This window comes from Labrus bergylta, chromosome 17 (genome assembly GCF_963930695.1).
Source record: "Labrus bergylta chromosome 17, fLabBer1.1, whole genome shotgun sequence".
Classification (NCBI taxonomy): Eukaryota; Metazoa; Chordata; class Actinopteri; order Labriformes; family Labridae; genus Labrus; species Labrus bergylta.
In genome coordinates this window covers 22,745,925-22,890,103 of record NC_089211.1, presented here as the reverse complement: position 1 = coordinate 22,890,103, position 144,179 = coordinate 22,745,925, and the positions used below count along the sequence as shown (strand labels likewise).

Here is a 144,179-nt window from a genome sequence, read left to right as displayed (position 1 = left end):
CAAAGTTGAAACCATGATCAGTCAACAGTGATGTAATCTGAGATAGTTTACTTTTGAGGGGAGTATGTGTGTGTGTGTGTGTGTGTGTGTGTGTGTGTGCGCTTTCACTCTAAACTCTGTGATTGTAGGGGGCTTTCCAGGAAATGGCTCTTGTGACTGCCCTTTTCTTTCGCTGTCAGACGCAGTGGATTGCTCTCATTCTTGTCTAAACCACTTAATATTAGGTGGTCCTGGTTCTGGTCTGAGGCCACTATTTCGGACTTTTGCGGGGAATGCAGCACATTGAATTCCTGTTCAGAAATAGTAGAGTATATTTTGTGAACCGAAATGTTTCACAGATGTACCAGAACGGGCTGACGTGAGAGTGCATGCCCTTCTTTTGATCTCCTGTAAAGGTATAGCCTTCATCCTCTCAAAGTACAGTTGGGTTTCTTCTCTTTTAGCATATACATGGCACAAGACTAATTATAACTGATTACTACCGTATGTTGCTCTGCGGTATAATTTGGTAATCTGATGCAAAAGTTTTGAAAAGGAGTTTTTTTGAAAATCCAGAGATATAATTAAAGGTTTTCTTGACATCAATAATCTGAAACACACACCTTAAGAAGTTTGCAGATCAGACCTACCAGCAGCTTTTATGTAGTCTGTAACTTAATTCAAAGTCTCCTGCCAGTCATTAGAGATCTGGGTTCAACGTCGGCTTAAAAAAAGAACTGTTGGGGAGCCAGTGAGGGATCATGTCTTTGTTGCAGCATTCAAACACGTCAGTCAAATCTAGAAATAGAGCTAAAGATTCAGCATGAATCAACTCTGTGTAGATAACAGAAAATTATGTATTTTTGTATGTAGTACGGGTAATATTGCAAAGGTATGTCAGTCAAGGGACATTTTCTAGTTTTGAAAAATTAGGCCAATTTAAAAGTGCCAAAAACTGCAGTTCTTTGAGTGTCCATTTGAGGCTGGCTCCAAAGGTTCAACAAGCCCCATTAACACCCATGTTAAAATGCCCTTTTTTACAGCAAAAATAAACTTGTTTCAGCCTGGTTAAAAAAATGGTTTTGGTCTCTATAGCTCATGTTTTATTAATACAAACTGTACAAAATGATTTTAATATTCTGATTGTATTAAAGTTAAGATTTCTGCACACATTTGTATATTAAGAGTTGCAGCTGGGTTGACTGACAGGTACATTGTATGACTGTTTATCATGAGGTCTAAAGCCTGTCTCAGCTCCACCTCTTTGCTTGTTACTATGTTGAATGAAAGCAAGGTAGAAATAGAATTTCCAAAATGGCTACCATCATCATACAGCTTCAAAACTTCTGTTCAGAAACTAATGCATGAGGTCACTGAGACCACACGTGCATGTTTATGTTCACGAAGGATGCAGCCGATGGATCCTTCATTGGATGAGGAAAATAATTAAGGACACATTTGAAGGATTTTATGATGTAATTGTCTTCAAATGCTTCTTCCAAAGGATGCAGCTTCATTTATAATGTTAAACAATTGACAGCAAAAAAAGTGATTTGAAAACAGTGTTTAAATGAATGCATGCTAACATGCTTATTGACGATTCCAACAGACATATGTTGTGTGGGTGTAATTGTTTACGATTTGTAACATCTAATGTCAGATGTTTGGCATGCTAACATTTTCATTTGGATAGAACTCCACTAAGAGGAGCACTGCTGCTTTACAAGCTCTCATGTGAATCCTAATTGTCAGCCTCCACAGTGACATTCAGCTCCTCCTGATGCATTCCAGGCTGAGATTCCTCCTTCCCTCCCCCCCCCCACTCCTCTTAACCCTTCATCTCTTTGAGTCCCCGCTCGCTCCTCTGTGTTTCTTCTCATTATCTCAGCCCTCTCTTTCAGTTTCTCTTAGTTTGCTCATGAAAAGCCCTTGTGCCTCTTCTTTTCTTTTTTCCTACATACTTTTTCCTTTTCAACTTGCTTTTTCAAAACCCCTCTCATTTATTCTCCATCTGCTATGTGTGAGAGGGGGGGATCCCGACTAAATGGGTCGTAGAGGGGTCCCTGAACTTCCCACTTGTGGTGAGAGAGAAACTGGAATTGGCTCAAGAATTAAATCACCCCCAAATTTCCCCTTCATACTCCCATGCTTGCCCTTCTACCCCCTTCTTACCCATAAGCCGACTTGTGGATTCTCCTGCTGTGGCTTCAGAGAAATCTTCCATGTGTGTGTTTGAGGGGGTTTGAGGACTTTTTTCCAGAAGATGTAATTGTGGAAGAAAAGTTAGAGCACTCAGAAATGACAACCCACCTGCTTACATAACTGCATCAAGCCCTGAATCTAGAATGATGTCAGCGCCACAGATATGAGCGCTGCACGTCTGTTGTCTTCACAAACTGTTCCACATTGAGAAACCCCCGACTTTAATGCATGTGAGAACAATTAAAATGCCCGCATGTCATTTGCGCAACGATCACTGGAGAATTGGATGTCAGAGCTTTTATCATGTGGTCGCAAAAAAAAAACAAAAAAATGCTGAGATCGGAAATGTTTTAATTCTCCAGTCATGTCGCTGCGGTTGAATCTGCTCCATAAAAACGAGCTGTGATGGGACTGGTGGGATTTGTGTGGGTGTGGATTTGTCTATATGAAGAGAATGTGGAGGAAATGCTTGTGTTTGACAATGTTAGGACACAGAAAAAACGACTTGCAAATCTGCCTAATCGAGAACATATTGTCAGGGTCAGCCGTGGCATGAACCTGAGAATAGACTCAAGGACAGATCTGACAGAAAAATGCGTCTGGGAGACTTTTTTTTTTTTTGTAAGAACAGAAATAGCTGGCGGCAGGAAGCTGCAGAACACTCATCATAAAAAAAAAATAGTAATGAAGGTCGGGTGTTTGATTCCCAGCTCCTGCAGCCACATGTCAGATAGATAGATAGGAACTTTATTAAGCCCTTGGGAAGGTTCCCTCAGGAAATTCAGATTCCAGCAGCAGGTAACACCAAAGGATAGAACAGCACACAGATACAAAAAATTAAATAAAAAACACAAGTTATATACAAATAATATACTTTACACAGAAGCAGCAATAGCCATGTCTACAAAAAATATACCGGTACAGATTTATACTAAAATAGCAGCAGCAATAAAAAATGGTAGCAGCAGTTGTGTTGTTTTGTATTCGTCCTTTGTGTTTATAACTAGATAATTAACAATAAATAATGAATAATGCAAGCTGTTAGGATTGTGTTGTGGTCAGATGTGTCCTTGGGCAATTCACTTAACCCCAAGTTGCTCCTCCTGCTTTGTCTGCGGCGTATAAATGTGCATTCATGGATTAGTTGATGGTCGGTTAACATAGAAACCTCTGCCATCAGTGTGTGAATGAGTGTTCATAGGTAGGTGTGATATGTGGTGTAAAAGTGCAGAACTGTGCAAGCTCAAGTCCTTATACCATGTACTAATATGTGAGCGCTTGTTGTAGAGTCATTGTGGCTTCACTTTTGTACAACAGAAGGAGACAGAGGCATACTGTCCATATTAATATCCAGTCAGTGATCAGGTTTAATTTAATAAAATTGTGCCTAATGGTTAATTTAACTATTGTTCCTTATTCGCTGAATGTTACCAAATATGAACCGGCTGCAAATATGCAAAAAAAAAAAGAAAAGAAACAGAAGACAGAGTGCCTCACAACACGGCCACATTTCCACCATATTTTTTAAAATTCCTCCACCTCGAAAAGTTCTGTGAGTTTTAGTGTAAATTCCTTCAAACAACAATTTCTGTTTTTTTTTTTTTTTTTAAAGTGAAGGATTGTTTTGGACAGTTCAGTTCTTACAGCACAAAAGGAGCTCTTTCTTGTGTTTATTTTCACGCCTACACTTGATACCGGCTGTGAATCCCAGGTATGCAGTGATATTTGGAGCCAGTCTTTTTCTCTCATATGGTTTACATAGTCGTCCACAGAGGGGCGTCTTTTTTATCCAGCGGTCGTTTAATATCGACATAATCAGCAGTTTTAACACACAAAAAAAAAAAAAAGATGGATGAGCTCCATGATCAGCGCTGTTCTCGCTGCTCTCTGCAGGTCCGGGCACAAAGAGTCGGTTTACTTTGGATCAGGAGTACAACAAAAACCCCTGGACCTGGAAGTCTGGGTTCAATGTGTCCATTCATGCAGCCATTCGACACTCAGAGTGGAAGCTGCTGACTGGATACCCAGGTCAGTATCTCCATTATCACACTTATGCACAGATGCAAAATCACTTCAAGGATGGAAGGAGTATTCAGATCCTTTATTTTGGTCAAATTAAAGATCTCCCATCATGACCAAAGAGGCTCAAATTTGTTTAATTCTAATCACCAGCTGGTCAATCAGTGCACCTCTACTTACAGGTATAAAAGTAAGAGAACAAACATATCCCATGAAAAGGTCAATTTATATACTCAACAAAAATGTCGACTAGTGGTGTACAGTCAATCACCATTTTATCTCTACTGCTATATGAGCATTCACAATAAGCAGATTGTGAAAGTCTGAATATATGACAGTGAATAAATAATTAATATTTAATGTAAACATGCAAAGCTTCCTCACAATTTCATTTAACGTGTTCTCTTATGTCAACATTTAGGTTCTAAATGGCTTTAGCTATGTATTTCTGTCTTGTAAGGAACTTTAATCCTCTGAGGTATGTCATGTTTTGTCTTCAGTGTGACTCCTTCATGTCAGTTCTGTTCTCACTGGGGCGATTGATTTTCAGAGTTATATTGAAAATCATTTTATGGTACTTTTTAATGATGCATCATATCATCAATCAAACCTAAGAGTAAAACGTTGCACTCTTCCAAATAATGATTTACATGTTTGAAATTGAAACAGGAGAAACAAATTACCTCTATACATGCACCCTATTTGACCGTTGACCTCTCTGTGATTGACCTCCCACTCACAGCAGCATGCAGACAACCACAGGAAGTGCTCCCTGCAAAGAGAAGGCGGGCCCGTCCTAATGTGGGCTGTTTGACCCTTAACCCTGCAATGTGACTTAATTGACAGGTGACAGAGGCAAACAACAACAACAACACAGGTTACTGTGGAAAACTACTGAGGAGTTATTTGACATGAGCAGCTTTATGTCTTTAACCCCTTTTCACAAATGTACACCTGAAGATGTTTAAGACATTTCGGGGACAGCCGGCCCCCTGGAACCATCCAGAGTTGCCCTTTTGACACAAGACCCTAACAGTGGGAGATTTCCCCCCTGTGGGACAGGAGCGGGGTCTCAGGAGCCAAGACGTGGTATAAACAGGACTGCAGAAGTCTCACTGTTAAATTTGCAACATTTCCAAGATGGTGGACAAAGCGCTGTGTGCAACACTATGAGAATTTTTGCCTTCACATCAATGGTACGTGTAATTTCACATATGTCAGTATCTATTAATTAACGGCACTGAGAACGCAGCCTGTTGACGGACGAGGGTGCACAGAGCCGTAACGGACTGTAGCGGACATGCAAAGTTCTGGGTAAGACGAGGTAATGCAGAAACAGTTTTTTTTTTAGCTTCCAAAAATCCATTTTAAAATCTTTCTATGTGATTTTTCACACTTAAATATGATATAAATCAAGTATCTCCTCTGAAAATAACTCTGTGAGTCATGACTGTCTACAATGGGTGTAACACCTGAGTCCCACTGTCTGTGATGCTTTCAGAGTTTTCAGAGTCCTATCTTCAGTTTGTTTACATCGCCAGGATGGCCGGCTGACTCCTCCCCTCGTGTATAAAAGTTGTTTAATTGAGGGACTAGAGAAAAGAAGAATAACATACTGTACTCACTGCTTAACTGTGTTTCTAGATCACGCTCATTTCAGGTAAATTTACATGCAGTGTGAAGATACGCGCATAATAAAGATCGCTAGCATTAGCATGCTAACACAACAATGCACAAGGGCTCAAGGGCGACATCTGCTGGATCAAAACAAATCACATATAAAGCCTTTAAGTTGCATGTAAGACATTTAAATAAAGAAGGATGAGAAGAATTCATATACAGCAAAAAGATAAATCTCCCACTTTGTCCACAAGGGGGCGCCGAAACAACCCTCGCCTTTAATGAGTTTCATTTTGAGATTTTAGGTCGTTACTCACTGAATTATTTATTTTGGTACCAGTCGCCCCATATGGCCTGCCAAAGGCTACGATGCTCATCTACATTTTTTAAATTATTTGCATGTTTGTGAGCTTCTAAAGAACAAACGGCTGCAGGTTGTTTAGCATGCGACTCTATGGACACATGTCAGAGTGTATATGTGCCTAAAATAAGACACATTTCTGCCAAAGTGGCAGTTCAATGTAATTTAAACTGGGATTTTGGTAATGGCAGCATACCAGAGCCCCCACATGATTATTTTATGTGTCTGAGAAAGCACTCCCAAAGGCCATAAATTTGTCACTCTCTTGTTCTGTTAGTTTACTCTACAATCAAAACTCTGCCTCTCAGCATGATGGGATAGTTTCATTTAATTAGATGTTGCCACTGCTTGCTATGCATATTAAACCAAAGCCGAATGGTTTCTCAGACCACTTTTTGCACTTCTCATAACCAGGCATGTGGTGAGCTACCCCTCCTGTCTTCACCCCCCTCTTGTCATTAGGAGCAGCGGTGTCACAACTCGTCTCCTCCTCGTACTTTTCAAAGAGGTTATGGTGCGTCTTTCACACTTAATCCCTGCGCTCTGACTCGGCCCCTGTGAAGTCTTCCTCGCAGAGTGACAAACACGCTCCAGCTCTGTTTTTTTCTCTGCTGAATCAACACCGTGATTCGCCCGGCTGTGACGTCGCCCTTTAACGTTTTGTTTTCTCAGCTGTGACAGAGCTATGCTGTGTGCCATCAAGTGTGACGACCGTGAAAGATATGACAGTGTCAAAGTGTGATAACCTCACATGTTTTGATTGTGTGCACAAGTGGGACTCTAAGAGAGAGAAAAAGAAAAAGTCTGCCACCCTTGAGTCCTCCTCTGGTATGTTCCTCGAGGAGACATCGGAGAGTCTCAGAGTGAAGTGAGGCAGGAATTCCAAACAAGATTGTGTCTGTCTGTGCTGCCTGCCTGTGAACACAGATTCAAATCAAACTGACCCGTGCAGCCAGGAATGTGATGAACCTTGAGCTTGGAAACGAGGGGGGGAAATCTGACAGCTCATCACACCTAACAAAAAAAAAAAACTCCCCAACAACCCCTCACAAAAGGAAGACCACCCCAGCGCAGATAATAGTTCAGATTCAATTAAATGACAAATTAATGATGCCTTTTCTATTTCTGTTGCACTCTTTCATGTAGCAGAATATCCAACTTCTGTTTCTAATCATCTTTTTGAGGTTTTATTTTAAACAGAAAGCTTCACATGATTATAAATCCATTCCTCTCCAAGTAAATAGTTCAGTTTCATTATCACTTACGGCAAAAACTCAAATCTAAGGAAGCGTGTTTGTCTAAATTCTCGTCACAAACTTCTCATTACACGTATTTGAAGCCACACATACCTGACGATTCAAATTCTAACTTTATTTATTCTTAAAAGGACGCTGTGGTTTCCCTCATTTCCTGTGCCGCCAGTCGATATAAAAATCACATTACAAGCAAAAACAACGACAGACACTAAAAACTGATTACAAAAACCACTGAGATAAATTAAAAACAGTTGCAGTTCAAAACAAAGTGGCTAGAAATCAAATTTCTAAACTCTGCAAGAGAGGGAAGAACTCTGATCCTTAGAGTTTTCTGGAGGGCGAAAATACACATATACCTCATAAATATCTGAATTAAAGGTATAAGAAGGGTCAAGACTTGAACCCGACTGCTTCTCTGAATCAAAACCAAATCATCTTAATTGCTTCCAATTAGTTCATTTAGGTCGTAATCCAAACAAGAAAGAAAAACAGCTCATGTAGGATTGTGTGTGAGTTTACTTGTCAGTTCAGATCTCAAAGAGAGACGCTAAAGTTTAATTTGCATTCATAGGACATGATTATTTATTAAAGTAGTATTTGAATTGTGCTTTCGTTTGATGTCAGTCAGACTCACAGTGATCCCTGGAGGTGGACGGAAACCTTCTGGGCTGTTATTATCGACAATGGCTGCAGAGCTGTTCAGCCAGAAAACTCCCTCAGAGAGAGAGAGTCATGAGACTTCCCTTTTTGTTTTCACTCCACTCAAGTCACATTTGACCGACCGAGGAGTACAAATAAGAGGGCACCGAGGTTCTGGCACCGGTCCGTCCCCTCCTAGTCACAACAGTCTCAGAATAGTCCATTCATACTCGTTCTGTGTCGTGCAAAGTTTAACTGAGTGTAAAAAAAAAAAAGTTGTTGTTTTGCACTCTTCCTGTTCTCCAAATAAGCCAATTCTTATGATGCAGAGTTGAGCAGCAACAGACGACTATCGACTCGGTCATTTGAGCTGGTGAATGCATAGACACATGTCTGGGAATAATGCTAAGTATGGCTGTCTGCTGTGCGGCCTATAGACTGATATGTCAGACCTGAATAGATGGAGCCTTCAGAATGTGAGCAATCTGCATCGGCTGCTGTTAGCCAGGGCGTCTTGGGCTCAGCTGTTAGCCCTCCCTCGGTAAAGGTTAAGACACAGATTTGGAGAGAATGCGACATGTAGACCATAGCATAATGTTCATGTAATGCCGTGTGAATATTGTCTTTACATCGGGAGGAGTAATGAGAGATGCAGAGACACCAACTGCTTTGCACAGACGACAAAATGTTCTGCTATAAATGTTGAATTCTCTCCAATCAAAGAGGGAAACAGATGCATGGGTTGTTGCAACTTCTGGTTTGCAGTGAGCTAAGAAAAATATGTTTCCTCACACTTTTTAAAAAGTAAAAAGTCCTCTTCAATACAGTCCAATTTTATGTATTTTTTCATCTCAGAAAAAGATAAATCATAAAAGACCCACTTTTGGGTCCTGTCCCACCAGTTGAGAACTGCTGCTCTCAGGAGCCTCTTTCAGGTCACTTGGTGCGTGAAGCTTTATTCATGGTACACAAACTGTTCTGCAACAGACAGCGCAGACATCAACAAGCTGGAGAGCATTTACGGAGCTTACTGTAAGTAATTGGATCTGCAGAGTCCCTCTGCTCCTTTAAGAAAAAGCTAAAGACCCAGCTCTTTCATGAATACCTACTAACTTAATGATGATGGTCTCCATATCATTGATGATGATGATGGTAATGACGATGGTTTTTGTTTGATAACGATGACTTATAAGATGGTTTCTATACTGATTAGAGCTCTCAAGAACTGCCCTCAATGTTGTGCTTTGCCTCTGGTCACTTCCTGTCAGCACCTGTGTGTCCAATCAGACTCAAAGCTGATCGTTTGCTCTTACTCACATTGTTCCCTTTTTTCTAGATCCTTGCTTGTGTTGTTCTTACTCTCTGATGTACGTCGCTTTGGATAAAAGCGTCTGCTAAGTGAATTGTAGAATTGTAGAATTGTAGAAGTGGAGGAGACTAAACCTGAGCAAAAAAAAGTTAAAGCCCTGAAATCAATACTGAATGTGAAACTTACAATGCAAACACTCAACTAGAACCAAAAGTAAAAGGAGGCCTTGTGCAGATGTTCTTTGATTCTTTGTTTTCCACCACTGCTCATTGGTTTAGGGGAATTTCTCCTTCCAGTCAGCTTCAACAAACACCTTACCGTTCATTTTTCTGTTTCTTTGTTTCTCCGACTATTGATTTGTTGGTCTTTGAGACTTCATGCTTTTCAACATGTTGCTTAATGCTTGTTGCTGGATTCACAATAAGACTCTCCTGGCTCATCTAAGGTTTAGAGATATTAAGATAAGGTTTAAAGTAAAAGTTACAAAACACCTGTTTCATATCTCCCTTCCTTCGTTTGTTTGTTTATTTGTGACTTTCTTTCTCTTTCGTCTTTGCTTTCCCTTCCTTCCTTTCTTCTTTCTTTCTGCCTTCCTTTCTCTTTAGTCGGTTAATATAGAACTGTGAATCACTAATTAGTGGAGTCACAGCACTCCTTCTTCGAGCACATGCAAGAGTTTCTACATGTAAGTGTTTTCCCATGATGCCTGCATGGGAACCAATTGAAGCTCACACACTTCAATTTGAGATTTAGTTTTATCCAGCCTTGATTTATAATTTCTACAAATAACAGACACCACGTTTCACAGCTCCAACAACGCATTATGCTGTCACTCACATTGATCAAACATGGACAGTTTTGGAAGCAGGACTAAGATCTTTTTATAAACCTGAAAGTATGATCTACTTTTAGAGTTCTTCTATTAATAACACAGAAAAAGACAAATCATTTTTACTCTTTAAAGAAAAAAACTCACCAGGGTCACGCACGTCATCTCAAGCCCAATGTAAAAATAATCACAGACGACTGTTGAAGGTGGATTCTGTAGTGATGGATAGATTAAACATAGAGACATCGATATGGAGGGATTTATATAACAATCTTTAATAGTGAAAAAAGAGAGCAGAGTAACATGAAAGACCACAATGAGAACAACTGAGGCAGTATCATGAAAATGTACATTAGTATGGAAGCCCTGAAGGGACAAGCATCAAAATTCTTCTACTTATTTTTTTTTTGCTCTATAAGTAATTTCTGGTTGTTTTTTTAAAGATCTCCACTTATTTATCTCGTATTCCCAGAGTTGCAAAAGCACAAAACAAACACAGAGGTCGGCTTTACTTACCTTTTAAGCAAGGGGAATTTCAGCGTAGCTCGTTTCAGCGTTACGTCAAAGACTACTTTGTGAGGGTCTTGGTCTATAGTCTCTGAATCAAAAGCATCTTTACTCTGTCTTGTCTTGGTCTTGAACTGGGCTGACTCTGGTTTATAAATCAAGACCGGTCAAGACCACCACTGATAAACTACTTTCACACAACATTACTTTGGTTAGAAGGTAAGCGCCTCTTTCTAAGAGAACAAATAACTTTAATTCATTCATAATTCAATTTGTATCCCCCGGTCATGGCTGAAGCCTTCCCAGTATTACGGTCTAAGTGAGTGACTCGCCTAAGGCCCACAACATTATTTTTTTGATGTTTTTCAGTGATATTTATGGTCTTGGTCTCGTCTTGGTCTCGCAGCACTCTGGTCTCGGGTATGTCTTGGTCTGGGTTAGTGTGGTCTTGACTACAACACTAGCTAACGTGGTGAATAGTATCAGGAGAAAACTTAATTTGTAACCTTGAGATAATGTAATAAATATCTCTGTTCATGGGAAGACCAGCTTTGTGATCCCGAGATGACGAGAGACATACGTCAAAATCTCAAGAAAATAACTCAAATTTAATTGTTAGGGTCGATGGAGTAAATAAAATTCTTGGATTGCAAGTCCATCTCGGGCTTCCGTACATCAGAATAAATAAAAGTACTCTGCAGTCAAAATTGGCTCTGCTCATTTTACATTAACATTTATTACAGGCCTTGGGATTTTTCTATTAATGCATACAATTTTAGATTAATTTGAATGCTGTAGCGAGCTACAGTGAAGCTTAATTTACTCATATATATAAAACACTCTGATGGTTTATAAGAATACAATGAATTGAATATGCTCATTTATGATTTCTTTGAAGCATTAAATATACAACACTTCTCTTTAATATGTAGTTAAAGAGTGCTGAATGGATCTTAATTTGGATAAATATACTTGTCACCTCTTTTCCCATGATGCCTTGATGGGAACCAATCAGGAACCTCGCACTTCTGATTTAAGAGAAATTGGTTTTGTGCAGCTTTTCATTTGGTTTTACAGCCTCGAACAACACAGCATGTGGCTTTCCTACATAAGTGACATTAAGTAAATAATTGATTGTCAGCAGTTAGTTGTGAGTTCAGAGCAAGCAGCGGTGATTGGTGGATAGGGGGAGGGAGCTGACGGAGCAGTCACTCCCATCCAAACCGGAGTCTGTCCGGGCAAGCAGGGCAAGGACGGAGCCATTCATTCTTCTTCTGTGGTCCTGCAGAAAACATGGAGAGGATGAAGAGGATACTCTGAGAGGAGAAAAAGGGACAAACTGCACAAAGACAGATGAAGATACTCTAAGGCTGCAGGATTTCAGAGAGACGTCGCTTCAAACTTGCATCGCCAGCAACTTTACGCGTAAGTAGATTTTCAAAAGCAAATCCTCTTCTTTTAAAAACTTACTTTCTACAACAACATGAGGGCTATTCTTCGTCTGTGAAACAACACCTTTGTTATAGGATTTCAGCTACGCGTAATGGGAATGCTCACTGAAGTTTTCCACATGTTTCTGTGGTATTTTCTCCCGGGAGCTGAGAGGGGAAACTCGTGGCAGGAAAGCCGAGCAGACTGATGCTTTGCCAGGCGAAGCAGCAGCCGCATTAAGACCCTGAGTCATATAAAAAGCAGTTAATGTGAAATTCAGCAGTGATTGTTTGCCAATCATTTTGTGTGTTATTGCAGTTTTAAGTCATAAAAGTGTCTCTTTGCATCTTTCATAAAAGTGACAGCTGTAGGAGGGGTCAATTTCAGAACGGAAACTGTATTTTTTTTTCACATTGGACTCACGTCAGAAAAATGCCAAAATATTCAAATTTTCTTTAAATGCTAAGTGAAAATTAAGCAGCCAATCATCATTTGAGAAGGAGAAAATACGTCATGATTGGCAGTTTTACTTATTGGTTAATGTCTTAAGTGAATTGTCAAAATAGTTGCTTCATTGTCTGATCAATTAATCGACCAAACTTCGACCAGCTGTCATTGTTTATATGTTTTCCATATATATATTCTTGTTTGGTCAGAAATTGGTAAACAATGTAAATCATAATTCTTAAATACATGAAACCAGACATTAATTTGTCATTTTTATTGTAAAATAACTTAAATTGTATTCCTGCCTCTAGAAAAAGATAGTTTTCAATGTGAGTGTCTGACCTCTGCATTCAACCAAGTTTCATTCCCCTTGACATCTCCTCTCAAAAGCATCCTTAACCCAGAACACCTGATCCGGGCACTGTTTGTTTCCTGCTCATCGGAGGACATTCTGCAGGTGTAAAGTAGCGTTTTCTTTTATCGCTTGAAAAGAAAGTCTCCCAGTGGTCTTGACAAAGTGCGACACAGATTTGTGCCTTGTTGTCCCGTGTTGTGTTTCAACAGTAAACCTGAGAACTGGTCCCACCTGTAAACCAGTATTTACCAGTGTGTGGAAGAGAAAGGTCTCCTGAGGGCACAGAACCTTTTATATTTAAAGTCTTTGGACCACGATGTAACCACAGTCAGAAATGTACTCATGCATCGCTCACAAAGTGCGTTTCACTTTGCTTATACTTCTTGTGTTTTCCCCCAAAAAACATATATCTTTTTTCCATGAGTGATGCTCTTTACTGCTGTGTTTTAACAGGAACAGTGTTCATGAGGGATGCAGTGTTGTTGTTCCAAACCTCAGCCACAGATTCATTGTGGTTGGAACGATCACGCCCACATGGACTGTTTTTCCACGTGGAATATGCTCTCTCTAATACATTAAAATCTCTGTCACAATAGCTCTTGTGTTTTTACAAATGCTTAATCATAACCTAGCCTAGCCAACTCCCAAATGAAAATCCTTAATCATCATGGCTGCTGACAAAATAAAGACTCTAAATCATAGACTGTATAATACATGGACGTAGTTTTAGAAGCAGAGTTTGAAGTCCAATGATGGCGGCCACCATGTTGGAAATGCCGTCTTAGGGCGCAGTCACACTAGACCAAGTTGTTCCATACTGTGCTTAAGCGCGATTGCGCCCTCAAACTAACTTTGGTCAGCCTTGCAAAGTGCAAAGAGGTGAAGTTAAGGAGGGCCTGAAACCTCCAGGCTAACAGTGATGTGCACACCTGTCAGTCAAATCTGCCACGTCCGCAAAATCCCAACCTTGCATGATGTGATTGGCCTTCCATGAAGCACTTAACCTCAAGAGTACAGGAGCCCTCTGTTTGTGTCCCTCAATGGTACATGTAAACGTATTATTGTACACAAGTTTGAAATAGGTGCTTGGCTAGGTGAAGGCACATAGATTACTTGTTAGGTCGTGAAAGTGGTCATTTTTGGTCAAAGTTTTAAGACAGTTGAAATTTGGTTCCACATGAGAAAAACACGAAGGTAAGAGATCTGGTTAGGCTTTCTGGATAGTAATAAAAGAGAAGTACGAGCTAATACCCACCATGGCTACTAAGGTTGTCAAAATGTCAATACTCACACGTGTTGAACAAGGTTTTAAACGAAGCAAATTCTGTTATTTGAATGAAAGTACCGAAGTAATGAAAGTATTTTAAAGTACTGAGGCTTTAGAAAAAGCTTTGGATTTTGAGTCATTTTTTAACTAGTGAAAGAGAGGAGCAATGTCTTAATTGCACAAACATATTGCCAATGTATTTTATGCTATATAGACAGTTCACATAAATTCGCTTGCGAAGCTTTTTGTTGCTTTGGTGGTTTTGAAATCAGTATGATTATCCTTAGATATGATACTAAGTTTGAAATTCTGGTATTGCAACAACCCTAATGACCTCTGAAGTTTGCTTGGTTCCCCGGCAACTAAATTGTTCTAGTTAAACGCATTGTAGTCACTTTATAACCAGCTGCAGAGTTTCAGCGGTGCAGCCACTGTGTGGTCTCGGTCGTGAGTCTGTATTCTGTAATTAGCTTGAACCATTTCTTTGCAATTTGTCCCTTATTTTAATTGCTGTTTCTGATGTTTTAATGATGCTTAGGTCATCTCTGCAAAAGTGACATGCATAAAAGATGGTGGCCCCATTGCGTTGGTCAGGGAATTGCCAGTTGGTTTGAGCTCAAACGCCAGCTAATGCACGTGGTCCCTCAGGGCTCCGTGTTCGGCCCATTAAAAAAAGCCTGAGGTTCATTTATTACGACCACGCAGAGCACTTTTTCCCCTCTGTTAAACGCCACAAGAAAGGCAAAAATACACGCGTTTTTCTCTTTTTTGGCTGTTTTGCTGCACAGATGCTTTGAAAAACGTACTTTGTGTTTATTTTTTTCCCCCTAAACAGAACGGTAAACTTTAAAAACCATGGACAAAGAATACTCCCAGGCTTCTTTTTAGTGCGGATGATGTAGTCGTCGATACTTTTAATGCATGTTACAAAACATTAGCTGCAAACCCGTTGAAACAGACCACATCGTCTTCTGTTCGTGCCTTCTTTTGCTTTTCATTTCACTGCCTTTGTCATAAATCCAGGATGTTTGCTTCAGTTTATGGGAATGGTCAGTGAATTTCTCCTGGAATGGAGACTATTTTCAGAGGACGATTTGATTTACATCTTCTCCCTGACTTTGGATCCTAAATAAACACTTACTTCTATAACTGTAAATATAACTTGAGTGATGGAAATCAGACCTGCGCATTATCAGTGTGTTCTTGAAACCAAAGCCAGGATTGTGGTGTCACCATGACCAGAGTGTGAAATCCTCTAAATGAACGGCTGCTTCTGTGTCAGAGGTTAAACCAGACGACTCCGGCCGGCTGGGGCTAACATCTGGAATACAGTTTGTGACAGAAAAGCCCTTTTTCTGGTGTAGCTGACCCTGATAACAAGGCTGGTTTTTATACACTGTACATGTGAACTACTGTTATAGTTGCACTTGTACGCAGAGCAACAACATTCACATCTGTTTTTTAACTATCAGCGCTTTCTTTGGGTCATTATTTCACCCTGCAAGATTTCTCTTTGGGTGCACTCAATAAAACTTTCAACAGGAGCATCCAAGGAAGTGCTCTAATGAAACCAACACATAACAGAAGTTGTTTTTTTTAACGCTTGTTAACCTTAAGATTGTTTATTTGGCTATAAAAATTGATGTAATGCAAAGAAAACCCTTAAAAACTCTGAGAAAATCTAAAGTGGGTCACATTACGTTAGAAGGTTTTCCACTCCAAGCCTCTAAAGCAGAATCTCTGAGTGAATTAAAAGCAGACATATGTGTCCGAGTTTATTTCCTTTTTTATTAGAGCCGCTTCAGACGTGGGATGTTTCGCCAGTTTTTCGCCAGTTTCCCAGCTAAGCCATTGGAGATCACCTTGCAAGATACTTTAAATCTTCGGGAACTGGTTTCCTTGAATGTTTTTAGAGGTCTTCTTAATGATCTGCAGGCAGAAACATCTGACTGTAGATGTTTTAACTAACTCGTATTTCCCTTTTTGATCGCCTTGTTGTTGTTGATGATTTATGACAGATTTTGATGAAGGGTTCATTTTGTGATTCATTTATTTATGCCTGAAACCCATTTTGCTGCTTCCTGTCTTGGCCAATCTCTGTCTTGTAAAAGAGATTCTTAATCTCAATGAGATTTTTTCTGGGTTGAATAAAGGTTAAATAAAACTGAAAAATTGAATGAAGGCATTGTTTGATTAACAATGTTGGGTTCATTTGCGATGACTCAGCGTTTTAACATGATTTGCGAGCTAATGTAAGCATGTGTTTATTCAAAATGGAGCTAAAATCGTTTTTACATTTTATGTAACGCTAATCTATAGCAGTTTTCAGTTTTTTAAAACAAAACAACTTAGTTTTTTTCCCCAATGACTCAGCTGTCTTACATGAATCGTTAGCTAATGTTTATTTAGCGTGGTGCTAAGTCAGTTTTTACAATCTTTAACAACCATCTATCAGCTGAAACTTTGTCTCTACTTTCAAATACGGAATACTCCCACATTTCAAATCTAACATAGTTGGTAGGTGTAGATAATAAACTTCTTCTATTTTATGGTTAAGAAAGAAAACTAAAGGAGTGCTGCTAGCCTAGCGGTTATGTCACGTAATGCCACATGTACGACGGCTATAGTTCTCGTCGCTGTGGCTGTGGGTGCGAATTTGACCTCGGCCCTCATCCACTATCTCATCCCAACATGTCCTGTCTCTCTTCAGCTGTCCTTTGCAATAAAGGCATAAAGGCCCAAAAGATAACTTTAAAACAAAGAAAACTGTGGGCAGCACAGCATGCAGGAGGCCTCTTGGAGCGCGACTTATGTGCAAAGAAAGTGTATTTGTTTAATCATAAATCTGAACAGTGTATATGTCTTTGTATTTGAAATGTAAAAAAAAACTTTCTCAAATTATAAAGTGACAGAAAAAGTGACAGTCCAAAACTACTATCATGATTATTTGAAGTCAGGGCTTCCAAATGCTTCATTTTGTATTGCAGTTAATTGCATATATGTATGTTTTTGTTGTTGTTGTCAGGGAGCACGATAGGAGCTCAAAGCATCTCATCTCCATATGAAATGTGAGAGTGTTCAGCAGTGTTTTCTCGATGACCTTTCTGTGTGGCCTCAGTTTCTGTTCTATCTCTGAAAGGAAAGAAACTTGACCAAAACCTTTCTCCGCTCTCTGTGTCTCACTCGCCTCCGTGCTACGCTGTAGGGCAGTCATGCACACTGATTAGATTAGGCAGCATGGAGCTAATCACCCTTCTCTCTCTTCTCTCCCCTGCTATTCTTCACTCCCCTTGTTCACTCTTTTATCCCCCCCGACTCTCCCTGTCCTCGGGGGCCACCCCTGCGGCGGCCCGAGATGAGCCTCTCCTGGGGGTACACACCGACCTCCAGTAGCTCTAACAGCCTGCTGTTTACTGGAAAACCAGCAGGGTGGGGTCTCCACAATAACAAAGCCCTCACCCTACACTTGTCCCCTCTCTCCATTGTAGGCAGAGTGTATACGCTTCTGTGGAGCAAAGAAAAGAAAGAGACATCCAAAGAAGTGGATGACTTGTGGAGGGCGGAGACGGGAACCCCTCCTGTCGGGTGAAATGAGGAGAAAGAATCTGCAGTGTTTTTTTTTTTTTTTTTTTTTTTTTTTGTTCCTTTGTGGCGAGCTGGGGGTCAGTCTCAGGGGAATGCACGGCAGACGGACGGTGGGTTTTGCAGCTGCATGGCCTCCAGCACTTAATCTAGTCCCTGAGCAACTGCGGGCTCATTAAACTCCGCCGGTTGTGTTCAACATTCACTTCAGGTTATGTCTCTCAGCCACTGCTGCGCCTCCTGTTTTTCTCCCTGCCAAATATCCGGTCTTTTATACTGCCAGCTAATGATGTATCAGACATGTTTGAATACTGATATAAGCTTGGATTAGAGTCGGTTGTGGACTCGGCATTACAGCTGTATGCTAATGATGAAAGGTTACCACCACCTGCTACAGTAGGCGGTATCTGTGTGTAATGTGTGATAAGACGGTATCATATGTAACATATGGCTCGGGTTATAGAAAAGGCTTTAAGCTGTATGAAGGAGATTACTCTAGATTGCATATTGTGTTTGTGTCTGAGCAGAAAGTCCTGATGTGACTTCTGTTTCAGTTGGTTAATAACTGAAAGAAAACAATTCATGATATATTCAGACTTACTGGTTGTTACTTAAGGTGCATTAACACCTGAGACGTTCGGTCAGTTTTAAACGAACTGTGATGCGCTTGATAGTTCGTTGGGTTTGGGCGGTGCTCAAACGAACTTTGGTGCGGACCAAAATGGAACTCTGGTCCCCTTCAAAATTGGTGACTCGGTTTGATCCCCTTCTTTCACTCTCCTGTTGTTTACTTTCGGATCATAGTGCAGCATTAGGCTGGATGGCAGAAGTCACTGACCAGAGCTGCAGCCACAACTAGTGGCCGGTGGCTATTGTACACAACATTTGACAGGTTTTGGTGCGCCAAAGAGTGGAAGCGACCGTAGTCTTTTCTTCCCTGAGATTATTTTTGGGGCTTTTTTGCCTTTTATTTTAGATGAGAGAGTGGATTCTACAATTCTACAATTCACTTAGCAGATGCTTTTATCCAAAGCGACGTACATCAGAGAGTAAGAACAACACAAGAAAGGATCTAGAAAAAAGGGAACAATGTTAGTAAGAGCAAACGATCAGCTTTGAGTCTGATTGGACACACAGGTGCTGACAGGAAGTGACCAGAGGCAAAGCACAACATTGAGGGCAGTTCTTGAGAGCTCTAATCAGTATAGAAACCATCTTATAAGTCGTCGTTTATCAAACAAAAACCATCATCATCATCAATAATATGGACACCATCATCATTAAGTTAGTAGGTATTCATGAAAGAGCTGAGTCTTTAGCTTTTTCTTAAAGGTGCAGAGGGACTCTGCAGATCGAATGGAGTTTTGGAAGTTCATTCCACCACTGGGGGGCGACAGAGGAGAAGAGTCTAGTCAGAGACTTAGGACCCTGTTGTGAAGGTTGGATCAGACGCCTTTCATTGTGGATAAAGTTGGAAATCAGGAGAGAGCGGTGGGAATGACATGCTGGAAAAAAGCCAAAGGTCGGACTTGAACCGAGGCTGCCCGCTTGGAGGACTGTAGCTTGGGTGCAAACTTAACTAACGCTATCAGTCAATCTTGTCATCTCACTCTTGGCAAGAAAGCAAATAAAGGATAATCCCCCAAAATCTTAACTTCTCTTTAAAGATGCCGTGTGTTGTCCAACTAGAGAAAGCAGCTAAAAGCAACACGTGTTTGGTAATAATGACTTAAATAGTGATTCTATTCTTGAGCTGGTCTCTTCCAACCACATTCCACAGTGGGAAATTTCCGTCAGGTCTCTGTAGTTTCCCTTTGAGTGTGACATCATTTACTCAAAATGCTCTCCTGATAAGCCTGTTGATATTGGATAAGCCTTGAAACAGCTCTTGCTCTTACTCACATTTACTGTAAAATCTCAGAACAACTGAGAAATCCTCCAGCTGGTCAATCCCCGTATTGCTCAAAACCACAAGGGTTAAATCCCGTGTTTGGATCCAGGTTTCAGCAGCACCATGGAAACCCTATTTTTGTTTGGACTGGCAGACGGTCACCGGTCATTATCACCACTGCACACTGCAGCCGAAGCACAACAGCAGGACTGATTCCTATAACGCTCGCTCTGTTTTTCTCCCCATCCGGCTTTGGCAGACGGCGTTTTTAATAGAGGTGACTCATGCTGAAATAAAAATCAGGTCACTGGAGTGACCTAATCCTGCTCACATTACTAACTGTATTCACAGTGGTTGAACGTTTGCCCCCGTTTGTAACTGCCGCTCCGTCTCTCAGGCTCTCTCGTCTCCTCGAGTATGCAGTTTACAATGAAAACGTTGATTTATAATGTGTGTTTTATTAGTCGTGATTGAGCGCATGGGTTCTGGCTTGAAGCATATTTCTCATCGCTATTCAACAGTAAGAACTTTTTTCAGTTTAATAACTGTCTCTGATGATGCTTTCCCCGTCAAATGAGTAGACACAGCAGTTGATTTAATCTGATACAAAAAAATCAACACCAATCTGCAAAGGTCTGTTTGGAACTGCTGGATTCAAAACCTTCAATTGCCAACAAAAAAAAAACAAAAACAAATTTAAGATCTTTCTGTTTTTTTGCAATGTCGTGAATTTTGTTGCTCGCTGATCAGCAGAAGCTAGCCAATCCAAAGGTCCAGCGTGCAGGAGGAAGTGGCATCCTGCTGTGAGGTTACAGATCACAGCTAACTCATAACTAGCTAGTCGTTAGGCCATGAAAACTTTGTCGTCCAGGTTCCTGGAGCCGGTGTTTGGTTTGTCCTTTCTACAGTTTTGGATGATACCACATTTTTTAAAGTTAGATATAAGTGGTGTAATGGATTGCAAATCTCACTGATTGGATCGGATGGGAGTGAGGATTTTTGCCATTGGATCGTATTTCAGATTGGTGGTTTTCGTTCGTTTTAGGACTGAATCTAGTTCTCAAAGTGGGCCTGGGTTCAAACCCGACATGTGGCTCATTTTCCACATCATTCACAACTCTTGTATCACTTTAAAAGGTGGGATTGAAATGTATCAAATATCTAACATTTTGACTGCCTTCGTCTTTTCTGGGCTGTTGTAGAAACAAGGTGGGGCCACATTGTGCACTTTGTGGGTTAATCTGTACAAACAGAAATAAAAACAATCATTCGTACTTTCTCAGAATTAGAAAAACTTTCTTCAGAATATTTCTAAAATCCTCCTAAATCTACATCATTGGACTTTAAAGTACTGTGATGAATTTAGTGTCAAGGCTCGGGGAACATCCGACCGAATGCCTCAACTAATCTTCTTCCCCCCCCCTGGTGACGGAGCAGCGGTCTGCTTAATGGTCTGTGCAGCTGTGAATTGATTTGTCATGTGAGGACTCCAGGTGAGGGTGACTACCCCGCTAAAGTAGACTTGGGATTATGTTACAGCACCTGTGGGACCTCACAGACAAAAAAACACACAAGCTACAGTACACAAATCAGCATTCTTTGTTATCTATTTCCTGCCGTCATGGATGAATTAGGAGATTTTATTTTGACCAAAAAAATAGTCAGACACAAACAACATCAGACACTAAACCCTGAAGCTCCAGCTTTTATAGCTGATACAAGGAGGCTTTATTGAATTAAAGCGTTACTGACCAGGCCAGTTTTCCCATCAACAGATGCTTTCAGTTGAATTCAATCATCAGGTACAATCAGCATCGAGACGGCTCCGGTTTAAATAAACTCTTTAATGTTGAACTCCTGACCTCTCCGCTGTCTTAATTCAATTTATTTAGCACGAGAAGCATCCGTGGGAACAACAGTTTGCTGCAGTGGTAACGCTTCTTCTGATGCTTTCTGCAAAATGTTTCATATTCGTCCCAAACTGCACCTTTTTGTTGGGCTCTTAAAAGACTTTTTAAAAGTTGCATGCTTGCTTTAGAAGGGGGGGGGGGGGGGGAGAATGCAGGGAATGAGTTCTTTGTTTGCTGTTGTCATTTAGGGCGGCCCTCAGCAGCTCTCAGTGGTATTTGTCATCTGCAGACAGAGATTAGCCTCATTGCAAGGACATTGTGGAGTAAACACAGAGACACGGAAAAGTGAATCATAGAGGGCAATAATGATAGTGTAGGGTAGACAAAGAGCAGGCATACATGAAAACAAGATTCAGACTGAGAAAAGACAGCAGAGACTCAAAGAGACAAAAAGAGAAAGAAAGAGAAGGTAAAGGCTTTTTGTTTGACGATTAACTGAAAGTCCCTGCAGGGTCAGACATCTGTGATCCATCTCCCAGAGGGGGCAGCCGTCTGGAGCTGCCTTTCTGCCCTCTCTCTCTCTCTCTCTCTCTCTCTCTCTCTCGCTCTCGCTCTCCCTCTCACCAGCGTCGTGACTTCCCTCTGACAAGCCCCCCTGCCCCCCAGAGATCACTCACTTCGAGGGGGTTCCACTTTTTTTTAATAGCTACCTCTGACCTTCATCCATCATTCTGTCTTCACTGATATTGTTTGGATTGAGCAGTTTTTTTTTTTCCTCCTCTGATTTGACTTTCTCTCATCACTACGCTGACATCTCTGATCTCTGAACAGACAGATGTTGGTCAACGTTCTGCAAAGTGGATACATGTGGAAAATACCCGGTCTTCCATATGGGGGTAGTTGGGGACAGAGGGCTGTATGAGGCGGCAGGGGCATAAAAAAAAAAAAAAAAGAGAAGGCAGCAGCAGCATATATATGGTGGGGCAGCAAAGTACAGACAGTGTCCTCGTGTTTAGCATTAAGTTAACTGGCTTGTTTTTCCTCCACTGGATCACGACCCTTGAGCGCACTGCTTCATGTGTTCCCCGCTACAAATTCCCTTGTGAGGTCACTACTTTCTTCAGTTTTGATGAGGTTATGAGAGCACAAGGAGATGAAGTCAAGAGAGCACTTTTTTAGTTGACCTTTTACCTCACACTATTACAATTGTATTTATTTAAAGGGAGCTGTTAAGTGCACTGCATCATGTTTATATCGGTTTTGATGTAATTTACCTGTCAGATATTGAACCGACAGCGCAGGTCCGCGTCACTGATCGAGAAAGATCATTGGGCACTTTAAACATTCTCAATTCGCACAGTCTCACTTTGAGGACATTCAGACTGAACTGTAAGAAGTGTCCAGAAATGATCATCATGAAGACATTCAGACGAGATGGAAAAGCTCCTTCTATGTGATCAAAAGTACAGTTCTCACACTTCAGTTTAAAAGATTTATTTTGAAAACCTGACAGTTGTTGTTGCTTCCTGTTTGTTTGTAAAGCCAGCACAATGCAATGCTGGGTTTACTTCAGCTCTTTGTAACCTAACACATAATACCAACAACAGTCATGATGATGGTATCAGAACACATGTATCAGAATTGGATCAGAACTGAATAAAAGTGGATCGGTGCCTCTCTAGTTTTCTTCACTCAGAGGGAACCTGTTAGCGCACAACATGAAGTTTTCTCAACTGAAGGTCAACTTCTTAGATCATATAAATCATAAGCCAAAATAATTTAAGGGAACCTGAGTTCACTGCGTTAAACTTTCTCCACTTTAAAGGACAAAAGTTACCAATGGTGATCATACCATCAAGTTTCCTCAACTAGAATTACATCCCATGGATCACTGCCTTGTGTTTTATTTTGAAGTTTTTTTTTGCAATTTTCTGACACAGCGTCTCTTTTTCCATTTCAAGGGGCTTGTTTTAAGCACTACACATCATTCTCTACACTAAAACAGAACCCTAAAGAGCAAAGCCTCATGTCTTTCCAAACCCTTTTTCAAGCTTTGCCTTTTCCTCCCCTGTAAGATTATCTCAGATGGCACAGCGGCTTTTGATTTTTCTCACTTTTAAGAGAAAGCTGTGCACTGAAACACGTTTTTTTTCCTCACTTATCTCCTGTAGAATCAAGCCAATGTAAATGTTTCCATTTAACTACTACTAGTTAACTACTAGTATTTCCAAAAGTAGTTAGAAAATTTCCATGAAAAAATGTCTGCTTCCAAAAAGATGAAAATTTTCATGAAAAAATATGGGGTTCAAAAAAGTTCAAAATTTCGTGAGTAGAACTACTTTTCACCAAAGAAATAGTTCCTATGAAATCTGTAAACCATGTGCTCGGCTGCTTATTCAACATAACAGGAACAATGTCACTAGAATGAGCTGATTTTTAAATATTGTAGCATTTCAATCTTCAATACTTATACAATACTAATAAGCACCACTCAGGATGACAGGTGTACCTCCATTGTATCAGGGTGGAGGTAGACATCTGCAGGAACGGATATTTGTGTCTGTATTGAAAACTTTCAACACCTAAGCATCATTTTTTTAGAGTGTGTCTACTTTAGTGTTGACAGCTCACTTCAGGCACTTTACATGTAAACACTTTCACGATCTTATCCTTTTCTCAGGGCGGCCGGGCACGTTAAAGAAGCCGTTATGGCCTCGTTACTGCAGGGGCCGTTGGATTCCTGGGGGCCGACAGCCCGTGACACTGAGTGGGAATCATTATCAGAGCAGGCTCACGGGGTCAGAGGCTGGACAGGAAAGATGATGCTTCTCTGGCTTTGGATAACACAATTTGGTGGCTGCAGCACATACACGGTCCTCAGGGATGTGTGTGTGTGTGTGTGTGTGTGTGTGTGTGTGTGTGTGTGTCCTCTTTTCCTGTGTGTGTCATCATGTCTGGGAGAAACTTGGCTCACGTTCAATCCACAGAAATGACCCTCCTATCCACATTAAAGTGCGCTTATTACACCTGTCTTTTATCACATAGAGAGACTGAAATGATGACCTCGCCACACCTGAACACTAAAAGGTCTCCATATTTTAATCTTTAATCTCCTTTTTTTTATCTTCTTTAATTTCATGTCTGGAGCTTTCGATACAGTAAGAAATACAAACCAAACTCGGAGAATAAACTCGGCCATCTGTTGTGTTTAACGTTGAGCTAACAGGCTAATCGCTGCAAGGTGATGTCATCTGTGTGTGCGGTCTGCGGTTTACAGGCAAACACACACACACACACATGAATGCATGCATTGTAAGCACATACACACACTCGAGGAAATTGGATAGAGTGTGGATAATCATTGCATTAGTGCAGAGTGTGTAATCAGCGAGCGCCTTCGGGGAGTAAAAACACACCTCGTGTTTTTGCTTTTTCAGAGAGAAGCTTTTGTAATGGCTCGGGCTGCAGTGTTAAGTGTTATTTGAGGAAGTGGAGAGGGCTGTGTGTTTGTGTCAAAGGGAATTAGGGGGCTAAATGAAGAGATAGAGCCGGACTGTAGGGGGGGGCGACGTCATCCAGGAGGGGCGTCATGTGACTGAGGATCGATTTTCATGGACAGAGAATCATTTCTAAGAACATGTTTGAAGAGAAAAACGCTGATCCTGTCTTTTATTCACTGATTTAAAGCAAATTGACTGGGTTTTTTTTCCGGGTTCAGCCTGCTGTCTTCCCTGCTTTAGAAATGACCTTTCAAAAAGTTTTCTGATCTTGGTGACCCAGCAGTTCTTTGTTTTGTTTTTTTGGTGAGTCTGGAGCTGCACAATCTACTGATGTCATCCTGAAAAATCTCTTTAAAGTAACAGCAAACAAAAAGAAGCCTAGCCACATGTACACCTATAGGAATGATCCCCACATTCACCTCCCTCTGACACCTTTATGAGGCTCGTTGTGAGTGTTACACAGAGCATTGTTTCTGCCTCCCTGGTATCCGTCAAACAGTCCGAGCCTTGCACCCAAACCTGAAGCGGAAACTGCACAGGCACCAGAACCTCGACCGGGGTTTCCTTTTTTTTATTTATTTTTTCCCCCCTCTTTGAAGAACTCCTGGCACAGCTTTCAAAGCCCCTCCGTTTCTTGCGCTGGCTCTTTAAATAATGTGCAGCAAATACAACACAGCTGCCCCAGCTGAGCGGGGAACAGACAATGGTTATTATTCTCCTGAACAATAATTTCTTTTTTTTTTTTAAATCCATTTTTAAACATTTAACAAAGTCAAAGTCTTTCAAACTGCCGCTTGTATTCAATTTAACAATATTGGGAAAAAAAAGTCCCACATGTATGATAGTGAATCCAATGAGCGGTTTCTGTGGTGCTGATGCAGCAACAGTTTCCTGCTCCTTTAAAAAATGTTCCAGTGACACAGACAAAAACTACACACACACACACACACACACACACACACACTGGCTGTTGAGCACAATGATGAGGTAATTGTCGGTCAAGTCTGTTTTGTATTGTATGACAGCAGCTGCAAACCCATTCACTTCCATTTTTAAGATGGGGGGGGGCGGGGCTTATATAACCTGATTTACTCTCCCCTATTTGTATTGTGTTACTGTAAATGCCCAAAACAGATGTTCCCACATAGCTGACAACTGTAAATGTAGTTTTTAAAATTGTTCACACACACTTCAGATAAACATGGTGGATTTGACCTTCGTGATCAGACAGGTGAGTCGCACCTTTAAGTTTTGACCCCGATACGTCGGTATTTATTTACTGTAAATATTTGCTCACTTCTTCTCCGGCGATCGCTCTGAATACCTCGTTGAACAGTTTTGCAGAAGCCGTGCACTTCAGAGATTAGTGTTAGAGTTTAAGTGGAAACTATCTGCTTCCTAACACCTGTGTGCGTGTGTGTGTGTGTAGGTGTGTGTGTGTGTAGGTGTGTGCGTGTGTGCGTGTGTGTGTTAGCCTGAGGGATGGAGGCTCCTGAGCTGCTTCTTGTTTTAATGAGAGTGCTCTCTGCTCAGCCTCACATGACTCTCATTACTGCCAGGAGAGGAAGAGATGATTGCAGGAATGTATGTTAAACAGAAGCAGACGGCATTGAAAGATTCCCCCTAATTCTTCTTCTTCTTCTTCTTCTTCTTCTTCTTCTTCTTTACTCAAAGATAAATGTCGGTGCTTGATGTGTCACACTGGGGTTTTGGTCCCAGCGTGTTAAGGTGCCGAAAAAAATGTTTTGGAAAAGTTTGCAAACTTGCTTCTTACTGAGACTTGGTTTTTTCAAAACAAGTATCATAACACTCTTATATCTACTTAAAATAGGAAGTTCTACCTAAGCAGGCAGTTAGCTTAGCTTAGCATAACAACTGGAAGCAAGGGGGAAACATTTAGCCTTGGTCTGGGAGGTTGTTTTTTATGTACATATCTGATACACTGCAGGAGGCTTAGAGCTGTGGTTCTCAACTGGTCGAGCCTTAGGACCCTCCAAGAGATCCTTCATGAACAATCATGACCCAAATTTCAGATATTTTTCAACCTATCAGATTTATTTGTTGAACAATTGTGTAGTGTGGACCTCAGACGGTAAGAACATGACAGAACAAGCAAACTGATTAAAAAAAAAGCATGTTTAAAAAGTGCTTCATAGCCTTTTTGACACAATTGTCTTTTGCAGTCAGACGTCAACGACCCACAAAAAGCTGCTCTGCTGCGACCCGCTTTTGGGTTCCCGACCGACAAGTTGAGAACCACTGGCTCACAGAACCGCATGTTGTATTTGTATTTGTCTGGAGAAATGCTACAATTTGATGGTCCTGCTTTCCAGTGATGGAAGCGGCTCCCTATAAAGACTACATCGCTCTACATCTCCAGAGCAGTTCAGCAACATGTATGATGAAGAAACAGCCCCTAATAATCTCACAAGAACTACAAATCTGAGATTGAACATCTACATCTAGCTAGCATTTGCCCAAAATGAAACAGGACATGTATCTTTTGTTAAATCTTTACTTGTAAGGAAGCCTCCAGAAGCCTCCAGAAACCAGCTGAAGCTCCAGGAAGTGTCTGCCCCCGGACAAGAAATAGTCCCAACACATAATCCCTCAATAAAACCCACAGCTGTACTGTATGGACTAAACAAGGCCGATAAAACCTGATCATAAATTAACTTTTAGGAATGTTTTTTACCATTTGGACTGAGCCAGTTAAGCTTTTTTACCCTTGCTTAAGTCTTAATGCTAAGCTAGGCTAATTAATTTTCTTACGCTATGACAGTGGTGTCATTCTTTTCATTTAACTCTCCTTAAGCGAGCGAATAAGCGTTAAACCCACATACTTCCCTTCCATGCAGCCCCCCTGTTCCCAAAGGTCTTAAATACTCTAAGAAAGACCCTTTTGTGGTGGGGCTTGAGCTGCAGACATCCCCCCCACCCCTTCCCCAGTCCCCCACATAATAGCTTGCCCCCAGCTGTGGAAGGGTTCAACAGATCAGCTTCAGTCTAACACTGCTTTAACTAAGAGGTACGGCCAAATTGAATTCACGTTTTGGGCATTTTTTGGCCTCACTTTAAAGGGCCGGAGAAGAAGCTGGATTGTAGCTCTTGAAAGGAAAATCCCTTGAATTCGTTTACCCACTTCTTGTAATTGGAAAATGCTTGGCAAGAGTTTATACCCTTGCAGAGGTTCTCTTAAGGACAAACTTTTACTCCAAACATAAATCTGCTGACGGAAAGCTGAGGAAAAAGCTGTTACTGTGTGTCGTTACTTTTATATTCTCCATTCACAACTTACAGCTATGTTGTTCCTGCCCGTTTCACTGTTGATACACATTTCATGGGACTGATCTGTGAAATTGATGTTCCTCCATGTGCTTTATCAGATCAGAAAATCAGATCTCAGTGTGGGAAATTCTACAATTCACTTAGCAGACGCTTTTCTCCAAAGCGACGTACATCAGAGAGTAAGAACAACACAAGCAAGGATCTAGAAAAAAGGGAACAATGTCAGTAAGAGCAAACGATCAGCTTTGAGTCTGATTGGACACACAGGTGCTGACAGGAAGTGACCAGAGGCAAAGCACAACATTGAGGGCAGTTCTTGAGAGCTCTAATCAGTATAGAAACCATCTTATAAGTCGTCGTTATCAAACAAAAACCATCGTCATTAAGTTAGTAGGTATTCATATAAGAGCTGGGTCTTTAGCTTGTTCTTAAAGATGCAGAAGGACTCTGCAGATTGAATGGAGTTTGGAAAGACTGGAGAATAAGGTGTGGAAAACAGCTGATGGTTGTTGTTGTTGTTGCTCTGTTTGTCTTTAAATGGTAAATGGATTTGATCTTGTATAGAACTGTTCTAGTCTTCTTGCTACTCAAAGCTCTTACACCGCAGGTCACACATTCACACACTGATGGATGTGAGGTTTCTATGTAAAGTGATCATCAGAAGTAACCATTCATACATGTTCATGTGCTGCCGACAAAGCAGTGGAGCAAAATGGGGTTAGGTGTCTTGCCCAAGGACACTGGAGCTGGGGATCGAACCACTGACCTTCCAGTTAAGGGGACGACCGGCTCCACCAACTGAGCCACAGCCGCCCCCTATCCTTCTCCGTCTTTCTGCAATCTCTATCCTCAATCCCATTTTCAATTTCAGCAGATGGCTGTTTCTGCCTCTTAAAGGAAGTTTTTCTTTGTCACTGTTACTTGGTGCTCATGACAGATTAATGTGAGCTCTTTGGTCTTTTACCTGCTCTTTTGGGACAGCGGTATCTCAGTCAGTATGAGGACATGAGTTGGGAACTGGAGGGTGGCTGGTTCAAGTCCTGGTGTGGACCACAGTATGGAAGTTGGTCAGGGTTATAGGCGAGGGGCCAGAGAATTTCCCCTCTGGAATTAACATGTTAAATCAAGTGTCCTGAGGTGACACTTGTCATGTATTGGCGCTATACTACTAAAGATTGATTGATTTAAATGACCCCTTTTTTTAGACCCAATAACAAAGTATTCCCAATCAAACCAAACCAAAGAAACTAAATGTGTGCTTTATATAGATTTCTTCTTTATATAAGATCAAGAAGACTAGAGTCTGGACGTTTAATTCAATGGAGGAGCGTTGATTTGGAGGCCTGCTCTACGGCTGGTATGCTGTTTGTTAGTGCAGCGATTCCAGTGAAGCTCCTGTGGAGCGACTGTGTATTATTTTGAGCTTATTCCAAAGTATGTGTGGCAAAACGCTGCTTGTTTTTCCACCGTTCATAAACCCGATGCCACCGGTTGATTATACCTTTTTTGGTGATGTTATATTTCCTTATCAGACTATCACTTTACGTAGAAACAAAGTATGTAATGTTATGTTCTCAAGGTTTTTTTTGGCCACACCTGCTGCTGTATACGGCAGGTCAGGTTCAGGATGACTCTGTGGGAATGACAGGAACTCGTTGCCGTGTTAGGTCATTTCAGTGCGACATATAGGGTAGTTTTGCCATACTGCAGATCTTGCAATTGTCCACATACTGCATAGGTCCAAATCAGTATGGTGCTACTACTAGTATTGTATAGGCAGTGTTTTTTTTTTTTACCTTTCCTTCAATTGTATACCCACCCTATTTAAATGATGTTTGTTAATCTGTTTCTTGATGACCCTGATGAAGGCCACGAGCCAAAACGCGTCGGTCTAAATTGTTAATAAAGTTGATCTTCTTACTACAAGTGTTGCTGGAGCATTCTGACCTCTTCTAAACATTTCACTCTTCGTGCATCTTGTCAGTTTGGTGAGGTTTGTGCCAGAAAATCCTCTTTTTCTCCAGGTCATTTCAGTACGACATCCGGGTAGTTTTGCCATACTGCAGATCGTGCAATTTTCCGCATACTGCATAGGTCCAAATCAGTATGGTACTACTACTAGTATTGGATAGGCAGTGTCATAAAAAAATCCCCTATTTTCACCGTAAGTCCTGATATCATGAAGTCTGAACCAGGCCTGTTGTCTATGGTGTGGAAATAGAATCTACCCTAAGGCAGGACTTGATAAAGTAACTAACAACTAAAAGCCATTCTATTAAGTCTCTCAGTGTTTGTTTGTGTGTGGCACTGCTGTTGTAAAAAGTACTAAAACGACCCCTGAGGCCACTCTGCTGATCACTCCACTGATAGATTTACAGCATTGTCATTTAAAACGTTTCCACAGAACTCCACCTTCAGCGTCTTCCTGTGTTAATCTTCAGTCTCTAATCTTTTCCATTTTAACCCGTATTGGAGATTGTGTTATCGGGAAGCACTGCAATCCAGTAAAATGCCGGGACTATTGAAGTCACTCTATTGACCTGCCTTGTTAACTGAGCTGAGTGTTGCTCTCCTCTGACGGGATCCATTAAAAAGCCTCGATACTGCAGAGGAAAAGGAACGAGAGTTAGCCATTAGTTAATCATCTACAGCCTGATGTATGTGTGCCATCAGTACGATGAGGGCCGAGTAACCTGAATCTGCTGCTGACACCACCGACATGTTTGATGACCGTCGATAGTCCTATTGAGTTTTTCTTGGGTAGTTTGCTGTGGTGGGCCATTTTAAGATTTCAATGGTCCTCCATCTTACTGGAAGCTAAAATGGGAAGGTCATGTATTATGCAAAATACACTTTACCTTGTTTTTCTAACACTTACATGTGATCCTAGTCCGTCTACAAACCCCCCAATTATGAGAAAAGTCCATCCTCTCCGTCTTTTCCCTGCTCCACTTTTCAGAAAATGTGTGCTCAAACAGGCCGTTTGGAGATTCTCCCTTCATGACATCACAAAGGGCAGTAGCCCCTCCCCCAGGTGGGTGACACTCCCACAGCTAGGTGTTTGTTCTGCCCTCTGAGTCTGCCTTCTCACCGTTAACAATAGGACATGGAGCGCGAAAGCCGAGTCACCAAAGCCCTTCCAGAGAGGGTGCGTGGTCAGACACAGCTCATTTACATATTTAAAGGTACAGACACAGAAACAGTCTGTTCTGAGCAGGGCTGAAATAGAGGGGTTTATAGGCATGATCAAATACAGGATCAGAGTGGATTTAGAACAAAAAACTTCCCAGACGTGTTTTGGGGACTTTTGAGACTTATTTGAACTGGTTCAAAAGGAGGATAGTATTTGACCTTTAAGGCCAGCCTCGGCTAGTTATTTAAAAAATTGACCTGGGTTCAAACCCGACCTGTGGCTCCAAAGTCCAAAACAAAAACTCCTTAAACAAACCTTTGACGTATTCTCACATTATAAAGTTGTTGTTGCAAGCTAGTTTACTTTGATTCAGGAGACTCAAAGCAACAGTATCAGAACATGTAAGTTGTATTTCTGACCATGTGACAATCAAACAAACATTCACAGCCACCTTTCAGCTCCTTGTTTGGACCCCACTTCTGAAAACTGAATGTGGTCTTTGTGGTCTTTGAAAAGTCATTCACATGAGGCTTACGTCTTATCCCTCTCAGCAGTGACTTTAGTTGGATTATATAATAAAGTTAGGATGAATGCGTTTTCTTGTTTTGTGCTAAACATTATGCAACTGTTCCAAAGAGACCAACGTCAGTCAGTCAGTCAAACGAGGACTGCAGACATCAGCGTCTCTCCTATTCCCCCTCTCTATTTTATGAACATGTGAAACAGTTTAAACATTTTCTCCAGGTGCACACATGCGTCTGTCTCAGGTTTAAAACGGAAAATACCAACGAGCGAAAAAAAAAAAAAAGGGGGAAAGATGCTCATTCAACAGTAAAGCCAACTACGACTGAAGTGTCGCTCTCTGGAGAGGGTCTGCTTTGGTGATTTGGACTCATCGCTGCATTCTTCATTCTGTCTCTGCAGGTTGAAGGAGGACTCTGACATCATTGGGATTTATCTGAGGATTTGTCTCCGCAGCTGCCACAAAATTCACAGCAGGAGGTGGGTCTTTTGAGGTCTTTTTGCATTTTTTTTCCCCTCCAACATTTTCCAACAATCTTTTACTTTACTCACATGGGACCATTTTCCTGTAATGTCTTGGCATTTTGAGCTCTTTTGGTGTTATTAAATATTGCATTTTGAGCTCTTTTGGTATCATTCAATGTTGCATTTTGGGGATTTTGGATGTGAAGGAAAGGACAAGGTCAGATGACTTCATAAAGTGACCTATGTCGTCATGGTAACTGAATAAACACATGGTTAAGGTTGTGAAACAATCAGACCCTAGTTGGAGATTTGGTGTGTGTGGGTAAGGGCGCTTACAGACTTACAATACTTACATCCCTATTACGCCTCATGTGCAAGAATGAGTAATGCAGGGAGTACGATTTTATGTCTTGGAAAAGATCTCGGTTTGGGTAAAGATGAGTTGGAATTTTATGTTATTTCACGTAAGTTTGTATATAGAAGAAGGTATCACATACTGTATTTAGGCCTATGTATGTTTATATGTACATGTTTGGTTTCACACACGACTGGAACAGCAGCCACCTGCTTCAAAGATTCGACCCGACCTCTCACTCCTTAGAGGACTTCATTGATCTTTAAACCACATCTCTTGACATTTATATCCTGCCCTGTCTGTGAAAAACAAATCAGTGGAGACTAAAAGGCTTGAAAACAAATGTTGTGATCAGGACAGAAGCTCTTTTAATAGACCAGGCTGAGTGCAGAGCTTTTCCTCAGGAGATGTGAAGACTCTTTGGAGTCTTTGGACCAACAAAGCGAAACACAAACATGTTCTTCCTGCTTTTCTTGTTGTGATATTATTTGGGTTCCTGTCACCTGTCTGTTATGGGGGGGAAATTCAAGCTGCTGCCATGGCGCCTATTGTTCCAGCCAGGTGTTATCTCACAACACAGCTTTAGATGCTCAGCTCAGCTGCTTTTTTGCTCTGCACTCTTTGCTAAGTGGACAGAAAAGGAGATAAATAAAAACAGTTGGAAAATCTGCAGCACATTGAGAATGACTTTATTTGCGAGTGAACAACGTGTCTCGTCTGTAGCTTCCTCAGGATCATTTCATTTCTGTTCCTGCAGCCGACCAGCACCTGCTGGGTGCAGGGTTTGGCTGTGCATGGGGAGTCCTTTTTCTCGCATATCGTTTTTTATCAGGAAAAGTTGCTTTAATGTATTTTTTGTTGGGACGCAAATCTGAACAATCCACACCAGCACAGCCTTGTTGATAAACTGCTTTTCTGCCTTTTAAACCTGAAGCTCTGAAAAAATAAACGCCTAAGGATTTTTTTTATGGACTTCAATTTTTTTTTGTATTAATCCTGAATATTTAACATAAAAAATGAACTTACATTTTGCAGGATTATGCACTTTTTTAAGGATTTTTCCAGAAAGGTTTTGGCTTCTGGTACTGTTACTTAAAGAAATGACAGTTTTCAGGGGCGCAGATGGCCTAGCAGTTAGGTCGCACCCCATGTATAGAGGCTGTGGTCCTCTAAGCAGGCGGCCTGGTTAAGGTCTGACCTGTGGCTCCTTTCCCCACTCTCTCTCTCGCTCTCTCCTGATTTCCTATTCACAGCCTAACAAATAAAGGCAAAAAGCACAAAAATAGAAATGTCCTTTTGCAGCCTGTCGTCACTTTTTGCATGAGTGCAAATAAAACCTGTGACAACCATCTCTTTTTATGCCAAAGACTTATTTTATATGTACTATATCTTCCAGTGTATACTGAGTTACCTGTTAATTATGACTACCAGCTAATATAACTCTGCTGTAATAAATCCCCCTTTCAGAAAGATGAATAAGTTCAATATTAATTTAAATAGTTTTAGATTCATTTTTTGTGTTATTTGTCTTTTATATCGAGCAGTGTTTGAATATTGACAACCTCTAAAGGAAATGAAAGTATGTGCATGATCTCTTCTGCTGTTAATTAAACTTATCTGTTAGTTAGTTATCTGAAGGAGAGACAGCATCTCAAGCAGCTGCTCAAGTTCATGCTGTATTTGTAGTTTCTGCCGTGCATGACGACCTTTAACATCTTCCTGATTTATTTATCATCAGGACAAAGTAGGAAGTCGGGGGCTGCATGTTTTTCCAATACGAAAGGATAACAATGGAGTGAGAGGTAATGAGCAGGGACCACCTGTGAAGGCCGTTTCAAAAGAGGAAAACCCCGCTAAGATAACAAACAGATTGATTATTCGTCACGCTGCTCCATAAACACGGAGACTTCATGTCAGTGGTTAGCTTCCTGTTATCTCATACTTGTTTTTGACTGTGATGTCACCAAGGAAACAGATTTCTTCACACTTTTATTTCTTATCTAGAGCTCTTTTCACACATTCACACTCCTGAAAATGTCTATAATAATTCAGGACAGATGCTCCTGAAATGTTCCTGAGTTGCTTCTTCATAAAAGTCCTTCACAGGGGGAGATGACAGTTTTTTTACCTTATATTAATACACTACATGTAAATAGAGATATTCACAATACAAATGAAAGAGTTGAGAAAAACATACAAGCGAACAGAGAAGAGAAGCTGTTTCATTTTGTGGACAATCGAACCGGCCGTGCAGCAGTCAGGACTTAAACATTGTCACCTTCGACTACTCGCTCACCATGAACTTTCCTCAAAAATGTCCTGCTGCGTTCTCATGTCACACCTTGAAGTCTTGTAGAAATCTTACCAGGGGGCAGCAAGGAAAAAGTCGCAAAGCGTGAAAAAAAATCATGCGGCACACCCCAAAAATAGGGACATTTTCAGTAGTTTATAAAAAGACATAAAAAAGTGGATAGAATCAAAATTCAGGGAGAGAGAGAGATAAAGGGAGTGACATGCAGTAGAGGAGCTTCAGGTTGGATTTGAACCCGGGCCGTCCGCCCTGAGGACAACAGCCTCCACACATGGGGTAAGAAAACCAACCACCAGGCGCCCAAAATTTCCACATCTATCAGAATGTCCTCGAATATGTGTCAAATAGTCCTAAAATATGACCCAAGACCAGTTTGTATACATCCTGCAGATATTATTCTGGCAGATTCTTCCTCAAATTCTGCAGGATCTCTGACAAGTTTTTGCAAGTTTTAACACTCATCTCTTTGTCCTGGAGTGAAAGCCGGTACACATCTCACTTTCCTCCCCCGAAACCTTTCTGACAATAGCAACACACTTCTTCATGTCTCAGCTTCCCACCTCTTTGTTTTGTCCTCAGCATCTCCTCTTCGCTCTCGTCCCCCGTCATTTTGTCTCCGTCCCCTCGTCTCTTTGTCTCCCTCGCATGTTGTTAACAGGATTTTGGCAAGAGAGGGCTTTTTATTTGATACTTTTATTATCCCGAAAGGCGAGAAGCTTTCCCCGGTGGTGCTTACTTTTTTAAAATTTTGAGTTGAGTATCAGGTTTTATCTCTTGAGTGCCCACAACAGCTCCGTCTCTGCCCCGAGGGGGGCGTTGGGATGAAGCAGCCAGCCAAAGTCTCGGTTTGCAGGGGGGGGAGTTTGTGTCACAGCTGCGGGGAAGTGAGGATTAAACTGCACTCATCCAGAGCACCAAACACAGTGAGAACAATGCTGTTAACCCCCCCAGAGGGAAAAAGGCCAAATACCATCCAAACCAGCTCAGCAGAGTCACTGATTTCCTGACTCTGGGGAAAAAAAAGAGGCATGAGGGTTTAAAGTGGAAGGACTTCTCTCCTGCGACCCCCCCCCCCCCCCCCGGGGGCTGTTGGCGGGGCTGGTAATGGTTAAACATAATGGGGGCTGTGTTGGGCCTTCGGGCCCTGAATTCTGCAGAGCTCCAACAGCGAGAAAGGTGGAAGAAAGGGAGGTGCTGTGCTCCTCAGTCAATCAGTAATCAGAGGAGAATGTAGAGCTTAAAATATGTTCGAGTGGTGTTTCACCTTATTGAATGTTTTTTAAGCACTTCTTTAGTTCAATGTCTAAAGGCTGCATGGGAATTCTTTAAACTGATTAATAATCAATGAAAGACGACTGATGAGATGTGTAGTCAGCTGACTGTCTGATCAGGCAAATATCTTCTTTAGTTGAGTCAACAGCGGGCGTGGCGTTGTCCTTCTTTCTGTTGGACCGGCAGGTGGCAAACACCTGTGGTTGGCTTGCAGTGAAGGTACACACTACATCCTGCAGGGAGGGTGGTGATGAGCCCAGGAGTTTGAATGTTGTGTTTACAAGCTGCAAAGAACAATGCTCCTGACTCTCCCTTTAAAAGAACATTTAAGAAAATTTGGGAAGGTATTTGTGAAAGAGGACAAAGAGTTGACAAATGTTGACACAACAAACGGTTGTGGTAGTTAACCCTCTTTGGAAGCTCTGTGGCAATCCCCGGCTCAAACAGGAAACAGCTAAGACCGCTCAAAGGTGACATCAGACGGAGTCAGAGCAGGCAACCAACAGCACACAACAATCTTTTCACAAGATGGCTATCCAGTCACACACACACACACACACACACACACACACACACACACACCTCCTCCCCCTTTCTGTGGCAATCTGCTCGGCCACCCACTTTGAATCCGGACTGCGTTTCTTCAAGATGCTTCTTGTTTTCCATCACCCTCTTAACCCTGGTTGGCGTGGGCCCGCCGTGCGAGGGCTGTTACGGTCAACATGAGAAGACGAGGAGGGATGGTCGACCTCCGCCTTCCTCACAGCTCAGGAATTACCCCGTCACCTCCTGTAGCGCTGAGACTCCTGCTCCACCTCACAGCTCACAGCCGCCTGACACACAGCATACGCTCAGAGTGTATAAACAGATGTTTCCAGGGGGGGGGGGCGGGGGGTGGGGGGCGGTTGACCAGTCGTGCTGACATCAAATGGAGGTGCATGTTTTAGTGTGTTCATGTGTTCGCTGCTATGCTGTGTTTTTATTATGTTCCATGTTTGTATTCAGACTAAAATAAGACTCTGGGGATCGCTGTAATTCTTTTTCTTTTTCCCCCTCCTTCTGCTCCACAACGGCTCAATCTCTTCCAGAGGTGTTAGCACTCCTCCACATGTTACCTCCACACCTCTCCACCAGGTGAACTCCCCTCTGACTGAAACCTGTGGGATCTGTTTCACACTCTGCACCATTATCCCTCTTTCCCCCCCTCCTTTCTCTCTTTCCCACGCTCCCGCCCCGCTTTCCCCCCCGCCCCTCCCCTGGAGCTCAGTGTTGGGATTTCCTCACCTTCAACACATCCATGTGTTTATGCTCCAGCTGCACTCCCCACAACGTTAATAAATTAGTAAAATAAGCCTCGGAGATAACTCTCCCACACCAAGATGTAGCTGGAGTACAACAGACGATGACAAGATGGAGTATAAAAATGATGTGGTGTGACCTCGCTGGGGGGAAATGTATCCGTCTCTGGACCTCAGCTGTCCTATTAAATACGGGGATTTGGTGTAACGTATAAATAACATGTAGAAGCTGTCAGATTCAAAACAGTAGAAAGCATGCTGTAGAAAGTGTTTCAGAAAGTTGCTGTTATCACCTTCAACTCTTAAAACTCTTGATAGAAGAGAAACAGAGAAAAACTTTAGGCTTTGGTTTTCAACTTTAGTATTTTGAGTCACTGACATACATGTGTTGAAAGACACAGGAAGTAGGGGTGCTGAGGGCGCTGCAGCACCCCCATAGAATCCGGCACAACTAAAACAATCAACTTGTGAAAAACGTTTACGCTGAAGTTTACCCCGTTTGGGGATATGTAGATGATGTTCATCGATACCTGTGGTCGTTTTTTGTCTGTTTGCATCCTGCAGAATCAGAATCAGAATCAGAAATACTTTATTAATCCCGGGGGGAAATTCGGTGTTACCATTGCTCTTCACACAATAATAAGCAATAAAAAAAGCAATAAGTACTAAGTAGGGCTAAAATAAGAAGATATATAGTGTCCATTTACAACTCTGTTTTTGCACATTTACATCTACCTCCAGCAAAGTATGTTGTATTTAATCTTTTCATATTTAAGACGAGTAATGTTTAGTTAAATCCTGGATGTATATATTCTCATTCTTAGTTTTGATTTTTAGTGTTTATTTACTTTGTATTTAATATTATATTGTGTTTATTTGCTAATATTGTGTGTTTGGACAACCTGCTGCTGTAACACCACAATTTCAATAAAGTAATTCTATTCTATTCTATTCTATACAAGATAAAGCAGTATTTACATTATGAATGTACATACAGAGTTATACAACTCCCAGCAGGTTGGATCTTTAACATCTTTGCGTAAACATTGAGGTGTTCCCGGCTTTTTCAACAAAATAATTTAAAGCAGCATTATGTAGGAATTTGGTTTGGTGCACTTTGGCGCCCCCGGAAGATCTCTGAGTGTAACTGCACTGTTGTAAGACTCATAAAGTGCTGTTACCTGCCTGCGATCTCTGTTTCATGGTTTTCAAAGTCCCAGGCTTTCTTCTTCCAACAAGGTTTGCGGAAAGTAATACTACTACACCAAAAGAAGAGAGTAAAATCAAGTACCAAGAAGTTGTGTATTCAGATTCAGATCTTTTGATTGTCCCATTAGGGGAAATTTGCGTTGCAACAGGAGCACACAGAAGACAAGAAACACAAGGACAACATCACCATAAAACATGGACCAAAACGGATTAAAAAAAAATAAATCTGACAACACAGCAAAATATAAAAGCAACGCAATAAAATCAGTCAAGAGCCCATACCAGAATGGAAATTCAAGTTTTTTAAGTGCAAAGTGGAGGTGTGTGTGTGTGTATGTTAGAAGTTTGCGAGTAAAACCATTTCAGAGAACACCCAACTTCTCTCCAGGCTGGGAGTTGGATGTTAAACATCTGCCTCCATGTGCCGGCTGATGGAGGGCCTTAATGCAGCCGGGGGCCTTGAAGTGGCCAGATGGTCGTATAGCTGCTCCCTCTGTGGCGTTCAAACTCAGCTCAGGTTTCTTTGACTCTACGGAGAAGTAAATGTAGCAGTGACGATGCTCCGACATCCATCTGTCAGTTTTAATACTTAACTCTGTCGTTGGATGACGTGAAATGCCTCACATTCTCGAGGGGTCGAAAAGGAGAATGGTCGACTGTTTTCAACCATCAGGTTTGTTTTGCTCTCTGCGGAGTTTTTCCTTGTAATCCACATCTGACTCCACCACACAGTGAGCTGTCATTATAATTCACCACGATTGGAAACTTTTCTCAGAGCCAAAATATTCCATCCGTCCGTCCCTCTCTGTCATTTATATCCACGTTGGCTTTTTAAAGTAAAAGCCTGTGCACTGTCTGTCCTCATGATCACTGGATGGTGGAGTGATGTAACAGGTTCATGAAGCTGAGATTGAAAACACATGGAGATAAAATGCTCATACCGATAGCTTAGACTCGTCCTGGAATGATGTGTGTCCACACGAGCCAAAATCAGGCATTTGGTTTCTGTAAAGTGAAATCACTTCCTTCCTATCTCAAACTCGACTGCTTTATTGCACACCTAAGTATCAAGGTCACAGGTGTATGAACCCAGGATGCTTTATCACTTTTATTCCTTTTTTTTTACATTACCATCAAAAAAATATTAACTCTTAAAGGACTTGTTCTTCATACTATCAGCACTGTATCTCCTAATGTGTGTCTTTTCTTTAGTTTACATCTTTGAAGTTGAGCTGCAACTCGAGTCTCATGATAACTAATTAATTGAATTTAGGGTCAATTAAGTGATGGGCAACTTAAAACTTTAACTTTGACAGCAAAAAGTTGTTTAGCTTTCAGGTTCAACTAAGAGGCTTTTCTGATTTCCTCTGTTTGATTTCATTGTAAATTAAATATATTTAGTTTTTTTTTGAGAGATTGGTTGGACAAACAAGATATTTTAAAAGAGTGAACTTGTTTTTATTCAATTATTTTCTGACCAAGTAGACACCTCACTGCGGGAGACTGTACCTTTCGGGTGGGATGGGGCGGGGGGCTCCTGAGGTAATACTTGACGTTAAAAAAAAGCGATGCGGAAGTACTGTAGCGGTCGAAGTAACAGAGTCTGCTATATGATGCTATTTGTGTGACAGCTACCCTGCGATACGTGGTTGTAGGCATTAAAAATAACGATACAGAAATCTCAAATCTTTCTGATGACGGTCTTGTTTGCTTCTTTCGCTCAGAAGGAGGCATCATGAATATTTTCAGCCTGTTTTATAACGAGCAAAACATTTCTCACAGGAGCTTTAAACGAGAGAAATATCCAGAAAATAAATCGTTCAGGTCCATGAAATGAACAAAAAATGTTTTGTTGTGTTTTGTTTTTGAGACGGGAATTTTCAATCAATCAATCTTTATTTGTGAAGAGCCAAACTTTACAAAAAGAGCAGGTCTACTCGTCTTAGTTATTTTATTTACTTTGAAACAAAAGTAAGAAAGCAACTTTTATTTATTTAAGTGGCTCTGTGACATACTTTCATCCGTGCTACTTTCCTACTTTCACTGCCAAGTGGATGTCTTTCTCCCCCACGTGTTATCGAGTTGTTATCAGTTTTCCCTCTGCTTTGCGTCATGCACTTTCCTCAGATCTACGAGATACTATTGATCAGAGTCTGACACGGGAAGATAAATCACCAGCCGGGGTTTTTCTGTTGAAACTCAGCATGAATGATGATCCAGCCCGGTGTGTGTGCATGTGTTCTGATGTGCTGCAACAATCATGACTGCTGAAGATCTTTCCCGGCTGCCTCGTCTGTGATCCTCTGGTCTTTGAAGTGAAGGCCTGCGCTGTGTCCGAGCTCCTGAAGCTGCCAAGAGACATCTCAAGGGGGCCTCTTCGTGCAGCACGGACGGCTTTCCATAAGTCTGTGATATGACCTGTGGTCAGTCTCTGTCTGATCTGAATCTATATGTCTAAATCAGAAACGTGATCCGGTAGAAGGAGTTCCTCTTAAAGTCGGGTTAGCTTCCAACAGGGCTGAAAATACAAAGTGCATCTTAGCGGCTCCTCCTCCAATGATGATGATGTCGGCCGATCACGTCTTATTAATTTTAATAGATTTGTTTTGTCAAAATTCCCTCACAGATCTTAACAATGACATCATCAAAAGTTGAACTCAAACCATGCAGCCCTGTATGAGGGCACCTCAGTGAAGCCCAGCTTTGTAATCATTTTAGTTTCTACCTTTCCCAAACCAAAACAGCAAAAGTGTAGGCTAAGTAGCAGTATTAGCATGCCATGCTAACTAGCTTCATATTTCCGGTATACCTGAGCATTATCTCAAAACAGAAGCTCATCATTACCTTATTATGTTAAATTAGTTTGGTGGGGGGGGGGGGGTGTAGATTATGTCAGATGAGGTTGTTGGTGGTTCTTGATGTTACAATCATAGTTTAAGCTAACATTGGCATCTCCGATCAGCTCGTTTGGTTAACTGGAAGTTAAAGCTCAAGGAGCCACAGCAAACAATACCAATTTGTTTTAATCAACATATACATTGAAAAACTGTCTAAAATTACGGTAGCTGTATTTCCCATAAAGCAAAGAAAAACAAAATAACCGATGCCTAATTAGCCAGCTAGCTTCAACTGATAAAAAGTGAGTGTGACGGTTCCTTAGACCACTTTCAAATAGACTTTCTACTTCTTTGTTTTAACTAAAGATGAAGTAGGTGTGATTTATGCCTCTTTTTTTTTTTTATCACATTTCCAAAAGCAAACAAACAAAAGCAGCTAACTGAGTAAAACATGAAAGTACGCTAATAAAGAGCAATCTGCATACGATGAACTCTGTCAGTGATAATGTTTAACTTTCTTTAAATTGAAACATACTGAAAACTGTATAGTAGTGTAGTTTACCCTCGACCCCAAGGAAAAAGAGCAGCTCTTGGCGCTATTAGCCTGATTAGCTAGAGAGCTATGCAACTGACAGATGTTGTAATTTTAACCATCAAAAACACTGGTAACCAGCTAGCATTGGGAAATTGTGTCTGAAAACAAATAGCCAATGAAAAAGATGGGCCCTATTTAGAAACTCGAAAGTGTTTGTGAGTTTACAATTAACTCAAAAGTTGTAAACTTTAGTTGCTGTGCAAGAAAAGAAAGCTAACAGGGGCAATTACAGCAGCCTGAGACTCAGCTGATGGTCAACCGTTGTTTTGCTGAGAAAGTGCCTTCCTCAAAACTTCTAGAAATTTGAGGAGACTTTTTGTGGCTTTAAAATGGACCATTAACCCTTTTCCCATCCAATTGAAAAACCCCAGTGTGGGGATGAGTCACCAGGATTTATTGGAAAAGGGTCAAAGGAGAGGTTTTATTAGCTTCAGGATATGTGCATCTGGGCTGAAAGGATCTATTTTTGAAACGGCCCAACGTCTATTCAAACTGATAAGAAAGGCCTCTTCCTCTGGCCTTCCACGCTAAAATGTAAGTGCCTTGCTGGCCTATCAGCATCTCTTCCTGTTTGACTCGGCCCCCCCTTTTTTTCTGTTCTCATATGGTTCTAATTTGTCTCTCCTCTGTGAACACAAAGTCAAAAACTGTAGCTGACTAAGATCTTTGCTGAATGTACCCTGGCGGAAATACTCGGGACAGTTTGCTCCCATCGGCCACAGAGGTAATCCATTAGTCAGTCACTGAACCATCTGCTCCGTCAGGCAGTTAAATATGCAGCCAGCAGCTATCTAATCTGGCAGTCAAAAACCCAAATGGTATTTAAGAAAAACTCAGTCACTTCTAGTTTACTTTTAAGCTCTCTTTCTGTTTACTCTGAGTTCAGACACAAACAAAATGCATGAGATGTGATTGATATAAACTACTTCATCCTATCCCACTTGCTTGCGGTGAATTTTCCTGTAAATTTCCTGTTGTGTTCTCTCCTCGGCTCGCCCCAACATCACACTGAAAATGTCCTATGGGGGCTTGCAGGAAGAATTCATGTCGGAATGATAAATTTGGTTGTCTGGTTCATGCATGCAGCTCACACTTAAAAAAAATACTTTTTTTGACAAACATCCCAACCGAATCAACTTTGAGATTCATATCATTACTTGAAATTGATCACAGAAACTTGTTTTCTGATGTTTATTGGCACTCGTCTGCTGCTGACTCTGCCTTACAGAGCCTTGATTAGAGGTCTGGAATCTCGTCCCATGACTTGATCCTTCCATTAACCCCGTGACACATAATTCAGAAAAATTTAAATGTGAAAACTAAATTTGGAAATAATAAAACATAGTCAGGTACACTGGTCTTGTTTTTTTTTTTTTTAAGAAGTAGGCTAAATAAAATAAAATCACAATCATGAATTTGTAAATCCAACAGATTATTACTCTGTTAAAATGGGGAAGAGAGCTAATGACTTGTTAAGGACTCGAAATTCAAAGTTTAGGACCTTTGACTCGACTTGGGACTTGCCTGTCATTACTTGGGACTAGACTCTATAGACTTGAGACCAATTCAACATGTGGAATCGGACCCAAAAAAGTCCAACTGGGGCCGACGGGTAGTGACTGAGCTGGACACACCGCAACAGCTATAGGTGACGACCGCTCACAGACAGGCCAACGGTGTCCTTGGTGTGTCAGGGCCTTTACTTGTGTCTTGCTAAAGAAGGACTTTGTCCCACCTCTGGCCCTGCTACAGGATGGGGGAAGTTCTTGTGATCTTTGCATGAAGGAGGTGTGTCTGAAGAAAGCCTTGTTTTGGTCGGGAAAATCTGCTCTGAAAGCAGTGTTACAAGAACAGTATACCCATCAAAACAAAATGATGGAAGACTCTTTATGCAGAATGGGCCACTTTAAGAAGGAATATATTATTGAATCATTCCGCAAAGTAACTCATCAAAATTTGACTAGTTGCTCACCTGTAAATAACCTTACAGTTTATACACAGTAACAGCAGCCATGGCACATTTTCAGTTTGGATAGCACCCTAATGTAATGAACAGTATACTTTGAAGTGCACTCTAAAACTGAGAAGTGGGCCAATTTAGTTTGAATAATTGTTCAGAGGTTCCACTTACAAGTATGACAATAGTTTTTCCAAGACTTAAATAACATAAGTAGTCCTAATGGTGCACTTACTGATCTTTATAAAGGAAGTGAAAATGCATTTATGCTGATAATAAGCTGTTTGCCTTGGCTGATTGAAAGGGTGCAGAGAGCAACAAAAACAGAGCGAGAAGGTGAGAGAAACTGAGACAGAGAGAGAGAGGGAGAGAAGAGGAGGAGGAGAGACCCTCTGCAGCTCCAGCTCTTGTTATTTTAACCCAGATTCAGCTCTGAAATATGGCCACCATGTGGACTCTCTCAAGAAGTGTGGCTCCGGTGTCGGCCCCGGCCAATCAGAGGAAACGTGGCGGGTCCAGGGAGGAGGGACGTTGGTTTTTGGAGGGGAGGGGTCTGGGAGTCAGGGAAAGAGAGCGAAAGAGAGAGAGAGGGAGGCATTGAAGTGTGGAAGCAGAGGAGGACAGTCAGGGCAGAGAAGCCGATCTCCAGGAGAGCTGGACTATCCACAGACCAATGGAGACAGGTTGAACTATTGTCTTATTTTTCCTCTTAATTGTCCGTCATTTTCTTCCTGTTTGACCAACTAAAGTTAAATGTTAAGTTACTTATCCTCGTGAGATGAAAGCTAGCCTCCATGCTGATGTAATGGGATATAAATATGAAGCCTTAGGTCTGAATCAGAGTCCCTGTAACGTCACAGAGATCCTGGATGCTGAGCAGATGTGCAGAAGTGTTAGGAAAGACCGTCTCCTTTTGCCATGGAAAACCTGACCAAGGACTCCTTTGTTTTAAACTGCTTTTATGACTATTAGTTCGTGCAATTTTCCTTAAATAATGACGGCATTACCAAGACTTTTTCTGTCTTTGCCTTCTACATCAGGAGGACAAACAACACATCTGTGCTTTTGTTGTATTTGACATTTAACCGTGTGGGTTATCTTAAACAGAGAGACATTGAAGTGAGACTTGAGTAGCGTTTTTTGAGTCCTCCATGACCAATCATCTCCTGCATTCCCTCCGGTAGCTCTAGGGTCTTTTCATTCAAACAAATCCTCACAGATTACAAGGACTCTCTTTGTTTAAAAACTACTTTTTCATGATGGGTCACATAAGGTAAAAGGAGTGAGGGCTGGAAATCAAAAAAACGGTTATGAGTCCAGTTTAACAGTATGATGTTGCTGACAGGTTGAAGAAGTTTATCTTTTGCACTCTCCCCTCTAATCATGTGAATGCACCGTAAACTTTCCCCTTAACCTCTCGTCCGGCTCTAAACAAACAGTCGCCATGGGGACGCGTTCCTCCAGTCAAGGCATGTCCATATATATGTAGATTGTTTCCTGTCGGCGGCAGCGTGGAGAGACGTTTCCTGCTGTTTTGTTGTCATGATAAGAGAAAGGCTGAGTGGATGATTTGGACAAGAGTCGTGCACTTCAGCACACATGTAGTGAGTAGCCTGATTATGGGGATGGAAGTATTGGTTGATGAATGGGGTTGGTCCACACATTGAATTGATTTCTTTTCATCCTCTCCAGAAGGTGAATCCAACTGACTTTTGTACTCTCCCTGACTTTCCCTGTTATGTCACCACAAGGCGGATATGTTTGTCTCTTAGTGACAGTTATTGACGAGTTATTGACGATATTCCAATGGATTACTGTGACATTTTCTGCAGATACTCATTGCCCCTAGAGGTTGACCCAATAGATTTAGGTGATTCCTGAATTTTGTACCATTTTGCCGTCATGAGGTTGATTTTTTTTTTTTGTCTTTTTTTGGTACTATTTGATGGGTTGACATGTCATTTGGTGCAGATATTCATAGTCGTTCATAGGATAAATCTAATAAACTTCGATTTTCCCCATGCTCTTCTAGTTGAGTCACAATGAGGTTGTCCATTTGTGGATTTAAGACAAGCATTTGATGTATTATCATTCAATTTGGTTCAAGCAATCGTGGTATTCAGAGGGGGAATCTGTCTGACTTTTCTGAAGGCATTCGGTTCCTTTAAGTGACACTTCTACCTTGATATTTAGGGATGAATCCCACTGACTTTGGTAATTCCAGACGTTCTCTTTTGTGCTACCAAATTGTGAGAATGTTTTGGCTTTAAGAGACATTTCTGGATTTTAACTTGATTGAGTGTAGTCATTCATTTATCCAATAATTCATCCATGCATTCAGTATTGTGACCGTGCAGATATCCATGCATCCCAAAGGCTGAAGTGTAACGCCTTTTCTTAAGTTGTTTTCTTTATTAAGACTTAAGGGAAACTTGGGTCCAACTGTGGAGAAGGTCTAATTCTTCTATCTCACACTTTAGAGGAGCAAATGTGAGATAGCAGGGAGTCTTGTAACTGATTGTGCGCATCTGGATTAAGTGTTGGAGGGTCAGCGGGGTGGTGGGTTTCTGTATGGGGGCTGTTAACCCCTCTGTCCGTGTAAACCGAGCCTCAAATAATCCTCAGACTCCCCGCTGGTTGCTCAGGGAGGATAAAGGACATCATAAATCCACCTCTATAGCCTCACATATATGGACTACCAGTCTGTCTTAGTAAACCTCTGCTCATGATGACTGCTTAAATCTGTGCATCTGGGAACAGTGAGGAGACGTCTGGGCATTAGTTTTGACAAATACCAGGTACATTAATAGAAGCAGACTTGTCCAGACTTGTTTTAGCTTTTCTCAGCCACATTCAAGGAAGCTTCAGACAAATTGAGACCCGCTAGTTAGTAGGTACTAACCAGCAGGCCCGTGATGCAAACACACTGCAGCCAAGCGAAGTCAAAGGTTAAGTGTCCGGATCTTAAAAAGCTCCGTAACTCTCCAGCTGGTTCAAATTGTTTTCAGCTCCAAAGTGTTTTCTAACAGTATTCCTGTCAGGGAGGAATTAGTCTCTGCAACTGGCCAGCAAATGTTTGACCCCTAAGACTCCGGCTTGCCCCGTTTGTCTTCAATCCAAACGTCAAACATCAGCCCCATCAAAGAACCCTCTGGGACTCAACCCCCCCTTCCAAACGTCAACGAACTCTCTATGGGGGGGGGGGGGGGGAGAGAGAGAGCTGTTTCCAAGAAACTTCAGTTGAGAGAATCTCAGTCGGCATCTGTTCCTGCATCTGCTCATGGTGACGCAAAGAGAACGCTTGTGATTCATGAAATTAATTTAGGTCCAAATCCACAGAGGCGGCTGTCTCTGCCTGTTCTTATGATCTCATCTGTTTTACACAGTCCAAACAAACTTGACGTTAGCGCACACACACACACACACACACACACACACACACACACACACACACACACACACACACACACACACACACACACACACACACACACACACACACACACACACACACACACACACACACACACACACACACACACACACACCACCCTGTAAGAGACCACAGATCTGGGTCATTTTCTCTGCTTAAAAAAATAGAAGGGAGGTTAAAAGAGATAACTGTTGTTGATATCTCGACTGCATAACAAAGATCAAAAGTTTGTGTAATGCTCTGACTCACTCGCACAAACACACACAGAGTCTTCCTCCACAAGGGACGCCCCTTGGCTCCGACGGGCCCCCCGCTGTAAGGGCACACAGCAGGGTTGGAAACCTCGCAGTTTGGGGCGGCACACGTGTCAACGGCAGCCCCTGGCCTCCTCTGCTCCCATTGCCAAACTGCTGGTCAGAGAATGACTAACAGACTCCCAGGAGGCGGCGGGGGAACGAGGGTAGAGAAAGACTCAAAAGAAAAGAAACAACTGTCAGCTTTGGGCCCGGAGCTGTAGTTATAACATGAGCACAAAGGCCTGCACAGTATGACCATTGTTTAATCTTCTCTGGCATGCCAACTTCTGTGCTCTGCTCAGATTTGTTAATGTCCCTCATAGATCAACTTAAATAGAATTACTGTTTGACTGTTTAATCTCCTCAGATCTTCCTGGTTTCGAAAGGGCTTAAGACACCGACCTCATGATGTTAAAAAAAGTGCTTTTATTCTGTAGCCGAGTCATCTTGTTTTCTAAAATCAGTTCTTTGCACTGTGAAAGGTTTCATTACAAACAAGTCGCTGCAAAACTTTGGATGTACTTTTTGCATTCATGAAATCGATCAGTTTATTATTCATATAAAACTTTTATGAAGTTGTAATAAACTTTTACTGCGCACGGTTCTGAAATGTAAGTGTAAAAAGGTTAAGCAAAGGAGTGTACAAAGGAGATTGAGTGTGACATTGTGAACTTTATGCCTATTCTGGTTTGATTGTATGATGTGCGATCATGTGACTCATGCAATCAAAAAGGAAAGTGACGAAAGCACAAAATATTTTACGATTCCTTTTAAAAATCTTCCTTCATTTTCATCATCTTTAGTTGTGTGCATCGTGTCTCTGGGTCAGTATGGAAGATATCTCCTTCTGATGAACTGACACCATTCACAGCATCCTCATTGTGATGTGACTGACTCAGCAGAGCAGCGGTGTCGATGTCACCGAGGTTATCGGCGGTTATGTGACAGCCGGACGGCCATTGTGTCGTCAACCGTTAACCGACCCCGTGTCAGATGTGTGAGGCGGCTCAAAGCGAGGCCCCCGGCTTGTTTTTCTCTCTGTCTGCATCCGCTTCGCTCTCTCTGCTGTTTCCACGTCTATTTTAACCCTGCGATCTCCATCTCCCCCTCCAAACACACACACACACACACATCGAGGGAGACAGGCGCAATGTTTTTCTAGTTTTCATCTTTACAACCCCAGCCACGGGGACCCACAGGGAGTAGAGAACATGACGAGAGCCCTGATCACAAATCCTGTAACATAAACACTGAGAACAGAAGAGGCCCACTTCAAATGAGCACACAACTCATTAAACCCTGTCCTCAACATCCACACCATCCTCCTCCACACGCTGCTCATTATCTACACTTCTGCTTTTCCAGAGGGAGAAACAGGAGAGCTGTGTTTCCTCAAATAAAAGAAGAGTTACTGGTCATCTTGGAGCTCTTTGTATATACAGGCGATTACATTTTATACGTGCAATTAAAGCGCTCACCCTGTTGTTCTGTCTCTCTCTCTCTTTTTACGTCTTTAGGTGTGTCTGATGTGACGCCAGCGGGCTGGCTCAGGGAATACAACTTCAATACAATGTAGACACCGAAAAACCAGACGGAAAAAAAGAGTCTGAGCGCAGAGCACGACAGAGGGAGGGCGAGTCCGAGGAGGAGGAGGAACGACAGCTGTGCAGAAACAACAGAAGATAAGAAGTGAAAGAAGGAAGCGGCAGACTGTGAATCATTGACTTTGTGAACCTTGTGTTTACAGCTCTGTCACTTTACTCCTTCCCGTTCATTTGCTCTCACATCTCCGCCTCAGAAGGATCACAACGCTTGGCTCCTCGGGTCTTTTGAAGGCCTCTGACCCCCCTCGCCTCACCTTTTCACCTCGCAGCGCCGTGAGACTCCAGCCGCCCGTCAGCATGTGCCATGTGATCGTCACCTGCCGCTCCATGCTGTGGACCCTGCTGAGCATCGTGGCGGCGTTCGGGGAGCTCATCGCCTTCATGAGCACCGACTGGCTGGTGGGATTCCCCCGCACGCCGGACTCCGTCTTCGGGCACCACGGGGCGACCGCGGCCGGCGAGGCCTACAGACCCACTTTAGGCATCTACGGGCGCTGTATAAAACTGCCCCACATGCAGCGCGGAATACTGTGTGGACCGTACGCCATTCACTTCGGGGAGATTGCCAGCGGGTTCTGGCAGGCGACTTCCATCTTCTTGGCGGCGGGGATCCTGCTGCTGTGCGCCGTGGCATTTATCTCAGTCTTCACCATGTGCTTCCAGAGCATCATGAAGAAGAGCATCTTCAACGTGTGTGGACTGCTGCAAGGGATCGCAGGTGAGAAACATCACATTTCAGTTTTTATTTCCTGTACCAGCAGATGTTTATCACCTGCCAAAGAGTTCAGTATCTGTTAAAAAGAATAGAAGAAGTTTGTTTCTTCTTCTGGTGCAGAGGTATCAAACTTGTGTTAAAGAACAAACAATTTCAGAATAATGATATACTTCAACAAAAGAGGTTGTTGGATTGTTGAACCAGTCCTTCCGATTTCCCAACTTCCAAGGGATCAGATGTTCACAAGGTTTTAATTTCTCTCCCTAGTTCAACGCTGCACAGCCTGTTCAAGGTGGTAACATATCAGCATGGCTCTGTAGCACTGTGGAGTATAAAAAGTACAAACACACAATGGGAAGGTGATGTTTTTCCACCTTTTAATCAGCAGCAGAATGAGTTACAGATCTGATTTGAAGTTGGTGATAATGGGGGAGTCAGCTGGAAAAGAAAAGGCTGTTTGAGTATGTAGAATAGGATGAGTTGGCAACAAGCCTACAGCGACCAAAAAAACGTCCATGAATGAGAGAGACAGTGATGATCAAGATCTCCTTAACCTCAAAGTAAGAGATCACAGCCATTTTTAAAAAATGGAATAGGATTTTTCTCCACCTCACACAAATGTTGTATGTCACCATAGACCCTTATGCTTTTATTGTGAAGTTGTGAAGCTTGTACCCTTTCAGCGATCAAAGACTTAAACAGCACTTATATGACACGTTGTATTTGGGTTCTGTGTAACAAGAACAGCTGCACCTAGAAAAGGGTGTCTGAAAAGGAGTAGAAAGAAGTAAAACTGTGGCAACCTCGCTTGCAGTGTTTAAAAAAATGAAATTGAAGCCAATAGGGAAGTACCTTTGTACCCATCTCTGCTGACATTTTGGTTTAATCAGCATTTCCAATGTGGTGAACGTCATCGTTGGGCGTTGTTAGAGACCAATGGATGATGTGACTAAGACCACTTCCATATTTTATACAGTCTATGGTGTCGAAACTACCTCTATTTTAAGTTTCTGATGATTATCCTCTGGAGGAGAGTGTTTTAATATTTGCAGTCAGCCCGATTTGAATTAGTTCTGTGTCCAGAAACAGTTTGATTTATAACTTCTTAGAACACAAACAAGTTAGTCTCTCACATAATCCCCCTCAGGAGCACCTGCAGGGTTAAACAAGACCCAAAACAACATCTATACAACACTGCATTAAAATGTACTGTCAGAGAGGATTTGCTGCTTTTGAGTCAGCTCCTCAAAGTGTTCTGTTTACGGCCAGACGAGAAAGATTTGTTTCTATTTTGCACAATCTTGAACTCGGCCAATTTAACTTTTTATTGTTCCTCTTCATTCCTGTGGCGTCCACCGTTCATCAAGGTAAATGAAATGTTTTACTTTTCGGCTAAACACATTCATTACGAGCGCCACAACTCCTACTCTTAGAAACTATGTTTGATACTCGTGGCGCCTTTTTGTGACTTTTCACCCCCCCCGGAGCAGTCAGGAGTTTTTTGAAACACTCAGAGGGCTTGTTTCCCACCTCGAGAGCTGTCACTGGAGCAACTGCCACCCAAATATTTACTCTCTGTCCAAGTCAGCAGGAGCTTTCTGACCCTTAAAGGAGAGTCCAACACGCATGCGTATCTCTGTGTGTATAAAGGGTGTGTACTCTTGTGTGTGTCCGGTCACTTTGACTCACGTGGTAAATTATAGAGGGGAGGTAGGCCATGAGATCAGTCTTCACAGACTGTAGCTCTCAGCACCGTGATGATTATGGCCATCCTCCCCCACTGTTGTTTATTTGATGCTGCAGGCCCAAACAGAGAAGAGGTGGGACATGTAAACCCAGAGCTGTGCAAGCCTGCTTACCAATGGAGATCCATGATATGTTCTGCACATATCTCCGTGTCTTCTGTGTCAAAATGACCGCCCTATATTAAATCTATTGTTTTGCCAATGTGGGCATTGTTGGAATTAATGACCAGGACTCCTGAAAGCAAGATTGGACTTCTTTTTTTTAAATTTAGAATCACACATTCACAAACATTTGTACATATTGTTAATTTGTGGTTAGACAATAGAGTAATTCCTCTTTTCACATTTTTGTAAATTTATACAGAACAAATAGAAAAAAAAAAATAGAAATAGAACCGAACAAATCAAATAAAAAAAGACAAATTGTAAGACATGGCGTGATTTTCCACAACCAATTGCAAAAGCGAAGCATACAGGGTTTCATAACTTAAAGTAAAACCAGATTAAACAAAAGAAGGGAGTTTAGGGGAGATGTAGGATACCCATTTAATCCAGAGGTCCTGAAATTTATTTTTCTGAAGCTTCAGAGAAAAAGTGATCCGTTCCATTATATATAATTCATAAATTACATCATACCAGTTTTTCACTGATGGAGTAACTGGCTGGAGCCATTTCTTTGTTATTGGCAGAGATGCTCAAAGGATTGGACTTCTAATCACATTGGCTCAACTACTAAACTCCTCAAGAGTCAAGTTGGCCAAACTGTGTTATAAGTCGAAAAGTTGAGCTATAGTGTCAAGTTGGCCCAACTTTTCAAGATGTTATGTTAACCATGACTCAGTAGGGGCAAAGCGAGCAGATCCTTTACAAAAGGAATCATGTCGCTCCAATGGTAGCCAAGCTATGATTGGACAATCACGGTTCAGAGAAGGGTTGATAGATCGATTGATTGTCAAATGGCAACCGCTACCAAAGATATCATTAAATGACCTGAAATAACCCCCCGTATATATTCTATTAGAGGACGGGGACTCATGGCTGTAAGTGTGGAAATGTACCGCTGAGTCTCTTCATTGTGGAGAGGATGAGGATGTTTGAGAGGAAGAGGAAAGGGGGGGCGAGAGGAGCTTCAAACAGCTGAGGAGGAGGGAGAGTTTCCTTCAGGCCTGTGGAGCTAAAGCTGATAACCTTTTACTCATTTCAACCGCAGGAAGAGATAAGACCCCCGCATCTGTCCCGGCTCATATCTAGCAGTGTCGCTTCTTTAACTTTTACTCTTCATCTGAAGTCATGAAGCTCGTTATTGATTGCACACTCACTGATACTACCACGTCGACTCATTTATAATCACTCTTTCCACTAGCGCTGCCGACCCCTCCGGTAATGAGAAAACTGGAGCCAGACGGCAGATGTTTGGGGAAGCGATTGACTTCAGATGAGAAGATTGTGTTTCCGTTGCCAGAGATGGTCACGTCACTTCACTGGAGTCGCTCCAAAAGCCCATTGACTTAGTCTTCACTTACATTATTTTTTTTTTGTCCCCTATGACACACTTTTCCAACGGACGCAGATTCCATTCAAATGACGGGTCAGTTTGAGCTCAGGTGGTTTTGAGATTTAAAGCCAAAAGGTCGATCCATTCCACTTCCTTTTTACGTAACCAAATGGCTAAAACAGACGGGCTTCTGTTGGAGGTCAGTCAGGTACTTTTTGTATCCTCCAATGTGCAAATTCCCCCCAAAAAGGGCCCCAAACGACTTCTTGTGCAGCAGTTAGCTTTACCTATAAGTGACTTTTCTGCAGAGAATTCTTCCTCACTTGTGTCAAACATCAACTAAAAAAGGATTCAAGAGACAACGATAAACAAACTCGGCCGTTAAACTGTCTCCGATTTGTGTGCGTTTGGTGACGAATGCTGCTTTTTACAACAGGTCGTAAACTTTCCTTGCAGTTGTGAGTCACAGCGCTTGTGACAGGTTTGACCGTTGACCATGACTCAAACAAAACAACTTGCAGGAAATAACGCGGGATTCCTGAGAGGCAATGAGTCTGGCGTAAGATATTATGAAAACATGGACCGTTCCTCTGAGTTGGATTTCCATTCATGTAACAGCTTTTACTGGATATCTGTGTTTACAATGGTGGCGTGACTGCTGATAGTGAATAATCAAATGGAAAGCAATAACAGGAAACACTTAACACTGCAGTATTACATTCACGTACTAAAACTGTGAAAAGGCTCGTCATAATGAGAGTAAGCCAAAAGCAACATCTTTAAATTTCTTCTTTTGTCCAACCAGATGTCCAAAACCTTCAAAACTTTTCATCTGCTGTAATAAATGACAAATAATAGCAGAAAATCTTGAATTTCAAGAAGCTTTGATCGGCAACTCTTACACCTTCCTGCTTGAATAATCACTGAAATAAGAATTCAATTATTAAACTAGTTGGCAATTCATTCTCTTGAAGTGAACTTTTCTTATAATATTTGTGGCAGCTCAGAAATGTGATAGTCAATTCAGGCATTATCGATGTAAGAATGCTAAATATTTATTGAATATTTGACGCCCTTGTTTCTTGCCTTGACATAAAAGTGTATCAGTCAGCTACGCATAAGAAACCATTAAAAAGTTTTCACTGTTACCTAATGATAATGACTAGAGAAAGAAGCTGACAGATTGCCAGTACTTCCTGTTGCCCTCTCGCTGTCCCTTCTTATTTCCTCATCATGTGGCTCACAGCAGCTCCTCATTTTTTCCTGGAAAGGAGAAGGGCGGCCAGATTTCTTGGAGTGGAGCGCAGACCTGCTGTGCTGTATTACAGGGTGTAGGCTGAGGGAGCAGAGGTTAAAAGAAAGGAGGAGGTGGTGGCGGCACAGAGGGAGGCAGCTATCAGAAATGGATGGATGGTGGAGAAATGACAGTTTGGACGTGAGTGTAGACAAGAGCCAGCACGACGGGGGGAATCGTGAGGCTGGATGGGTGGAGTGCTGTGGGATATTAGGTTAGACGGCCCTGCTTGTAGAGGGGGGATTTGTCTGTGTGTGTGTGTGTGTGTGTGTGTGTGCATGTGTGTGTAGGGAAAAGGAGGGGAAGGGGGTCTTAGGGCGGGTGGAGTTGAGAATTAAAACCATACCTTCAATCCATCACTGGAGCCGGTCTGGATGTCAGGGCAGTGCAGCAACATGTGGAAAGAATTTATGACCTAGTTTTCATTTCCTTGTTTAATACGATATTGGGTGCTCTGAGAGGGAGAGTACGAGGAGCAGAAAGAAAGAGAGGAAGCAGAGAAAGAGGGAGAGATTAGGAGAGAATGGAAGAAAGGAGAGCGAGACGGCTTAACCTTCATGGTTGTTGTTGTTGTTTTGTTTTTTTTGCAAAGCAAAGGCAGCGAGAATGCTGGGTGTAAAAATCAAGACTGGTATTCTCTGGTTTGTTTATTAGCTTTAATTATATTATTCTAAATGCTTCCTGCTGAGCTCTGATTGGTGCTGAACGCCTCGTCTGGCCATCTAATTCATTCATTATCACTGGAAATAGATCATAGGAACCCGTCAGCAACTCCCCAAAAGTCCACTTTTTAAACTATTAGTTGAGAAAACTTTGATTAAAGTCGGATGTTTCCGTTGCATCTTTGAAAAAAAAACAAATCAAATGCATCGCTGAACACATAGCAATGTAGGAGAAACAGCAATGTCGTTTAATAACTTTATAAACTGAGTCTCAGAATGACCCTTCAGTGCTTTGTCAAACAAATTAGCTGCTTTAGGTAAAATTGACTAAAATACAAATATTTTACCCGAGGCAAAAAGACTCCTACTCTTCAAAACAAATGTTATCTAGTGATAATTAAAAGTAAAACACCAAACAGAGCAGTTTCATCTCAAATTTAAATCATTAGGGCTAACGCTCTCCCGCAGACAAAGACGTCAGGAGAGGCTGCTAGCTTGTCTGATGATGCTTTAGTTTTTTTTAATTCCAGGATCGATTCTTTAAGTTTTCACTGTTCACAAAGATGAGACCTGGTCATCAAAACAAAAACAAAAAAAACACTGAATAAAGCAGTTTCACGTTTAAAATCTGTGTCTATCTGAAGCTCTTCTTCAGGTTAGCTAGCGCTGCAGCTAGCTTGTTTGACGGGGATCAGCAGTTTCTAAAATATCATTTTCCTCTTGTTGTCATACATCATAAGGTTCTTACCATTTCTTATTTTAACACAGGTCTCCAAAAACAAACAGACCCCATTATAACCTCTGTTAAAAACACTTAACAAATAAAAGACAGGGCGCTTTTGTCCTGAAGGCGCTGTTAGCTGAGCTTGCTAAATGCTCAGCTGATTCTTTTCTGTTCATTATTTAAGATGTTTTACAAAGTTTGGAATTACCACAGAGTTCTTCGTCTAATAAAAACAAACAGACCAGGTGATAAAATGAGGTTAAAAACACTGAATAAAGCAGTGTCAAGTTAAAAATGTAGGTTTATTTCCAACGCTCCTTCGAGAGGCTAGCATTGCTGCTAACGTTAGCTCAATAAGCTGAGTGAAGTGACTTGAAAAAGCCCAAAAGAAATCAGCTGGACATGTTTTAAAAGAAGTTCAACAGCTTGTGCTTATGGAATATACTTCTTCGATTTGACACAACGCTTATTTAAATGGGTTTGGTGGAAAAAATAATAAATTGTGAGAGCTTCTACGGCAAAATCCGATTGGACTGATACCATCGTGAATTGGTTAAAGTCCCATTTAGACAAAAAGTGTTTAGACGATCTGCTGTATTAAAATAGCAATGTTTGTCAGGAATTGTTTTAAGATGTTGAATCCAAGTCTGCACAAAGCGGCAGTAAAAGTGGGTCACTGTAAGACAGGAAGTGACCCCATCCATGCACTGAGCCGCAGGACGCCGGAGGGTCAGCGAGTGACTTGGGGCAGGCGGGAAAGCCCTCCTGCTACCTTTTCCTGTTGTTGTCCCCCTCTGTGTCGTGTGCTGACCTGACAGACTGTGTGTGTCAAGATTCAGGTCTATAGTTCCCTCTTTCCTGGAAGTGGAGCTCTGATTATCTTCTGGCATGTGTAAGGAAATCGTTTTCTTGCTGGTGTTACATTTTTTTGTCTTCCCGATAGGATGCTCTGAATGCTGTGATGGCACTTAGGCAGGAAATGTTTTTGAATCAGACGATGATGGAGGTTGCAACAAAGATTGCTGCAGTCATTAAAAGACTCCTAGCAACCCGCACGCAGGAAGTTTCTTCGCTGTCGGTTGTCATGATTTCTGATACTATGATATTTATTTATACAACACCTTTTAAAACTATACAAGTGTTTTATTTTTATTTATTTATTTTTTTCTATCATGCAGCACCACGTTTCTATATAACACTTAGTATTACCGACGTGGTCACTACCTGGAGCTTGCATAAATGGAGCTTGGCTTCCTGTCGGAGCTGCCAATACATCTGTCTATCATGACATTACTTTTACTGTACTAACCTTACTCTGTTACCTAACTTATTTGACTTCTATTTATCCTTTTTCAGGCACATTGTCTCTTTGATTTAACCCTTAACCACTTAATATTTTGGAATACAATTCGTGTTTTATATTATTTTGTATATCTCATATATTTGATGCTCTTTGGTGTTACTCATGTTTTGTTTCCATGCACAAGAATTTCCTTCAGGATTTATAAAGTTTTATAGTTATTCATTTCTTACCTGTAATTTCACATTTAGCATTACTGTATTTAAGCTTATCATGTCATGGATTATTTCTTATGGCTAACCAGCTTTACTCACTTAGTACTTTTGATTGCTATGGACTTTGTATGTCATGTGTGTGGTTTGTTTCATGTGCCGTCCTGTCATCCTGTTGTGCTTTTACACAATTGTAGTTCTGAAAGGATAAATAAAGTTATTGATTAACTACATATCTAATAAGACTTCCCCTTAGAGCAGCAGCTCTACACTTATCTCCTCTCACATCCCACTTGTTTTATCTAAGAGACTTTTTATCGTCCCATGTTGTGTATATAAAAAGCTTGATAAAGAAAGTGTGTCATGGTCATCGCTGAGAGCGTCTGTCTTGTCTCTAAGCTCAGTGAGAGGAGATGGTAGTGAGGAGGGTTTGAAGCAGCACATCTGGTTTTAAATGAGTTAAGCTGACCTTGCTAACATTTTTCGAGGTAGAGCTGAGTCATGAGTCACGCTCTCCTTTGTTTCCTTCACAGTTTGTTTAGTCGTTAGGGTAATCTGATACACGGCTCTGTTTGTGAACGCCTGTCAGGTAGTTGTCCTGTGCTGCAGCGTTTCAACTGAAAACATGAGGTTCTGACTTTGCTTCTCAAATGATGGAAACAAAGTTAATGTTCCCATGAAACGGGACTTAGACAGAAGACAGTAGGCGGGACATACAGCAACGGTGGGAATCATTTAATGGGATCCAAATGGGGTTGAAAATGTGTAAACTAGAAGATGGAGCTTAAAGGCTTTATATGCAATTTTTTTGATCCAGCAGATGTCGCCCTTGAGCACCAGCATGAAACCAAAACAACTTGCGCTGCATTGTTGTGTTAGCATGCTAATGCTAGCGATCTTTATTATGCTGGTATCTTCACACTGCATGTAAATTTACCTGAAATGAGCGTGATCTAGAAACACAGTTAAGCAGTGAGTACAGTATGTTATTCTTCTTTTCTCTAGTCCCTCAATTAAACAACTTTCATACACGAGGGGAGGAGTCAGCCGGCCGTCCTGGCGATGTAAACAAAGTGAAGATAGGACTCTGAAAACTCTGAAAACATCACAGACAGTGGGACTCGGGTGTTACACCCATTGTAGACAGTCATGACTCACAGAGTTATTTTCAGAGGATATACTTGATTTATATTATATTTAAGTGTGAAAAATCACATATAAAGATTTTAATGTTCCCATGAAACAGGACTTAGACAGAAGACAGTAGGCGGGACATACAGCAACATTGGGAATCATTTAATGTGATCGAAATAGGGTTGAAAATGTGTAAACTAGAAGATGGAGCTTAAGTGCTCACTATTTTGTTGTTTGGACACATTTTTTTTTAAATGACCCTCCTCTCTTGTTTCTCCTCTCTGCAGGTCTGTTTCTCATCCTGGGTCTGATGCTGTACCCCGCCGGCTGGGGTTCAGATAAGGTCCAGCTGTACTGCGGCCATGACGCCGCTCCGTACCGGGCGGGGCTGTGCTCCATGGGCTGGGCCTTCTACACCGCCATGGGGGGCACCGTGCTCACCTTCGTGTGCGCCGTCTTCTCCGCGCAGGCCGAGATCGCCACGTCCAGCGACAAGGTTCAGGAGGAGATCGAGGAGGGGAAGAGCCTCATCTGCCTCCTCTGAAACTCTGATCACTTAGAAGAACAGAAGAAGGCGTTAAAACACTCAAGCAAATGGAGGTCGCTGCATTGTTTACCACTAAAACCGACTCTTCTTTTTGTCTACTTTTTTTGTGTGTGGGAGAAATCTACAAGTGCCAAGTTTCTTCTCAGTGTCGTCGTCTTTCTGCCACTAGAGGTGCTGTGTTTGTATCCGTGTTAGCCGTGTGGACTCCCCCCCCCAAAAGGGCTCCACATGCTCTGTAAATAAGTGTGATTATATATATTTTGTACATATTGCTGAATGATTGGTAAGCTTGATCCGGTTCTGGTGCTGGTGATGTCAATCTTGCCTTAAAAAAACACGACCAGCGAACCTAGATGTAAGCCACAAGTGAGTGTTAAATAACTTGTCAAGGGAACCACTACTCAGCCAGAATAAACTACTCGCAGAATCAGAGTGGCTGTCCTTTAAAAAAATAAAAAAAAGCTTACAGAATGTACTGTGGATTGAATGATTTTATGTGTGTGTAGACCCTTGAAATGTATCGATGGGGATTGTTTTTTTTCCACACAGACTGCACAAGGACAAGCGAAAAACAAAAAAACAAAAAAAAAACAAGGGTCCTGAATCCTGAAATGAAGTGAGCTGAATCCTTACTGGAGCTGAAAGCTGATCTGTGAATGGTCTGCGCCTTTGTCCTCCGTCAGCAGACAGCCTGTAATCTCTCTGCACAAAGACTCGGGACTGAATGATGAGGACACACAAAATGAAGTATTGCTGTTATTAGTAACGTCTGGTTTCAGGGAGTGTGTAGAGTCATAGATAGTGTCCTATCTGTTCCCATTTGTTTCTGCCAAATGAATAAAGAAAAGGGAATGAATAAGGATCGAGGCTGAGTGTTTTTTATGTTGAGGAGGAGGAGAAGGAGGTGAAGGAGGAGGAGGATGGAGGAGGAGATGAAGCAAGTGGAGCAGCCAGCTTGAGACCTCGGTTTGGCCCTTGAGGTGTGGGGGGGGGGGGGGTTGGGTACGTTTTCCAGCCAGCGGGTGATCAGTTTTTCCACTGATGCAGAACTGAACTCTACATGTGTCTCTCTCTCTCTGTTTGTGTGCGTGTGCTCCATAGTCAGTCCGATTCTGAGGTCTTTAACTTAACTTAAAGCTCGTGAGGAGTTTTTAGTTTGTTATGAGACAGACTGAAATTAATACAGATGTCTTTCTGTGAGCTACAAGAGCAAACAAGATCATCAGCATAGAGATCGATTCTTTCTTAAAATGTATTTTGAATGCATAAAATCACCGCTGCAGCAGGTTATTACCAACATGCTGAGGAAATAGCCTTTTATTATCGCTAAATTTTATCAATGAGTGTTATTGTGTAGAGTTATAGAAGAAAGCATGAAGTTCTTTTGTCGATGCTTAAAACACTTCTTAAACTTCTTAAACCTGAGAGGACATGCATGAGTACATTTTATTTGACTAATTTTTGCCGTAATAACGAATACATTTGGATGCTTTCTAAAGAGCTCAGCTTATTTTAGTTATTATTTATTTATCTTGAGAAAACAATGCAGATTTTCCCATGATAATGAGTTCATCTCTTGAGAAATCAAGAAAACAACTGAAGTTAACTTATCGAGGGAAAACGGAGCAGCACCTCTGATTCCAGTTTTTGCACATCTGTCCACCACAGTATTTCAGCTAATGAAACAATAATTCTCTTGAGTCATCATAATCTGCACAAGTATATAATAATTGATAAATAAATATATTTTATACTCCTGAGGGTTGCAACATTCAAAATTTCATATATCATGGTGAATATAAAAATACTTTTAACCAGCAAATGAGACCATAAAAACCTCAGAAAGATGTTTACCAAGGTAAGTATACAGTATTAAATAGTGTAATTTTCTTATTGATTTATGTCCAATCAGGATTTTTTTGCATGCAGTCGAGTCTCCCCCTGCTGGCCATAAGAAAGATTGAATATAAACATTGTAAAGTTGCAGCTAAGAAAGTTGAAACTCGTCATAAAATATCAAAATCAGGAGAAAAAAAGACACTGAAGCATCACAAACTCATATCTATCCTCACTTTGCTCTTCTGCTCCTTCTTACAAAATGCTTCCCTTGTGTATGTATGTGTGTGTGTGATCACTAAAGTCCCTCCCCAGATGTTCCTCCTCCATGTGGGCAGCAGAGAAACTTCTGGAACAGCCCTGTGGCTCCCTTCATCCACCAGATTCTGCTCTCAAACTAAACACAGCGTCTGATGATTTCCAGATTAGGCACGTGACAAATTGTGCAATCTGAAGCAGAAATTCAGGCTGTTTCAGGGCCAGAGGCTTTTTTTTTTTACCTCTCTCTTTTTTCTCCTTTCATTTGATTTTTCCTCTTTGTGGAAACATTCAGAGAGGACGAGAGCGAGGAGAGACAAGAGTCAGAGTTTTGTTACTTTTACACCTGGTACAGAAAGAATGCACGCACGCTTTTATGTTAATACGTTTTTACAGTAAGGTACTTTACATAAAAAAAGTTATTTTTGGGCCTTTTTGCATTTTTTGGAGAGGAAAGCTGAAGAGAGGAAACTGGAACAAAACTGTCACTGTGAATGAACATATACAATTCTCTTAGCAGAATATACATATATTATTTAATTTAAATGATCATATACGCACACTTTCTAATGTAAATACTGTAAAAACTACCTCATGTTTACTTCAGCATCTTTGCACTACTCACCACAGCACTATTATCTTTTATTATCCTATTTAGCCTTGTACATATTAGTCTTGTTTATTTTTGTGTTTATTGTTGATATTTAAAGTTATACCTTTGTACAAAGAGAGCACAGTTTACCAAAGTAAAATTCCTTGTGTGTTTAAGCACACCTGGCCAATAAAGCTGATTCTGATTCTGAAACTTTGGGAGGAGTGAGTAGGCGACGACAGGTAGCAAAGGGCCGGACCAGAACCCACAGTCACTGCGACAAGAAATTTGGAGAACACATCATGTTGTTTTTCAAGTTATTTTCTGTCTAACACAATGATGTTTCAACTCATAAATACCTGAATTAAAAGTCAGATAATGTTGGTTCTTACTGGGATGATCATGTAGAGTATGTCGGTCAACCACAAACATACACTTCTCCTAAACCTGCGTCTGCTCCCTGCAGACAAGTAATCATATATGTACATGAAATCCACTGACAGCTGTTAGCAGAGCAGGTGACGAGCAGAGGAGGAGGAACATGTTAACAGGGTACAGTTAGTCTGTACAGTTAGTCTGGTTCTGTTTCCACACTCCCGCTCTGTTTAAAGGCCATTAAAGAAAAGAAGTCCTTCACCCTGTTATTCCTCCTCGGTGCCCCTTCCTGTTGGCAGTCACTCTGGTCTGCTACCTGCTTCCTCTTCTGTGAGACTGTTTCTCTGTTTTATTTCACACACGTCTGTTTGAAGGACTCAGCACTTGGTCTTTACGAAGTGTGTGAGTGGACATGATTTATGCTGCCTCTTTCCTACCAGTTCACCACTGCTGAAAACCCGGTGGAACGTACACTCACACAAGTGCTCTACTTAAGGTCAAATGTTTGGTACTTGTGTTTCCTTAAGTGTCTTTGTTTAATACGATGATTATTCTTTTTTCATTCTTCATTGTAGAGACAGGACAGTGGACAGAGGCGGAAATCAGGGGAAAGAGAGCGACGTGCGGGAAAGGAGCCACAGGTCAGACTCGAACCCGGACCGCCCGACTGAAGGACTAAACCCTCCATACGTGGGGCATGCGCTACAACCACTGCGCAACCAATTAATATGAAACATTATCATGACCCTATGGAAGCCCTACACGGACATCAACACATTTTAGTAACCTGTGATGACGATTTATGGCGCCAACAGAACGCCATTTAGGGGGGAATGTTGTGCTTCGAGTGCAGCTTGTGACACATGGGGTCGAGGTCGTTCCTCGTCAGAGCAGGCCAGGCAGACAGACAGTATTTGGAGCTCCTGCTGGGCATCTTGCGCTCCTCCTCAACACCGTAACACACTGTGACTCTGAACATTTATTAAACTTATAATACACTCAGGAAACAAAGAACGTTTGATTAAACTCTGTTGAATTAGTCATTTCACTGAAATTATTTGAATACTGCCTTAAATGCAGAATATTTTGGGCAGTGGTGCAGTGGATGGTGCTGTTGCCTCAAAGCCAAAAGGTTCCTGGTTCAAATCCCAACAGGGCCTCTCTGTGTGGTTTGCATGTTCGCCCCCTGTGGCTTCCTCCTACAGTCCAATGACATGCTTGATAGGTTAACTGGTGGTAAATCGTCCGTAGTTGTGAATGTGAGTGTGTCTGGTTGTTTCTATATGTCAGCCCTGTGATTGACTCGGGACCAGTCCAGGGTGTAACCCCGCCTCTCGTCCAATGACAGCTAGGATCGGCTCCAGCACCCCGCGGCCTTGAATGAGTTTGTTGTGTACAGACAATGGATAGATGGATTGTTACTATGGGTACTTCTAAATTGCATCTGTGTTTCCTTTACTCACTTCCCTCACCTTAGTCCCTCCCACCAGAGATGCATGGAGAGACGCAAGGAAACGAAAAATAAGAGACATGAGAAGTACCCAATGTCAACTAGTTTTCCACTTGGTCACGTTGGCATTGAAGGGGATTTAATGTCATTTTTTTTTGTTGTTGACTACTGACCTCTTCTGGTTATCTTCTAGTAGTGCAGTTAATTTAAATATTCAGCTTGTTGCTTTAAAAAAGAAAGATACATGATAATTATAAAAGGACAAAGATCAGTTTTAAACGATGGAAAATCTTTTCACAATAAGAGAAACCGTGAAACACATACAGAAGAAGATTTTTATTCAGTGTTAATACAATAAATATACAAAACTCAAAGTACTCGACATGCGGCTGAAGGTGAAACCAGATAAGAGTGCATTTTTAAAATCACATCCAAATTTTTAGAGCAAAGAGCCGACCGTTTGTAAACCGTACAAAATATACAAACATCCAATTCTACTTTATTTCTGTGAATTATTTCATTAAAATCTGGAGTTAGAGATGACTACTTTTCAATTAGATCCCAGTGTTTTCTACCACAGGGCTTGTTGATTTTGAAGCTTTAAAGCCACAGTCCATTTACAGTACAGCACACAGTTCACGTCTAGCGCTTCTCATTACTTAAACAAATGAAGAATAACAGCAGGTGCCTCTCCAGTCTGATTCTTTTTTTAAGGAATAATCTCATGTCGCTCTGCACACACATGTCCTTACACATGTACACAAGCACTGATCCAAATGAAACAGGTGTGAAACAATCAATTAGAAAGGAGCAAAATAAGGCAGGAAGGTCGGACGGATTTAAAAAGAAGGATCCCAGACACACACAGGCTTAAGACTTCAAAGGCTTAATTTCCTTTTTACACACACACACATGCATGCAACACACACACACAGAAGGCTTAACTGGCTTTAACATGAGACAAAAAAAAAAACACAATTGCAGCTCCCACTGGAGCAACGTCAGTATTATTTAGAAAAAAAAAGACACATTCAGAGATGTAGTTAGCGCGTTTAGAGTTGATGCATTATTAGAGTTGTGATTCGATTGTGCATGATTTCAGAGATCGTCATTCCACAGCATGCAAAGCAATTAGAACTGTAAAAGTACCGGCTGACATATTGATTACGCCTCCTCTTTTGTTTTTTTGTTTTATTTTTAAACCAGGGGGGGGGCGGTGTGTGTGTGTGTGTGTTTGATTCCTTTACAGTCTCATAGATGTTTGATTTTGTCATGCAAGTGAAGAGTTCATCCTGAGTAAAAAAAGAAAACTGAGGTAAGTCTCGCAGAGAAAAGCCGGAGACAAGTTCCACTCTTTCCTCTTCAGGTCACCTGTAGTATAAACATGCAGCTGTACGTACAGAGTGGTGGATGTCTGACCATTTGTTGACAGCGTCTTTAACTGACGAGTTTCAGACGAGATTTACAGATTAAAAAAAAAAAAAAAAAACAGGTTTCTGCTTCAAGTGAAAACTCTGCCAAAGAACTCAGCTGGTGTATTCATGGATGAACAATGGAGAGCAGGAAGGCGTGAAGACGGCGATATCATAAATATTCTTCCTTTTTGAAATGTTTACGTCGTGCAGACAGAATCTAAAGACGAGACTTAAAGTGCTTCTTGATTTAAACGGGGGATTGCTGTAGACAAACTTTCACCTTTCAGAGTTCATCCAAATGAAACAATCTGTGAAGTATCAAACACAGCGTACATGATGGAGAGTGGGTTCAGAGATTGGGAAATGTAGTTTAATCTACCTCTTCTGATTTATTAGTGTTACAGTTTACACGATTAATCGATTAACTGACTCGTCAATGAAGCGATCAGCCGTCATTTAAAGACTTCACAGTTATGCTAGCCGCTTAGACAACGTCAGCATTGTACGATTCTCAATGCTAACCACACTTTGAGTCAGTGTATTGTGTGTTTGCATGCTGACATTGTCCACAAATTGAATGGCTTTAACTTTGCTTGCTTGCGGTTGTAAACTAAAGTTAGAGACACATTTTAATTCAGATCTGACGATTACACAGGATAAAAAAAAACGTGAGCGATTGAACCGGTCACTACTCGTCCTTATGGCAACATGACTGTGTGTACCGAATGATACCACAATCTACGTCAAAGCTGCGGGGATCCTTCATGGAATACAACGTCAACATCTACCCAACAGAAAAAGTTAGAGGATCACCATCCTCAAGATTCGTCGACTTGGGAAATTTCATGACAATCAATGCTGTCTTGTTGAGATATTTTTGGAACTAAAGTTTGGGACTGACAGCTGCTACTTTACTACTAACACAGCTTTAAATGCAAATTAAAACATGTTTTTTTCCAATTTCTTTAAATTCAGATTTTTGCTGCTACACTATAATTTCCAAAGTTGGTTAAAAAACGAAGGGAACACGTCAATCCAAGTGTTTGATACTTTAACAAATACAATTTTGGGTAACATTTCAAATCAATTCAGTTGGACTACACCTGTTTGAAAACGATATTTAGAGGAAAGCAGAGAAGTAGAAAGGCAAGGCAGTGAGCTGGAATGCACGGCATTCATCTTCAACAATACGCGGTCACTCCACTGGGGGGCAGCGGTGGTCAGTTATGTCGTCTCAGCAGTTAAGCGTAAAGAAGTCAGAAGGCTGCAGCCTGCATGTGCACTGACAAACAACTAGAGAGGAAAAAAGAAGACTTCCATGTGTCCAATAAATAATAAATCATAACGAGTGGATAATACTAAAAGAGCGAGTAGTGATTGTTAAATCGAATTACACAAACAGCTGATGATCAGAAATGCCCTGGTTAAGTTAAGTTAAGAAAGACTTGGTTTTAGTTAGAGTAGAGACACGACATGTAAAGAGGCTGTTGGCCACACACACACACACACACACACACACGCACACACACACACACACACACAACCACACACAACCACACAACAAACTCACACAGAGAAGGTCAATCAGAGCACGCTGGTTTGAGTGGTAGAAGGAGTGCAGCGTCGGTGAGCGGGGGGCTCAGAGTCTGTGATGAGTTGCATGATGTTCGCCGGCCAGATGGAGTCCAAAAAGAAAACTAAAATCCTGTCTGATTGTTTTTCTCTATGAATCATAAAAACCGCTTTGCTGTCGTCAGAAAGGCTGTGAAAAACTCTCCGTGCGTTCAAACAGGGCAAAGAACGAAGACGAAGAGGAAGAGTGTTAGACGGGAAAAAGATGTGACGAGCTCTCTTAAGCCAATCAGATCTGCTCCTTGAAGGATGTCTGGGCGGCCCTGGAGGCGGCGGTAGCAGCAGCCGTCTGGACCGTCTTGTTGGACATGACGCCGGTGGCAAACTCCTGCTGGGCCCGCTCAAAGCTGGCTCCGGTGGTCCGGTACATCGCATGGACCTGACAAAGGAGGACAGGGACAAAAAATATAAATGACCACAGATGAAGAGGCTTTGGAGAGGAATTTGGGAATTTAACCAAAACTACTGCATATACATATGGATATGGATAATTAGTGGATTCAAACTAATTTGGAATTTGTCCAGTAGATTGTCAAAGCCTGGAGCATGGGCATGACTTTAATGGCTGCAACTTAATACTATGGGGAACAAAAGGCCTTGAGTTGATGTCATTTTCTCACTTAAAGGCTCAATTTTTATTGAAAGTGTCAACAACACAGACAGGATTCCTAATGAGAAAGACTTTTTAGTGAAGGAAAAAGAATCCTTTTTTAAAAAAACAAACACAGATTTTAAATCGCCCTTTTCGAATCCAAGGGACCCTAACCCACTGACAGAAACACAAGGTGTATGTTGCAGATTAAGGAAGTTACTGGTGTACAGCCGCTGTGACCAGTTCTTCTGATTTCATTTGGAGTCTTACACAAATACTGAGTTAGTTGTGGCGCTATTCCAAAATAGTTTTTTTGTAAGTCTAAGTTAAGTAAAAAAAGTGCCCAGGTTAAAAATATGCCAAGTGCGGGTTAAGAGAGAGTTGATGTTGTGTGTGTGTGTGTGTAACCTTTTTGAACATGATGAGAGACATGACAGCCAGCGAGGTGAAGAGAGCAGCGATGAGGATCATGATGATGCCCACAGGGATGCTCTTATTCAGGCCGGTCAGAGCTGAGATCCATCCGCTGAGGAAGAGAGAGAGAGAGAAAAAAAAAGTGCTTGTCTGTTTATTTTTTTATTTTCGACAATGAACTTGAAGTTTATGGTGACTCAGTCCCACCTACAGCATCCTGCGGTCATAAAAACTAAATGGTGCATCAAATGAGGATTTCTTCCACAGATGAAAATAGTCCCAAACAAAAAATAATAAAATTAAACTCCTAAACTTCATCATCCAGCAGTTTAAGGATACCAATGTAGGAAAGACATCAATAAATCCTTTATGTCTTTGGTACATAATGCAGCACATGTTTGTGTCTTAGCATGTACAGTTCTGTTTAAGCAGCAGACATAAACAATGGAATATTTATTTTCTCACCTTGCGCCCCAACCAGATATACCGATACACTGGAGAACATAGACGCCGAACTGACAGATGTACACGAAGAAGAAAACAAAGAACCTGAACGAGCTGTCACTCCTGGAGACAGAGAGAGAGAGAGAGAGAGAGAGAGAGAGAGAGAAAGAGAGAGAGAGAGGGGAAGCAAGATGGAGAGAGAGAGAGATGGAGAGAGAGAGAGAGAGAGAGAGGGAGAGAGATGGAGAGAGAGAGAGAGAGAGAGAGAGAGAGAGAGAGGAGAGAGATGGAGAGAGAGAGAGAGAGAGAGAGAGAGAGAGAGAGAGAGAGAGAGAGAGGGAGAGAGAGAGACAGAGACAGAGAGAGAGAGAGAAAGAGAGAGGGAGAGAGAGAGAGAGAGAGAGAGAGAGGGGAAGCAAGATGGAGAGAGAGAGAGAGAGAGAGAGAGAAAGAGAGAGGGAGAGAGAGAGAGAGAGAGAGAGAGAGAGAGAGGGAAGCAAGATGGAGAGAGAGAGAGAGAGGGAGAGAGAGAGAGATGGAGAGAGAGAGAGAGAGAGATGGAGAGAGAGAGAGAGAGAGAGGGAGAGAGAGAGAGATGGAGAGAGAGAGAGAGAAAGAGAGAGAGATGGAGAGAGAGGGAGAGAGAGAGAGCGAGAGAAAGGGAGAGAGAGAGGGAGAGAGAGAGGGAGAGAGAGAGAGAGAGATTAAAAACAACATTTCTTTGTTTGCACATCTGATTTGTGAATGCGTGCGTGTTGTTCACCTGAATGCTCCGTAAAGCGGTCTGTACCAGCAGACGAAGGAACACGGCGTGAAGAGCATGAACCAGAGGATGGCGAGGCCAAAGTCCACGCCGCGCGATGCATCCACACAGAACCAGGCGAGACAGCCGATCAAGTTAGCCAGCAGAGTCCCTGTGTGAACTGAGGGGCAAACACATGAACAGTTCAAGAGTCTGAACGCAGCCTTTCAGTGAGAGTGGAGCAGCATGCAGCCTGGATTTGTTGGAAGTGGACGGCTATATATTTCTTCTTTGAGGCTGGTGCTGCAGAGTGTCCAGTGTCCTGCCAGCTCCAGCTCAGGATGGAAATAAGGAAACACAGACGCTTAATATTTCAACATGTAACACAGTGCAGGACTGAGAACAGAACACACGCAAAGGCACGTCTATAATTCATGATTACCATTCGTTCTTGGGGTCCTAACAGTGATAGAAGAGATTTGACATCACTGTGTGAGAAATGACATCAGGCTGCTGGAAGGCAGACACAGGATTTAGGAGCCGTGCTGCTGTGAGCTCATGATCTCTTCTCTACTTGTGCTTTTACTACTTTGTTTGAAACTCCCTGCTTTAAATCAGGCTCTGACGTGGGACGTACTGAAACAAAGAGTTTTAAAATCATACAAAACACGGTGCTGGAAGTCGAGTAAAAAATTGACAAACTGCGGCTCAAAAACAGAAGAAACAGAAAATAAAACGTGATTAAAGTGATGCTCTGTGAGGAAAATAAAGACTTTAATGGAGGGCTTTGTGTGCCCTCAACATGTATCTAGTTCTCTGCCCAAACTAACCTTTAAGCGATCATCTGACCCCCTTCCCTTCAGCAGCCACATGACTGCACCACGTGCCCTCATCATGTGGCTGCTGAATGCCATTCAAAGCTGTTCACCCCCCCCCCCCCCCCCTCCCCCCGATCACACATGCTGAATGTAACTTTTAAACACTAGCAGGACTGAGCGGTGGAGCTCATAAGCAAGTGTCCAGTTGAGGTTGAATCATAAAAAATAGCTTTAGTATGGTGAAAATGTGATGCATGTAGACCTATATTTTATTATTTAAACCTTAATAAGTCTCTTTTGGAGGATTTTTATTAGGAATGTAGTTTAAAGGCATTTTATTTAGACTACATCTTTTCATTCCTCTTCTTCTTTGAGTGTTATTTTGGCATTAAGTCCTTTAACGTTTGGCTGATTCAGTAAATATCACCTAGACTGGTAAGTTTGCACACCCAGAGAATAAAAGCTTCCTATTGGTACATAATATAAACTACAAGTCAATAAAAACAAGCTGATTTAAGGCTGTAACGCAGAGTTTCAACGAAGGGGGAAGTGACTTTTTTAAGGTCATTTCTTTCACCCCAATAACCCTTATATGTTGGTACTTCACAGTTATAAACAAACATGTTTCTATTCAAGCAGTATCTCAATCAATGTGTGTGTGTGTGTGTGTGGGGGGGGACTTTAATTTCTAATGTGTGACTGAAGCTGGAAGCAGAAATCCACTTTTTAGAACTTGACTGAATCATTATCCTTGTTGCAGCCAACAAAGCTGGACAACAAGCCGACCTGCTGTACGGTACGAAGGGGGGTTGCAGAGCTTATCTGGGGATGCTTAACTTCCAGGAGGAAAAAGAATGCATAGTTTTATACCTGCAGGGATGGAGGCCCTGGCATAGAGTGCATGACTGTTTAGAAATGTGCATGTGTCTCCTCCGAGGTGCCACTGAGCTGACTGAACATTTCTCATGAGATCTAGAGCATCTGGCTCATTGCTCCACCTCAGAAATATAAGCCATCTTCCTGCAGTCTCTCTCTCTCTCTCTCATCCAGACCAGCTTCTGCACCATTGTCTCTTTTTTTTACTTTTATATCTGTATGACACTACAACTTATATATTATTTAAAATGTGTTTGTTTGGGTGATAGAAAGGAGCTTTAGGTACGGGGATCGTCCCATGACGCACAATAAAAAGTGTGGCACTTGTTCAGTAAGTCTGCATCGGTGTGATGGAGGGAGGAACAACCTTCTCTCACTCCACTCTCGGAGGTTTTGGATGGCACTCAATGTGTCGAACCCTCCACTGAACACAAACGGAGAGAAAGTGTGAAGGCAGAGGGTGCAGGGAGTGGTTTGAGAAAAGGTCCTTTGCGTTAGTGAACTCTTCAACACCCTTCACCACACCATGCTCACACACACACACACACACACACACACACACACACACACACACACACACACACACACACACACACTGATGATACAGACTTCCCACGCCTCATAATCAGTGTTATTGTTGGTTGATTTCCTTGATTTTGTGATAAATTATCCGACTTTGGCGACTCCTCGCGACTTTTTGTCACGGCCCATGATCCGGGTTAAATCAAATCGCTTAACAGAGAAAACAGAAGTCAATCCTGACATCTGAGAAGCTGGAAGTAGAGAAAGTTTTGTATCTTTATCCTAAAATAACGACATCAATAATCAAGATCGCTGCAGGGTATTGCTTGAGAAGACGTCATTGCTTGAGGCGATTGCAACCTGATGAATTTTTTGCATTTTTCTGGGTTAATTCACTCCGCTCACTCCGTTGTGCTGCACCATGAAGAAAACAGAAAGGGTTACTCACACATCCAGAGGTAATACATGATCTTGACTGTCTTCTGAAACTCTACAGGGATGTCCACTGTGATGTCGTGGTAGAAGCAGGGGCCCACAGGGAGGTTCTCCGGGAGGGGAGGCCAGTTGTTTTTCCTGCCTGAAACAGCACACAGACAGTTTTATAAGTGACTGCAGAGTTTTCAAAGCTGTGAAAGAAGAGGAGAAACATTCTCGTTGCTGCTGAGCTGCCTGTTAACACGTATTCAAAAAAAGAAATACTACTACTACATGTGCAATAACACAAGCATGATGATTTCCTGCCTAGATTCTTGAACACCCTTTAATAAACCCACCATATGCTCTGCGAGGTGACTCGTTTGTGCTCGAGGATTAAAACAGAAGCTACAGAACAGCAGCCATATGTACGAGCTCTGCAGGGAAGCTAAGAGAATTCAGAAGAATAGTTTCACCATTTAGTGAAAGTACACATATTTGTTTTCTAGCCAACAGTTTGGTTCAGAAAGCAACCATCATATCGCTAAATATAAAGCAAGAGCCTGAGCTGAGCTGAGTGGCCCGTGTGCAGTCTTTGATTCAAAGATGAACTTTCCTGCAGGGACAAGAAATCGTATCTTATTGTAGAATACATCCTGCAGCATTCTCACCATGACTTCTTGCAAAAATTCACTCGAAGGCTAGCAGGAAAAAAAAAATCCCCTTAAAGTGGGGGAGTAAAGATTTTCAGTTTGCCACACAAACAAAAAAAAAAGGAAGTTTTGTGCATAGAAAAAGACTAAAAACACACACTAGAAGCTGATCCAATTACATTTTAATGAGAATTTATCACCACATGTAACGCTTCGGACCCTCACCCTTCATCAGACATGAACAAGTGAGAAGACACACCTCCTCATACCGTATATACAACCTCATAGAAGTTTTGTGCATGTAAAAAAAACAGTTTCAGTTGTTAATTATTTGTTGATCAATCACGCCCCCTGCAAAGTGCAGAGGTATCCCTTTGGCTGTCTAAGCACCGCTAGTTGGGAATCATGATGAACAGCTAAGCTAATTGCCCCCTACCCTCAGCTCCATGTGTGCAAAGACATTTAGGTTGTATTGTTCTTCTTGTGCAATGTGAATTTAATTTTTTTAACATCAAAGTTTGAAATGAAAATGGTATGTTATGTGCATCAGATTTATGGAGTTATCCAATGTTTCTGCAGAGGAAAATATATCTAAATCTGGACCCAACAGCAGGACAACCCTCAGCGGAACTACTAAGAAGAAAAGTAAAAAAAAAACAACGGATGAGCGATCAGAAGTTGTGTGTTGGTGTTTGATGCTGACCTCCTGAAGCGCTGAGCGACTGCATTTCTCTCTCCCGACGGTCCAGCTCTGCCGCCTTCCTTTCCAGCTCCTCCTGTCTCCTCAACAGCTCAGCGGCCCCCCGAGACTGATCCTACACACACACACACACACACACACACACACACACACACACACACACACACACACACACACACACACACACACACACATCATACAAAACAGATGTCAACGCTGGATTGTGTGTGGAAGCCTGCTCATATGGAACTCTCTGTTCCAGCATTTGGGACACTTCAACAGGTGCAGCACCCCGAGCCGGAGGGGAGACATCACAACGACATGCTCCCCCCCAAAGGCTGCAGACAAAATAGAAATAATACCACAAACAGTTATTTCCTGTGGCTGTCTGGATTTCTCTCTCTCCCTCAAACAGACAGAATACAACCCTCCTGCTGAGCCACTTTTCAGTCTCCAGACTCAGCATGAAGCCAGCAGGCATGGTAATGCGTTTTCCGCCTTTCTGTCTGAATCTCTGCTGCCGATGGATGCAGGATTAATCTGTCAGCTACACCAACAAAACACACAATAGTGGCCGCACAATGACAGCAAATAGCATCAAGCTAAAGAAAACAAGCGTCTGGTTCCAGTCAGTCATACCTGTGCCTGAGACTGCGAGTAGGCCGGAGGCTCCTCTGTGGGTTTCATGATGGCGGGTTGTGTGTTGACGGTGGGTCCTGCAGTCTTGGGTGCCATACCCGCAGGCGCCTTTGGAGAGAACACACACATACATTTATAGACGAACCCTGCTGTCGTGTCAGTTCACAAACACTCTAAAGATTTCTCACGCCACTTCTTCAGGAGGTGATCTTGCCATATTTTCCTGTCGATTCAGACAAGTAGAGAGTGATCTGATCTGCTTGGAAGATCATCGATTTGTAAATATCAAACACGTCTAGCATTTACGATCCAATATCCTGTTGTGTGGGGGAACGCAGAGGACAGCCTGAGCTCGCACTCTGAGGGTGTCACATGGATTAGGAACACGAGCTGACTGAAGAGAAACGCACAACAACCGCAGCAAATCTCTTTTTTTTTTTTACTCCCGTCAAGCTTGATTTCTAACATGTACAGCCCATGATCACGCCATTTCCATGACTCTCATTTTCTCCATGAATTTGAAAAGTAGTCCAAAAACTATCACCAGTTCTTCCTAACTGTTGTCTGCCATGTTTGTGTTCTCCAACGTTGTTTTTGACCGCGAGAGATTTAACCACATTTCATTTTTGAGGGTCAGGACTTTGGCGTTTTGGTCATGTGGTTTGCGCTCCACAAAATACAGGAAACAGAAAAACTGTCATTTCCAGCATCAGTTGTCATCATGTGAGTGATCTTTCACAATCGATCCCCGGCTCCTGCAGCCACATGTCTGACGTGTCCTTGGGCAAGACGCTTACGCTGCGTTCCATTGCAAGTCGAAAGTCATATAATTATGTGACGGTTTTTACGACTTACGATCTGAGTTAAAAATTGACAAACCGATCTTTCTGCGTACCTGTTATTGTGTTCACGGCTGTATTGCTGTATTGCTCAATTCCACCGACTCAGTCTACGTCGATTTTGCCCGAGTTTACGATTTGGAATTCCGACTTGAATGGCCGCTCCACTGCACTTTTTTCTGAGTCGGAGGTCGTTTTTTTCCCCCCCGAGTTCGGAGCGCAATGGAATACAGCAGCGGCGTATGGTTGTGTATGAATGGATGAGTTACTTCTGATGGTCACTTTACACAGCAGCCACTGTCATCAGCGTGTGAATGTGGAGGTGTGACATGCGGTGTAAAAGCCCATTTAACAGAAATATAAATAAGAGTAAATCATCTCAGAAATGATGTGAGCACTTAATCCAAGTTTAAATAAAAAGAAAAGTTAGCTTGTTCCCTTCTTTAACAATTATTACCTTTAGAATTAAAATGTTTAATTCACCAGAAGAAGAACTTCAGAGTAAAGTGATTTGAGTTTTCAGGTTTTTCATTTCTATGCTCCGATTCCAAAAATAGTCACAAAGCCTTCAGGAAGCATACTTGTTAAACGTGTGTGTCATTCCTTTGATGATACGTAGGCGTAACGAGCACAGGGAAACAACACGGTGCTCAGGAACTTGTTCAACGCCACATTTAACACAATCTTTGGAGGAGAGAGGTGATGTTATTCTCTCTGTTATCAAACAGGTAGGAGGCTAGATTCAGAGAATTGTCACTTTTTTTCCAAAGAATACATTTTTGAGTAAGTCTTCAAATGGTTGCTGCATAAGTTCAATTGATTCATTTCTATCTTAATAATTTGAATGTTTATTTATTGTGTGAATCTATCATAGCTGGTCGAAGTGTCTGATACTCACTGGTTTGCCATCTGTGAAGGGATTATACTCCTCTAACCCCGGAGGAGCCGCCTGTCTTACTTGAGTCACTGATGGATCCTGAGGAAACAAAAAAAAAAAAAAAGAGATTCAAAAGATGAGAAGACTTTCAATAAGAGGACAAATCAGAAACAAGCGAAATAAATGTGGGAAATAACTCAAGAGAAAAACTGTGAGAATATCACAGCCTTGAGATGTCTCCTTGAGTTCGTACCACGGGGAAAGGAGTCAGAGCGAGGGTAAAGAAACCTTCCATTATTCTGCCACATCGAGGCTGAAAAGCCCTTTTTTTATTCTGAACAAAACAGGCCTATAATTCATGACTGGCAAAGATGAGATGATTCCAATAATTTTCACAGGAAGGCGTCTATAAATAGCTACATCCCCGAGTTTCAGTGAGCAGGGGGGTGGGAATGCTTCTGGCTGCTGAAGACAGAAATACAAATTTTTCTTGCGTGTTGGCGCTGGGCACAAAATCAAAGCACTAAAACACTTAATGCTCCTTTTTTTTTAAAACGCACAGTCTCGATCTGCAAGACAAGCGAACTCAAACAGCATAGTTCTCAAAACGCTTGTGAGTGACAGTTTTTACTACATGCTGCGTAAACACACGACCTGCAATGAAAGATGGAGCTTTCAGAAAAAAAAAAAACACCTTCATTGTTTTTAGGCTCTTTGCGGTACACTAATGTATATTTTATAGGCTGACACAAGAGTGCAGCTATGTTTACATATGGCGTGTATTCAGCTACTTCAAAAAGCTTCAGAGGTAACGACCGTCCTTCTTTTATTTGCATGTTAAATTCCTGTTCCTTCAGACATCAGCTAAGCGACAGTTTCTATGTTTGTTTTTCATAATAAGCTTACCATCAGCAGCTGTCAGTCACACACCAGTTTCATTCAAATCTTCAGCTGGAGATGAAAAATCCAATCCTGCTTATGCTATCCTCATCCAGTCTCCGTGTAGTCTCTCTCTCACTGCCTCTCCAAAGACAGACTCTTACATGGGAGCATCTCTTCCACCACCACACGCATACACAAGCAGGCTGCAACTTGTCACCAGACCGGGGCCATGAATATTTCAGGGTATGTTGTGTTTAAAGTTTAATGCCGCCTTATTGTGCAGGAGAAAAAAAAGAAAAAAGAAAAACCCCCATACATATTCACCAAGTTTTCACCTCTCATTCAGATGGAAGAAGGACCTCGTGTTCCCAGCCTGTTGCATGAAAATGTGAAAACTAAATTTGTGGTTATGCATATCCTGTCACACACGCTAACAAGATCTGAGACCTGCCATGGTCCTGATGTGGCTGCACGAGCAGGGGCAGAGGTGTCTTTGAATGAAGGATCCCAGCTAACACTTCATCACTTACTAGCTGGGTGAGATGGAAAAATATGCAATATATTTTTATAGATCAACATTCATGCGAATCACTAAATATAATTTCATCATGCTGCAAGATTCAAGAGTTTCCTGATAATGAGTGAGGCGTAAAGAAAACCCAGACTGTTCTCGAGGTGAAATCCAAAACAGGGGTACAACATGGAGGATGCAATATGTTGCAAGATGTTACGATACGATGCGTCGCCCATGGTAACAATAATTTTAAGACACAGCTATTCTGGGCTAACTTGTATTTCTTCAAGATAATCATAAATGAGTACATTATGATAATCTGATTAACTGAATGCCCCTAAAGGCAACGTGCAGCATTAAGATGTTTGGTGACAGTTTGGACTCTTTTCATGCTTCAATATCGTGACAGCCTTTCAAATGACCAAGTCAAATGAAATTGTTGAAAATGCCATTCATTTATTTAACCTTCATTGGCTCCACTTGTCCATATTTCCATACTGAAAAAAACACCCGCTTGCAACTCTTGCAGCAACTGCTGAGCGGTTAAAAACAAACTGTTTCCTCTTCTGGGTGGAACACCTGCTCAGACCTTATAAAGAGGTAACCATCAATCACAGCAGGAGATCCTTTACACAAAACACCACATATTCATTTGATCATCTTCTCTATGCAGTCAGATTTCTATCAGACAAGTCAGGGAGAAAGATTTTGCATTACCAGTATGCTGTACCAGCCCTTAAGAATACTGTTGATTTACTAGTACATCACACATTTTTTTTAAGCTGTAAGACTTTTCTTAACCAAAAGTGATCAAATCTTTAAGAAACACTGACTAAAGCCGTTTGATGTTGTCTCTTTAACACTCGCCTGGGAACACAGCATGTCCAGTGGGAGTGCTAATCGAGTTGTGGCTCGTTCCAGCTATGCTTGTTTTTTTACTTACGACTCCTTCAGTGTTTTTACTCTTGTACATTTTCAATGGGAAGGAACCAAACTATCAGCAGAGGTCTTATTCTCATCAAAACAAACTCTGTAATTGAAGCAGTTAAAACGCTAAATGAAGGACTCTGAGGTTAAAAAAATGGTCTATTGAACACTCTGTGGTAAACACAGGATCTCTGGTGAGGGGGGAAAGTGCTGAGCTGACACAAATATCTGTATAACGGATATCTGATTTTCTGGCAATAATTTCCTCATTTGTAGAATTTCACAATCTTTAACTCCTTTCTTTCCTTACACAGAAGTCATCTGGCAGCTCAAAGTATGTTTAGCAATGGAAGTATAAATTCTTCACATTCAGGTATCAAGCTTGTTCTATCAAACCCTCTAAAACCGACTGTGCCATTCCTGACATGGAGGCTCCAACATGTGACTCACTGCTTTGTCCACAACAGGAAAACCAGTTAGCTTTCATGTTCTGAGTGTGAACATCATTGTTATGTATGCTACACATACAACACAATTGTATTTCTATTAGAGAACTAGGCCAAAACATAAGGGAGAATGTCACGCATGACTAGAAGAGATGACATTAAGCAGAAAAAAACAAGTTGCCAGAGGGGACTCAGGCACCACATGTCGCCATGACGGCACCATATGATTTCATAAACTATTGAAGGAAAAAAGCTCAGAGAAAGGAACAATGTCTCCTCCGGCCAAAGAAAAAACATTGTGCCAACAAGTGAGAGAAAATTTGGCAGGACATCAGAGGGTTCACTGGTCATGTCAGTATGTCAATGTGGCTCCATGAACGATCCGAGTATTGTATGTCTGTAGGGTCAAACTGTGCCGACAGCTTCAGTTATTGTCTATTTTAATCTGTTCTTTTCAGATTTATTTTGGGGGATTTTCTTGAGAGAGTGGGGAAACGACATGCGGGAGAGGAGCAACAGGCCGGACTTGAACACAGGCCGCCTGCTTCGAGGACGACATCCTAGTCTGTACATGGGGCGTGCAAACTAACTGCTAGGCCACTGGCGCCCTAAACTGTTCTGAGGTTGAAGGTATAATATGCAACATTCTGAATATTAATAAAGCAAAACCCCCTCCCTCTTCATCAATTAGTCCTGCCACCACGTGGAGGAAGAGAGACAGCCCCGCCCGGCGTCCACTCAGGGAAGCTGTGATGACTTAAGATACTAAGATGACCTTCTAAGACGAGCTAACAACCAAATCTACTCTTTAAGATGCTTATCATTACTTTAAATTGATTGCAGAATCTTGTTTTCGTTTTTTTTTTTTTAGCAGTCGTCCACTGCTGTCTCTGTCTTACTGAACCCTGCTGGTGAAACAGGACGGAGCGGCGAGGGGAAGTGTGAAGACAGGAGGGGAGTGAGGAGCTGAGGGGCGACGGAGGCGTGTCTGAGGAGGGCGTTTGTTTTGATCTGAAAGTCGCATAGTAAGACTTTGAGAAAAAAAATACGTCTGACACTTATTCCAGATGGAGAAGTTGCAGAAGAAGTTCTCTGCATGCATTCCACAATCCACAAATATAATCAATGTTTTAAACTTGATACCAATCTGTAACAGTCAGATTAGACTAAGCTATCCTGCATATATCCACCAAAGCAGATAATCTGTAGCATTTCACAAGTCTTAAGTTATCAATTCACCATCAAAATAGTTGCAAAACCCTGAATATTTACTTCACTCGACTTATCAATAAGTCAGATAACCTTCCAGCTCAAGAAAATGCTAATGAGTGGCCGCTCTGGTGACCATGTTGAGTACACCTGATATGAGGAGAGAGAGAGAGAGAGAGAATGAAACACCAGTGTCGGCCTGCTGTGAGGGAGCTGTACAGCACACCATCAAAATAAATGCATGCTTTCACGATGACATGACAGTTATCACAAGGCCAACTGTGTGATGAAGGACAGCGGAAGAAAAATGTAAAACCACAACAATCACATTATGTATTCAGCATCCATGAACTTCTCTTTTCATCTGCTGCAGACAACCGCCTTTCTGATGCACGTAAACAATACATGTTGAAGTATTCTGTTGACACAGCTCTGTTGCAAATAATAAATACACATTTAATGCTCTTAACAGATGAATGAGGGTTTCACTTATTAATGAGGTCAGGTTGAAGAACACTTCTGTACACCACGCAATCTAAATGAGATATAGAGCTTAATCAAATATCAATACAGTGTTCTGGGATTGTAGTGTTATATCAAATGAATGCACCTTTGTGTTTTATATCATAGGGGGTTAAATGAGTGTTACATTTAGGGCCACACAAACTACACATCTGTTTTTTATTTTACTCCTCCCAAAAAGTTGTTGTTCAAGTCTTCTTTAAGGTGGTCTGTGATTGCACCTCATGTTAGGTCATTCTTACCATTTGTGATTCTCTTATGGAAAGTTTTAAGTATTATTCACGTTATAGGGGTCTAATCTAAACTGTAAACAACACTAGAACAACCAAGTATAGGAAGTATTAAAGTATAGGAAGTATTAAAGTATAGGAGGCATTAACATGTCCACTTTACAGGTTTTAAAAGGCATTGTGGGTCAGAGAGGTGGAAGTCAGGCTGCTAGGTGCAAATGGGATATCATAAGAAGCCATAGAGTTTAAATAAAACAACAAACAGGCAACCAGCTGCTGTATAAACCAATAGATAACACCTGTAATGCTAGGAAAGTTAGCACAAAATATGCTACCAGGTAACCTTTAAATGTTATGTCACACCAGTGAGATAAGTGAACCAACAATAAGTGACACAAAGAGTGAGTTAACATGACTCACCAGCAGCTACCCTAAACTTTAAGCAGCTTTCGAAAAAAAAACAAAAGCTACAGGAAAGAGAAGAACCAATCTCTGAGTTATAACTGAGAAATGAGCCAGAAGCTAATGCTAACGTGGCTAACGCAGCGAGCTAACGTTACCTGAAATGGGTTGCTGAACTCCGGGTCCGCGAAGGGGTTGCTGTCGATTCCTGACATTCTCCACAAGCGGATGCCTTTCCCTTTCGCTAAACGTGCCTCTCAAAAACTAACAATGACAGGTGATGTTAAAGATAACTACACTAAAGTGAAGAACAGAGATGTCACTGCCGTCGGAGGTGAAGTCAAAGTGTTGACTGAGTCCAGAGATTCTATCGAGGTGGAGATTGGTCACCAGCAGCTGCTCAAGGATCAAACAACCGGATACGAAGGGACGACAGCGGAAGTAAAGACATGTCACTTCCAAGAGGCGAAAAGGAAAGTTTCTCCAGTTCAATTATTTATGAAACTTCATGAATTGTGTTTATCCCTTTTGAAGACCTAATCTTGTAATTAATAAATAATAATAATAATAAAATAATAAATGAATACATTATTAATTAATTATTAACTATAATTATTATTATAAATATAATAATTATTAATTAATTAAAGTAATAATAGATTAATAATAATAATTATTATTTTTTAAAATTTTGATTTTGATTATGGATATACAAGTGGTTGCATCAAATATAATTTTTTTTTAAAGATTTATTTTTGGGTTTTTTATGCCTTTAATTGAGAGATAGGACAGTGGATAGAGTCGGATATCAGGGAGAGAGAGTGGGGAATGACATGCGGTAAAGAAGCCACAGGTGGGATGTAAACCCGGGCCGCCCGCTTGAGACTACAGCCTCCATACATGGGGCGCGCACAGTAACCACTGCACCCCATCAAAATAGTATTTAAAAAAATGACGACCAGTCTCCAAATTTAGAATAAATTAACCTAGGCATTAGGGGATTTTACACCCTTTTTACATGTGCTGATGCAACCCTTAATTTCTTCTCATGGGCACGTGCCCCAACAGATTTTTTATATCTGACAGGTGTTTTGTAAATATCTTATGTTATTTTTCTATTTCTCATTTTAATAAAGTGCAGTAGTAACCAATACTATTTTCAGTCCAATAAGACATTCTACTCATTCTATATATCATACCTGAAAAAGACAATAATCTTCTTGTTGAGTGAAGGTTGGAGGTCTATGTAACAACCTCTTAAGGAGCTGAGCCCCCCTAAAGGTTTGATCTTAAAATCGCCCCTGCCTATGTGTTTTAATGGAGAATTAAAACTGGTCTTAATCTTTCTGAATGATGATTTTCATCTTTACTGAAATACCCTTATTTTTAGTTATTAGTTCTAGCCTATGTCCAAATGCTGCCTCTTTTTGTCTTACATATAAAGCCAATATTTATAATTATATAGCTGATAAGACAAGCTTAGACGTTTTTTTTTTATATTAACTTGTATATAAAAAAGATTGTGTTGACCTTAATTTAGCTTGATAAGGCTGTTTCGCATACTTTCTGGTTTGTTTTCTATAAATGTAATAATTAATAATAATAATAATAATAATACTACTAATAATAATAATAATAATAATAATAATAATAATGTAATGTATATAATTTTCTGTTTACCACAAAAAAACATTAAACTAAATCTAAAATCTAGATTGATTATATATATATTTTTTTATCATATAGGAAGTTTTTCGTTATTTCGGCTACAAAAAAAATGGTTGACGAGTGCATCACTTTTCTTCACCATCTTTGCTCCCTGCGAAGAGCTCCGAAGAATCTACTGTACCGTTGTCACCATGACAACGCAACGGGTCGGGGGGGGGGCGTTCTCAACATAGATCTAGAAGTGTTAGTAGGAAGTGAATTGGCTCAGTTCATAGCATAGGGTACGGTTACAGGAGCATTGTCTAGAAGTTGTGGATCTATGTCCCGTCTGCTGCTGAAGCCCTGTCATGTGACACCAACTTGTCCAGCTCACACTTCCGCTACTGCGTGGAGAAAAAAAAAAAAGTTGAGTGAAATCTCGGGAGAAGTTTGTTTCTGCTACGCTACAATTACAAGGCTTAACTTAATGAGCAGTTTATAAGAGGAGGACATTACTCGGAAGGTTATTACACTTATTTGGAGTAAAGCATGTCGACAGCCGCCTTGTACAACGACCAAGGAGGAGCGGAGGCTGGCGTCGAAGCGGGTCAGGAGAACACCCCGACCTCCTCCAACTCCGGAGCTGCCTTTGGACTGTTCAGCGCTGACTTTAAAAAGTAAGATAGCTTAACATACATTCCCCCTGTCGTCAGTGATGTTTTCATAATTGTTAAAGTTGACTCAGCTGTGGTGAACTTTGCAGCTGCTAACTTCCAGTTTGGCTGACTTGATAAGAGAGCAACAGGTTTCTGCAACATCAACAAGCTAGTCAGTGATGGCGACTGGCTGTTAGATTGTTTCCTTTAGGGTGGCTTTCTGTGGCTTTCTGTGGCTTTTTGTGGCTTTTTGTGGCTTTTGTGGCTGTCCAGAACCACAAGTGACCATTTCAGATGTTTATTTCAAATGCTATTATTGCAATAACGTGTACATTGTGATTAATTGTGCAGCCCTAGTTGATACCTGTCGATACCACAGCAAATAAAACAATAATTAAATTAAATTATAAACTTTTTAATGGCTTATTGACACCTTTTGCTTTGTTTCTGTTGATGTAAATCCACTTTTAACAAGTGAGAGCAGGTTTAGTCAACAATAGAATAGAATAGAATTACTTTATTGATCCCAAACTGGGAAATTGTGGAGTTACAGCAGCAGGTTATCCAAACACACAATATGAGTAAAAAACACAATGTTAGCAAATTTAAACACAATATAATATTAAATACAAAGTAAATAAGCACTAAAAATATCAAAACTAAGAATGGGAATATATACAACCAGGATTTAACTTAGCATTACTCGTCTTAAATATGAAAGATTAAATGTAAATGTGCAAAAGCAGAGTTGTAAATGGACAGTATTGACATACATATAGTTGTACATTGTGATTTATTGTGCAGCCCTAGTTGATACCTGTCGAAACCACAACAATAAAACAATAATTCAATTAAATTATAGGCTTCTTAATGGCTTATTGACACCTTTTGCTTTGCTCTTAATGTCTTCCTGTTGATGCAAATCCACTTTTAACTAGTGAGAGCAGGTTTAGTCAACAATAGAATAGAATTACTTTATTGATCCCAAACTGGGAAATTGTGGCACACAATATGAGCAAAAAACACAATATAATATTAAATACAAAGTAAATAAGCACTAAAAATATCAAAACTAAGAATGGGAATATATACAACCAGGATTTAACTAAACATTACTAGTCTTAAATATGAAAAGATTAAATGTAAATGTGCAAAAAACAGAGTTGTAAATGGACAGTACTGACATAAGTTAAAGTGCATGAGTGTAGACATATCAGGAGAAACTATTCAGTATAACAGTGAGTAGACAGCCAAATGAAGTGAACTGGTTAAAGTCAAGGACAGGACAAAGTTTGTGTTGTAACTTGTGTATTCTGAATCTAAAGAGCTGTATTTTGCAAAGCTATTCAAATAATTATGACCCGAGAACAATCACAGACAGAGTGTTTACAGATATTCATTGATGCTGACAGGTGTCAGGTGGTTTTCGTAAAGTAGAAGCCTGTATAAAGATACTCAACAATAAAAACTACTGGGATTTTACACAAACATTTATCAAGAAATGAACCAAAACAGGTAAAGATTTTAAATATATGCAGATGATCAAAAACTTCATTTTGTCTGTATTTAACTGTCTACATTTTCTTACTATGTCACAAAAGCCAGGAAAAAAAAGACAAGCCCTTTAATATAGTTCTCCTGTTTTACATTGTTATAAAGGGCACAATAGGCCAGTCATAGTTGTATGCATGACACCATCATAAAAAAACCTTTTACAATGTGAATCAATGAGTGCACTCTTCAGAGTGGAGTGTTTAACCACACTGGTTAAGCCCATATTTTAACCTAAGAACAACAGATAAATCCTCCAGATTGTCCCTCTGCAAACATCTTTGACATAACACTTAGGCTTCAGTATATAAGCCCTGCACATGCCTAAACCAAGAGAAGGCAGAAAGTGTCTCTATTTTAGAGGATTTAAGAAGGATTAAAAGGCTTCAGGCCAGGTGAAGTCTGCTCATCTCATCTCATTGATTATTTACAAAGGTTACAATTCTGTTAATCTACAAATTGACAACAACGTATTGTCCCCAAAATACTAAAACTAACCTGCATGACTTTTACATGGATTAAAGCCTCATAAAATGAGTCTGTGTTTTCATGGCATGTTGAGATGATAATATGGAGACCAGCCTGCAGGTGGATTGGACTGAACTGGTCTTATCATACTGTTGTATTCAAATGAGAAACAGAAAATACGAGAGAACTACACCTTGTCATTAAAGCGGTCTTTAACTTTACTCAAATCGACCTGAGTGCTGTCAACGACTCTGAAGTGCTATGAGACCTCAACAGTGATATCACAGTGGAGGCACATGCTGGTTTCTGGTTAACTTGTGTTCAGTATCTTGTAATGTCTGAAGGTTTGTTTGTGTATGACAGTTGTATCAGCACCTGGTTAACTTTACTGATACCTCATTATACAGATTAATTCTTTAGATTCCTTAGGCGTCCTTAGTAACCTCTAAAAAATCTAGTCCATCTCAAAAATGTTCATGTCAGTGATCTTTTTCTAATGGTTTGTGTGTTTATTTGAAAGGAGAGGTTTGTGTTCTGATACTTCATGAAGAAAAGCACATAGCTTTGATTAACTGCATACTGTATACACCTGACCTGTTAAGTGTAGCCTGCCTGAATTTGCCTGCAAAAAAACCCACCTGTTGTTGTTGTTGTTACTATCATTCTTGTTTTTTAAATAAATTGGGAAAAGTGAGCTGGATTTAGATGCTCTTTTCAGAGTTTGAGCTAGAAGAATCTATAACGACAAGAGACTCATTTGGACCTAACACGTGTCCTTCACAATATGAGAAAATATACAAAGTGTGATTACATAGTTCTATGTTGCAGTAACTACTGAGTTTGTTACATTAGCATTGATACGTGTAGTTGTAACAGTGTGTGTCTTTCGTGGCGGCTTCCATGACAGACAAGACATGTCTATCGTTGGAAACAACAGATATTACGTCAAAGACCGCTGCGTAAAGAAGCAGGAACTGCTACTGAAAGCTGTCTTTCTGTTGCTGGATGTGCTGCTGTGATAAAAACGTCATGTTAAATATACTTGGATACATCGCGGTAAACATATTCTCTTCCTCAGGAGGGTTACAAGTATATTATATAATCATATTTTTGCTATAAATCCAGACTTTTGCTTCACTTTTGAATGCAGGATACTCATATTGTAATAACACTGACATTGCCATTAATGGTGTAGCACCTATAATAATACTCTCAGTTAGTTTCTCATATCGCCATGGAAACGTCTATAACCTCTTAATTAATTAGTCCCATGAGCTTGTCAAAACAACATGTAGTCAACCTTTCAACAAACTGAAACTAGATTGTCAGCATGTTCTGGTTCTGTTTTTTAGCCTCATCTTACAGACTTACCACTAGAGGGCAGCAAATCCCAAGTCTATATAGGCTTGCAAAATCTATTTATACAGTTTATGTCACTCTGGTTTCATTCTCTGATTTGGTGATAAGCCACACACACACGACCCCAGCTCCATGTGTAGATCTGGTAATGATTCAATCAGATTTATGTGTTTCAAGATTTCCAGATATCAGAGGTCACTGTGTATCTCCTCTCTGTGTTTAATTAAGCATTTTAGTTTTACATTCTCTGCACTAAATGTTGCTTTGTATACTCAAAGGACCCTCTAATCCGCCTCACATGACCATCTACCCTGTCAGGCAAGGCGAGGTCATATGTCTGCCTACCTCTACACCAAGTCTGGGAGTCCAGAGAGAGAAAAAAAGAAGTGTGAATGATGCTTCTGTGTGTTTGTAATGACACAATCCACAATGCCTACATCTGTGCATCCTGACTTGCACAAGTATTTCACGTGATTGTTGCACACACACTTTCGCATGCATGTGTGTTGCATATTTGTCAAATTAAAGTTTGCCCAGCTTGTTTGAGGGCGAATGGAGAGCCGTCTCTGATAAATCAAGTTGTAGTTTTGTTATCTGAAATTGCTCCGCAACATTCCTGCATTTTCTTAGACTCTAACACACTTCTCCTCGCTGACTGGAAGCTCTGTGCCATGCAGGCATGGAGACATGTGACTAATTTGTTATCTGTGACTGAGGAGGCTTTTCACAGTGGCTGAGTAATTTAGTTTGTATGGATTTGTTGTGGGATTTGAACTGCAGTAAAGTTAGGATTTTGATCCTGAACATTGTTTTCTGAAGGCAGTCAGCCTTTTTTCATGTTGGTCTATTTGTTAAGACACAACTTTTTCATCCTGCATCTATAAAGCAATCATTTTCAACCAGTGACTAAAGGAAAATATGCTCATTTATGTAGCTGAAATTATGATCTTTTAAATCGTGTCATTTAATTAATTTCTCAGTCTGCTGTTTTCTTAATGTGTCTTTAATTCTTTCAGCCTATAAACAACCATGACCAGTGAAAAATGTCCGTCTTTTCTTTCCCCAAAACCCATGCAGAGTTAAGAGGCTAAAACAGAATTTAGCTTTATTTCTCTCAAATTATCAAACATTTTTATACATTATCAAATTTTTATTTTAAAGTTGCCTTGGTAGTGATCAGAGACTTTTCCTGTACCGTCATTGTGTGCAGGTCGGAAGTTATAAACAAGGAAAGTTCACAAATTCGGGGTGCCCTGTGCTTTGTTTCCATGGTAATGAAACAGGTATTGATAAAGTTTAGAATTCTGGTGTTCTGGTATTTGTAGTAAAAAGGAAGCGAATGCTCGACGCTGACGGACTGCGGCGTGCACAGAGAATGTGGAAATTGGGAGTTAATCCCAATCCTCCCAAAGAGTTCAATTGGGAGTGACCCCCAATATCTACATACTCTCCGTCAGCGCCGTCCGACAGCGCAAAACCGTGGCGCTGACGGACCGCTGGGTTTGAAAAACATGAGACAAAAACAATCAGTGAGTCTGACTGAACTAAACGACGGTGTTATTGTAGACATGTGTAGTAAGTCATTGTCTGAGACTTTTAGGGACTAAGGTAATTTTCTCTCAAACAAAAGAGGAGAAAGAAAAAACGTGCGCCCTCCCAGAAACCTTTTTCTAACATTCACATCTCAACGGGTATTTCCTGGCATTCATTTTGCCGCTGTTATCTTACATGTGGGCCTGTCCTGTGCTGGCCAAACTTGGCAGCGTATTCTCTCTCAGCTTGAGTGGATTATTGTGCAGTCACAGTGGAGGTGATGAAAAGTGTTGCAGTGTTTACCCTCCAGTGTAGATAAGGCCCTCCTTTTTTTTTTTTTTTTTTGTTTCACCCTAAAGGGAAGTGACCACAGTCTCACAGACACAGAGTCACATACACAGAGAGACAGCAGGTGAGATTGAAAACTAAATCTACATCAGTGAGACGAGAGCTGACCTACAGGAAGTTACTCAAGGAACGTGGTCGACGGCAGAAGAAAAAAAAGTCTCATCTGAGCAGGCTCTACCCTCAAGCATGACTTGTTGTTTAATAGCTGACAGGGCATCTTGTGACTTTTTTTTTTTTGCCCAAGAGAAGAAGAAGGGAGAAGTGAATGACAGGAACGAAGCCGGCGGAGCGTGTGCCGTTTTTTCCCACTCTCTCCAGATCTGACAGTTATGAACAAGAGTGAGAAGGAGAAGACAACTGTAAATAAAGCCGAGAGACACACAGCCTGAAGGAAAGTGATTACCACGACTCTGCTCCACTCCGGAGTTACTTTAAATCCAGTCAGTTTGGACGCTTCACAGAAGGAATGCTTTACTGAACAGCTGTGGAGGACGGGCGGTATGGATGCTGGTTTGTCTTCTCTGCGCTCGGACGCCGTGGGAGCCATGAGGACGGCGCTGGTGTCTGCTGAGAGCTTACAGCTCAGTCTGAGGACCGGACTCAGTCAGGAGGAACAGGCCCTCACACAAAACAAACACAGCCCCAAGGAGATACACAAAAGCGGGTACTGTTCTGTAGTAAGAGTAACCACAGCACTCTGATGGGGACTTACAGTCAATGATATTATTTAACCTTTGACACAAGTTTGTTATCGTTGTTGCTCAGCTGGAAGTTTGCAACATCCTGTAATTAAATCCTTGTAGCCCATTGCATCTTCTTAAAAAGTCTGCCCTAAAGTCATTTAAAACAACACATTTATTATTTAAATATAAATGTATGGTCCAGCCTTCTAACGTAAACCTCACAATGATTCATAGAATTTGAATGAAACTACTCTTCAAACTTTGAATTAAGACATTTGAGTTACTCTAACGAGTTATTAAATAGACCTGATTTAAATTGCACAGCGGTGTTTTTAAGCCACTTCATCATTTAAGTTACTAAACGTCTCACAGTGACGATGTTAAAGACCAGTGTTTACAGTTTTACCATCCAAGTTTAGCATCTTAGCATGGTTACGCTCGCTAATTAGCCCAAAATATACTAGGTACAGTTGAGGCTGATAGGCATGTCATGAGCTTTTCAAATATTTGGTCATGAATCAAATTATTTGCATGTGAAGATGGTGTTAGAGGCAAAGTCAAGAGATGGTATTCGCCCATCAGGCGGCGAGTTGAGCGCTTTGGACGGGATCCCTAGCGTCCTCGCCTGAAGCAGCGGAGCCTTAACTTTGATTTCACAAATACATCGGCTATTGACACCAAAACGTTGCACAGTATCTGTGCAGTTTAGACAGTCCCGCCTAGGACTTCTGTTTTTGTTGCCATGGTATCGGAACAGGTGTCACTGCTGATTTGTACTTGCATCATATATCGAGGTTTGAAATTCAGATATTGTTGACAACCCTACTTTGTGTGTGTGGGACAAACAACTCGTTCAGTGGCTCAATGACAGTGTGTCACAGTATTAGCCGAGGAATGAGCATTGTTAGACCATGTGAGTGCAAATTTAGCAGACTTAGTAAAGCTGACATTCTTACTGTTGTGTTGCTGTTGATTGTCAGATTAATGGAGGCTCCTATAGGCCCAACATTGTACGGATCAGTTTGGTCTTCAGGGGTCTATGTGACCCTTCATGTGTTCCCTGGAATCAGTGAAGCGGACACAGATGTTACATACATGCAGCTTTCACACTACCTTTGGTCAAGCTTTAACTCTTGAAGCTGATTAGTCGCGACATGCCAGCGGTGCTCACTGGGCCTCCTCTGTTGTTCACCATATTATAAACAGTGTATGTAACAGTGTAAGTTACAGAACCCCCAAGAGGACATGCATTCATACATTTTGTGTAACTCCAATTTCCCATGATAACAAGTAATTTCTGCTTGTTTTCTCAAGATCTCTGATCCTTTTTAACAGCGTTACCACAAGATAACAACTTTAGTTTTAGACTGATAACGAGTTGGTCTCTCCACAACTTGGGGAAAACCACTGAAATGAACTTTTTATCACATCAAACCAGCGTTGTTATCCTGAAATCATGAGATAAATACATTGAGACTGTATATTTTATCATAGAAAATGAAGTAAAATAAATGGCTGCGTGTCCTCTTTGGGCTTCCGTAGTTAAGCGTATGATTTAACTAATTGTTTTTTCTGTCGTCAGGAATGAAGACCTTAAGGAGATGTTGGAGAGCAACAAGGAGTCGCTCAAACTGGAGGCCATGAAAAGGGTCGTAGGGGTGAGTGCATCATGGGTATTCTCATATATTCTTTTTAAAATGACTAACAGGGTTGATGTGTGTTCTCTCAGCTGTTAGATTTAACATTAGAGATAAAAATGTCTGATTATTCTTTTTGTGTTTTCAGCTGATTGCCAAAGGGAAAAACGCCTCCGAGCTGTTTCCTGCTGTCGTGAAGAACGTTGCGAGTAAGAACATTGAGGTATGACATTTTTCAGGAGTTTATTGCAGTTAAAAAAACAACAGCCCTTTAATACATTTATCATCTGTAGGGTTGGTTTTTATGACTCATTAAATTTGCGAGACACAGCATGTGATTACTCTGCGTGACATTACGGAGGAAACTTCCTCAAACGGGAAAAAACCAGAAGGCTGATTGAAGCCATCTTCACTTAAAAGCATTTGCTAAATTAAGTTATTACTTTCATGCTCAATTAAGTTTTTTACAACAGACAAACTTAACAGAGAATGACGCAAAAAAACAAAGAATAAAGATTATTCAGGTCGGTCAGCACATCTATATTTTGTACATTGAAATATTTACTGTATACAAACAAAACAAACAACCACTTTTAACTTTCAGCACGATCTTAAGCGTATTCACGTTTAATTTAATTTTGAAACACATACACACATGTTGAAGTTTCTAATCTTAGATTTTTACACTCAACCTTTAGGTGCATTACACATTTTGTGGAGGATTAAAAACACAATTAAGATTCTGGGATTGAAAAATTAAAGTCCTCTGTTGTTGTTTTTTTGGGTCAAATTCTTCTTGTACTATTTCAGCCTTTTTGAGACTTTAACAGTAAAGTACAAAAAGAGAGGGGGGGGGGTGTAACACAGACAGAAAGTCACTCAGTCATCTGATTAGATTTTTCTTTTAATCAGTGTATTAAACTGTTAAACTATCTTTCTGCAACAGGTGACACCTTCTATTGATTTGAGCCTGTTCAGCTCTGAGTGAGGTTTTTAAATCGAGCTTTTAAATTCTTTTTGGGCTTTCAAACCAAACACCATGGTAGGAAGTAGTGGACAAAGCCTCTTGGTTTTAAATGTAAAACGTATGCAACGTATACGCGCACTAACCACCACGCTACCGGCGTCCTGTACAGTACAAAAACAACATAGAGAAATTGATGCAGCAGCAAAAGTTAAAACGTGCAGTCGAGGCCGGTTTAAATCTTTAATTGTTAAATCATGTGACGTGTGAGCAATGAAAGATGTGTTCTCGGACTATTCCAGTGACTGACCTAACACTAAGCAACAGCTCGAGAGGGGTTCCCATACCCTGAGCCTGTGAATATTGATTAGCAGCAGCAGAATAATCAGGTAGTGGTGAGGGGGCGGCGTGTGAGCGGGGGGTCCTGTAGCTGGTCGCTGTGTGTAAGGCATGCAGCAGAAGCAGCTCATGGCAGGGTAGTGGAGCAGGTGGGTGGAGGTAATTGGCAGGAGAAAGCCCACAGTCACGTCTCCTCTCTCCGTGCCTCAGATACACCAGCTGCTAAGGTAGCGCAAGTTTCCCCCCTCTCTCTCTTGGTTTCTGTTCCTCGCTCTCCAACATTTGCCTCACTTGGCAGCATGTTGCTCTAAAAATGGCCGCTTTGATCCGCTCTGATGAGGAAACAACACAAGCACATGCATGTTATTGAAAAGGCTGCATGATTTAATGTTGACAAACTTTAATTTTCTTGGATCACTTCTGCTCCTTCACTTTAATTTATCACATAAAAGTGTGTGTTTTGCCTTCTATAGACTTCTATGAGTGTATATTGAAATGACATGAGAGGAAATCATCAAAAGGTTTTAATTTAGTCTGAAAAAAGTTGCTTTTTATCAAATAGTAACCGGGTCAAAATAAATACGCTTTGTGCTTCATGGACATTGAACAGATCCTGCATTATGTTTTTTTTTTAAACCAGAGCAGCTGTTGTTTATTTGCTCTCTTCAAAACCACCATACTACACTCACAGATACAATAATTTGACCTTGCACAACAGGGATGATACCTTTCTACTCTTACTCTGATTGGTTAGTTTGTTCTTGTTATTGTGTGTTACCAAAATATTTATTGGATCCGTCCTTGGACACCGAAGACACAATAACACCTACAACCCAACCAACAGCTGCTGCAGATAAGAAACTTGTGTTCTGCAAGTGGAAAATCACTGTTTCCACCAATAGAGTCTGGTGACTCTGCAAAGAGTCGCACAAACAGAGAAGGCCTATCTCTTCAGAGAGCCCTTGTCTAATGTTGTCAGTCCGTTTAAAGAGGACGTATTATCCCCTTTTCTACTTTTCCAAACAGTCCCCCTGTGGTCTAAATGAAACATCTGTGCTGTGCTTTGGTCAAAATATAACATGAATCAAGCACCAGAGGAGGTTTGTGACCCTGTATGAACAAGCTCTCTCAGAACGCTCCGTTTTGGTGTGTGTGTCTCTTTAAATGCAATGAGCCCCCCTGAGATTTCCCGGTAGACATCACTCCTCTGTAGCGAGATTAAAAATGGCCGACATGCGCAAAAGTTTTGTTCTAGGCTGGGGGTCTGAGTCCATGGGTGGAGATACCTACCAGGGGAGGGGAGGGGATTTTTTTTTTTTACCAGAATCCCACTATGACATCACAAGGAGAGCAAATTTGAAAAAAAGCATTTTTCTCTGTGTTGTAAGACTTATGCAGACCACAAACAAAGGACTGGATGGATTTATTTCACATTTTGTGGGTCAGTAGACTCTCAGGTTATCCAAATATATGTTTAAAAACACTGTAAAAGTGGATATTTCATAATATGTCCCCTTTAAATAATAATCAGAGCCTGTTGGGGAGATGGGGTTAATTTGTCTGCAGGGATTATGTTTAAACCGTTAAAGCCGGTTTTGTCGCTGCTGCTATCAGATGCAACAAAATTTGCTAGAAATAATTCAAAACCCAAAATATGTTGGAACAAGGGACCAGGTCTATACCAGCGGAATGTCCCTTTAAGGGCCAGATGGGTGGTGTCTCTTTTTATAGTGAGTAATGCCATTAATTCCAGCAGTAATGACCAGAACGATGATTGAGAACTGTGGAGCACTGCTGCAGGTCGATACTCACTGCATTAGAAGGCCCGGTGCTGATTACTAATTAAGCTCTCGGGATTGTACCTAAAATGTTTTATTACCCCTGACCTCGACCTTAAACCGGCTCTTAGATTTATTTAGAAATGGTTCATGAAGTCCGTCATCATTTCTTATAACCAGTTTTATTCTGGTTCCATTACTCGTAAATCTGCAGCCTCAAAGGAAGAAATCAGCGAGGGTAATTCTTGGATCTGAGAAGCTGTAGTGAATCAGCCGGAGGTTTAACCTTTGGCCTCTGGCTACATGGGGCAGAACGCAGCGCAAATGTTATGTCAGGCCTTCCTGTGAGAAAAGACGACATGTAGAAGCCAAAACACAAGACAAGGGGGGGGGAATTCAATGGCAATTTCTAAAAAGAAACAAAAAATCCTTCTCTGCCTGAAACAACACAGCATCGTGTCTGCATCTGGTGATATCTGTTAAACGTTCTTTACCGACTTCTCTCCCACCCCTTGAAATAATAAACTTACAAGTCCTGCAGAAAAGTTTGGTTAAGAGGAGACTCTCCCCGTTGTTTCATTCAATTCTGTTTTTTTTCTTCAAATAGAGGTAGAAACATGCAGCACGTCCTGGCACTGAAAGTTTGAGAACACAGCTGGTTCCACAGATTGTTTTCCCCATGTGCTGCTTTAATTTTCTCCCCCAGCTGTTTGGATTGATTGCTGTTTGACTGTAATTGTCCTTTGCAGCTTAAGAAGCTGGTGTATGTGTACCTGGTGAGGTACGCAGAGGAGCAGCAGGACCTGGCTTTGCTTTCCATCAGCACCTTCCAGCGGGCCCTCAAGGTAACATTTACCCTAATTTATTTCTCTTCTTTTTAACTCACATATAAATATACCATTATGCTGTGATCCTAACCATGTGCTTTACCATAAAGTACAGGACATTAAGGTCGGTGCTGTGAGGAGCCTTGATGTTCTTATGCTTCCAATTACGATCACATGATCACAGTTATTTTGGTATCCACACATTTTCTGATATCCAGCTGTAAGATAACTTCCATTTTTTTTGTACACCAGAAGGTAGATATTAATTAGGAATTTTGGCTGAAATTAGACCCATTAGTGGAAAACATCACTCTACAAATGTTTTTTTTTTCTGTGTTTCTACCACAGGACCCAAACCAGTTCATCAGAGCCAGCGCACTGAGGGTTTTGTCCAGCATCCGGGTCTCTATAATCGTCCCCATCATGATGCTGGCCATCAAGGAGTCAGCGGCTGACCTGTCCCCGTATGTCAGGAAGACCTCCGCCCATGCTATCCAGAAGCTCTACAGGTACGTTTCTGTTCTTTAAAGTGAAATGTTCTTGATGGTTTAGGCAAATTGACAGAGCTGCAACACTGATATCACCTGGTCAGAAGCTAATCGCTGCCCTTGTTAGCTTATAAGCTTTTTTTCTCCACCTCATTTCTTAGCAGTGAAGTGATCAGTCAATGTTGGCTAGTGTTTATATAAAGGGGGTTTTAAAGTTCTCTTATCAGTTGAGGTTTTCTAAGATTGGCATGTTATGAATATATGAGCAAAATTCGACTTGAATATATCAGTTGAACATTTCATTTCATGGCTGATATCCGGTGATAATTCTTTGCAAGACGAGGTCAGATATCCTACTTTTTTATGATACAGTGCACTGAGATTATTTTGTTCCATTTCATTTGAGGGTGCAATTTATTTTAGAGCTCTATATAATACATACAAGCCAGCAATTATTTTATTAATACATTCGGTTGAAATGATAGAAAACGATGAATCATTTTCAAAAAGTTCTTTATGGTGATTTCAATTCATATTTTCTATACAACCAACAATCCAAGACTCCCAAACATTTAGTTCTTCTATAAGTAATGACATTCAGAAATCTTCTTTTCATTACAGGCTTTTAAACATCAAGGGGTAGGACATTTAGCTTGAAAATGACTTAAACTATCAATGGTTTAAGACTCCTTACTTTATGGTTTATTTTATGCCAATCTACTGATTTATTGGTTGACTGATTAACTGGCTTTCACACTTCTTTCTGCAGACAGCCTCCCAATCTTATGTGCCCATAAATAAGACCATTTAAGACTATACCTGTTAGTGGTGACATAAGTACAGTATGATGAGTCACAAGTCTGAATATTTATCTCGCTATAGAGTAGGGTTGTCACAATGCCACGATTAAATGTGAGTAAGTAAAGTACAAAAATATCGGTACCTGTTTTGATACTGCAGAGAAAAAAAGAAGGCCTAGGTAACCCCAAATTAAGAAATGTCTTATTTTTAATGTCCAACAATTTCCATCAAACTCCTGTACACTGGCTAATGGTGCACTCACATTAGGCAATCTGTACCGTGCCCAAGCACACTTCACCCTCAAAGTCCAGTTCCTTTTGACTAGTGTGATTTCCCCGGCACTGTACACTTCCTTGGCCCTGGCACGGTTGGAAGAGGTGTGCTTCAGCAGCGTACAGTTCATGCACGAGCACAAGCCACGGGTACATAACGTGGACAGCCTTCATTATGGAGAAATCCGGTAGTGTTCTCGCTGTATCTGACTCAAATGACTCGGAATTTAACCACAAAGTCAGAAAAGTAGCAGTCATGTTCTCTGATTTGCTGACTTAACCACTTTTTTGAGTCCGCCTGTGTTGTAAACTAAACACGCTTCATGATCACGTAAAGCCATGCATGTGTTTTATTGCAACGTTATGTACAAGAGGTAACCGTGCTCAGGCCCGGTTAGTCCTGGAGCAGTGTGAGTGCAGGCCAGCGGAGGGAGACCCGTACTTCAGCGGCCTAAATTGCTATTTTACAACATTTCGGTCCCAAAACGTTGCCAATCTGTCCGTGCAATTAAGACAGTGTCTCTCCTCCTTTGTTTTCTGTCTGTTTGTAAGAAGCACAAACATAACTTTTGAGTCTTTATGAGACACCAAATGCAAATACACAAAGATGATATGGGGTACAGTATCAGAGGGAACATGTCTGACCTGAGTCACTGTAAGCTCAAAGGCACCTCTGCATTCTGAGCACACAGAGGAGACATAATTAAACTTGTAAGTCTAATTGTTCATGTCATGTAAATAACTACATGTCTCTCTCTATCTCTCTTTGTTGACCTCAGCCTGGATCCAGACCAGAAAGAGCAGCTGATCGAAGTGATAGAGAAACTATTGAAAGACAAAAGCACAGTGAGTAAACCCTGATCAGTACAGCAATTCACATGATACACGCAGGAACATCCAGACCACTGGAGGGCGCCCCAGTCAAGCGCTTCTCCCCCTCAGCCCTCCATCACACAGCTCATTCGGCAATGCCACGGTTTGTTAACACCCACTTAAACCCGCACATCTTCAGATGCTCCTTGTTAAGTGTCCATTTGGAAGGAATTTTCGCACTGATGCTAGTGTCAGCTTAATTTTCTCAAAGGCCAACTTCTTCTCTTTTTTTCTTTCTTCTTATTCCTCGAAATGGACCATAAATGAGTCGGACTCTCAAACTCTGTGTTTAGAGGCGTCACAGACACAATGCAGACAGTTCATTAGAAGTCAGTAGGCAGCACATTAATTTGAAGAGGTCACAGTGAATACCAAGGGGGCTTAAATGCCAATTTCAAATATTTAGACGTTGGCCACAGAATGCAGAGTGCGTTGTATTTGTATGTGCATAGTTTGTTGTCATTATGTATTCATAGCGTCTACCTTTATGTTATACAAACAAAACAAAGCAGCTCAGGCCAACGGGGGGGATGGAGAGCCCAGTACCAGATGCATAGCATATTTAGCCCCAGACGCTAACGAAGACAGATGACTTCTACCCTGTTGGAGCTCACATTGTGAATCTGGGGACGGAGAGAGAGGGCACTATCATCACACAGACACACACACACACACACACACAAGCACTATCAGCCGCTGATGAATGGTGGAAAGCCCAAACACAGTGGACACTTAACAGCTAACAAGCCATGCATTTTTATGGTGCTAGGACGGCAGCATGTAGCATTTAGAAGTCCCGCGACAAAGGTCGGTCGGGTTGCTGTTTTATTACCTTCTCCGCTTGGCAGAGAGTGAAGAGATGTATGGTTGTCCTAGAGTTGTGTTAGAGCATGCAGAGGCTCCTGGTGTCACCGAGTGAGAACATGTGGGGGGGATGTAAAGGAGGACTCAAACACTTTGTACATAAACAGCAACGTTCTTGTCGTGAGGAGTGCTGCAAAAGTCTGTTTACAAGTCTGACAAATTAACAACCCTGAGTTTTATTTTAGCTTTGGGTTTATGCATATTTTTTAACTCACATTTCTTTTTCTTATTCACTATTTTATTTTCCTTCCTCTCTCTTGCAGCTGTATCTGTATGGTTTAAAGACAGTTAACAAAATGAAATACAAACAAAAACTCCAGCTGACAGTTTAATGCTTGAATGGAAAAATAAATAAAAACATGTGAAAGGACTTTTTTTTAAATAGAAAGTTGGTTGGAGAGTATAGTTTGACACTGACCATAGGTAAAAAAAAATAGTTGCATTATATTTGCATAAAGTGCCTCTAAGCTGTGTTACTTAGTCAGTGTTTAATATTCTTCAGTTAATCAGATATCGTGATTGTGGTGGAATATCTGTAGTTATTTAGATTATAATGCACAGACGTCATTAGGTTTATTCACTGTTCTCTAATGTCAGTCAGACCTGACAGAGTTCAGCTATGATTTGAACACCAAGGACAGCTTAGAGAGTGTCAACTGTTTTTCCTGATATCTGCAAAGATGTTTGGTAGACTTGTTGTCTGCTCCAGTGTTATAGACGTCACAGATTAGTCTAGGTGGGTCAATGTGACACGGCCCTGATAGTAGTAATGTCTTTTGGGATATATGTGATGCCTTTTGAAACGTTCCGCTGATGTGATTGAGCAAGACACGAGTACAGAAGTGTGATGTTGAATCATGTCTCCTCATGAGTATTCTCAACGTAAGCCATCTGAGTCAACTGAGTTTTCTTGTATGGAGTCAAGTCTTAATAATTTTCCTCAACAGTGATGTATGGTTATACGATTGTCTTGTGGTTTATTTATCATCTGAGAATCGCCGTATCATGATTTTATAGTTATCGTGCCATGTGAGTCGTATCATTTTGTGACCTATCGTGTCATATCTTATCATGAGGTTTCTTACGATTTCCACCTCTAGTAATGTTGCTACATCCTGTTTCAAAGCTCTATTGTTACTTATTTTTTAAGATTTCACTATAAAAGCAGCATGCTGTAGGTTTGTTACAGTTTTCTGTATGTGAAGTTAATCACCCAATTGTACATCAATCATTAGACTAAAGACTGTTAAGCAGATGTCACTGTGCTGCTAGAAGAAGGAAACATTTGTTTATTGTTCAGGCTGCTCCTGACATTTACCTTTACAGATGTACCTGTTTGGTTAAATGGCTGTGACACACAGGGAGGGAGGGCGGTTGTGTGTGTGTGTGTGTGTGTGTGTGTGGGGGGGGGGTTTAAAGAGAAAATGGGAAGGTCTGATGACAGAGACAACATAGGAGTTTGTGCAGCTGTTTTACCGTGATGGATCTATTATCCAGCCATTACAAGATAAATGATCGATCCCTCCCATCCTCCCTCCCCCCTGCACCTTCTGCAAAATTGAAATGAGAACAGGAAGGAGGGGCAGGGGGAGGAGAGGGGGGCGGGGGCGGGGGGGCTATGATTAGGGGCTAGGTGAGATGCCCATTAATTTAAGAGAAAAAGGAGGGAGGAGGAACGAGAAGCGAGCGAAAGGGAGGATAAGCCGACCCCACACCGGGCCATCAATCAAAACGGCGCACGTTGTCTCTGGCGTGATGACCCAGCACTCTCTGCCTCTCTGGCACCCTAATTAGAATTCATAGCAAAATAGATGCAAGGAAACGGTTTGGGCCCTTCATAATTTTATAGGAAATTTATTGTTATTAGAAGAACCATTTGCTTAGTGTGATTTTTCCATTACTGGCTTGTCACGCAGGGTAGATAATATGGTTCGAGGAGGAGGGAGGAGGGGGTGTGAACTCCATAGATTGGGGTGTCAGTTTTGTTGATGGTGCATGTAGTTTACCTTGGAGCGTGTGTCTAATGGGGGAAGTTGGTGGAGAATGCACAAAGCCTTGCTGAAGGGATCTACACGCTCAGATATGAGGCTCCCTGTAATAGCCTTGGAGACAGGAGAGGCTGATAGGGAGGACGCCTGGGGAGAGTGACGCAAAAACCACACGTCAATACATGCTGAAAGAACATGTTCTAATTGACTTCTTTAAGCAGATTCATCTACAGAGTAATACGATCGCAGAAATATTAACCGAGAAGTAGAGCTGATCGATATGGGATTTTTGGGGTCGATACCGATATCTATGTTAAATCTGATACCGATAAATCAGCCGATATCTTTCTTAGATCTATGTTCGATCTTTACTGATACATAGATACAGATTTACACATTTGTAGCGTTGATCCTTCTTATGCATTTATCAAACACTTGTGGAAATGATATACAGTATAATAAAGATGGTCACTCAACTGGAGAGTAACTGTGCATGTAGGCGCATCACCGCTTGGCACTGTGGAGAGTGATGATGCTTGTTGTAATCCATATAGCGCCCTCTGCTGGTGAAAGACAACTGCTAGTGTAATACAATACAACTAATTTAAAGGTCTAGTTCCATACTAGCTCATAACCTTTGTACATCTACCACAAATTTAGGATTCAGGGAATTGTTCTCCCCTCTCAAAATTGGTAGTAGTCTAAAAAAATCCAAATCAGATCTACCTATTTTTATACAAATGCACTCCTAACAATAATAGTATTTACAATTTCCATAGACTGAGACTTTTATTGTGTAACTCCACCAGCTGCAGCTACCTGCACGTGTCCCTGCTTCTACTTGAATGTACGTAGAATTTCAATAACTTTATAGAATCAGTGTGATGCCATCAAATGTCCTAGTTTGACCCTCTAGTAATCTATTCATCAATGATAGAGTGTGAATGAAGCTAACTGTCATTTGGATTGGAAGTCCAGATTTCTCTCTTCAGACAGAAGCTATTCACACACACACACACACACACACACACACACACACACACACACACACACACACACACACATACACACACACACACACACACACACACACACACACACACACACACACACACACACACACACACACACATGTTCTCACACACAATCAATGCAGGCTCATGACAATGCTGATGGGTAAATGCACCGGGTTCCCACAGGGGCCACCAGGGGCCACCAGGGGCCACCAGGCTTTAATTGGGAAGACCAGATTCTGCTCCCCTCCTCCTTCTTCTTCTTCTTCTTCTTCACCCTCGCCTGCCCATGATAATGCTGTTTGCATATTAATACACCACCATGTCACTCACTCAGTCTCTCAGTCTGTCAGAGAGCCAGCAGGCAGAGAAGAGGAGGAGGGGGGGGATGCAACAGCCAAATGGGTTTTTTCCTTTTACCAATAAAGCACGGTTGATTATTGGCTCTCTCTCAGCTGCTGCGGCTGCCTCCTCCTTGTCATCTTTTCTCCGTAAATTGAACCTAAAATTAGTTTTGTACCGGAGGTAAAAAAATAATTTACAGCAGAAACCCGCTCAGTGATTGATTTCTAACACAGGGTTGTTTAAAATGAGTCGGTTAAAAGTAAAAAACTCAAAACATTTTCCTTCCAATTAACAAGCGTTCTACTCATAGATTGAACCCTGTGTATTGTAATCAAAATGTAAATTGGCATTGTGCTTCTTTAAGTGCAATTATAGTATGTTTTTGACCAGGGTCATAGCTGTTAGCCAGCGTTGTATTTCCCTAGAGTCTGTATATTATGTATTTTATTTAAGAGTTCTAGTATTTGTTCAGTTTGTCTAATGGAACAGCTGCATCTCTGAACAGCTTCAATCAAGTCAAATGTTAAAGCACTTAGAAAAAAAACACTATTTCCCTCACGAGTTGGATTCTCTCTCTTCTAATTTCTCCTCCCCATCATTTTTTTTTGTAGCTGGTAGCCGGCAGTGTGGTGATGGCTTTTGAGGAAGTGTGTCCGGATCGTATCGACCTGATCCATAAGAACTACAGGAAGCTGTGTAACCTGTTGGTGGACGTGGAGGAGTGGGGACAGGTGGTCATCATCTCCATGCTGACGCGCTACGCCAGGACGCAGTTTATCAGTCCCTGGAAGGATGTAAGGCACTCAGTAGATCAGTTTGCAAGCGTCATTGATAGTAAACAGGCTTTTCCGGATGAATCAGTTGAATGCTAACTACTCACCTTAAAGGTCTCTGCACCAGAGGAAAGTCCCACCAATCACATCAAACTTCAAACTTTTCTATAATCAAACATTAATCCTTAAGTTTAACGATCCAATGTGAATCAGTTTGGGATGTTTGACAGAGTTTAATTCTCAAATGTGGTGTAAGCTGTTTGTTATGTTTCAGGGGGCCATGTTTGATGAGAACGAGAAGGCGTTTTATGACTCCGACTCTGAAGAGAAGAAAGACGAGACAGAGGCCAAACCGTACATCATGGATCCAGATCACAGGCTGCTGCTCAGGAACACTAAACCTCTGCTGCAGAGCAGGAACACCGCTGTGAGTGAGCTCGGCTACTAACAACTGACATGAGTTACATTTCCATCCAGAGTACCCCGTCATGTTTCCTCCTACTTTTCAAGGATTGCTCCAGTCTGCTGTTGTTTAGGCTGCTGACAAATCAAAAAGCTTGGGACTGTTTGCACAAGGTGTTTTTGCATGCAAATTTATGAATCACTATCCTGTAACACAAACGATATAGAGCAGATTAGGCCATACCATCTTAAAATATGAGTACAGAGAATCTATAAATGCAACCGAGACATCTTTTAACAGGCAGAAAACGTTTTACTGTGGGCTTTTTATGCTTTCTTTGAGAGACAGGACAGGGGATAGAGTCAGAAATCGTGGGAAGTGACATGCAGGAAAGGATCCACAGGTCAGATTTGAACCAGTGCTGCCCGCCTGGAGGACCACAGCCTTCGTACATAGGGTGCATGCACCAACCGGCAGGCCAACAGTGCCACCAACAGGCCGAAAACTTGAGTAGATCTGCACTCGACTTGAACCCCATCTTCCCTTACTTATTGTGTTGACTATACAGTAAAGGTGATGCTCATCTAAAGCAGTTTCAAAAGTTTCAGAATCCACCATTTCTTCTCGGTAAAATCCTCAATAGGGCCTAGACTAAATCATTCTTTCATATTTCCTATGCCTTCATCTGTAATTCCCTTGATTTGAAGTGTAATCAGCAAAAGAAACATACTGGCTTCAGGCAAGCAGGACCTCTGGTGTTTTAAACAATTAAACAGAAGTCCAAAAAATCTGTTAAGCGTTATAAACACTTGTGATTTTAGCCTCTGCCTGTATCTCAGAGCTGTCTTACAAATAAAAGATACACATCAACTCAGTCTGCTTTCAACACACTCTAATGTTCAGCAGTAATGCATTTTAATTTCCCTTTTCTCACTAAAATACAACTCGCACACCTTGACACTCAAAACAAAGAACCTATCAGAACATGATGACAAACCTGCTACAGTGCACCTCCCCTAAGATTGGAAAAAAAAACACACACCTAGTGAGCGCAGATCTCCATCACCCAGGAGCCTCAAGGTCTCTGTCGCTGTGTAGCAGCGGGAGGAAAAATGTTCCCAAATGAAAGTGTTGATTAAAATGTGACATGCTGTGTCTTTACTCGCGACGACACAGTGACATCCTCCATCTTCATAGACGCCTGAACCCCGCTCATTCTGCCTGCAAGGATGGACACACGTCTGCCCGCTATTTAAAGCTCGGCTGAAAAATGACTTTTATAGAGAAACGTCATGAGTGCCTTTATAGAGCCTGAAGAAATGCATGTGAAGGAGGAGTAGTAGTTTGGGTAGAAATGGTGGCGATCTGTGTACCTGCACTTATAACAATTCAACTAACTTATAACTAACAACTAACAATTCAAATAATTTGAACATTTTATTGTTGCACATTGCTTTTAGGGATGTTATAATCAGTAAAATGAAGGAACGTTGAAGTGTGTAACAAATACTGTGGTGGTTTGAAACTGAAACTAAAATGAAACTAAAAAGCAAGAAAATCAAAGTAGCTGATTTATGAACGTTTTGGGATTCATATGAATTTAAGTAATTTTTTTTCTGACTGATTTTTTTTAGGTGGTGATGTCAGTCGCTCAGCTCTATTGGCATTTGGCTCCTAAGCATGAAGTCAGCATTGTAACAAAGTCACTGGTCCGACTGCTAAGAAGCCACAGGTAATACATCTTTTGACTGCCTTCTCCTGAGTCGGTTAATAAGTAACCGTTTATCTCTGAGTCCATGTTGATGTCTGATATCTTCTTTCTGCACAGAGAGGTTCAGTACATCGTGCTGCAGAATATCGCCACGATGTCCATCCAGAGGAAGGTAAAGTCTGCATGCACACAGTTCAACTATAATGGTGTTGTACGCTGTTTTGCAAAGGCTCATAAATAACATCTATTGTCTGCACACAGGGGATGTTTGAGCCCTACATGAAGAGTTTCTATGTGAGATCGACAGATGCCACTCACATCAAAACACTAAAGGTATTATTCAGCACCATGCTCATATAGTAGAATAGATATTTAACATCCTTCTGGCTGTGAGGTATATTTGTTTTACCTGAAGGAAAGTTTTGCAGTTTGTGAATGTGTAGAAATGACAGAAAGTGAACGGTTAGGTTGGACAAAAACAATCATGGCACTTAGCACAGCTTTGAAGTAGCAAACTGCATGAAAGTGAATGCATGACACCTTATTTCTTTATAACCTTTTACACAAAGATGATTCAAATTGTTTTACGTGTGGAAAGAAAATGTACTAAATGCACTAAAAACAACAGAGTACCCACAGTTCCAACACTGGCAAAAATTCTACTTCACAAATTCTACTGAAAAGTAATCATACTAGTCATTTAAATTGTGGAATCAAGGCAATACTTTCCCAAACTTTGTTCCCACATTCTTGCAAATCTCTTTGGATTTACGTACAGTAGTTGAATTCTTCTGGCAGCGTTGCCACAGGTTTACAAACAGTGATACACGACCAATAGATTATCACATCTTTCTAAACACCATTAAGCGAGCTCAACCTCTTTTTGACCCTTACATGGACCCATAGTTTAATCATCCTCCATCATTTTGTTTTCATAGTTGGAGATCCTGACGAACCTGGCCAATGAAGCAAACATCTCTACTATCCTGAGGGAGTTTCAGGTTTGTGCTCTCATTCAAAACCATTACTGGTAAATACAATCAACTATCAAGGGTTCGTATATACCTGTACTTTTACGTTTCTGGTTGTTTCCCTTTGTAATCCATGCCCTCTGTTCCACTCGTGTTATTTCCAGACCTATGTGAAGAGCCAGGACAAGGCGTTTGCAGCAGCTACAATCCAGGCCATCGGCAGATGTGCAACGAACATCTCAGAGGTGACGGACACGTGTCTCAACGGTCTGGTGCTCCTGCTTTCAAACAGAGACGGTAAAACACCTTTAATCACATACAAAAAACTATCACAGAGGGGTCACTGTATTTATGTGAGAACTTGCTGTGTTGTCTTCTTGCAGAGACAGTGGTGGCCGAGAGCGTGGTGGTGATCAAGAAGCTGCTTCAGACTCAGCCCACCCAGCACTGCGAGATCATCCGACACATGGCCAAGCTCTTCGACAACATCACTGTATGAAGCCTCGTTATTATTGATCCGACATGAAAGTTTAGACACAGACAAGAAGTGGAAATACCCACCATGATGTCACCAACTAGTTTGTGGACTACCATTTTTATTTGGCCTTAAAGGAAGAATATGTGATTTTTCACACTTAAATATAATATAAATCAAGTATATCCTCTGAAAATAACTCTGAGTCATGACTGTCTACAATGGGTTTAACACCCGAGTCCCACTGTCTGTGATGTTTTCAGAGTTTTCAGAGTCCTATCTTCTGTTTGTTTACATCGCCAGGACGGCCGGCTGACTCCTCCCCTCACGTATAAAAGTTGTTTCATTGAGGGACTAGAGAAAAGAAGAATAACATACTGTACTCACTGCTTAACTGTGTTTCTAGATCACGCTCATTTCAGGTAAATTTACATGCAGTGTGAAGATACCAGCATAATAAAGATCACTAGCATTAGCATGCTAACACAACAATGCAGCGCGAGTTGTTTTGGTTTCATGCTGGTGCTCAAGGGCGACACCTGCTGGATCAAAAAATCGCATATTCTGCCTTTAAGAAACTGCACATTGTGGTGTTTGCTGAACGCAATGAAAGCAGCCACACAGGAAGACAATCAAAATATTTTTTTCCTCTTTGAAGACCCACAAAAACAGACTGCGTCTTATAGGCAGGGTGCCACTTACATTCCTTTATGCTGCCATCCCGAGTAACTCCGGCTCATTTTCTTTGATTTGTTACCCAAACCTGCAGGTCCCGATGGCCCGAGCCAGCATCCTGTGGCTGATGGGAGAGTACTGTGAGCGGGTGCCCAAAATCGCACCTGATGTCCTCCGTAAGATGGCGAAATCTTTCACAGCGGAGGAGGACATCGTGAAGCTGCAGACGGTCAACCTGGCAGCCAAACTTTACCTCACCAACTCCAAACAGGTATATGAAACATTAATACCAGGAGATTTATTCCGTTAAACACACTGAAAATCGGCCCCTCACTCTCTCTTTAACTTCTCTCTCTTGCCGTTATTGAACACTTGAACACAACTTAGATCCCAGTTTAAATATAGAGCAGTGAATGAGACGTCCTGAACGTAATGGAGCCGTGTCTACAGCCTCATTCAGTGAGATGGGGTGATTCCGGCCTCTGAGTCGGGTTTATGAGCCCAGACGCTGCTTCCTCAAATGAACACAATTACACCTTTTGCTTCTCCTAATGGGTCAGGGACGATACAAAAGGAAGAAAACGGTGGGACAAATCTTTGAGTTTTAAGATCCAAACCCGACATAGAGTGAGAGAAGTGTATCCAAACATTGTTTCTTAGAGAAAACAAAAACAAACCATGTCTAAAATGTTGCTTTAACACATTTTTTTGTTGTTTTTTCATCCTCAAGTTTAACTCACGAACAGCAGACTCTTAGTTCACATACATGTGGTCTATATATTCTTCTATAGCATGTGGAAGGTAATGCCATCCTTTAGAGTGTGTCAGGATGTGTTTTAAATTAGTTTTATAGGTTTTAAGGTACTTTAGCTATGATGTTCATGAGTGCTAGCTTAGCTCATCGCCACGTTCATACAGCCTATGTCTGTCATGGCTTGTCCCTAGCTCCCATGCTCTTTTGCTAGTTTTGTAAACTACTAAGTTCCTACTTCTATCGCTGTTTGATCGCTAACATGTTCTAACCTCTCGCCCTAGACCAAGCTGCTGACCCAGTACATCCTGAACCTCGGCAAGTACGACCAAAACTACGACATCAGAGACCGCACGCGCTTCATACGGCAGCTGATAGTGCCCAACGAGAAGAGCGGCGCCCTCAACAAGTATGCGCGACGCATCCTGCTGGCCCCCAAACCAGCGCCGGTGCTCCAGTCTGCCTTCAAAGGTACTTCATAACATTCATAATAACAACCTCTTATCCTTGTTTTGAAACTTATTAAACCCTCTAAATGGACTGAAAGTTTAAGATTAGAAACCTTTCCCCTCCGGTAATTCATCTATTTCTCGTATATATGTGGCTCCATTTGAAGAAGTATGCAAAGTTGATTCAGGCAGCGATTTTATTATTCAGCTGTGTCTGTCTCTCTGAAGGGCAGTTAGGTCAGACCCCCTTTACCTTGGACTAATGAGATGGGTAAATAATTGAGCTAATGCTAACCTTTTTCAGACACTCAGAGGGAAGAAGAAAAAAAAACCTCCTCCCCTCATTTAACTGTCTCTCCTCTTTCTCTCCCTCCTTGACAAAGGCGACAGAAACGGCCTCCTGCTACATTAAAATTCAGCAGCAGTTTGCACCTACTGGATGTTTATGGAGAGCGTTAACCACCCCTGTCATTCTTAATATTCACTCCTTTTTTTCTGTTTTTGGTTAGCAAAGCAGAGTTTTTAGAGCTTCCCTCCCCGGGCACAGACACTGATTATCCTCCTGTGTGTGAGAGAGGAGAGAGGAGAGTGAACAGGGGTATTAAAAGCTTCTGAGATGAGGTTTCACGGCGTCCAGAGTTTATATTAAAAGTGTTTTAATGTATACAGTGACATCAGCCACTGGCTCACTCATTAAGGAGATAGAAAGGAGACTTTGATTATCCTTCATCTGACATTACATGTTACATTTTATTTTCCAGTATATTAAAAGAACATCCTCCTTTTGTTGGCGAGAGGAAATAATCAGACCCTTTTCTTTACTTAAAGCAACATTACCTCGTTGTAAGAGATACTATATTACAAGTAAAAGGCCTTCATTAAAATGTTGTAATAAAAAAAGTATGTTTAATCCTGAAAAAGCACTTAAAGCATAAAGAGTAAAAACTGTTTCCCCTGTGATGGTTTTTTCTATTTCATTTTCTACTGTTGGAGTTTTACTAGGAAAGCATTCACGCTAATTGAGTAGTTAACATCATTTCAAACTTAAAGGCTTTATATGCGATTTTTTTTTTTGATCCAGCAGATGTCGCCCTTGAGCACCAGCATGAAACCAAAACAACTTTTATCTTTAACTATTATCTTTATTATACTCGTATCTTCACACTGCATGTAAATTTACCTGAAATGAGCGTGATCTAGAAACACAGTTAAGCAGTGAGTACAGTATGTTATTCTTCTTTTCTCTAGTCCCTCAATTAAACAACTTTTATACACGAGGGGAGGAGTCAGCCGGCCGTCCCGGCGATGTAAACAAACTGAAGATAGGACTCTGAAAACTCTGAAAACATCACAGACAGTGGGACTCGGGTGTTACACCCATTGTAGACAGTCATGACTCACAGATTTATTTTCAGAGGATATACTTGATTTATATTATATTTAAGTGTGAAAAATCACATAGAAAGCCTTTAAATACATCACTAGTAAAAATGATCATGATACCTGTTTCAAACTGAATGACTTTATGTTGCAGGTAAACTCTTGAGTACAAATTTGTAATGTCGAATTTGTGCAATTTAGACAGCTCTCTCTCTCTCTCTCTCTCTCTCTCTCTCTCTCTCAGTTAAAATATCAATAGGGTTAGTTTGTTAGTGTACAGAGGTGATAGTCCTCCACGATCTGCAGTTAATGAGTATTTTGACTGTGGATTAATCTGCTGATTGGTTCCTTCATTTATTGAATCATGCATGTTTTTAGTTCTAAAAGTGGGGAAGAAGTTTATCACCATTGCCAGATAACAGATAAAGTTACACAATGCTTATTTCGTCCAACAAACAGTCCAGGCCTCTTGAACAAGTGTTTATTTTCCTCCCTTAAAAACACAAAAAATACTTTTGTGCTCGCAGATCGAGACCGCTTCCAGCTGGGCACGCTCTCTCACAGTCTGAACACCAAAGCATCGGGATACCAGGAGCTCTCAGACTGGCCTGAAGTCGCTCCTGACCAATCAGAGAGGAACGTGGAGGTCATTGAGCCGGTAAGAAAACCTGCCTGCTTTAAACACTCTTTAATTTATAGCTTTTTAAAGAGGCGAGATTCGTCCTCTTAACTGTTTGTTTGTGTCTGAAATGAAAGAACAAAATCAAAAGGTTTGTTTTTCAGAGAGGGATGTTATTGATTGTTTTGTTTTTTACCCTGAGCACCAACGTGAGCTTCATCATTGTTACTTTTTGTCAGCTATTCAGGGTCTTAGTGAAATGATAAACAAAAATAAAGCAGAGAGTTCAACCAACTTTATTTCCCGTCTAAATTTAATTTAGATTTAAAATAAAAGACACTTAGAAACATATTAAATCTGTGTTTACCTCGAGAAAACAAATAACAGCAGAAAATAGTGTTGTTTTGGTTAGTTTGTCATTTCACTGCATCTCAATTAAGTGCTTTAAGAGGTTATCAGAGTACTCTCTAAACATGGTTAGATTGTTTTTACTTTCTGTGAATATTTTGTTTTCCTCACATTGTGGAAGAAGACACCCGAGTAAGGTGTTTGAATATTTCAAGAAGCTGTCAGTATGCTCATCTCAGAAATGATTAATCTTAAGATGTTGAATCCCCTCATTTCCTTCAACCAGATCAAAGAGTGGACACCGATAGTCGGGAAAGCTGGGAAAACCAAGAAAACCAAATCTGATGAGAAGTTCTACTCGGACGATGAAGAGGAGAAAGAAGAGGAAGGATCAGAGAGCAGCGGGAGTGAGGACAGCAGCAGCAGCAGCAGCAGCAGCAGTGAAGGTTTGTCGTCGTTTTTGATTCATGTTTACGACTTAAGTTTTGCTCTGTTGGGATGATTTATTAAAGGTCACATATTATGCAAACATGTTTTTCTAACACTAATATGTGTCTCTAGTCTGTCTTTAAACCCCCTAATTATCAGTAAAGTCCATCCTCTCCATATTTTTCCTGCTCCACTTTTTAGAAAATGTGTGCTCAAACAGGCCGTTTGGAGATTTTACCTTTGTGACATCACAAAGGGCAGTAACCCCTCCCCCAGGTGGGTGACACTCCCACAGCTAGGTGTTTGTTCTGCCCTCTGAGTCTGCCTTCTCACAGTTACAATTAGGCATGGTGCAAAAAAACCCAAGTCCTTCCAGATAGGGGGCGTGGTCAGACACAGCTCATTTACATATTTAAAGGTACAGACACAGAAACAGCCTGTTCTGAGCAGGGCTGAAATAGAGGGGTTTATAGACATGATCAAATACAGGATCAGCGTGGATTTATAAGAAACTTCAGACAAAACTATTTACATGCAAAACATAATTACACACATATTCTAAACTGACTCCTACAGGGAAATTTAGGATGTTTTTTTACATCCTTTCTCGTGGCATACGTCAAAATGCACACAAAGACTTTGTATTTGGCAACCGTAATACAAACTCATATACTGTAAGAGGTTATCTCAGAATCTAAATAAATGAAATGGCTTTTGCATGATTTGAAGTTCTTAAACATATGTTTCCAACATCACACAGGAGTTCAACCAATCAGGTTTGAGTTTGATCGCATCCTTTGTTTCTGTTCAGAGTCGGGCAGCGAGAGCGAGGAGGAAAGCAGCGAGGAGTCCGAAAAGACCTCCACTGATTCTGGACAGAGCTCCAGTGGATCCGAGAAGAGCTCCAGCGAGTCGGATTCAGACCAGAAGAAGAAGAAGACCAAGAAGAAGACCAAGAAGGCACCACAGAAGAAGAGCAAGCCCACTGCTGCTGACAGGTACAGTGACATCCCTCCTGTCTGTCACACTGTTAGCCGTGTCTCCAGATGTTTCCTGTTTCTTTCTCTTCTCTTTCTCGCTCAGCTAATTAGGCAGGTGTGTGTTTGTGAGAGAGTGCGGAGTCGCAGTCAACAACAAATGTGATCAGGGCTTTGCTGCTTCAATAAGCTCAAAGTCCCATCTGTTCACTACTTCAGCTCTTTTGATCATCTTCATGACAACCTACCTGCTGGCACCATACCCCCTCCTGTTCAGTTGGAATAAATGCTCCAGTGAAACCACAGACGCTTTATCCAGAGTGTTTGCCTTAAAAAAAATAAAACAAAGAACAAAGTTTGTTTTGTGTCTGGTGATGAAACAGAAGTTATGGAGTCAGATGTGATAGATTTGAAAAATGAAACACAAAAAATACAAGATGTGGTCCTTTAGAAATACTCATGATTTGATATTACTGACGATAAATCTCAAGCTAGTATAGTAATGTGTAGGTAGCTACACTTTTGAACTGTTGAACATGTATGACTAAAGTAGGAAAAAGTGCATTTAAATCTTATTGAACAACAAAACGCTTCAGAAAATGATGGGTAGATAGGAAGAGAGAGATGCATTTTATTGATCCCAAAGTGGGAAATGATGGTGTTCCTGCAGCAGGTTATCAGAGAAAACAGAGCAACAGAAGAATAATTACACGTTTAATGAACACGAGCAATAAGCAAAGATGAACATGCATCCAAAAATTCAGCTTAACATAAGAAATAAAGTCTCTTTCAAGTGTTTTTATTCAAGCAATTCAACATAAAATACAATTGTACGTATGTGAATGCATAGTGAGTATATATGAGGCGTGTGCTCATGGGTTACAATATGCTCATATATATTATGGAGGGCTGTGGCTGAAGGTCGAGGGTTCAATCCCCAGCTCCTGCAGCTACATGTCTTGACACTTAACCCTGGTCACTTTACATAGCAGCCTCTGCCATCACTGTGTTAATGGGTGTGAATGTGTAGGTGTTACATGCAGTGTAAAAGCTCAAGTCCATTTACTATTTACCACATCAAAAGAAATTAAAAACTCCTCCTCTAAACCGTAAATATGGGATGTAAACAAAAATACATAGCCCATTGTTTGTCACGACGTAATTATCTGTCGATGATAGTTAGGTTATCAGATCCTTCAGGTGAGATGCTCTGAGAGAGGTGACCATGACCGTTCAAAACTATGGTACTGTAAATACACCTTCTCTGTCCCTACTGTCTCTATCTCTCTGACATACACACACACACACACTCACACACACTGGAGGCTGGCAGAGCTGCTGGAATATCGTTAGTGTGAGTCCCATTAACAATCTAATCAAGGAGAATTTTCCTCCTGTAGCGTAACCCACATTTACATGGCTAATGGATAATGACTTTTGATTGGTCATTTAGCAGCCTGGTGTTACCAATGAATGAGATTTGAGTCATTACTACTGAATATGCTCACACACACACTCCTCTAACACACCGGCACATTTAGTTTCTTATGCACTCTACTTCATTGGCTCACGGACACACAAACACACACACACACAGAACGTACCTGATTTCTGTGTGTGACAGGCCGCCTGCTGACCCTGTTCTCTCCATTAGAGAGAATAATTAGAGCAACTCACCCCAGTGCTCAAACACACACAAACACGCACACACACATATACACACAGTAATTAGAGCAGCTCACCCCAGTGCTTCCACAACAAACACAGCATAATGCCCTCATTATGGCCCAGTCATTTCAGGCAGGGCCTAATCAGGCCCACAGTGATTTATATCACTTTTTCCTGTTCGCAGCAAATGAAATCTGTAGGCCAAATTAATACTGGCTTTTCATCATCGCCCAAGTTAAAAAGCCAGTTACCGTCACAATTCCCCTCATTAATTTAACAGCGTAAAATCCCAGGCAGGCGGAGTAAACACTCATTATCAGGACAAATTGAAGAGGGACAGAGCGAGTGGGAGAGAGAGGGGGAAAGATGGGAGAAATCTCTTTTTGACTGAATGCAACATTGAATTAATTTTCCAAAACAAAAACAGATTGATTGGTGTTGCTTTGACTCGGCCAAAGCCAGAGCTTTCATTTCAAATGAAAAATAAGAAACTGCTTCGTTCTCTTTGCCCGGTGGTTAGAGTAAAGGAGATTTATTTTTGGGGATTTTTTTTGCCTTTATTTAGAGATAGGACAGCTGGAAATCGGGGATGACATGCGGGAAAGTAGCCACAGGTCGTTCTCAAACCCTGGGACACCCCATGTTTGGAGGACTATAGCCTCCATACATGGGGCATGTGCACTGACAGCTACGCTGCCGCCGTCCTGGTTAAAGTAAAGAAATCAAGTTTATTTTCTTTAAGCTGGAACTACAACATAGAGCTGTGGACATGCAGCAGAAAAAGACAGCAGATGTGATTTCTCTCTTTGATCACCTGCATCACATGTGTCTGCAGGGTAGAGAGCTGGGTGCACATCGTCCACCTGTTTATCATAAAATACACTTGGGCTGCCGTACATACAGCTACAGTCTATTTATTGTGGTCTTCACTTTTAATCTGTTTCATAACCAAACTCCTCCGAGTGGCTTTAAAACAGACCATAAAGTAAATGTTCTTTACATTTGATGGATTCTGGGACTTGTATTGGAAGCTTTTCTCAAACAGGTTTTTTGTTTTTGTTGTTTTTTTTTTTGCATTGCAGTGACTCAGATGAAAACGGTAACGGACCTGTGGCCCAGGCCAGCAGCTCGTCAGCCGAAAGCTCGTCCGGCTCAGAGTCGGACTCTGAAGACGACTCGGACTCGGACTCAGTCGCACCGCAGAAGAAGAAGAGCGATGCCAAGTCCAAACCCAAGGTGACACTTTGATTAGATTCATTCCAGAAGTTTCATTTGCTGACTTGCTAAACTGTCTTTTGTACATTCTCTTTTTTGGGCTACAGTTTATCGATCTGTCAAAAGAGTTCTGGGAAGCTTTTGAACATTTCTATTGTTTTTAATGACGGTTTTGCGGATAACCATGACTAATAATGGAATAATTGGAAGAACTGCAAGTATACAAATCAGGTTTACCCAGAAAGATTTCTGATTGTGGAATATGATTTAGCTCCTCTGTTATCAACATGATTTCTTTGCTTTATGTCTCCTCACCATTTCCCTGTTACACTCATCTCTCTCTCTCTCTCCCTCCCTCTCTCTCTCTCTCTCTCTCTCTCTCTCTCTCTCTCCTCCTCTGCACTATGAAATTCTCATTTCATACAGTTTGTCATTTGGACATGGCCTATGAATTATGCATCTTTCTCTCTCCTGTCCTTCTTCTCTTGCTCGTGCAGTTTTCCGTTCACTAACACGGTTTCAGTCTCTATTACAAATGCCTGAAGATTTGATAAGATACGGCCTCTAACTTTATTGTTTGTTTTCACTCTCATTCCTCACTCCGTCCTGTTGTCTTGTGTTTTCTTTTCTTTTCTGTCTCCTTAGCCTGGAGGATGCAGAGTGGAATTTTATGGTTCTTTATGTGACACTTGTGGGGGTTGTGGTTGTTGAGGAAGGTGTGGAGGAAACGTGATAAAAGCGCTCTTATGTTTTATTGAGTCTGATGAAGTGTAAGCTAGGGGCTTGTGTTGTAATTTACACAAGTCAACACCTGACCAGCCCGACTCTGTAGCACACGGTGGCATGTATGACCCGACAGTATGCATGAATCGTCTTTGGATATTCTCCTAAAAGATCACATTTAAATGAAAAAACAGTTCTTGTAATGAATGTGTCGGTTCTTGAGAGACACTGTCGGCAAACTGAAATATTTCACCACTTTTTCCAGCAAACGGTTTCAAAAATTTTAGCTTGAGTTTCCGTTTTTCTGCCTGGTCTTCTTCTTCATGTGTCATCACATCACTGTGTTTGTTTGTCTTCTCAGGTGGAAGTGAAGTCAAAGAAGGAAGTTTCCTTATTGGATCTGGATGACTGTAAGTTTTCCCGTTCTCCAATAATTCACAACTTCTATCTCATCCATCTTACGTTCACAGCTCCCTTCAACTCTTTCATTCTGTTAAAGCTTCTCAGATTGAAAATTCTTCTCACATAAACCTGTTTCTATCATCATTACTCTCCAAAAAACCTCGGGTACCAAATGTATTCTACCTGCCAAACTCCAGACAGAGAAAGTTTACACATTCCTAGAAAAGAAAGTCTCGCAGCTAATGACTAAGATTTGTTTCTCTGGAGCTAAAAAAAAAACAAATAAAAGTAAACTAATCGTTTGTCAAGTGGCCAGGATTACAGCTCCAGGTGAGTGCCAGTTCTGTTTTGAGTCAGCTGGAAGCCTAAAAAAGGTAATTTATAACACATTTTCCCCGTGAACTATGTAGGGGAGAGAGGTAGGCACAGAGTGACATGTTTCAAATTCAGTCCTGGAACAGAAAAATGTGTCCAGTCTCTCCTTTGCTTTTATGGTCTCTCTTATTTGGAGGTAACTGAGAAAAACTGGGGGGAAACTGACCAACATTTCTTTTTTTTCAAAGATGTATTTTGGGCCTTTATTGTAGAGATAGTACAGTGGATAGAGAGAGTGGGGAATGACATGCAGGAAAGGAGCCACAGGTCAGAATTTGAACCCGGGTCGCTAGCTTGTAGGACCATAGCCTTTATACATGGGTGTTACGAGTTTGCACCAGCTACACACATCAATTCAACAAAAAGCTAGTCCTAACCTGAAGTGTGAAAGCTTAAACCCATTTTCTATTCTCCCCATGAAAACCAGTCCAGTGAGTAATTTACAAGACATAAAGATAAGGACGAGGAAGAAGAGCCTACCGTGCCAAAGTTTCTTTCTTTTTCCCCTTAAATCTCTCACTCTTGACGCAGTCACTCTGCTGCTGTGTGTTGTATGTTTTAAACCACAAATCTTGAGCTGATGAGCTTTCCAGCCATTATGTTCCCAACTCAGACCCCAACAGATATGCTGTATATGGGTTTGCCATTATCAGAGCTGTACCCGTTCAAGTTTTCTGATAGGCACTGTTTTTATTTTCCTTTGTATCAATGTATTTCATACAGAAAACAATGCTCAGGGATATTTAGGAATGATGCTGTAAGGTTTGTATGTTTTAGCAGAGAACGAGAATTAACATGATTTTGCGTCCCCTAATTGGGTTAATTTCAAAATGCAACAAACACAACAGATATCAATGCATGCTAAGAGTCCACACAGGCTTCAACAAGTACGAATACGTTTCTGATTTATTATCTTCTTTCAGTTTCTCCTGCACCCACAAACGCGCCAAAGTCTACAGTGGTCTCTTCGAGCCTGCTGTCTGACCTCGAGGGCCTCTCCCTCTCCAACGTCTCCTCCACCATGCAGGTGAGCTGTATACCTGTGTGTGTGTGTGTGTGTGTGTGTGTGTGTGTTTGCATTAGAAACACACACAGGAGGATGACATGTCCTCCGTCTGCGTGTGTTGGGAGTCGATTGTTCCTGTGTTGTCTGACACTGACAGAACAGCACGGCAGCGCGAGTGTGAGATGGTGAAATGAGCCTCTCTCCCTTGTGGAACATTTCTGCCTCAGACGCCAACTATTGACCTTTTCTGCCTTCTTATATTTATAGCCAGTCAGGACGATTCCACCGCTCCCCCATGTTTCCTGTACCTCTTATAGTCTGTCTCTCTCACCCGCGCTGTCTTTTGCTCTTCCACACCCTTGAACTCTATTTCTGTGTCTCATCTAGGAGTCCACTCGCTCTGCTTCTCTCTCTCTCTTATCTCCCTCCTCCTCTCTTGTCACCTTCCATCTCTCTCTGTCAGATGTTGTGTCCCTCGTGTCTCGGCGTTGTGTATATCTGATGGTTGACCTTTCAGAGTGTGACGGCTCCTTTCTCTCCTCGCTGTGTGAGCGGCTCTGTACGACTGTGGATGTTGTATCTCCTCCCCCCCTTAGGGATGAACATGTCCAGACCTCTCTTTGTGCTGTTGCTGTGTCTATTAGAGGCGGGTCTGTGATAACTCTGCTGCTTGAAGATGGACATTTTTCTGTTTCTGTTTTTTGGTGTGTTCATCATTCATACAGACTTTTGCATGCACCCTTATCATGGACTTCATGTCAATTTGATTGTGTCATGCTGTAAATAAATTACTCTTGATTAGTTTTGTTATGATACCAAAATTTCGACTTTGACAAGTTTATTACCACAATACTAGACATTGAAACGATACTTGTTCGAAACAGGATGTCCATGAGGGTTTGTCACATTTTGGAATTCACATTTTTAGTATCATCCTTAAGTGTAAAAATCAGAATCAGGTTATTGGCCAGGTATGCTCACACACTCAAGGAATTTGACTTTGGTGAACTGAGCTCTTTACGTACATTAAATATCAACAATAAACACAATATAAAGAAAGGCTAATATGTACAAGACTAAATAAGACAACAGTGCAAAGGATGCTGAAATAAACATGATGATAAAGTATACCATGTGTACAGATCACAGGGGATAAGCATCACCACTCACTCAAGGTGAATTCTCCTGATAATATCCTGCTGGGTTCTCACATCTCAGCTCACTTAGACCTCATGAGGAAAAAAATATATTAGGGGGCTGACAGGAGAAAGTCCGGAAAAAGTCAGAGTGAAAAATATGGCTGTTTGCGTTTACACATGCAGCTCACCCCGAATATTTTGCACACTTGCACATAACTTTATTTACAAGTTGCTTCTGAGAAAAAGGGTCGACATTCTTAAACGCCTTTTTGACCAATCACATTCAGGGGGGTGGCTCACCTTACTCTGTCCAAAAGGTGACAAAATCAATCAACTCTTGAGTTAAAGAGTTTCATTCAGGCGCATACATTAAGATAAAGAAGCCAAACAGGTAACCAGCCTCAGAACAGTCCACTTTCTGGTGTAGCTTGAAGCTTTGCAGCGGTTTACTCTATATTCTGAGTCTGCCCGGCAGTCCTGCCCGCCTGTCAGTCAGTATGATTGACAGCTGCTCTCAGGCCAGCGTTTATGCAGTCTTGTTAGTCGCTCTCTCCTCCTCCTCCTCCTCCTCCTCAGGTGAAGGCCGTGCGGTAATAGAGAATAGAAATGCAGATTAGAAACAGGGAACTTTTTGCACATCAACATCTGATTCAGAGTCAATTCTATGCATAAATACATGATGGGTATCGGGATTCATAGACAAGGGTAAATAACCTCACCTTTATTCACACACGCCCCCTCCCCCCCCCCCTCCCCTCTGCATGCACACACTTACACTTACATATCAGCTCACACACACACACTGGCCCCAGTGTCATTTCTATTTCTCAGCAATCTGCCCACAGAGGCAGCGAGTCTGTCTCAGCTGAGCGCTCGGGCCCTTTTAGAGAATTACTGCATGGTTATCAAAGGCATTTAGATTAACCCCGGTCACTGTCTTTGACCCACCTCCTCTCCTGTCTCCTCATCCTCCTCCTCACTTTCTGCATGCTACCGCTCTCTCTAATAACATTTTGACATTAGGATCTCTCACAAATGCCTCTTAAATCCCCCACCCCTCCCCCCCAAACCTCTCCCGACCGCTGTCCATGTGTGCGGCGGGGTTGGAGGAGGCTGATAACTTTTCATTCATAATTAGCAGCCAGCGAATGGGGCTGCATTGGGGGGAAATTGAACTGTCAGCGGCGGGGCGCAGGGCATTTGACCCCATCACGCCCGGAGGGGGCCATCATAATTTGTTCATTTGGTGTCCATCAGGCGGGCGCCAGCTCTGCCCCTCCTCCTTCCCCGTCTCCCTCCTCACCCCTCTGACCTCCCCAGTAGTGGGCGCTCCGGGTTCACGTCTAATTATGAATCAGCAGAAAGACCCCGAGCGCCACGAATATAGCAGCCCCCTGCCCCGCAAACCTCCCGCTGCCACTCAAACTGCAGAGATTGCCTCTTAAATAGGAATAAATGCCCACACAGAAAGAGCCAGTCAGAGCAGCGGCACAGGTACGTAGTGGACACTTTAGGAAATGTTTTTAATGCAGCTTGTTTGGGAATTTCATTTGTAACTAGTTTGTTTTTGGTGCCTGAGCAAACACAGGTTTAGATCTCTGAGGAGGCTTTCTCTTTCTGTTGAAGTCACATCATATGTGTATCCTTTTTCAAGGTTTCATGGGTTCAAGTCCCTAAAAATATTAATCATCACGGTGTTCCCATCATCTGCAATAAACTAAGACTCCCTTTTGTCACAATACTATAATTTAAACTCGGATATGATACTACTCAAAATCTAATATAAACCTGTTTCTTTATTTATTGTATTTTACATACTTTATTAATTCCTGAGGAGAAATTGTGTTTTTTTTAAACTGTGCATGTGTGTATTTCGAGAAACATGTCTCTCAATAACAAACAGGAACTTTGGACATGCATTAGTGGAGCGATGTCAGAGTGAGGGCTGCTGCAGAGGGAGCGCAACAGAGCTGTTCAGGGTTCGATGCCCTGCTAAAGGGCACATCAGCAGTACTCGGGAAGTGAGCTGGCACCTCTCCAGCTACCAACTTCTATGTTTTGATAGGCACCAGTATTTGATCCTCCGGTTCCCAACACAAGTCGCTACAGACTTTGCTACTGCCGCCTCGATATCACAGTTTCAAATAGAAGTCACAGTCACCCTCTGTAGGGGCTTTTCTTCTTTTTAATTAGAAGGAATTGCAGCCGACCTCCGGCCCAAAAACATTAACGATCTTTCTCTTTTAGCTTAATATGTAACTGAAGATCTGTAGATTTTATTAGCTTCGATACTTACGATAACCCTTACCCTAACCCAATACTTTCAATCATTCATCATTAACAGTATTTTAAATAGACAAGGAACTATTTTTGACATTGTTCCTCCATATAAAGTATATTCAACCTATGAGTCTCCTGCCCAGTGCAAAATATGTGTCACTGAAAAAAAAGGTCTTACTCATCAACAAGAAAATACAAAAGTGTATAAAACCTGATGTTCGCTGGCTTCCTGCGACACTTGGACATCAACTCCCAGTAAAACTAGCCTAAAGTCTCGTCTTTAATGATACTTCTGGCTTCCCCTCCCCCCACCTTCTCGTTGATGTCAGCTTTATCGCTGCAACATTTTCACTAAAAATCGATTTTCACAATTGTTTGTTGTTTCTATCAATTTTGAAACGTTCCTCTTGGCATTAGTCAAGAAATGTAAAGTGGTAAATGATTGGTTGTTGCAACAGTTGACAATTCAAGGCAAAGCTCCCGAGTCCTGTTAGGGACTTCTGGCTCATGTCGTGCGGGCCGTCACCCGAAATGAATGTTAGGGAAAACCCTGCTGTTGTTTCTTGTATTACAACTTATAAAAAGGACCCCCTGCAGTACTCCTAATCCCCCCTAGGGCTACTGGTATGCCTGTTTGAGACACACTGGGCAAGACAATTAATAAATTAATGAGAAAATAATCATCAATTTAACGGATAAAATGTTATTAAATGTTCATGCTTATACACACGAAGTGTTCGCAGTGTCATTAACGATGACTCACAAAGCTAGATGAAGGACAATACAGTTTCTGAATAACACTCCTTTGTTAATGCTAACGTCCTTAAATGAAAAAAAATTCTAAATTAATTATTTCCGAAAATCTAATTTACTGACAAATTGGCGTAAATGAAGTAACCTCTGTCTCCCCGTGTGTTTGAAAGACTTCTTGTACATTACAGTTTAAGAAGGCTGTAGTAACATTTGTTTAATTCAATTTGCAGTCAAGGTCTTTTTCACGTCCCCTCGATTAATTGTCATCCCCTGACTGAGGGGCCCAATTAGGCCCCTAAAGTCAAACACATGTCCCTTACCTTAATCCTCACACCTCCTGTCGAGCATAATGAAATCCTGCCCCTGCTGTCTGAAAAACACAAATGGATTTTCAATATACGCCCCATACATCTCTCCACTTTCTTCTAAATTGGCCGTCTTCTTTTCTGCACGCCGCACAAGGCTACCCGGCTCCTGTAAAGCCCCCCGTTTTTTTTTTTTTGAATATGTCAGCTGGATTTTCAGGTCATTTGCCAGAGAGGATGCTGGGAGCGTGGCGTCCGGGCTCTGAAGGTGACTGCTTGTCTGTGTCATCCATCACCGGAGCTTCCTTTAAGTTGATGCATAATAGAGCCTCTCAATCAACTTCCTCCCCTCATTGTCACCTCCCTCCTGCCCGTCCAGGGCGGAGAACGCGAGCCAAAGCACTGACAGAGAAGTCAAGGTTACATCCCTCTTCTTGTCTTATTTACACTTGAGGTGTTATGGGCTTGTGCTGCGTAACATGACAACAATGGATGGATGAGTGGCGGGGGCGCGTGTTGGGCAACTCGTGTCAGGCTTTTTACTGTCCGCTGTGTCAAATTGGTGATAATAAGCGTTTTGAAGCCCGTGTCCTGTCTCTGTTCCTCCCTCTCCAGGCGACAGACAGGACCTTGAAGCAGGATGTGTCTGTCAGAGAGGTAAATCAGCTGTTGTGATGGGGTGGCAAACATTATGGCCGAGCTTTATCGACACCGACTGCTCTGACACGTACCAAAAGTGGCCCGATAAATTTGCAGGCTGGATGGTGGCGTGACGGGCGCCTGTGACGGGCGCCTGTGAGGGGCGCCTGTGAGGGGCGCAGCGACAAATGTTTGTTTGACCTCCTTCACAGGCGCTCGGGTGGTCCAGGCACTAGAGAGACTGCTTGTTCTGTCAAGGGGACTGAGAAGATAGTGTTGTGATCAGACGCTTTATTCTGTGTCGTATTTGTCAGGTGATTCTTTATGGAATGTTTTTTTTATTGGTGCCGATATGACAGCCGGCTGTGACAAGCCCCCCAAACCCATTTACCTCCAAACAAGACGTTATCTTGGTCGAAATGTGCTCTCCCTGTTTTTACTTACAAAATGATCATATCATGATAGAAAATCAAGACTTAGGGCGCTGGTGGCACGGTGGTTAGTGCGTGCGCCACCATGTATGGAAGCTGTAGTCTTCCGAGCAGGCGGCTCAGGTTCAAATCAGACCTGTGGCTCCTTTCCTGCATGTCGTTCCCCACTCTCTCTCTCTCTCTCTCCCCCATTTCTGACTCTATCCACTGTCCTATCGCTCCATTAAAGGCACAAAAATAAATCTTTACCAACAAAAAAAAAGAAAATCAAGACTTTTTTTCCCCCCAACTTGTTCTTCCCTCAAAGGGGAGCTGCCAAACAAGAACGTAACCTTTAAGCATTTTCTAAAAATAGCGAAATGTCCTTATTGAGCTTTTATGTAAGTAAACATCTTATCAGGATTACAGATGAAGCCAGACTTTGATTTTCTCTATAAAAATAATAGTATTATAAGTTGTTTTTTGTAGCTTTTATTGGTAATTTCATGCTGACTCCTTTTAGATTCTTCCAAAGTAAGAAAGCTAATCTTTAACTTCATATGTCTATCAAACCTGTTGCTTTTTCCCATCTGGCTGCTTCGATACAGTGACAGTTGAGCCCTCCCACTCTCTACTGTAAACACGTTTGAACTCATCTGCAGCGCTCTTGTTGTTTGTCAAACTGATCCTTCATCCTTACATGCCACGAGACAAGTCAGAGACTCCCTCTAACGTTTTCCAGAACACGTCCAACATCAATAACACAATGTACACTGACACCACGAGACACCGTGGTGCCTTCACGTCTCCACCCTGTTTCTTCATATCAAACTAGCAGACATTACTAATTGGCTTAATTAGCTCCCTGGATCTGTTTTTCTTCCACTGGCTCTTGTTTTTTTTTTTTCATATACTGTTAACGATTCTTCTCTCTCCTCTTTGTCACTTTTTTTTTTTTTTTTTTTTAAGATTTATTTTGGGCTTTTCGTGTCTTTAATGCAGAGAGAGGACAGTGGATAGAGTCGGAAACCAGGGAGAGAGAGCGGGGAATGACATGCAGAAAGAGGCCACGGGTGGAAGCGAACCCGGGCCTACCGCTCGAGACGAGAGTCTCAATACATGAGACGCGCGCCCTAACCATTGTGCCACCAGCGCGCCCCTCTTTGTCACTTTTCAACCCCAGATTTTCCTCTTTTTTTTTTTTTTTTTGTTGTTGATGCAGTTAATACCTTTTTTTTCTGGATGAAGTACATGTGAGTGCCGCTCCCTCGTCCATGCACGAGAACGTTTAAGTGTTTTAGAAGGTGTAAGAAGGCTGTATCAATCCTCATGAGTAGTTGATGTTGTAAATCGTGACAGACGGACAGAATTTCACTTTTAAGAAGTCTGAAGAAAGACTCTTAGTTCTCTTTTTTTTATAGCTTTGTGTTGATAGATGCTGCAGAGATGTTCCTTTAGTATTATGTCTTTATGCTAATGCTCACATTTTTGACCGCTTCTTTATGGTCAAATGTTTTGGTGTATTGCCAACAAATACATTTTAATTTAAATGTCGTCGAATAACAAAAATAAGTGTGTGACAATTTCCACTTGACTCTTGGCCTATTGGCCTTTCTTAAATTTTATATTTGTAAAATTATTCAAATGAATGATTTTGTCTTTCAATTGAAAAGATGCCTGAATGCTGACGGAGATTTAAAGAGGAAACAATAAGTCTAAAGTGGTACAGAAAAGGTGGAAACTGGTGCTTAAGAATTCATTAGAATACTGGAAAATAAATATTTGGAGCCCCCACCCCCCACCTCCCTTACATGGTGCAACTTTTAATTATATTCATCTATATGATGGCATTTAACAACAGGTTTTTGTTAAAGACATATTTGCATATTTGTCAATTGTTTGCATACATCACTGATATATGCATACTGATAAAGAGAAGGACACAGTCCCCTGCAGTCTAAGCCTATAGCAGCATCACTAAAGACTGGTCCAAGTCGACTCTGAGCCAGCTATGACTAAAAGCTTTATCTTAACGTAATGTTTTAAGCCTCAGTCTCAAAAGTAGAGAGGGTGTCTGCCTCAGATAGACGATGCCCAGGCAGAGGGGCCTGATAGACGGGATCTACCTCCCGTACTAGTTTTAGACACTGACGTTAGGTAAGCCGGCTCTCGTTCTAACCCCTATAGAAGCTTTGGGTTAAAAATATGACTGAGAATTGTATTTTTCCAAACATGTTGGATCATAAAGTACTTGTTTTTCTGCATCTTTCTGAGCGAGGATGCAGCTGATTTCACATACAGCTTCCCCCCCTTTATTTCTCTCTTGAGAGCTTCCACCTGAAGTGAAAGACAGGAAGTCATCGAGGGTGAATGACATTCAACCGGGTCAGGACATGATCATTTTTAGGAGAAAAAAAACAAAAACCTTTCTTTTCCATATCTCTTAAAGCTAATACAATTTCCTGCCTGTGAAAAGGTAAAAGCTTCTTTTATAAGGCCTGCGAGTGGCAGGTTTGGCCCATGCAGGCACTTGTGTTTTCCATTCATTAGAGGTTGTTTTTATTCTGCCTGGTTCAGCTGAGCATCCAGCCCATTTCCCTCTAACTGGGCTTGATTGAGGACATGTCTTAAATGGGTTCCTCTTTACCCTACAGAGTTAATGAAAGGAGGGTTGGTAGGGGAGTTATCAGCCAAACCCCTTTGGTCCCACTCCACTCAGGAGTGCTGCATTCTTCCTGCTGATTGGTCACGGTGAATTGGATTTATATAGGTTTATGGAGATTCTTGTATTAATCTGTCCTCCCGTGTGGTTGCATTTGTGCTGTAATGTACGAGGCGTCCCTGGATGTCGCGTTGTTGCGGAGCGCTTTGTGCTTGCATGGACTGTTTCTCTCATCTTTCTTCTCCGCCTCTGCTCTCAGGCTTTTGTCTCCAGCAGAGCTTTGTCGCTCAATCCAGTCCATGCTGCGGGTTTATTTCTCTGATAATCAAAAAAGTTCATATGCACCGTTAAAAATCACATGTTTAGTATTCCTCTTGTCTTTATTTGTCCTTCTAGGTCACCACTCCGTCTTTCTGCCCCATGAAAACCTACGAGCTGCTTCACCATATGAGCGGAAAAGGCCTGTCAGCCAAGTACCATTTCCCCAGACAGCCCTGTTTGTACGAGCCCAGTATGGTGTCTGTACAGGTCATACTGACCAACGGCTCGGACCACTGCTTAGAGGAGATCCACATAGGAGACCGCAGCCCAGGGAGCCTCAGTATCCACTGCTTCAACACCATCGGTGAGTCAAATCCTCCACTGCAACTAAGCAGCAAGAAAATGTAGGGTTTGTTAAACGTACCTGCTTCACAGCTGAGTTTGAGTCAAATCTTATTGGTGGATACATTCATGGAATCAAGTATATCCAATACATCCCCTACATTTCTGACAAACATAAAGAGAAAACCATTAATTGTTTCTGGAAACGTCCATCAGGGAAACCCCTTTTGCAGCAGACCTTTTATTAGATTTTATTTTAAAGGGTAATTCTCCCGTTTGAAGCAGTACATAAGAAGCTCTGTCGTCAGATTCATATCACTAAATCATCAAGCATTTCTTCAAACTAACTTGGGAAAATGGTTTTCCTACGAAGACCTTATACCCCTCCCCAAGATTTAAGATGAGTTTTAGGCCTAGTCCACCTGAGGCAAGTATTTTTGTAAACTGAGGTTTTTCTTTAAAAAGCATCTTTTGGAAAAAACCTTCCAGGGTGAAGAGTTCCAGAAACACAGTTTAAAGGCTTTATATGCGATATTTTTTTGATCCAGCAGGTGTCGCCTTTGAGCACCAGCATGAAACCAAAACAACTCGCGCTGCATTGTTGTGTTAGCATGCTAATGCTAGCGATCTTTATTATGCTGGTATCTTCACACTGCATGTAAATTTACCTGAAATGAGCGTGATCTAGAAACACAGTTAAGCAGTGAGTACAGTATGTTATTCTTCTTTTCTCTAGTCCCTCAATTAAACAACTTTTATACGTGAGGGGAGGAGTCAGCCGGCTGTCCAGGCGATGTAAACAAAGTGAAGATAGGACTCTGAAAACTCTGAAAACATCACAGACAGTGGGACTCGGGTGTTAAACCCATTGTAGACAGTCATGACTCACAGAGTTATTTTCAGAGGATATTCTTGATTTATATTATATTTAAGTGTGAAAAATCACATTAAGCCTTTATGTGTATTTGAGTGAAAACTGTGTTTTGGGCTTGTAGCGTCCCACTGTGTGGAAGTTTTCTCCTCTGTTTGATGTCATTGTGCGACGCTGTCACTTTTGTTTACATGAGATTAGAGCGATAGCAGACGTAACCAAACTAGTGCTCCAAACCATGATGACGGGCAGAGGCGCCTGAATGGACGACTTTGTCAAATGAAATGGTCATTGCAGAGAAATGTCAAGGACATCGTTTCTGACTTGGCATGCTCAATTCTGCTGTTATCAAACGATGTTTTTTCTCTGTACAAATACCCCCAAAAATATAGTTAAATATGTAGTAACCTTCTGAGTTTTTATGCTGCTTCTTTTTCCAGTTCAACAAAGAAGTCGAGCAGATTTAGAGACAAGTTACAGAAACTGTTCCAACATGTCGACCTCTGCAATGTTGAACACATTTATTCCAATCTATGCAACAACACTTGTCTTTCACGATGGCTCTGTGGTATTCCTGCGGCTCTACCTTTTAATAGTATTGTTTTCTCTGACAGATATCAAATGATCATTATGTCTGAAACCTTTAAGCCTGCTTGCTATCAGTTCAGCCAACAGCCCTGTCCCCACTCCCCCAACATGAAAACAGCCAATACGACTTCAGCTTAATCCCTGTTCATTAGTATCGATCAGACAAACAAACATGCACCATCTCCATATTTCTTCCCCTATGATCGCTTCACTCAGTATAATACGAGACGGAGAGCACGGGGTTCTCTAGATTTTCTTTTGTCATGAACGCAAACACACACACATACATTCAGGGAGGCGGTGTGCGTTGGAGCATGTTAAAACTGTCAATTGCAGGGGATTGATTGGGCATTGAAGGAACTGAAGCAGCCAAACAGTGGGTAATTTGGATCGATTGAGCCCGGCCACTGTGAGTGGCTGGCTGCAGTCGGTTTGGAGAAGTTGCAGAGGATGAAAACAGACAAAGCTTTATGGACTTCTGTTTTTTTTTTTTTTTTGTTTATTTGTGTTCTTTAAGGGATAACGCTAAAAACTGTTTGTTACCAAACCAGAAGTGTTGCATGTTTACTCTACAAAGTGCATAAGATAATGTTATCGCTCATCTTCAGGAGAAATGTTAATAAACCTGCCATCTAGTAGTTTCTAAATGAAGTTTAAACATTTGGGATTTCCTTAAGCCTGGTAAACACTACACGATTTTTTGAATCTTAAACGATTTTGATAAAGTGAAAGACCCCACACATGACAACAATCCTGACCGATTAACAGTTCAGATCTCATAGTGTGGTGTGCAACGAGACGATCAACTCGGCACACCACACGCTAACCGATTAATTCACCGACACAACGTGTAATCTTGCGCAGTCAAACGCGATTTAAGAGTAAACAAACATGACGGCCAAGCTAAATGTGGCTAGCTGTTAGCTGGTACATCCATCACGGTAAACATTTTGGTGAACTGCCTTCCTTGTCAGTTGGATTGTGGTTTGTTTTACAGGACACGTTGTATATAACTCATGTTGTTGCCACAAATCAACAAGTTGGTCCTGAATTCATGACATCCAATTTAACTTGCTGTTGTTGCCATGGAAATGTCTGTTGTGCTTCCTGCTTCAGTCAGCTTGCTTCCCTATTGGCTATTGTTCCATTCCACGTGATAATTCACAGAGTCCGTGCTCGGCCGTCCTCGGTGTTCTCCCCACACGGCAGGATTTCCGATCGTAAATATTGAACATGTTTAATATTTACGGTTTCAAATCGGGGCGGCCCCCGATCGTCTTCCGAGCAGATCTGGGAGGTTAAAATCCCTCCTAACACACCTCACACCACAGGAGAATCTGGCAAGATGATCTTTGGAACATCAGATGGTCGGTCCTTTGCTGACTTTCGTTGGAAGGGGGGAATCGGGCCCAAAATCGGCCTGATTATCTCGTAGTGTGTACCCCGCTTTAGAGTTAGGGTTATTTCCCTATTTCTTTCTCGCTGAGAATTAGATGAGAGGGATAACATCTTACTCATTTCTGTGTTTAGTGTGTTATTGTCCTGAGTTTCTGCCTTTTCACTTTCTAAACATCTATTTTTAAAGGTGCTGTATAAATAAAAAATTATGACTATTATTATTGAAGAGACGAAGACGACGATAGAAGAGACTGAATAAGAAAGTGTAGATAAGGAAGCATCCTGTGAGGGGAGCTGTGAAGGCTGGATCAGTTGGAGAGTCCATGATGGCTCTGTTTCTGGATGTTTCCCTCTGGAGTCTCTTCTTCTCTTCTCCTGTCTGTGAAAGGAGTTATACTGTAAAACATCCTCACAGCTCCGTGGAGAGAGAAGCACAGGGCCGACAGGGCGAGCGCAGGGAGGATGTTTCTGTCTGTCTGTGCTCCTCTCATCCTTAACCCCCCCTCCCCTCCCCCTCCCCCCCCTCCTCCTCTCCACTTCAGCATTTTTTGACTTTACTTACCTCCCTGTCTTGCTCTCGTTTCTCCCGCTCTGTCTCCCTCCCTCACCCCGTCTCTCTTGATGCTGATGCCCTCTTTGACAAGCCTCTTGTTTTGGAAATATGCTAGTCCTTCATCTGTTTTTTTTTTTCTCTTTCCCCGAGGCTAGAGGTGTGTATGTGTGTGTGTGGGGGGGGGGTGAGATTGAAGGATAGATTTCTCACACACGGTGGCCTTGCTTTGCCAAGTAGAAAACACAAGTGGTGTGGATGCCTGTCTGTTCCACTCTGCTGCCCCCCCCCCCCCCCTCCCCCCCACCCCCTCGTATTTTCTCCCTTTGCTCCATCCTTCCTCACGCTGCACACTGTGCCCTTGTCACTCACTCTTCCTTTTTTTCCCTCCTCTCGTCTTTTTTTCCCTCCCCTCTCAGAGCGGCTGGAGCAAGAGGCCTCGGTGACGGTTTCCATGGGTATTGACTTCAGCGACTCGACGCAAGCAGCCAACTTCCAGTTATGGTAAGACAAGCTGACACCCACTCATGTCAAGTCAGTTTTTTTTTTCTTTTTTTTTGCTTGTACATCTTTTTCACCCTACTGTGTCTCCAGATTCCTCCTCACATCTACTTCTTCCTCGTCAGTTTATTTGCATCTTTCTTTCCCCTTATTTTTCTTCTTCGTTTGTTTCTTTGTTAATTCTCCTTTTCCTGCCCTGCTCTGTACCAGCGCTCTCCCAGGTGAGACATCAGCCAGGATTGATCCCTGGTTCACTCGGATAACAATTATTCCTCCAGTAATCAGCCCCGGCCCAAATCAGCCCGCTTGAATGCCATTGGCACCGCTGCTCAGCCGCTCAATACCCTGATCAGAAAATCTGTTCAGGATGGGGGGGGAATCAATCGGGCCTAAAATGCCATTCACAGAGCGCAGTTTCCAAGGCAATCGGAAGAGGAACATTTAATACACAAAGTGCACAAACACAAACATCAGCCACACAAATCCTTCAGAGTGTTTGTGATTTCAGCTGTCGTCCTGCTCTTCAAGATTCCTGATGAATTCTTCATGTTAGACCTTCTGTAAATGGTACACTCTTTCTTCGTTGTTTTTCCTTCAGCACAAAGGAGAACCAGTTCAGTGTGTCCATCCAGCCTGCTGTAGGAGAGCTGCTAATGCCGAGCAGCCTGAACGAACAAGACTTCTGCAAGGAGCAAGGTGAGTTCAACTTACTTTGTTGTTTGCCAAAGTAAAAGTTTTCTTGTTCAAAGCTTAGAGCAGAAAAAGAAAAGCAAAAGAATCGTCGACTTTTGCATGTGAAGGCAGAAAAGTGTGTTATACTTGTGTGTACAATATATGCCATTAAAACACAAGGTGAAACATTTAAACAAGGTGACACTTTGAAACTATTAAACACCCTTAAAGAACAAATTTATACAAACGCTCTCTTTAAAGTACATCCCTCTGGAGTAATGCAAAAAAGACGCTGTGGAAATCCAGAATGTTCCTACAATGTAAAGTATATAACACAGTATTGACAGTATCTTGCCTTTATATGAATCCTTCAGGTATTTTGCATATTTAAACAAAAGAGAGGTTAAGAACATACTTGGGAGCAGAAAACGGTGTCAAGGAGCTTCATTGATAATCGTCATCACTCCCGGCGGCTCGCTCGTGGTGAACTTTTGCAGGAATTGAACTCGGGGTCTGTCAGGAGTCACAGTCGGGGTCAAGTTGGGATGAAGAGTTTTTCTGTTTGCTTTCACACATGTAGCTCAGCCGGAGTATTGTGCATCTGTAAAAACACCATGAATGAACTCACATTATAAGTAATGACTTTTTTTTTATAGGTAATGAGGCCTGACCGGCAGATTCATTTTAAGTCCGGCCTGACGAAATGAAGTGCAACAGACTGAGTTTTTAAATAGTGGAGAGAAAACATGAGACAAGCTTCTGATACACTGATAATACTCAGAGGAAGGTTAAGCTATTATCATTCATTTTTAGGGTTTTAAGGTTTATTTATGGGCCTTTATTTAGAGATTGGACAGAGTTAGACACCGCAGAGAGAGAGAGAAGGAGAGGGGGGAACGGCATGTCGGATAGGAGCCACAGGTCGGATTTGAACCCGGGCTGCCCACCCAGAGCTCATGGGGCGTATGCACTAACCACTAGGCTACAGGCGCCCTTCTTTTTGATCTTTTCTGGGATTGTTGACAACCAAACGAAAACACAGGAATATCCCCAGACTGGTTCTTTTAAAGGAGATTAAATAAATAAAGTCAAAACCATCTAAACACATTTTACTGACACACAATGATTTAATCACCTCTAATAGATAAAGGTGAAAGAAAGTGTTTTCTTCTTATGTATGCAATAGATTTCAATGATGTGTTTTGTACAAATTAAAGCACAATAAACATCTCCTTATCATTGTCATTGAAATGCTCTCCTCTCACGGAGCACTCAGCGGCGTTTCCTGCACAAACACACAAACACACCTGTGAAGCTTTACACTGACGGGGAGATGAGAGCATGTCTGAGCCATTAGTGTGCTCTTAAGTGCCTGCTTGATGCTGCTTCTGCTTTAATTAATCTTCATGCACTGTGTTTGGAGCGCCACTGAATTCAACTCCTGCACTGAGAGAATTAAAAAAAAAAAAAAACTTGTTTTTCTCTCTTTGCAAATTGCCCCTTTCCACAGATCGAGTGAAGTGAATTCATTCTTTCAGTTAACAGGTTTTCATTATATTTGCCTTTAAGACCTCTTTTATGCCCGCCTCACTTGTGCATATTTATCTCCTTTCTTTCTATCAATTCCCTGCTCATTACTGAGAGCACATGAACTGACCATTCACCTTCATTTTGGACTCTTTTTTTTAAATATTTCCATTATTTAAGAATTAGAATGAAGCACCCTTTTTATTGTTTAGCCTCCTCCGTTTGAGTCTGTGTTAAATCCATTCAGTCCTCTCATTCTGTCAGTGTAAGCTGTGAAACCAGGCCCCTAAAATTCTAGAGACATTAGATGTATATGGGTCTATAATCATTACTGTTTTGTATTAATTCAGATTATTTTAATTGGACGCACACACACATTGAATTTACTGTCGTAACACGATGAAGCTGCTGCTGTGTTGGTGTAGGTCCCGGCTCGACGCCCTAAACATGTCCATGTTCTTATCTCAGGTAAGCTCCTGGGCATGAACGAGACCTCTGCAACCATCGCCATGGCAACAGCAAACTCCTCCAGTCAGGCCATCAACAAGCACATCCTGTCTGTAGCCAACGTCGGGCAGGTTTCATCCAGCCAGAACAACTTCCACAGGTGAGATGTCCACAATTCAGTTTCTAGTTTTTTGTATTTCATGACAATTGTGCCGTTAAAGACTTAGACATTGAGATGTTTGACATTGTCTCACTCTAATTGACGGATGTTAACAGATTCCCGTCAGCTGTGAAAAAAGATATGCCCGTCTTTTCCTCCTCACCGTCCTCTTACTGTCACTTACATTACCATAATTATCTCCATGCAATAGCTCACCACTAGTCATGAAATATCACCCCGAGACTTGTGTATGTGTTGAAACAAAAAAAGCATCTTACTCTTACCCCGCAAAGAGGAGGTTGCAGTCATTTTAAAGTTTATCAGCAACCTGGTCGTCACGTTTCCGTCTCACTTTTAGAATCCATTTTTAAAATGCTTTTACTTGTTTTTTTTAAGTCACTGCATGGTTTCGCCCCTCTCTTATTTATCAGAACTTTTTAATCCCTCACGCCCCAACACGATCACTCGGGTCCTCTGAGCGGTCTCTCCTCGTCGTCCCTCGAGCTCAGCTGAAACTCAGGAGCGACTGTGCCTTCTCTGTTTCAGGCCCCCGGTCTGTGGAATCATTTGTCTCCCCTCATCAGAGGCGGTAACTTATTAAAGTCATTCAAAGCACAACTCAAAACCTGTTTTTTTTTCCCCCGGCCTTTGAAATAAGTTCAGAAAAATCCAATATTTTATTTGTTGTTGTTGTTGTTTTAACATCTTGTCTCTCTTGGTCAGCTGAGGCTGTTTTGAAACATGCTACACAAATAAACTTGACTTGACTTTTACATTGAACCCAACAACGGCAGAGTGTGTGACATTACAGTGTTACAGAAACGAGCCTCCCAACAGAAAGCAGGTTCCTTCAACCACGACCAACACCACACCCACTGTACTCGTCTAATTCCCGTCTCTTCCACTGACTGTGTGTGTGGAGGATTATTAGGCCTTAGACCCTCCTGTCCCCTGTGTAGACCCGCCTCACAAACGGTTTCACATACAACATGGACACAGTTAGTTACGTCAACTGATATATTAAAAGCATGTCCCGACGTTCTCAAAGCATTTTTCTGTATCGTTTTAGATTCATTTTTACACATGCAGAAACACTTTGAATCTCAAGAAAGTGAGATATAGTTGCACAGGAAACAATAAGAAAACACAAACACTTCTTCATATTACTCAGTAAATGTAGATCTTCAGATTCCTTCTGTGACAAGTTAACACCTGGAGATTGTTTGTCTTAGAGTAAGGAGAGTGTGTGTGCTTGATCATCGTGTTTTATTGGATGATTACCGTATTTAAAGATTGTATGTGGGGTATCATGGAGTGAAAATGTCCCCAGCAGCCACACACACACACACACACACACACACACACACACACACACACACACACACACACATGCCAGGGGAATGCCCTGAGAAGCCTGGCTGTGTAATTGGTGTACACAGAGTGTGCTAATGAGCTTCCTCCTCTGTCACGCACACCCGAACACCTGATAGATAATTACACCTCCCTCTCTCCCTCTGTTTCCTGCTCTGTCCCTCTTTCCCTTCATCCCTGCAGCCCCATCTGTCTCGCCCTCCACACCGCTGTCTCTCTCCCACTTCCTTTGTGTCCTCCTGCACGCCGCTTGTCTGTGCGTCTTTTGTTACGTCGCCCTGTGTTTCTGTCTCCTCGTCTCTGCCGGGGGGTGATGTTCCTGTTGGTCTAGTGTAGGTTTTTAGGATGCGGTTAGAGGGAAAATGGAGGAGACGGCGGATCAGTGAGGGACAGTCAGAGCAGCACAAGGGCACCGAGAGCTGAGAGAGTGAGTGGAAATCAATGTGAGCCGGTGAGAGAGGCCTGCAGCCAATAAGCCTGTACTTCATATAGAATAACTGAGTCTGTGCTATCAATCTCTCTCTGCTGCTGTGACGGCTGCACACCAAGATGTCGTGTGTGTCCCCCCCCCCCCACTCTCATATTTGTGATGACACTCCCCATTTTAATATTGTCTGTCGGTGTCCTAGTGGTGACCAGCTTCGAGTTAAGTTAAGATCTGTATTTGAGAGGACGTCATTTAGAAAGCAGGATTTGTTTTCTTTGCTTTGTTACATTTGTCCTTTCAGTTCTTCTGAATGTCCATTTATTGGTGCACATGACTGCACAGGCACTGGATTTCAATTTGACACATCCAATAATTAACATATTGAAGGTTTTGTTAGAGATGCGTCATAATTTTTTAAACAATTACTGGACTGGCATTAAGTAAATATGTGAAAATGAGACTAATACAGGAATCATTTGAGTCATTTTATTGAAGGGCTCACAGCAAGCGTGAATATTTCCTGATTTTACTTTTCTATTGAAACTATTTTGAGGTTTTGGACTGTCAGTCACGCAAAAAACAGGGGGAGCTGTGCTCAATGGTTGGTCGTCTTTCAACCTGAAGGTCGTGGGTTCAAGTCCTGCAGCCAGATGTGTCCTCGGGGCAAGACGCTTCACCCCAAGTTGCTCCCGCTGCTTCACGTAGCCGTACTTGTTTCTGGGAATTGATATGATTACAGCGAGTCTGTGATGACAGCGAGGTCTGCTTGTCTTCTTAACAGTTTGTCTCTCTTTTTTTACAACTATTGATCTATCAAGAGATAGCAGACCGTTGCTGCGCGTAATTAGCCAATCAAGGTTGAGAATTTAACACAGGGGTGTAATAAAAGATCATAATATCTCCTACCTCATTGCAGCTGAAGTTGTGATCTCTCTTAGGTTCCCCTCACAGTGCTGGAGATGTTTTTTTCAAATTATACATTTTAGTTTTGTGTTTGACGCCGCTTCTTTCTTACATTTGTTTATGACATCTGCGGACTAGTTCATGAATCTTTACATGGCCTAACTTTACTTACTGTTCTCTAAGGCTGACCTTTAACCTTTGACCTGCTGGGCCAGGTGTTGGAAAACTGTGGCAGTATAATCTTCATAACTTCAGCTTGCTATTATTTCAGTGTTTGTTTTAATTGTTGAATTTTTAACATTCAAATTTCAGGGAACCTAATTGGGAAAAGTCAAGAAGTCCTCAGAGATAAAGATGCTTTTTTTTAAAATGTGCAACCAGTTCAGAATTCAATTCACTGCTTTAAGAGAAGAAGACACAAAATGCTGCATCGGTTGATTGTTTCAGGCTCTTTGCTTGAAAACCGATGGAACAATTTAAGTCATTTTGAGCTGTTAAATTTCAACCTGCCTGAGCTGGTTGTTTTTTTTTTTTGTTTTTTTTTACTTCTTCTCTGCATACTTTGAATGGAGCAGATTAATGGATCTGATCAGGTACACCCACTGAGAGCTTATTGTGGAAGTCACTCTGCATTAACTGTGAAGTGTGAGGTGACCTCCATCCAGGACCCACACCCCTCCTCTCCTCCTCTGATCTCCCCAGAGAAAAGAGCCTCTGATCGGAGTAATATCCCACAGAGTATCTGCCCCCCCCCCCTCCCTGGAGGAGTGACAGTTACAGTTCAGTGTAGAAATAAAAGCTGGGATTTAAATATAAAGCCTGCCAAAGATCCAGCTCAGAAAAAAAACTCTAAACTGACCTCGGGCAGCTTTGTGTTGCAGACTGGATTCACCACAAGAATGTTGACACCAAGCAACAGTCTCTTTTCTTCCATCTGTATCCCTGCACTCCTCGTGTTTATCAGCAGGGTGCAGCACTGCTTTTCCCAAACAGGCGAGAAGCTGAAGTAGAGGAGGGAGGGGGTGAAGGGGGGAGATGCCACTGAAACACAAGAAATTGATTGCTGGAAAGGAGGATGGCAATAAATCAAGCAGGAAAGCAAATGTAGAAAACGCTGTTCTTGTTTATGTCTAAACAGGCGGAATAGAATAAATGTGCTCTATTTTTCAGTCCGTTTGAAAGCAAATTTGATCGAATTTTGCATGCATTGCCAATCTGTCTGCTTAGAGACTAATTTTCAACAACAACAACAAAAAAACAAAAAACAGAAGAGGAAAAACTGAACTGGTTGATTTATAAGCTATTCTTTCTCTTTACCTTACACTTTGATTTAATTAAATTTCACTGAATTTAGCTTTTTTTTTTCCCCCCTGTGAAGTTGAATCCTTGTTCCTATTTAAAATGTAATTGCCTATCATTTATAAGCTGACTAATTAAACGTCTGGTCTCCGTGTTATTGATTGCTTAAGCGTGCAGATGGCTTATGCTCTCTCTTCAGATGTACCTGCTGTAATGTAGACACGTTTAGCTCAGTTTTTTTTTTTTTTACTTTAATCCTCGGCTTCCTCTTCCCCAATATTTTCCCTTTATCCCTCATCTAGAGTGCAGCGCTGCAGTTCGTCCGTATGCTCGAGCTTTAGAGATGCATGGAAGGTTCCTGGTTCTAATTGGAGCTAATAGCTGTGGCCATCTGCACTCGCAGGGTCTGCTCTGGCCTCACTGACCACTCTGTTGAAGAACACTCGTCCACTTGTCCACCTGCCCACTTGCCCGAGAAGATGGAGTAATATTATGGAGCAGCAGCCACCAACTAACAACATTGAACATGCAAACTGAGTAGCACATATGACAATCATTACACACATTGCATGTTACCTATGTTCCACATTATCCAAAACAATAAGACATGAGAACACTAGAAAGTCATCCCAACACTCCTACAACTTCATAAGATGTCATTTCAAAGCTCCTGTGAGGAGTTTTCAGCTCGTTATAAAACAGACTGAATGTGATATTGATGTCTCTTTATGAGCTACAAAAGTAAACAAAGCCATCAGCATAAAGACTGATCATCTCTAAATATGTCATTTTTGTCTTGCCACTTTGTGTCAGACGAAGTGATTATCAGCACGCTTTGGAACCAGACTTTTACATTCTGAACAGCAGGAAAACTCCTTGAGTGATACTTTTGACGTGTACAAAATACTTTTCATGCGCGTACAGGACAAAGTCTGCATAGAGAACAGATGTACTGCTTTGTCCACAGGGGGCGCCAAAATCAATAAAGTATCAGACATTAGCTTATCCAACTCTGACATATGAGCAATTATGTTTCTGCTTTATATTTCTGATATTGGGTGTGAATTAGGCGTGGTATTTCTTTTTGGATATTTCTTCAGTTACTACATATGAGGATGTTAAAACAGTTTGCATCCTGTGTTAGCGTTGGGCAGTAAATGGTCCACTGTGGTCGTTTATGATCTGCTGCAGGATTTTTTTTTGGGGCTGTTGATGATCAATTTCCTTAGAATTACGTTTTTCATCAGCGAGCAGCACAAACGGGCAGCTCAGCTAACGTTTTAGCAAACTGCTAACCATCTGGATAGCATTTAGTAAAAAAAAAAACAAAAAAAAAAAAACGTTTCTTGTTGAGTTTGAATGAATCATTTTAATCATTTCAATAAGTCGGGCTCCTGCTTCCTCCCCTGAGTGAGACTCCAACACTTCAAACATCGTTTTAGAGCTGAGCTACACAAACTATAACGTGAGCTAAACCGATATCAATCAAATGATCGGCAACAGTCACGAGCAATATCCTCAGAAGACACTACTTCACTTCTTACAGTTGTGATTTTTTTTTTTTTACACCCTCAGATTTCCCTGCATGCTTTGTGAGACTCCTGACTTTGATCCGTTAATGCGTTGTTTCTACAGCGAGCCCCATTCTTTAAAGGCTTTACGTTTCTAGAGGCTTCATGTTCTCGCTGCAGGTTAAGTCCTGCATTCTCGCTCACAGAATCATCATCTTCTCTGCGTGAGCTTGAATGTAAAGGTGAAGCCCGCTTTGTGTTCACAGTGGCCGGGTGGAGGGGAGGCAGATGGCACACACACACACACACACACACAGGCTCTCTCCACACACTGAGGAGAATCACAGATAATTGGGAGAGCGATGCTTAGCCGCAGCCATGCCGATCGATGCCAATCCGCCCGCTCTAAAGTCCAGGGGTTATGCTTTGCTTTTCATTCCATACGCTGCAATTAATCCAGTGTTTAGCCCGGTATGTGAAGAGCACAGGAGAATACCAATGACCCGTTTAAGGACCTGCTTGTCCTTTAATCTTCCTCTTCGACGACCCTGAAGATGAACTGGTGTTGAGTTAGATCTGGTTTTGTTGCCACAAACAGCGACGCGACAATATTCAAAGCTTCAAATAACGAACGCGATCAAAACACGCTCCTGTTTTCTTTCTTTGAACAAAAAGCCCCACAGCAGCGTCTCCTGAGACAGAATGAAAGCAGCCTCAGGGTAGTGTTAACTGGCTGAGTAAATGATAGATTTATATCCTAAATCCATTAGCAAAGCCACAGGGACCACATAGACACCTCGGGCGGCTGATGGGGGGGCTTAGGGAAGTGGACAGAGAATAAGCATAAGTGTGTTAACACCTCTTAGCTAGTTTATTTAAATTGCAATTTAGAATATGACTTTTTTTTTGGCATTAACAGGATTGTTTTGATCTTTTTTACTGGATCTGCAGTGAAATCAGACCTCTGCTGCAAAGGCTTTGATTTCAAGAAGACAGAGTGAGGCCAGTTTGTGCTAACCTGCATGACGTACCAGTGTGTTTGAGGAGTGTTTTAAAATACTTCCACCTGTAGATATTATCTTCTTTTAGTCATTCTCAAGTGTTTTACGATCATTCATAGCCTCTAACGTCTTTTTTTCAGAGCTCCAGAAACATGGAAAGACGGAAACTCTGCTCAAAATATTTATTAAATCAAATCAAGTTAGCCTATCCTTCAATTAACCGTCTGCTTATTTATTTTCTGTTTTTTTTACTTTTGTTTTCTGCCTGCCATATTCCAGGTCGTGTTTTTGTTGTTCATTTGAAAGTGTTTCATCATTAAGTGTGATCAAATCTGTAATGGATAATGACTGAGGGAAACATCCTGAATTCCTACATTAGTAAATACGATGAACGCATAACACACCCCCTGAATAATTTAAAGAAGTGAGCGGCGAGCAGAGAGGTTGGTATTTTTTTTGAGAGAATTAAATCCTCTTGTTGAATGTGTTTCCTGCTGAAGTGGCTAATATTTTAATTAAGCGTGAGGAGGACTCTCTCTCTCCTCCCTGAGAGCTCGCTGATAAACTCCCTCTCCTCTGTTGATGGTAATTTAGCAGCTCCCCTGAGACGCACCCAGACACACTACTGTTTGTGAGCCAGGGCCGTGCAGAGCCCCTTCAGTGCCCCCCCCTCGCCCCCCTCCTTGTCTTTAGCGGGTGTGTGCTAATTGGTGGACGTGTTGGTCTCTCCTGCCGCGCTGCACGCTGTCGCTGTGGGCTCTGTGACATCTCCTGTCCAGAGGCCGGCCTGCAGAGGGGGGGGGCTCTTCACTGGCTTTAGTCAGGCCTAAGTGGGGCCCTTTGTGGGCTGTTTGTCAGGCCTAAGCAGGCTGCCACGGGGGGTCTTTGTTGCGGCGATGTAGCGCTAAATGGAGGCAGATGGCGGGGAGTTAACCGCGTGAGGCCGAGAGATGCAGAGGGGGCTCGGCTCGGCTCCGTCGCCCCCTCAAAGAGGGTCACGCCGGGTCACAGCCCCCTGTCTGCCTCTTGTTAGCTCTCTCAATGGGGACCATGTGTGCCCAGATTTGGCCCCAGGTCTGCAGGGACGGTATCCAAGGAGACGGTGGACCGTGAATTCTCCCGATGGTCCTGAGGGAGCGGGTGGGACGGGGTGGGACGGGGTGGGACGGGGCATCCAGAGGCTCCCAGACCCTCATAGACACCCAGAGTCCATAAAAAAGGGGCTAAACTCCAGTTTGACTGGCATGGAGGGCGTGTCTCGGCCCTAATGGCTCTTTAGTCGGCGGGATAATAGACTGTCTGTTACTCCGCTCGCTTATTTCCTGTCACATCGCCTTCCTTCTTTGTCTCACTCGCTCATTAAGAGTAATTACAAGGTGTGAGGGGGTTTCTAACTGGAGGATTTATGGTTTGAGGGGGAAATGTGAGAAAGTCTTGTATTGAAGTTTTGTCTGTCAGAGTCTCCTGTGCTATAGAGGTCCACTCGGTTGATCAGTTAGGGTCCTCGGGTGGGTGGGCTGGTGGGTCTAGATTGTTGGTTATATTTAATTTGTCTCTGTTGTTTTGATTTTGTTGTTTCTTCTGTCTTTGTGGTTTGTTTTGTTTTCATTAATACAGAAAATGGAAATCCTGGATCTTTGAATCTTGTAAGATCCACCATAAAATATTGAAAAGTGAGAAAGTTTGTAGGTCTTTGGTTGGGCGACAAATGTCTCCCTGTAACTTCTTAAGCATGGTGGTGTACGATACCATACCGTAAATTACGATAGGGTATGATAAGTGGCCTTCAGTAGCGAGGGTATCACATAACACATTCATCTTCTGAGGCGCCCAGAAGATGAAGAATCTGGAGGGCGAGAATTTGGACTCATGTTTTTTCTTCTCATCTTTCAGGTTTGCCGGGCGGACGGTGAGCAGCGGCGCTCTGGTGTTGGTGTCGCTGGAGCTGAAGGAGTCGTCCACCGCCCTCCTCACCATCAACACAGACAAAAGCGTCATGGCGTCCATGTTGCTCCGAGACCTCAAACAAGCTCTAGCCCAGGCGTAGACATCCCCGACCCCTCCTCCTCCTCCTCCTCCTCCTCCTCCTTCCTCCCTTCCTCCACTAGTAAAGGTAAAGGGGAGCAGCACTTACTTAAAGTTTTCACAGACTTTATTTCTATGGTTGAGGACAATTCAGGACAAATGATTGAGGTTCAGTGAACTGGAGACACTGTTCAGAGTATTCATGTAGCGTTTCATGTTTTTCCAATCACTGCTTTTTTTTCAGATGATTGTCCTGAACGACAGGAATAACTCTGTGAACGTTAATCAAGTGTCTATCCACGATTTAAAACACAGAAGTTATTATGGACGTGATAAGAAAGTTAAAATGATGTAAACTTCTCTCTGTCAAATTAAACATGACACCACTGCATCATAAATTCAGACGGTCATTCACCTCAGCGTTTACTTGTTGATCCCATTATGACCTTGACGAAGCACGATTGTGTTCAAACATCTGTACATACGTCATGTGAGAAAGCCAACATTACTCAAAGTACAACAGGCCAAATAGTCTGTACTTTCCTACTACAGGAAACGAGGGCCTGACCGATATTTGATTTTTGGGGCTGATACCGATATTAGGGAGAGAAAAAATTCCAATGCCGATAATTTCAGCCGATATTGCTTTGATCACTCAAATGCTGTTTTCACTCACTTCAAGGAAAAGATTTATAATTAAGAACAGGTTTTTTTTACATTTGGACCGAGGTCTTTGTTGTCCAGAATAAGAACAGTTCACTGATACGCTCATTTTAACTTAGAAATGAACACTGATAAAAATAAATAATGAACTTAAATTGAATACACCAAGTAATACCGACTTATATCGGAGATAAAATAAGCCGATAACGATCGTCATGTCATGTGCTCATATCGGCAGATATAATCGGCCGGCTGATTTATCGGTCGGGCTCTACACGGCGCTCCACAAAACAATCGATGTTTGACTTAATTTCATCCTTCTCACTACCCCTACCTACGAGAGTTCTCAAAAATAAAGATATTTAACAGGTGACTTCTTCACTGCCCCTCCCCATTTCTCCTCCTCTTTCCCTTTCCGTCTCTCTTCCTGCTGTAGATTTCCACTCCAGTGTTTCCACTTCCCCCAAAGTCCCATCTCGTAAAGTGCCTTCTACAAGAGAAAATAATGTAATGTAGAAAACCAAACGTATTCATTAGATTAAAATCAACAAGGTCTTTTTATCTGTATCGCTTTATGCTGAACAATAAAAAGTGAATTTATTATAACAGATATATTTTTCTCTTTTCACTTTTTGCCTTTTTATCTGACTGCGTCCGTGTTTACTTCTCTTCGCTGTGATTTCTGCTCATTCAGCTGGACGTGGATCAAACTTGAAACGCAGTAATGATGAGCTGCTAATTAGCAGGCCGAGGCTTAGCACCATGTACTCATCACATGATGACTTTGATGAATCTGTCACTCCACCTGCTCACACATGTTCCTCTTCCTCTTCTCCAGTGTTTCCATCCAACATCAACTGATCAAACAAGCCAAATCAAATCCCAGTCCATCCCAAAGTAATTTATTTTCCCCGATGTTTCTCACAAATATGCTGCAGAAAACAATGAATACAAGAATCTTAAATGAACCTGAAGAGACAAATGCATACTGAAAACAAAAAGGTGTGCATGTAGAGCATGAAATGACCTCACACATGTTCTGAAACTTTGACTTTGGACGTTTCTGGGGGTTTCCATTACAACAAAGGTAATATTCTCAGGTGTCTTGCAGTGGAGGTACAAGCAGTAAACGTCTATGCTAAGTCCTGCAGTGAGACAGTTTGAATGTGTTTACAAGCTGCAACGAACAAAGCTACTCTACTCTTTAAAGGCGCAGTGTCTATATTCCGCCACCAGGGGGCTTTCAATCAATACAACAACAAAAGATGACGTGGAGGCTGGCGGGGAATCATGGGAGTTCTCTCTGCTACTCCATCCCCAACCCCCGATGAAAACGAACTCTGAGTTGACTGTAGTCATGACGACCGCCCACGACGTTTTTATCACAGCAGCACATACAGCAGAAGAACGGCAGCTTTCAGCAGCAGCTCACGCTTCACGTTTCCATGGCAACGGTATACATGACGTGTCTGTCATGGCGGGCCGCCGCGACAAGATACGCTAGCTATAAAATGAATTTGGATTTCTTTGGCTTTCATAGCTGTTGGAAATATGTGATGTAATGTAGGTACTCAACAAAAACTAATAAACAGTATAATATAGATTTAGTAATTAAATTAATTTAGATGTTTTTATGTAAACATTGTGGGAAAACAAATCGGCATCTTGTACGTTTAAAGGAAGCCGCTATGTCTCTACTTGTAGCAGTAAACATTTATGAAAACACAGTAATGCTGATGTTGACTAGGATGAATTTTCCCAGTACACCAGTAAACAAAAACCACCAGCATGAGAGTCCATCTGAAGCATAACAGTTTCTGCAGATCCAGCGTTAAGAGTAGAGTTTATTAGGGAGAGGCTAAAAATGTAACATTGTAGAAGTTGAGTGAGGAGAGAGAGAGAGGCTGAAGTCTACTGTTAAGGAAAGGAAAAGCAGGTATACCGGCCTCCTATATACGTTACCACTGTGTCGAGTAAAGTATGTACGTGATGTGTTTTAGCGTGGAGTGGGCCGGTGGCTTGCTGAGCTTTGCGTCTGGCTGTCTTTTCCGGCTCATAAATAGCGTCTCTCTGAGGGCTGTGGTGAACACCTGTTAGCTCATCTGTCACAGGAGCTCCACTCGCATCCATCACCTCTCCCTCTGTACTCATTCCCTCAGCCAGCTGTTCCCATTACACACACACACACACACACTGCGTCAGGCCTGCCAGATACACACATCACATCATACAGATTCACTGCCACATGGAAGATTTTCAAACATTGACTCAACTCACATGAAAATGTATATTTTTACACATAGGACAACTTTTACTGAAAAACATCGTGTTACATGTCCAAAAAGACAGAGTCAGAGTCCAGGAGCTCCTCATCTCTCTGTTGGTGCATAGTTTCATTTTCTTCATTACAATAAGTCAATGAACAAAGAAGCTGCCCGCCATCAAACGCCCTGCAGCTCTTTGTACCTGCTGGTTTTGGCAGGTTGACTTTTACAAAGTATGAAAAAAGACAAACCAGGAGACAAAACCCCCTCAATCAGCGTTTGCGTTTATATTGAATCCAAACTCACTGCTGAAAAGAAAGAAAAGACCGTTGAGTGGTGAATGTTTTGTCCTAATCATGCACCAAAAACCACAGAAAAATTTGCAAAAGAAAAGTCGACATTTGCACGCTACCTTTCCAACTTGGTAAAATCATGAAACCCATGACACACAACAAACACGCAGCTCCAACCACAGCGTCATCCATCTTTATGTTGATGTTTTAAGCTTCTTTTTCTGAACGATGTGCTGCGCAGTTTGCGTCACGTCTTCAATCTTACTTTGAATTTCAATTCAAATGGGGAGGAAAAAGGGAAAGTCATTCTCATGGAAGGTTTGTATGTTGGTAAGTTGTGTTTGTGGGTCATTATAATATAATAATGATAATCTTTATTTATAGAGAACTTTTCAAAAACTAGTTACAAAGTGCTTTACAAGGACAGCAAATATAAAAACAGGCAGGTCGTAGAATGTCATTGCGC

The 144,179-nt window shown here is 41.6% G+C and overlaps 3 protein-coding genes across 6 annotated transcripts; 2 read left to right on the top strand and 1 right to left on the bottom strand.

Moving 5' to 3' along the window:
* Positions 1-11,974: 11,974 nt before the first annotated feature.
* On the top strand, positions 11,975-60,309 carry lhfpl2a (LHFPL tetraspan subfamily member 2a). 2 transcript variants are annotated; one of them, XM_029281671.2, is made up of 4 exons: positions 11,975-12,146; positions 32,390-32,467; positions 49,533-50,337; positions 59,188-60,309. In XM_029281671.2, exons 3-4 carry the CDS (start codon positions 49,917-49,919, stop codon positions 59,442-59,444), a joined length of 678 nt encoding a protein of 225 aa, XP_029137504.1. In that variant the 5' UTR covers positions 11,975-12,146; positions 32,390-32,467; positions 49,533-49,916; the 3' UTR covers positions 59,445-60,309. The 2 variants fall into 2 exon arrangements, with proteins under 2 accessions (XP_029137504.1, XP_020511779.1); XM_020656123.3 differs by lacking the exons at positions 11,975-12,146; positions 32,390-32,467 and adding an exon at positions 44,845-44,969.
* Positions 60,310-64,279: 3,970 nt separating this feature from the next.
* On the bottom strand, positions 64,280-81,080 carry LOC109980395 (secretory carrier-associated membrane protein 1). Of its 2 annotated transcripts, none has more exons than XM_065965616.1 (9): positions 80,826-81,080; positions 75,557-75,634; positions 73,820-73,927; positions 73,184-73,295; positions 71,862-71,990; positions 69,219-69,378; positions 68,477-68,578; positions 68,006-68,123; positions 64,280-67,384 (listed from the first exon to the last, which is right to left on the bottom strand). In XM_065965616.1, the coding sequence occupies exons 1-9, from the start codon at positions 80,880-80,882 to the stop codon at positions 67,235-67,237; spliced, it is 1,014 nt and encodes a 337-aa protein (XP_065821688.1). In that variant the 5' UTR covers positions 80,883-81,080; the 3' UTR covers positions 64,280-67,234. The 2 variants fall into 2 exon arrangements, with proteins under 2 accessions (XP_065821688.1, XP_065821689.1); XM_065965617.1 differs by lacking the exon at positions 80,826-81,080 and adding an exon at positions 76,442-76,573.
* Positions 81,081-82,705: 1,625 nt separating this feature from the next.
* On the top strand, positions 82,706-141,766 carry ap3b1a (adaptor related protein complex 3 subunit beta 1a). Of its 2 annotated transcripts, none has more exons than XM_065965511.1 (27): positions 82,706-82,991; positions 90,495-90,570; positions 90,698-90,772; positions 94,380-94,475; positions 94,806-94,966; positions 96,798-96,864; positions 101,713-101,895; positions 102,149-102,301; positions 103,912-104,009; positions 104,106-104,160; positions 104,250-104,321; positions 104,927-104,989; positions 105,124-105,256; positions 105,343-105,452; positions 106,204-106,380; positions 107,145-107,331; positions 109,217-109,347; positions 109,943-110,102; positions 110,897-111,083; positions 113,813-113,966; positions 115,030-115,078; positions 116,369-116,472; positions 125,036-125,264; positions 129,069-129,153; positions 129,749-129,846; positions 131,818-131,956; positions 140,362-141,766. In XM_065965511.1, the coding sequence occupies exons 1-27, from the start codon at positions 82,864-82,866 to the stop codon at positions 140,513-140,515; spliced, it is 3,324 nt and encodes a 1,107-aa protein (XP_065821583.1). In that variant the 5' UTR covers positions 82,706-82,863; the 3' UTR covers positions 140,516-141,766. The 2 variants fall into 2 exon arrangements, with proteins under 2 accessions (XP_065821583.1, XP_020509660.2); XM_020654004.3 differs by lacking the exon at positions 82,706-82,991 and adding an exon at positions 88,286-88,893.
* Positions 141,767-144,179: the final 2,413 nt, after the last annotated feature.

Excerpts from the sequence above, each read along its gene's own strand:
- lhfpl2a (XM_029281671.2), top strand. The coding sequence starts at position 49,917 with ATGTGCCATGTGATCGTCACCTGCCGCTCCATGCTGTGGACCCTGCTG. Across the intron at positions 50,338-59,187 it reads ACTGCTGCAAGGGATCGCAG|GTCTGTTTCTCATCCTGGGT; the intron begins GTGAGAAACATC and ends TCCTCTCTGCAG.
- LOC109980395 (XM_065965616.1), bottom strand. The coding sequence starts at position 80,882 with ATGTCAGGAATCGACAGCAACCCCTTCGCGGACCCGGAGTTCAGCAAC. Across the intron at positions 71,991-73,183 it reads GTCGCTCAGCGCTTCAGGAG|GCAGGAAAAACAACTGGCCT; the intron begins GTCAGCATCAAA and ends GTGCTGTTTCAG. Across the intron at positions 67,385-68,005 it reads CTCTCATCATGTTCAAAAAG|GTCCATGCGATGTACCGGAC; the intron begins GTTACACACACA and ends CTCCTTTGTCAG.
- ap3b1a (XM_020654004.3), top strand. The coding sequence starts at position 88,730 with ATGGATGCTGGTTTGTCTTCTCTGCGCTCGGACGCCGTGGGAGCCATG. Across the intron at positions 90,571-90,697 it reads CCATGAAAAGGGTCGTAGGG|CTGATTGCCAAAGGGAAAAA; the intron begins GTGAGTGCATCA and ends TTGTGTTTTCAG. Across the intron at positions 129,154-129,748 it reads GCAGCCAACTTCCAGTTATG|CACAAAGGAGAACCAGTTCA; the intron begins GTAAGACAAGCT and ends TTTTTCCTTCAG.